Genomic DNA, 144,179 nt, shown 5'->3' with positions numbered 1-144,179 from the left:
CCTCTGGCATCCTTTGGAAGATGCTTCCCAGCATCCGGGTCATAACTTGATCCCCTGGTGCAAGCACCATTCCCTATTTCTTCAGGCCAGTTTTATAGAGTAGCCCTAAAGGACTAGAGACAGCTAAAGTGCTCACTCCAAACCCCCTTGATTACCAAATGTCTATTGACAATGATAGGATAAAAATTAACCAAATCCAAAACCCACATGATGTTTTGTAATGTCTGATGCAAGGTTGTTGAGGCGCTGTTTGGCTAACCATGAATCTTCCTTGCCACAGGCTCAGATAGCTATCTGATCATTTGTGCCCCCTCCCATGACCTTAGGGCCACTGGTTTTAAGCTGGGGAGAAGTGTTGCACAGTGAATGTCAGCAGAAAGTCAAAGAAGAATTCCTTGCCATGAGTGGAAAAATGTATACCACCTGTATAAAAAAAATGATTGTCCCCTCAATCATCCCCAAGTGACAGTCTTCAAGCAAAACATATTCAACAATGTCCTCATATGACTGTTCAGGTTACTGGCAGACTCATTGCGACCCCTGGAAGAGGAACATGTCCTAGACAGAGGTGGTAAAATATGTGACAAAGCAAAGACTGATTCTGGGAACCATTATGTTATCCAGATGACCGCAACCACGGATATCCAGGTTGTTACCCCGCCAACGTAAAAAATGGTGAGTGCAGGTGTCTAAATGTCCCTGGTCACTGTCTTCTAAAACAAATGGTCTACCTTGTCCAGACAAAGTCCCCAATGCCAGCCGAATGCATTTGCAAATTAGCTGTCCTGGTCCTCCTTCAGAACTCACCCTGATTAAATACAGCCTTCACTCATTTTACACATGAGTAACCAGGAACCCAAATGCTGACAGGAGCCATGCAACCTAATACAAACAATAGAAGAAGGAAAGAAAATAACACCAACACATGGTAAACCTTTCTAAACTGGCATCACTGGATGCCAGTCCTAAATAAAATTAGGGGTTACAGAAACAGGGCCTATAAGGCTTTGCAATCAGGTCACCCCCTCTACTTCCGAACATTTGACAAATCTTATACTCTTTGGTGAGTAAACTTCATTTGAGAGTTTACTAACAGATGTATTTAGGCACGTGAACAGTGAGCTGGTGGGTGGAGTTACAGAAACAGGGCCTCCTGGGAGTTGCAGTCAAGCAACTCTCTCTAATTCACTGTGTAGACCAATGTTCGGTATTTCATTTGCTAAGGTACTACTAGTTACTAAAGCTTTCTGTAAGAAAAGAACTGGGAAAACAGGTAAAAACTGACAATGAAGTAAATTTTACAATTGTATATTTGTCTTTTGGAGCACTGTGAACAAGTGACAACTGCAGAAAAACAAGACCTTCACTGAGATATAAACTCTTAACATCAGAGTCAATATCAATGAAAACAATTCTCCATCTCTTACCCCAACCTGTTTCCCCCCTAAGCCCTCACCACAAAATGTTCTATATACTCTTGCACAAAGAGTGAAGGCAAAAGGGGTAAAGGAGAAAATTCATTCCTCCCACAGGATAGATTTGTATAGGTTATTGTAAGTTATTGCAATTCAGTAGAACATAACAAGAACCTGGCATCCAGGTAACATTCCCAAGTAGAAGCTCACTACATATACCCACCATTGAATTTGCCACCAATGCTGAAACTTGAAGTGTCCCATGGAAGTGCAGGCACAATGCAATAAATAAAGTTGCCTTGTAGTTTGATGTGCAGACCAGGGGGAAAGAATAGAGCACTCTTTCTATAACCCCAACCACCAGTCCAGTGTTCATTTGACCCTATACATCTGTTAATGGACTCTCAACTGAAGTTTACTCACCTGGGAATATAGCATTTGTTAAGAGTTGGGAAGTAGATGTGGTGACCTAACTGCAACTCCCAAGAGGCCCTGTTTCTGTAACTCCTACCACCAGCCCCACTGTGACTACTTGCCCCAGTACATCTGTAAGTGAACTCTCAGATGCGTTTACTCACCTGACAGTATACCTTTTGTCAAGTGTTGGGAAGTAGAGGGAATGACCTGACTGCAACTCCCAGGAGGCCCTGTTTCTGTAACTCCAACCACCAGCCTGGTGTCCACTAGCCCTAATACATCTGTAAGTGAACTCTCAGCTGAGTTTACTCACCTGAGAGTATACCATTTGTCAAGTGTTGGGAAGTAGAGGGAATGACCTGACTGCAACTCCCAGGAGGCCCTGTTTTTGTAACTCCAACCACCAGCCCAGTGTTCACTTGCCCAAATCTGTTAGTGAACTCTCAAAAGAAGTTTACTCACCCGGGAGTATATCATTTGTCAAGTGTTAGAAAGTAGAGTGAGTGACCTGACTGCAACTCCCAGGAGGCCCTGTTCCTGTAACTTCAACCACCAGCCCAATGTTCACTTGCCCAAGTACATCTGTAAGTGAACTTTCAAATGAAGGTTACTCACCTGGGAGTGAGCAATATACAGATCATGCTGAACTCAAAGACATGTCTGTCTACCTAGCTCCATTTTCACCTGTTATCACAAGATTAAACCATTGAGGACAGGAATGACACCTTGCCAAGTGTGTACACCAAGTATCCCTAGGGCCATAAGCTGCATCAGTAGATTGGTAGCAGCAGCAAACACATCGAAACAGCACTGCACACATGATGACTGCAGATACAGATACAACAAAGTTGTGTGCTTGCCTGTATTCGAATGATCAAATGCTCATGTTGCCTCCTCACTGTGTTGGCTTCACTGTTGGTAAGATGTCATTTTCGTTCCCTCATCCAAAGTGCAACTGATCAGCACATCTAATGAGCTGATTGAGTCAAATAGTTTAGGCAGGCTTCTCACATATCATGTCAAATACTCCTAAACCATGGCAACATGGCACAATAGTCTAACCTACCACTTCAGAATGGCCTGTGTCTCTAATTACTGTAACACAAAACCTTGGGAGGTAGATGTCACACTTCAAACAATGACAATGTACATTCTTACTCAACAGGTCGAGCTGACACAGTCTCTGGGCAGACCTCATCCACCGACCAGCCTCACACTTTACCCCTGATGAAGTCCTCAGTAATGACAACACTCCTGGGCTTGTCGATGTGGAGGATGGTCCGGGCATATCTGGGCAACCTGGTCAGACAGCAACAGTGAGTCTCACTGTGCCCACAACAACACCTCCAAGCCCTGTTGCGTCAACTTCACAGGCAACAATGCGCCCCCAACCTGTGTAACTAGCACCGTTCCAACCATCTTGTGCCCCCAGTCGTAGATTCTGAGGTGCAACTCAACACTCTTGACACTGAGGGTCCAGGACCCAGATGGAGAAGCCACTGTGTGCCTCGGGACACAGACTCATGGGAGTTGGGGGGATGGGAGGGATGCCATGGGCCAGCGGAGTGAGGCCACTAGGGCTGCTGTCAACCAGGATACCGTCAGCCACTTCTTGGGGGTCTAGCAGGAGTTCCAAGGCGTGATGGACCAGGTGTTATTGAACTCTGGGAAATGAAGCAGCTACAGAGGGACATGATCCAAAAGTATGTATGACCAGAATTCAAAGATAGGCACCATAACAGGGGTGCTGAGGGACATCCAAAGTGCTGCAATGAGCCACTTACTTCATGATTTCAGCACCTGACATTGCACACACAAAATCATGACAGGTGTGACTTACCCACCAGCCAGGCCCTCTCTGGTTGCATTTGTGACATCAGCTGGGGTTTGGTACTACTCCGCATTACAAAGGAATCATGGGCTGAAGCTGGAAACCGGGCAAAGACGTTTGAGATGTAGAGATCTGACAACCAGGCAACCTGCACATCAGTAGAATGGATGTGCTTCATGTTGCGATAGATTTGTTCACTGGTCTGCGGTGGTACCAAGGCATTATATGTGGCATCCATGGCTCCCACCACATGTGGGAGTCGACCAAACCCATAGAAGTCAGCCTTCACATTGGCTAAATCCTCACATCTGGGGAACATGATATAGCTGTCAATGTGTTTCTTCATTGCTTAAAGCACCTCTCTTAACACACCACTGAACATGGGTTGGGACATAGCACCAGATATGGCCCCTGTATATTGGAAGGACCCTGTGACCAGGAAGTGTAATACTGCCATGCCTTTAACAATGGGTGGTATGCATGTTGGATGGGTGTTTTCAGGCATGAGATCTATCTCCAACTGATGACATAAATCCACAATAGTTTGCCTATTGAGACAGAACTGTTTGATGATGTGACTTTCTTCCATCGTTTCAAGGTCTGGCAATAGATGGTATACTGGAGCTTGTTGCCGCCTCCCTCTCCCAGGGTACATATTTGTGAAATGAAATGAATTGAAGCATTAGTCAATATGTCTACACCAACATACATGATGAATAGGACCAAAATCATGTGAGAAAGCATTTCTGACTGGAAACATATTACACCCATTACACATCAATGCTGTCTACTACTCAAGGGCCAAATGTGAGCCCCATGGTTGTCTATACAGTTGTCAACAACATAGATGTGGGCATCACCCAACTACCTGCTACTCATGTGTCCCTCTAAATTTAACAGTCTGTTCCGACAGCCAAATATACCTTCACTTCCTGTGGACAGTGTACTACCGTAACATGCCATCTGTGATCAGCAACACACTGATTTGGTGATTGTGAGGAGAACCTACACAACAAAGCTGCTTTAGATTGTTTGTGATGATCAGACACATATATTGATGTTGTGACGTATTTAACAGGTTCCAATACTGTATTTACAATCACAAAAATGGTGGATGCCTGACCTGGCTCACTGGACACTAGGAACTGCCCATGACCACTGGCAAAAGTTGACCGTGCGGTGGGTGGCTTCAACCACGGCGGACACAGCTACAGGCTAATGTAGGTGACTGTGATGGTCGTGGGCCTATGGCTGTGACCGTCGACAGTGATGATCGTGTAAGTGGCTTACATGTATGCCACATTTTGCTAACTCACTCACTTGACTCCTCACACTGCTGCCATGCACACCTCCACCACTTCAGCTGCTGTGTGCCGTCTCTGGGAGCAATCATGCAAGGCCAAGCAGCTAAAATGGCCCCTGCCTTCTCTCCTGAGGAGCTGTAGAGGCTTGTAGAGGAGGCCCTTCTCCTGTGTGGTCAGCTCTATGGCTCACCAGAGGAGCAGGTAAGTACCTCAGAGGCAGAATTGACTCTGTTCAACACCATACTTTCCTTCCTCATGGGCTACAATGCACCTCTGAGTGCCAGTGAGACTTTTTGGGTGCCTGTTGTCACATTTTGTGTTCCATACAAGGTGTTGGTAGTGGAAACAAGTACTATATGTATTTCACATTACCATTGTGTTGCATGATGAACCCTAGATCCTCCTTCTGTTGTATGCATATGTCTAGGTAAGGATACTTTACATACATACAATGACATATCTTTGTATATGATGTTTGTAAATGTAAAACAACATGTATGTGCATTACAGCATGAGTTGTGTATGTATACTGTTTTAGTCATTTGAGGATCTTGTTAGCAATGTGTATAGTCGCACAGATCACTCAGCCCACATCTGGTCTTGCCAAACTGTTGTATGAGAACCATGTAAAACTCCCTGAGCCCTTAAGAGTGCCACACAACCCTGAACCCAGATAGAGGATGTTGTGTTCGGTGTATGAAGATTAGCTGGATGCATGACCTTGTGTGTGATCTGTGAGATTGAACTTGGCATTGCCATACCATTTTTTGACAACAGATTACTGTGGGATGATATGTAAGCCAAACCATTCAAAGTGATGAGTTCTCCTACTTGCTCCATGCCTATTGTGATTGCACAGCTTTACCCATGCAATTCAAGTTGTCTGTGATCCGGATTTTCCTGTGGGCAACTGTTCACAGTTCATATAGCATACATGCATATGGTGTAGTAAATGATGGAGCCACTTAGCTTGTGGATGAGGGCTACTATACATTTTGGTAATGTTTGATGATCAAAGCTGTTGTTTAAGTGTGATCAGACACATGTAGTGACTCTATTTGTCTTTGTAATTTCAGCATCAGCACAGGCAAGCAGAGGAGACAGGGCCGAAACCAGTGGTGAAGCAGCTGGCCCCATGGTACATCCAGGCATCAGACAAGAGGGACCCAGTGGCCCAGAGAGTGAGGAGAGTACCATGGAGGACACAGGATCACTTCCATCTCTACCCTCCCTGTGCCTCCCTACCCAGTTGGCTGTGCCAGCTCAACCAAGAGGGTGGGCATCTTCTTCGTGCAAGGAAACTCACACATCCGCACACACACAACTTAACACACACAAGCAGCACACATAAGCACAAGCACCACAAGATACACTGGCATGCAAGCACTCAACAGTCACTCACAGACACCACCACACCCACCATTCCCATAGGCACCACCCCAACACCCACAGATCCACACACACCATACCCCCAGACACCACTCCAACAACCACAAACCCATATACCACATACACCATACCCCCAGATACCACCCCGACATCCACAGACGCGGCCACCCCTCCCACCTTAGCCTTCACCTCATTCTCAGAGCTCCCCAAGAAACACAAACGTAAGTGCCCACACACACATTCAACAGACTCCACTCAAACCCAAGCATACCTCAGACACAAAAACACACCAGCAGCACCAACACCTTAACATATATGTAAAGTTGTACTAACAAGCCCAAGCTGGTTTGGGATACATATTTGTCCTGCTATTACTTTTCTACCTTTTTGCTGTTCCTGGGTAATTAGTGATGTATGCCTACAGCTATGTTTGATTCACCCTGATTGTTGATCCATTTGCTGTGGTTGACAAGACCTGACTTTAGTAGCAGTGCTGGACAAAGGGAGCTGTTCAATGGATGAATATGTGAGTGATAATCCAACTGGGGTGTCATTGCATTGTATGTTGCTGGATATGGTAAGTATTTTATCCTGGCCTGGTCAGTGTCAACATGTATTGAGGCAGATTTGTCCTCCTGATGTAGATTGGACATTCGTATCATGTGTGCAAACTAGAATTTTGTTTGTCCGCACATGGAGGGTGTTCAATTGTGCTACCTTCCTACACATTTGACTGACCATGTGTCCGTTTTCATGTGTGTACCTTCCAGCTACTTCATCTACATGTATAACCAATGCTGTTTATATTGTATTTGCTTTCTTGACTTGCCGTTACACATTTGGCAGATAGACATGTCACTTGGTTACACTATTGGTTGTCCCTGAGATACATGAAGGCCGAGTTCCCATACAAACAGTGTTTTAGGGGCATGTGAAAAGTGAAATGTGCCCTTGGGCAGCATCCTACCTGGGTTCCCCCTGATGTCACCATTCCTATTCTGTAGACATTGTTTACATTGTGAGCTTTGGGTATTTGTCTCTCAAAATATTGTGCATCCCATTTACCTTCCATTGTCATACGTTATGTACATCTCCGACCCAGGACACACAAGATTACATTTGGTCCATGGAGCACAGCCCCCATTCCTGTTTGATTTGTTTTGGTGTTTGGGGATACGGGTAGGTGTATTGTCTTACCAGTCAGTTGCATCCACAACAGCGATGCTTTTGGGCTCCATCTATCAGCAGCAGGTCATGTAGGATCAGCTACATGGCAGCACAGGATGTGTGACACTGCCTACAGGTGTTTTCCTGCCTTATATGCTTCCGTTTCCATCAGCTGGGATATGGTGGTTGGATTACCACGGTCACGTTGGCAGAAGGCAACATCATAATCTTTCCAGCTGAAACACTGGCTCCGACAGCCTCATTGGCCTATCTCGCGGCCATGGCGGTCTGCACTGCCTGGTGGTGCTGGCGGGACTGCGGCGGTCTTTCGTGTCTGGAACTGCATGCATCGTAATACAGTGGTCTGACTGCCAACTCGACAGTGATCGGACCGCCACCGTGGTGGTCCACAGACTGCCAAGTGCCTAGTCAGCGCCGAAGGCAGAAAAATACCAACTTTCTAAAAGTGTAATTTTCAAAATTCTAATTTGAAATCCGGCATCTCCATAAATTTGGATTTTTCATTACAATTCCAAAACCAAACATGAACTGGGTACCTATTCCCATTTTGAAATTATACCTATTAAATGTAATAAAGTAACTTCAGTGCTATCTTATGGAAGAGGCAGGCCTTGCAGTGGTGCAAAAAAAGATTTCACTACCAGGACATGTAAAACTTAAAGCTATATGTCCAAATTTTTAAATACACCCAACCCTGCCCTCTGGATTGTTTAGGGCCCCCCTAGGGGTGGCCTATTTCTATTAAAAGGAAGGTTTAAGAAAGGAAAAAGGTTTACTTTAAAACTGCATACACAGGCTGCAATGGCAGGAATAGACATGTTTGAGTGCTACTTAGAAGGGTGGCATAATCGGCAATTCAGGCCCACTTGTAGCATTTCAATTACAGGGCTTGGGCACAGGTATTACCACTTTACTAGAGACTTACAAGTACACTAAATGTACCATTTGGATGTAAACAAATTTCACAATGTTGAAAACACTTTAGCCGTGGTCGGCTGAGATAAAGTACTCAGAGTTTTACGGCCAGCAAAAATGAAGTCAGCAAAAAAGGAGGTCTGAAGGCAAACAGTCATGGGGAAAACCACACCAAGAATGCCAGGTCTAACACACACTTACATGTATATTCACTGAAAAATCCAAAAGTTACAGGGACATGATAGTTCTGAAATAGAATTTAAAAAACCTTAGAAATTCACTAAAAAACAAATGTTACAGGGACGTTATAGTTAGGTTCAGATTTTATACGCACAAATCCATAGATAATTCAGTTGTTCTAGCTAGTTATTTCAAGTGACTATAACTCTTGCCCTAAGGAAACTATAACTTGCACCCTCTCCATGCACTGCTAATTACCCGAGATCTTACATCACTCCTGACATCTTCTTTAACATCATTGATAATATCACTGTAACATTTGCAGTAAAATTATTGATGAGAAAATTGTGCATGTGCTGTGAAAAAGAGGGTCTTAAACACCTCAGGCCCATCAGGAACTGTGATTAGAGCAATCTGATGGCTATCATTGATCCAAAGAACAAGACCGGAACCCTGACACCCTTTCCTTTTTTGGAATGGACAATGTTGTTTTGATGACATGAGGAGGCAACAAAGAAAATAGATTGAGAATCCTAGACTCTGAACATATTATAAGGCTTAACACCAGGACTACAGGAGGGTTACATTTGGACGAAGAACATTTTATACATATCGGATGATTTATTTTTTAAGACGGTGGACTTTGGTTTCTGAAAGTAGGTTGTTTTCCTTCCATTTTTCATTGATCAGTATGACCATGAATGTTGATGTCATTTTCAAATTTTGTGTATGAGCTTTGATTTACTACATTTGTGATCTGTCAGTTACAGTGTCCTCCACCTAAATCAATTGTAGTTCTTAAATTGTTAATTTAATTTTTAATTACATTATCAATTTATTTTTAATTAAATTAATTTAATTGTATTTCGTTCTTATATATATGCTTCATGTGCTCATGATTTTTGGGAGCCCCATGGTGTATAGGAATATTTTGTGCACCTTGTTTTTTGACACAGGGGGTCTCTTTGGTTTGTTATTTTTTGATTTTAACATAGAAGGTCTTGTTTTTAACCCCACAGTAGGAAAGAGGATCTGAGCTGACATGCAGTATGAGCAATTGGCCACTTGGCCAGGTTTTCGTTAGTTATGGGCCACTTAGCCTGGATTATTGTTATTATCATTATCATTTTTTGTAATGTTTTATTACTAAGGAGCTGTTCCTGCTAACTTTGTAATTTTGACATACAATATGATTTGGTCCATGCAGGTTAATAATGTTGCCATTATGACCTTTGAGATTTGCTGTTCGTTTCACTGCTGATACTTTTATTGTGGGAATGAATCTTATTTTCTGGCATGACAGTTGCATACATTGTTTTCATTAGACCGGCAACAGTGAAGCACATTTTGGGCTTGTCTATGGGATTATGTTATACTATCATACGTATTTGTGGGCTTATTAATATTAATGTTGATTAGGTACATTATTTTTATGTTACAATGCCCTGAGTTTGTGTATACATAATCTGCTAACATTGAATTTTACACATGGAGACCGATATGTTGCATTTGTTCCACTGCGGGCCATTGAGGTGACGTAAAAGTCTTTTCACCATTTTTATCTTCTGGTTGGTTTGGAGTTTTTTTAGGAGAAATGGTGCACAAACATGCTTGTATTGGGCTGCAAGGAAGATTTTTATAGATCGAAATGCGTTGCCAAAATCAACTGCTTTAAACCCTACTCTGGGGTGTGAGTTTTAAATGTCTGAAGAGTGAGACACTTTGGACCGCATTACTAGTTTGGCGGTCCGAGAACCACCATGTTGGCGGTGGCGGTCTGACCACCAACAGGCTGGCGGAGAAGACCGCCAAATTAGGATATTGGCAGTGATGCACACAGGATCCCGCCAAAGCACCTCCGTCACTGACAGTCCAACCAGACAGCTGCGGTCGAGTAGGGCCACCATCAGTCCAGCGGAGACCATGTTTCCGCTCGCTGGACTCATTATGAGGTTGCACACCGCCAACATAACCGCTGCGGTCGGACACCACATAATACCGGGCGGAAGCAAACAAAATAAAAGGAGACAATTCCCTATAGGAAGCCAAACACGTCCGGAACTGCCATGGAACCACTACTAGGCATCATCCCGCTGCCTCTGCTCGCCGAAAGATAACAGAATCATAGCCGATGAAGAAGACAACAACTGTAAGTACACACACTCACCTGTTACATTTGTAAAATGTACGAATGACAACTGTTACATAACATACCATAGGGTGGGGGGTGTGAGGGCCATACTCACACGAGCAGTGACACACACACACATACAGAAAAAAACACACCCATACATACACAGCACGCACTCTGCAGCTAGCACACAAACACCACACTTTAAGGACACACACTTTTGCATGGCTACACAGCACCGGGCCAGCACCACCAATTCACATACAACAAATTAACTCTTAACAACAACACCACAACTGCATAGATATGTACACATGTTAAACACTCACAAACGACACTTGCCAGGAACTACACACACATACAACACAATATACAACCAGATGTGATTAAACACACGCAATTACACCATCATACAAATTAGCAATCAACATACACATCACACACACACACAGGAAGCTGAGCCTCTTATGCCATGCACAATGCACATGGACCCAAACAGGGCAAACACACAAAACCACACAGCACTACAACAACCACATATCAACACTAACACAACACACCACCATGACCCAAAATCAGCTACATACACAAACCCAGCACACAATCCCTGGGGGTTAAAAGCACTGAACACAACCTCACAGACTGCTCGGACAATACCAGAACCATCAAGCAACACACACACACACACATACAACTACTGCCACACAACCAATGTTAGTCATGAGCAACTGAAACCAAGGAAATGAAAGGCAGAACAAAGATGGAACATTGAAGCCAAGAACTGGGCAGTTTAACCTTTATGTTAAAAACATAATTTAAAAACAATGTCCAAGGCCATAGGCCAGCCCATAGCTGCTGCAAACAGCACCAAAGGCACTACATTGTGCCCCACTTGACTCTTGACTGCCATCTAACCTCCTCAGGTAGGAACATCAAGGGGGCAGGCAGGAACCAGAGGGATCCTTGGGGCAGTGGGGAAGGTGGGGGGTTGATCTTAGGCTTGTGAGGGAGGTGTAGGCTTGGGCTAGGAAGAGGGAGTTTGGGCTTGGGCTTGGGAGGGGGTAGATCTGTTTTGGAGTGGTGGACTTGTTCTTGGTGGGGGAAGGGGCATGGGTGCTGGCAGGGGGTAGGGGAGACCTTGGAGGTAGAAGGGATGGACTTAGGGAGGGAAACATACTTTTTAGGGGTGTTACGGGGCGGAGGAGTTGGGAAAAGGTCAATCTCTGAAAGGAAAGTTTTTTTGGACGGTCATCTGAAGGGGGTTTGTGTGTGGAGGGAAAGGAGTGGTTGCATGATATGTTGGTGTGGATGTGCTGGGAGCGTGTTTGAGGGAGGTGTGCTTGTAGGTGGTGGTTGTCTGTTGGATAGGTGAGTGTGAGCGTTTATGTTTCTTGGGCTGAGGGGGTGGAGGTGCTGGGGGATGCAGTGGTGGATGAGTGGCTGTCTGTTGGGGTAGTGACTAAAGGTATGGTGGATGCAATGCATGTAGGTGTATTAGTGGTTGTGGTGTCTGTGGGTGTGGTGACTGGGGTAGATGTCGGAGAGTCTGCTGGGGTGATGTCTGCGAGTAAGATAGGTGTGGTTGCTGGATCACTGAATGCTGGTGTGGTGTCTGCAGGTGTGCCAGGTGTTGTGTCTGTGATGCTATGGGTTGTGGAGGTGTCAGGGCAGGTTGTGAGTCTTGCTGTGTCTCCAGGTGGATGTTGTCTGTGTGCGTGCTGGTGGTGTGTTTTGTGGTGCTTATGCTTGTTTTCACTACCCTGGGATGTTGAGGTGGATGCATGCCTGTCTGTATGTGCGCTTTGGCTGGGTAGGAGAAGGGGGGATTCAGACTGGGAAGAGGAAGTTGGAGGGGGGGTGGTAGGCAAACGGTGACTGGCTGCCGTCAGTGTGGAGGTCAGAGCCTGAAATGATTTCTGTAGGTCTGCCAGTGCACTGGGAATGCCCTACAGGAATGCATTGCTCTGTTGGATTTGAGTTGCCAGTTCCTGGATGCCACTCCTGATGGTCGACTGACCCACAGAGATCGACCTCAGGAGGTCAATAGCCTCCTCACTGAGGGCAGCAGGGCTAAAAGAGGCTGGGAAAGAGGTGCCTGTGGCAAAGGAGACACCCACCCACTTGGATGGGCGGGCACAGCCAACTGGATGGGGAGTTACAGGGATAGCAGTGATAGAATGGGGGGTGGAGGACAGAGATGGTACTGGGTGGTCCCCGATGGGTCCGCCACCACTAGGGAGTGGCCACTGGGGGAGGATTGAGAAGAAAATGTCCTCGATCCAGGCTCCCCCGTGGCAGTCCCTTTGCCCTCCAGGCCACTGGGTCCCTCGCTGTCAGTGTTCTCATGGCAGATGCTGAAAAACAAATTCAGCCATGGACATTACATTCAGAAGATAACACTTCAATCATACAGTACACATAAGTCACATTACATTCTGGTCACCAATACCCCCAGGTAGTGCCAGTAAAGTGCCAACATCATGTCACTACAAATTTCAGTGGATGTCCCTCAATAGGAACATTGTCAAACACCAGCTAAGCTACCTAATTCACACCTATAACACCATGAATGAAGTATGCCAACCACACTAACCATACCATTACAAGGTAACGTTGCCACATTATACAAGTTGCCTATCCACAACAACACAGTCTAGCACCAATGAAGCAATAGTTTGGGAAAGTGAAATTGTTCAAGACTGATCATGAACACACACTCAACACATACAATACTTTAGACCTGATGTTGTGTACCAGGTTATGACCCATGATGGAAAGTAAAGGCAAGCAAGCCTGGTGTAGACAAACCAAACCTACTTAACTTCACATACTGATAAACACACACAATTAACGTATTCAAACCTGTAATACCTCAAATTGCCATACATTGCTAGTTAAGGTAAAGGTGTCAGAACACATCACACACATCTGCACCAATAAAGATGTATCATGAATTGAAAAACATAGTAGGCTAACTCATCTAGGTTATTGGTCTTGATACAACTAACATCATCTGTCAAGTAAGGGGCAAGTTGCCTCTGACCTATGTTCCACACACTACCACAAGATGTCAAGCAGAGTGTACCAGAAATATGGACAACTAAACTGTGCTGCTAGATGCCAATCAGACCTACCTCATCATGCAACTAGTCCATTTGTGGCCCACTGACTGAATGGGTACATCGCTACACACATATCAGCCATGCCAAGCCTTACAGCTGTCTGTGGAGTTTTCAGTGGACCAAAGCACATGTGTTACTAACATGAGAGCTACACATTCCATAATGCAAGCCCCAAGCCCAGATACACTTACATCACTACTCACATGTGTATGTGAACTACTACACAAGCAACACATAGGTATCCATGCCAACATTAGTCTCTCAAACACCCAGGACTCATTTGCCACATCCTTCATAGCAAATGCAAGTATACATAACAATTTGCAATGTTGATTCTTCCCTGAACGTTTCCAATGATACATGATGCTTCGACGTCTTGTCAGGGGTAGTAAGCACTATATAAATATGATTACAATACAATACAATACATATCTGTCAATGTAGGCTATCACTGACCATGTGTAATGCCTACAACAGTATGCCCAAAGACAATGCTGCGTGGCCACTTTCCACACACAGAACATTAGCAAAGTTGTAACATTCCTAGATTCTGATATCAACATATGTATGCCCCAAGAAATGTTGGAACACATCAATGGTATCCAACATGTATGTTGTCTACTCTGATGAGGCATCACAAATGTCTATGTACATTCCTCAGTTACCAAGGGGGGAGTACCTTGTAGCAGGTCTGCAGATGTAAACCATGTAGGTCATGTGACATGTCAGATTGACATCATGCCCTCATATGCTGCTGTCACTTATCAAAAAGCATTAGTAAACTAGTGATAGTATATGTCTGCCCTATGTTGCAAATAAAGAGGAAAATGGAGACATTGCAGAGGACAGAGTACAATGATCTACACACCTTACTGCCGTTCCACTGGGAGGAATTACCTGTTGATAGGTATCTCCAATTACCAAAGTAGAACATGCAGTATACTGGGACACATAGGACACAGTCATATGAGCACCATTAGATGCAATTGTACTGAGGGAACAACACAGTTGAGTAACATGTTTCTAAATACATTTGTATGTGCATACTTGTGTGCCTTATATGTCTACGGTACATCAATGTGTACACAGGAAATCTGTAACACTTTGCACTTACCACATTGTCAGAGTCAACATCCAGTTCCCTCACTCAATCACCTGATAAAGAGACAAACATGACTTAGGTCTGTAATTACCCCCTTGAGGCTGTGGTACTGTCTTCAAAGCCCATCAAACTCAGGTTAGGCCACTGCCAAAATGCAGGCCATTAGGGGGATCAGTGTCTGACTGGCACCCTGTCCTCATTGGGAGGATATCCCCAGCAGGGCCTCTGCAGTCTTCTGGGCCCAGTATCTCAGGTCTCCCCCCTTCCAACTGTGGGAGTTCCACAGGCTGTGGAACCCCAGGGTCCACACTTTCTTGGCGATGGCATGCCAAATCCCCTTTTTCTGATGGGTATTGGCCTGCATGGATGACATAGATAAGAAAGTATGTCATGTCCACATGTACCATACTACAACAGGCAGGGTTAAAACTAGTTGGTACAACAAGCCAAAGACAGACTGTCATTAACATCACCTACACTGATAGATGAGCATATTCATTCAGGCCAGCTGTGCGGTGGAAACAGACAACATCCGGTTAAATATATGTGTAGTGAGATATATGATATGTGAGTCATGTATCAGCAGTGCCATGCTCTGCACCCTCATGGCAATTGGATAGATGGTATTAGTGTCTATCAGTGTGAATCATGATATGAATGTCATTATCACTGAGACTTTCAGTGACATGCATATCAATTTACTAATCATAATCAAGGTAAGGGGGTGACATTGCTGTAATAGGCCTTCATTTATCTAGGTATGTCCTGTGCACCATGTTTAACTATGTCATATGGCATGTCTACCCATTATGTGTGACATATGTACCTTCACACTTACAATGGACACAATGACTTATCTACATACCTTCTTGTATTCCTTCAGGTAGTTACCCCGGAATGACAAGGGCCATACAACCTCCAGTGTACCGTCCACTAGCATACCTGCAGACCATGGAGGATCGACAGGTCGTCCAGATCTATTGCCTGGATAGGCAGACAATCATGGATCTGTGTCACCAGTTGAAGCCAGATCTGATGCCTCCCATTCATCATCCAAATAGCATACCACCCATTGTGGAAGTCATGTCAGTGCTGCATTTCCTAGTCACAGGGTCCTTTCAGAATACCATGGCCCTAACTGCTGGCATGTCCCAGCCTATGTTCAGTCTGGCCTTGAAGGATGTACTATCTGCATTGTTAAAACACCTTGACTACTACATCAGATTTCCACAACCTGAGGATTTGGCCCAGGTGAAGGCAGATTTTTATGCTTTGGCACACATCCCACAAGTGGTGGGAGCCATTGATGGAACGCATGTACCGTTGGTTACCACAAGTGGGTCATCCCATAAATTTTCAAATTGTATGTTTGGAAGACCTCTACATCTCCCAAGTATGTGCAAAGTACCAGGGTTCAGTTCATGATGCCTTCATTATGTGGAACAGCAGTATCCCACAGATGATGACACAACAGTAAACAGAGAGGGCCTGACTGGTTGGTAAATCATATACGTAATAAATAAATAAATACGTAATAAATGTGAATATCTGATGCCTGCCGCCAGATGTAAGGATGTCTAGTATTAACGTCTACACACATGTAACAGTTCCTTACAGGGGATTCTGGCTACGCAAACCATTCCTGTTTGTTGATACCAGTAAGGTACCCAACCACGCCAGGGGAGATTCACTTCAAGGAGCCCACAGAAGGACAAGGCGTGTTGTGGGGCAGACTTTCAGGCTCCTAAAGGCCAGATTTTGTTGCATTGACAAGTCAGGTGGAGCCCTTCTCTTCTCACCCACCAAAGTCTGCAAAATCATTGTTGCCTGCTGCATGCTCCACAACCTCACCCTGAGATGCCAGATCGCATATATACCACATGAGGGGTAGTCAGCAGTTCCAACGGGTGAGAATGCAGATTTGCCAAGTGAGGATGACAGTGATAAGGAGGAAGGGGGAGACAGTCATGCAGATCTCATACATCAGTACTTCAGCTGACAGTAGGAATGTGTTGTTCTATAAATGACTTCACTCAGTGGGTATTTGAGTGGCTTAGAGATGTGTGTGAAGGGTCTTAGTAGGACCATCAGACAGCTCATTAGTCACTTAACAGTACATCGCTCAAGTGTGCATGCAAAATAGTAAATGGAGATGTGCTATCCTGATGATCTCATTTGTTATTGTTTGTGACACTGCACAGTCAGTGTGACAATTGCATTTGGACTGGACCATGTCTTTAAGGGTCTTCATTACCATTATCTGCCTATACATTTTATATTACATTTTTACTTTGCAGATTTCTTCACAAGGTCAGCCTCATGTGCTCAGATCTGCATTGTGTCACAAGCTGGTGTGATTTGCAGGTCTAGCATGTGAAGTGAACATGGATGGATCCATCATATTGGTGGTGTCTGAGCTCCATGCCCATACTGTCAGGACAGTAGGATGGTAGTTTACTGTTCCACAAAATAGACCTGTATGCCATACTGTCTGGATCCAATGGTTCCATATGTGTGGCCTTGTGTCTCTGACACATGTCATCCAGTGTACTCCATCACCTGAACTTGCTCATTGGTTTGATAATGTTACTATTTAACTTGTATGTAGCTGTCACTATGTTTCTTCCTTGCAGGCCATTGTGCCTGTATGTCAAGACTGACGTAGGTGAGTATCATGCCTAAGGATACCTGACCATCGTAAGTGGAAGGCTCTCTGACTGGGGACAGCTGTACTGACCTCTGTAAGTAATATGGAATATGGTATGTGAATGTGATAAGGCTTTAGCTGATGAAACATTGAAGCAACCTGTTTGTCTATCTGGACATCTGAACACTGCCATGTCCCCAACTTAAGTAGTCTGTGGGGTTCTTGTTATTTATACCTATGCAGAAGCATTACATTGTGTGGCTCTACTGCCCTGTGTGATAATTGTCATGCTGTCAACCTATGTGCTGACAAGTGTACTAAATGGGGAAGGGAGTGGGTCTATTTGTACAATTCCACAGACCCAGAATCACATGTGAGCTGGAACTTTAGAGAATGGGAATATATGTGAATATCATGTGTATACAATTTTCTATCACAGTTTACTTTTCAAGATAGCAAAGAAATGACTATGAACCAAGATATGTGGTTTAGTTGTGTTTATTTACCTATGCACATGCAGGTGAAAGGAATAAGATGAAATCATTAGTGAAGGGTTGAGCCATGGTGGATGTAACCATCATGTTAGCTGCTGCAACATTTGGAGACTCAAGTCCAGTGTCCTTGTGCCTTTGGAAAATGAAGAGTGGTGGTAAAACAGTCAACAGGGTGTCTCTGTCACACACAAGGGGAACCAATGTATAGAGGATCACTTCCTGGCAGTGGTTGAGGTCTTGGCATCTGCTCCTCCTCCATGTTTAGGTGGAAGTCCACATTTGTGGAGGAGGGCATCAGCTACAGAGGCAGGGGTGTCTGAGGCATGTCCTTCCCATTGCAGAGCCTCCATTCCACTGGCTGCCACGGATGTAGAGGGACCTGATTTAACATGACCAATGGAAGGGGCCTGCTGTGGTGGACATAACCTACTCAGAGTGATATTAATGTCTCTCAGCACCTTTGTTAGGGAGGCCATGTTGGCATTGTGGTCCTCCCACTTTTGCATGACTTCCTGGTGGTTGTCCATCTTCAGCTGCTTGATCTCCCCCATCACGGCAAGTACCTGACCCTTGGGTCTGTTGGTAGGTTCCCAAGACCTGGGAGATGGTGTCCTGGTCAGCTGTATCCCTTGTAGCCTCAATCTATCCCCACATGCCTGTGCCCTTGGCACAGTTTGCCCACTCCCACTGGTGCCAGGTGCCATTGTCTGGGTTCTCTAGTGGTAACTCCGGTACCTGCACTTGGGGGGGGGGCACATGATGGTATCAACTGTCCTTGGGACACAGGTTTGGGGGCAAATGGTTGCCTGGGATGTCGAAGTAACAGGGCTGGGGGGAGTAATTGTAGACAGGGGGAGGCTGACAGGTGTTGACTGACCAGGTATCCCAGATGGGCAAGAGTCGTCCTCATTGTCCTCACATCCAGGGGTGTTGTCCTCACTGAAGGCTTCATCCAGGGGAGAAGTGGCTGGCTCAGGTGTCCTCTCCATGCTCATAATGGTTGGTGACCTATTAGAGAAGTGGAACAGACAGATTGTCATGCAACATGTGGTATCATGCGTTGACTGGTGGATATGCTTTGAGTCACGTACAGAGAGGCTTACTGGATCCTCTGATATGACAGTGACACCTGCTTTCAAATCTGGGGTACAGCAATATAGGATGCAGGGGCTTCCTACATCATACATCTTGCTACAGGATATCAGACTAGCTTGGCAGTTGGAGGCCTGTCGATTGACGCATGTCTTGACAGCTGTGTAGCTTGGTGTTGTTCATGGTACCTTCCAGTTAGCAGTAGTTAAGTACTGAGGGGTCATTATGACCCCGGCGGTGAGTGGTGATGTGGCGGTAGTACTGCCAACAGGCTGGCGGTACATACCACCACATCATGAGAATGGCAGGTTGTCTGCAGCCAACCCACCACTTCTCAACTCAGACCACCATGGAGGTAGCAGCTGCCGGGCCGGAGATATCAATCTCTAGCCCGGCGGCCGCTATAGTACCGCCGGCGGCATTATGAGCCAGCCTACCGCCATGGTTTTCATGGTGTTAGCAGTGCCATGAAAACCATGGCGGTAGGCCCTACCAGTGACAGGGAACTCCTTCCCTGTCACTGGTAGGAGGCTCACACACCCCCAAACACTCCCCAGATGCCACCACCACCCATTCCATCCACGCTCCCTCTTCCGATCACCCACCCCCATACACACACACACCAGCAGACATGCACTACGCATACACCCACACACTCACACTAGCATACACACATTCATACACGCATGCATCCAGTCATGCTCGCACACATCCGTACACACATTCCAACTGACATGCAGACACATTTCCATTCTTACACGCATTCACACACATGCATACACCCAGGCAAACAACACTACATACACAGACGCATTCATGCACACACTCACACATTCATGCACACAACCCCCCCCCACACACACACACACAAACACACAACACACCCCATCACTTCCTGTCGGAAGCCAAACTTACCTTCATCCAGGTGGTTTTTTGTCAAGGAACAGGATGAGGCACTGCTACCACCAGTAGCTTCTAACAGCAGAACACCGCCAGGCCGTATCACAGGTCATGATGCGGTCTACTGGCCTGGCAGTGCTGGTGGTAGCAGCACCACCTTACCACTATCTGCCAGGATGGTCACAGCCGTATTTCTGACCTTCATGTGGCGGAAGTCCGGCTGTGGTCATAATCTGGAGGACGGATGGTAGCTGCGGTGACGGTCGTTTGTCGTCCGTCACCACGGTGGTAGGCGGTTTATACCACCAATGTCATAATGTGGGCCTGAGTCACCAGACAGCTGCAGAATGTAGAGTGGACACTGACCTGTCCATCAGCTTAGGAGTAACCATTCTACCTGCCCATATATATCACGTTACACCTGGTACAGCACACTGCAGATATATGTGTACCCCCCGGGTGAGTAGCTGTCAATGGGTGATGGGAGGTAAGAGGGATATTTTAGCAGAGGACACAGCAGTAGCAGTGTGTTGCTGGTATTTTACTTTCAGATGCCCATAGCATTGCTGTCATTGCCCTAGACTGTAAAAATGTGGGTCATTCTGGTGGGTTGAGTTGATTGTGTAGTTGACATGCAGGGCTATTTTCATTGAGGTACACTGTTCTGGTCTTCTTAATGGTCCTACAGTGCCTGATGGGGGTTATAGTGCTGTCAGTCTCTGCGATACCTAAGCCATACTAAGACACTGTGCCCCCAGGTGAGATAAGTTGACATGTGGTATGGCAGGGAGGGGTATTTGGACAGTTGGACACAGGGGTGGTGAGAATGTTGGCTGTTAAGATGTCAAAAGGTGATCAGTGAGCACAACAGAACTCTAGGGTGACATTTCTAGTGTTGTGACTTACCTGACTTCACTCCCCCAGGTATTCCTGTCAAGCCTTCAGGATGCAGGACATCCAAGAGCTTCTCCTCCCATGATGTGAATGTTGGGGGATGAGGTGGGGGGCCCACCGCCAATCTTGTGGACCACCAGCTGGTGCCTGGCAGCCATGGAACATACCTTTCACCTGAGGTTGTTCCACCTCTTCCTGATGTCCTCCCTTGTGTGTGGATAGCTGCCTACAGCATTCACTGTGTCGACTATGTTTCGCCACATCTCCATTTTTCTTGCAATTAAGGTTTGTTGGACTTGGGCTAGAGAAAGGTGTGGCTCTACCCTGATGATTTCAACCACCATGATCCACAACTCATTGTCTGTGCAGCGGGGATGTTTTTGTGGGGACATGGTAGTGGTGGACGACACGAAAAGGTAAAAATTGGGTGATGAGGTGTGGGTGCTGTGTTGTGAGTGGGTGATGGGTGGTGGCTAATGTGTGGGATGAGTGGTATTTGGAGTGGTGAGGATTGGCTATTCTATGGCTCTGTCTTTTTAAATGGCGCTCTGTCTTCCGTGTGTGGCGTTCTGGTTGCAAAGGATTGTGGTGTGTGAAGGGGTGTGATTTATAGTGCAGTTTGTAGGTGTGTTTGGTGTGTGAATGTGTGTCAGCTGTGTGGAATTCAAACTATCCAATGTGGTGGATTGTATTACTGTGTAGACTGCCAGCCTCCATAGTTTGCACCGCCATTGGTTTTCACCATGGGAGAACCACTATCATGATTTGTGGGTCATGATTGATTCAGAGGATTTCTGACAGGCTGGCGGTGCTAGTGGTGGAACCACCTCTTTCCTGCCCTCCAAAGTCTTGGCGTTGTCTGCATTTTGGTGGGATTTCAGCAGTCCTGCCTGTGTAACTCGTAATACTGCGGTCTGTTTGACTGCCAACATGGCGGTCTTTGGCGGCTGCCACCACGGCGGTCTTACCGTCAGACAGACAAACTCATAATGAGGCCATCTGGTGTTGAGAAGATTTTAGCAGGGCCCGCACTCGCGACTCGAACCAACCCTGATAGGTGGACGCAACATGGAATTGCCGGGACTTGACTCTTTGCATACATGTATATACATTTATATAAATATTACTATGTGTATATATATATATATATATATATATATATATATATATATATATATTATATATATCACTGAAAACACAAAGGTTACTTAGACGTTATATTTAGGAAATAGAATTTTTTTAAAACATAGAAATTAACTTAAAAAACAAAGATTACAGGGACTTTATGGTTAGGCTTACATTTTGAAATAAAAAAGCATAGAAATTCACCAGTTATAGTTAGAGTTACCTCAAGTAACTGTAATTGGTGCCCTAAGGTAACTATAACTTGTGCCCCGGCCATGCACAGGTATGTGATTAATAATTTTACTGCAGATGTTACAGTGACTTTATCAATGATGGTATCAACGATGTCATGAGTGCTGTAATTTGTGGGGCAATTAGCAGGACATAGCGAGAGCCATAAAAGCACCAAACATTGCACAATGCATGGCCTTCGCCTGTGTGCAGCAGAGGTTTCTTGCAAGACCTGGCCTGCAGCCAGACCCTGCAGCAAACCCCCCTAACCACCCAACCCCGTGCTGTGCACAGCCCTTGGGCCGTGCACAGTGGAAGTTGTCCTCAGCCTTCCTGGGTGTCAGAATAGGTCTAAAAGGGTGTATCTGGGGGTGAGAGTAGATGGAAGAGTGTCTGTATGGGTATGAAAGTGCGTACATCAGTGTTTTAGTGGGTTTGTCAGTGTGTGCAGAGGTCTCAAAGTGGGTGCATGAGGCTGTCAGTGGGTCTGTGAGTCAGTGTGTGAGAGTCTGAGTGGGTCTCTGAGTGGATGCGTAATTGTCTGAGTAGGTTTGCGAGTAGGTGCATGAGGGTCTGACTGGGGTCTGTCTGTGTGCAAGAGGGACTGAGTGGGTCTGTGAGTGACAGTGTGAGTGTGTGAGTGGGTCTGTCAGTGGATGCATAAGGATCTGAGTGCATGTGAGAGTGGGAGAAAAAGATTGAAAGAGAGAGAAAGAAAGAGGAAGAGAGTGATAGTTTTTTAAAGTTTTGATGTATGATCTACTTAGAACGAGATATTTCTATACAATTTAAATAAAAAAATTTATCTGTATTTTTTTTAAATTAAAACAATTAGTAATTTTTTTAAAAAGGGGCAGCGAGTCAACCTAGACTCAAACCCTGACTGCTCAGTGTGAAGGTCTACTGACCTTCACACTGAGGTATTGTTTTTTTTTTGTTTGTTTAATTTTTTTTTTGCCCTTTGTGGGCTTTCTGCAACAGCGAGGGAGCCCTCAAGGGCTCCCCCACAGTCCGTATATATTTATTTATTCACTTATGTACTTAAAAAATGTTTCTTATTAAAAGCCCTTATAGGCTACCTGGCACTGTGCAGGAATCCTTAAGGCTTCCCTCGCCCTACAATTGCTTCATCAAGCAGCTCCCTGGTTGGTGAAGCATTTCATCTCTGTTCCCTGCACTTGTGCAGGTGACTGAGAGGAAAACTTCGGATTTTGCTTTACAGGTTCTGCTGTCAAAACCCGAGGCAGTTGCTGTGACTTGGCTGAAGCAGCAGAGCTGTAGCTTCGCCACAGCAAATAGCTATGTCTCAGGGGTGGGCACCCCGGGACATAGCAGGAGCCGGCCCTGGGGGATGCCAGTCCCCAGGGCCATCAGTGGCTCCATGAGGAGAGCCGAGCGGCACCCCTCAAACAAGGACATAGCCCAGGGGGGTGGTGGTCCCCGGGGTGCAGGGGTCCAAAAGGGACCCCCCTTTCTTTTTTAAATATTTGCCAACGGAATGGTGGTCTTCAGGGCAGCAGGGGGGCACGCAACCCCCCGCATATCAATTTGGGACCCCACCACCAGAACTAAGGGGTCAGGGTGTCCTTACTCTGGCCCCTTTTCTTTATTTTTTACTTTTTTGGGGACTCAAGATCGCTGAAAACACTTCTGTTGTTGAAGTATTATCAGCCAATCAGATCTCAGCACAAGATCTGGAGGGGTCGCGGATCCTTCACTTCCCTAGATATACAATTTGGGATTTTCTTTAATTTCTCTAAAATTACTGAACGGAATTTCACCAAAACAAAAAAGGTCGCTTTCTGGACCATGACCTACATTTTTGCCCAATTTGGTGCAATTCTGTCCAGTAGTTTTTGAGCTATTGCTGTTCAAGATCCCTATGGCAAAATGAATGTTGAAAACGTGTTTTGGGACCCCCCCTTTTTCTCGGCCTCCCTGACAGATCACCCTGAATCTTTCCAGACAGCAGCTGACAAGACTGGCAAATTTGTTTTGAAAGTTTTGTGAAGATTTGTCAAGCAGTGCCAAAGATATACAGTATATAGAAAAAACAACACTTTTTATATTGAAACTATGTCCTAACTATAACTACCTAGTGGCGACCACCACTCGGTAATGTATATGCAGAACATATTTTTTTTGTTTTTTACTAATGCTTTTAATATTAAAATGTGTTTATTTCAAGTTTGAAATTTAAAAGTCACATGTTTTTCTTAAAATGCTTGAATTTATTTTTATTTCTGTAATTTGTCATTTATGTTAAGCTATTTTATATATATTTGTACTTTATTTAAAAAAATACAAGAATTAAACAAATGTATTAATGTTTTACTGTATGATGTCATTTGCTTTTTTAAACTATTAAATAATTCACATATATTTATATTATAGCTTAGTTTTTTCTTTGATCATTTAATACATTTCAATGTTTTTTTTAATTGTATATTTATTTTATAATTAAGATAATATTTTTATTGTGAGTTATTTTTGAATGATATTTTAACTAGTGGAATGTTGGGTCTAAAGGGGAATTGGAGGGAAGATTTACGAATCATTTATTATTATATCTATATAGCATGTATTTTTGTTTAATGCAATTATTTAATTCATTTTATTTAAATGTTTAAAATTAGATTTTTAGTAATTGATATAGATAACTGTTTTTCAAATTTTAACATTGGTAATTATTTTAATATATTTTTAAGTAAAATTCTAAACAAGATTTAGGGCCTCATTATGAGTTTGGTGGTCCTGTGACTGTCATGTTGGTGGTGATGGTCAGACTGCCAACAGACTGGCAGGGAAAATGCAAAATTATGATTAGGGTGGTGATCCCAACTGAACACAGCCAAAGCACCGCCGGCACCGCCAGTGTGGTCAAACCACCGCAGACAGTTGGAGCCACCAGCAAGCCAGCGGAGACCCCTTCCTCCTTGGAAGGGCATCCCCAGCTGGGCCTCTGCAGTCCTCCGGGCCCAGCACCTAAAGTCCTCCCCCCGCTTCCTACAGTGGGTGCTCCACTGGCTGTGGACACCTAGGGTCTGTACTTTCTTGGTGATGGCTCACCAAATCCCCTTTTAATGATGGGCGCTGACCTGCATGGATGATGCAGACAAGAAGAGATGGTCATGTCCACATGCACTATACCAAAACAAGCAAGGTGAAAATACAAGTGATTGCAAGTAGGCCATACACAGACTGCCTACAACATCCCCTTCAATGAGGAATGACTAACTGCAGTCAGTCCATGTGTGATGTTGAGGCAGGCATACAACATACATATTCAGCACCAGGTGTCAGCTTGAAACACATGACCAGACCACAAGCATATCTCTAAACATGGTATATCTGTGCAAATATTTTTAACACCACCGTCAATTATCTTGTAATACTGTATGTAGTTGGGTCAGGGTACATACATCACGTGCTCTCTACTACATCTCAGGACTCAAAATCCATCTATGCAACATGCGCACTTGTCCATCTACCCACATATAATTAATTCAATCATTCATTCAATCACATTTCCTGAACAACATCATACACTCAAAAATTTAAAAATTGGTATTGCATTGCACTTATCTGCTACTCTGGTGCACCATAGAGCTGTCCATATAGGGGTAAGACCTCCTCCTCAAGCTTGTCCAGCTTTTACGCCGAGAAGGTATGGGCTTTTATCACCTGCAGTAAGTGGCATGATTGCTCCCAATGGCAATACACAGCAGCTCAGGTTGTGGAGGTCTTGCTGGCAGCAGTGTCAGGAGTCAAGTGAGAGATGAAGTATGGGATGGTGATCATGTCTGCCACGTACAAGACCTTCACCACCGGCAGACATCACCATTGGCTCAAGACCGCCAAAGGCAGCAATGTGTTCCAATGGCAATGTCCACCATGGTTGATGCCGCCTACCGCCATGGCAACATCCGCCGGCAGAGTTAGGTCACTTCCTAATGTCCAGTACAGTAAGTCAGGCAGCTGCCATTTTAAGGCTCATATCGGAACGATTTTTTTTTAAAAAGTTGTGTCACAAGCTGTGAAACAGATCTATGACATTGTGTTCACTTCTGGCTGTAAGCGAACATGTTGAAATGTGCATGTATCATGTACAGGATGTAAAATTAATGTATCTCGAGTAATAGTAATGTCAGCAGAGTAATGAAAATGGTATAGGTGTACAAGATATGTGCAACATGTAAAGAAAGTTAATGTCACATAGAATGTCAGTGACATGCTCCTCTGATTCAAAACATGATAGGAGTTAGGGGATGTCAATGCAGTTATAAGCCATTATTTGCCTAAGTATGTGCTGTGGATAACGTATACACAGTTTCATGTTTAACTATTTACCTCATATGTGACGTAGGTGTGACCATACTTATGCTGTACAGATTGAGTGATACACATTCATGCTGGTTTTCTCCCACATAGTTACCGTGGCATGGGAAGAGCGAGACAACCTCCAGTGTACCGTCCACTAGCAGACCTGCAGACCATGGAGTAGCGACATGTGATTCAGATCTATTGTCTGGATAGGCATGCATCAATGGATCTCTGTCGTCAGTTGGAGCCAGGTGTGATGGCTGCCATTCGCAATCTCTATAGCATACCTCCCGTTGTACAAATAATGTCAGTGCTGCCCTTCCTGGCCACAGACTCCTTTCAAAATACCGTGGACAGCTATATCCGATTTCCACAAAGTGAAGACTTGGCCCATGGAAAGACTTATTTCTATGCTTTGGGACATATTCCACATTTGGTTGAAGCCATAGATGGCACCTATGTAGCCTTGGTTCCACCCAATGCCAATGAACAGAAAACCTTTCTACTCCATTAATGTCCAAGTTGTCTGACCTCTACATTTCATAAGTTTGTGCAAGGTACCCAGGGTCAGTCCATGATTCCTTCATCATGCGGAACAGCAATATCCCACTGCTGATGACACAACATTATACAGAGAGGACCTAGCTGGTTGTAAATCACATATATCATGTGTGTCTGTAACTTATGTCTGCTACCAGATAAGTGGATGTCCAAGATTTATGTTTGGCTTCTTGTAACCATGCCTTTCTGGGGACTCTGGCTACCCAAACCGTCCTTGGTTGTTGACACCAGTGAGTTACCGAACCACACCAGGGCAAGACCACTTCAGTGAGGCTCACAGAAGGACAAGGCATGTCGTGGAGCGACCTTTTGGGCTCCTGAAGGGAAGATTCTGCTACATCGATAAGTCTGGAGGAGCCCTCCTCTGCTCACCCCCTAAATTATGTCAGATTATTGTTACCTGCTGCATGCTCCACAACCTCGCCCTTGGATGTCAAATCCCATTTATGCCAGATGAGGGGGAGCCAGCATTTCCAGCGGGTGAGAATGCAGATTTGCCAAGTGAGGATGGGGATGATGAGGATGAAGCTGGAGACATCAAGGCTGTTCTAATCAATCAGTACTTGACTTTAGGTATGTGATGTGATGTGATGTAATTAGAATTGATAAGAGGGGAATTTAGTGATGTTAGAAACGCTTGCTAAGGGTCTTAGTATGACCATCAGAGAAGTCATCAGTAGCTCCAAAGCACATGACTCAGTTGTGCATGCAGATTGTTACATGGTGTAGTGTCCAGCCATTTGATCAACATGGTCTACATTTTTCACAATGCACAATCAGAGTCACATTTGTATGCATGAATTGGCTTTCTAATATTTATGTATTAATGTGGCCTATACCTTATGTTTGTCATTTACAAATTGCAGATTAAGTGCACAGGCTCATCCTCATTTGTCAATATCAGACCATGTCACAGGCAGATGGGATTTGCAGAATGACAAATGAGATGGTCATAGGATTAAACCAGGTACTGTCAAGCCTGTGATTTTTTGTGTGTGAGTTCAATGTCCAGCCTGTCAGGACAGTGGGATTGTAGTGTCATATTCCACACTAAAGACCTGTTTGGCATTGGATGTGGGGCCAATGGTGCCATGTGTATGTTCATTTGTTTTAGAAACATGTCATCATGTGCTATCCATACCCTCTAACATCATAATGGTTTGTGTTGGTAAAAACAAACCTGTATGTAGCTGTCAGTGTGTTTTCTCATTGCAGACCAATGTGCATGTGTCTAAAGACTGACATAGGTGAGTGGCAAGCCTGCAGATAACTGACCATGGTAAGTTGGAAGGTTCCATGACTGGGGGCATTTGTACTGACCTCTTTCTGTTTCATTGGGGATGGTCATTTGGGAGCTATGTTATGGGTATGTGATAAAACTTTAACTGATGATACATTGAAACAATATGTTTGCCTCCTGGGATAGTGTAAGGCTGACATGTCCCTGACTTCAGAAATCTGTGTGTTGGATAGTGAGTGACACCGATGCTGTAACTCTGAAGTTAGCAGCAGTACTTCATTGTGTATTCCTTAACATTCTACCAGCCTATTTGTGGGAAAGTGAATATCAGATGATTTGAGTTATGTCTATTATTATTAAGCAATGCAAAATCTAGCCTGGTTGTACAGTACATGTGTGTGGAACATTACAAAGGTTTCACATTTGAGAGAAACTTTTTTGTGCAAGAGGTGTTGTTCATGACAGTTTTATATGGTTCATAAAAGACTCTAACACATGATCCATGGTTAAATGGTATTTATTGAGGAGTGCACCGAAAAATGAGTGAATTGAAACAAAACATAACACAAAGTAAACAGTGAAGGGTTCAGTGAAATCGGCGTAGCTGCTACAACATTTGGGGACACAAGTCCATTTGTCTTGCACCATAGGAAAATGGAGATAGGTCTCAGAACAGTCAACAGGGTGTATCTGTGCCACACAAGGGGAACCAATCAGTAGAGGTTCACTTCCTGGCAGTGGTTTTGGTCTTGGCATCTGCTCCTCCTGCATGTTTGGGGGGACGTCCATGTTTGCGGGGGGTTCTTCAGCTACAGAAGCTGGGGTGTCTAAAGCATACCCTTCTCCTGACAGGGCATCCATTCCACTAGATGCCACAGATATAGAAGGGCCTGATGTTTCATTGTTAGTGGAAGAGCCAGATATTGGGTACAAAACCTACTCATGGTAGTATTTATGCCTCTCAGCACTCCTGCAATGGAAGTCAAGTAGGCATTTTCAGCCTGCCACTGCTGCATGACTTCCTGGTGGTTGTCCCTCTGCAACTGTCTGATCTCCCCCAACATGGTAAGTACCTGGCCCATCACGCCTTGGGATTGTTGGTAAGCTCCCAAGACATGGGAGATGGTATCCTGGCCAGTTGTGTTCCTAGGAGCCTCCATCCTCTGGCCCACTCCATCCCTCCCACATGCCCTACCCCCACGTGCCTGTGCCCTGGCACAGTTTGCCCACTCCCACTGGTGGCAGGTCCATCATTGTCTGGGTTAACAACAGGAGACTCAGGTACCTGTAGTGGATGGCACAAGAGGAAAGACACTGGCCTTGGGACACAGGTTTGGCGGCGAATGGTTGCCTGTGATGTTGATGCAACAAGGCTGGGAGGAGTCGAAGTGGGCAGGGTGAGAATCACATTTGTTGACTGAAAAGGTGTCCCAGATGGGCCAGCTTCATCATCAATGTCCACACATCCAGGGGTGCTTTCCTCACTGGAGCCTTGGAACCTTCATCCAGAGGGGTAGTGGCAGTCTCTGCTGTCCTCTTCATGGTGGCAATGGCAAGGTTACCTGTAAGAGAAGAGAAACACACAGTTTTTGAAAGTAATGCAACAGATGATATCAAAGGTTGACTGCTAGACATGCTATGTGACATGCACAAAATGCCTTTACATGATCCCCTGATATGACAATGGCATCTGCTTCCAAATCTGGATCAGAGCTATGTGGGACACAGAGATTTCCAATTGCATATATCAATCTCCAAGATCTTGCAGTATCTCAGTGGTTAGATGACTGTTTATTGACACATCTTGTATGAGTAAAGACATGAAAATGTGAATGTATCTCCTACTAAGGTGTATAGCATTATTGAGTCAACTAACAGCTGCAAAATGTACTATGGCTACAGAGCTGGTCAACAGTACGGCAGTTAACAATTAGCCTGGGCCTCTGTATGGGTGTACTGCCAGCCTCCTATATAGTTTTCCCCACCAGGTAAGTACATGAAATTGTTTGGATGATAATTTCAAGGGCCAGTTTAATAGGTAACACAGCTGTAGTCATAGCATTGATGTCATTGCCATATACTGTATAATAGTAGTGCATTCAGGTTTGTTGAATTGGTTGTTAGTTTCACATGCAAGGCTATTTACTTGTAGTACACTGTTCTGTTTTTTTTAAAGGTGGAACAGTGCCTGCTGGGAGTTGTAGTGCTGTCAGACCCTGTACTCCCCATGCCATACACAGACAATGTGCCCCCAGGTGAGTTAAATTGACATGAGGCATGTCAAAGAGGGATACTTGGACATTTGGACACATTGGTGGTGGGTGGGTTGGTTGTTGAGGTGGCCAAAGGTGATCAGTGAGCATGCAAGACTAAACTCTTTGGTGACACAAATGGTGATGTAACTCACTCCTCCAGGTATTCCTATCAGGCCCTCAGAATGTAGGATGTCCAATATCTTCTCCTCCCATGATGTGAAAGTTGGGGAAGGAGGTGGGAGCCCACCATCAGTCTTGAGGATCGCCAGCTGGTGCCTGGTGGCCCTCAAATGGACCTGCATCCTGAGGTTGTTTCAACTCTTCCTGATGTGTAGATGACTGCCTACAGAATTTACCATGTTGACTATCCTTTGCCACAGCTCCATTTTCCTGGCAATAGATGTTTGCTGGACTTATAGGTGGACTAAATAGGTTTGGCTCTACTCTGATAATTTTGTCCACCATGACCCTCAACTCATCAGTGAAACGTGGATATTTTTGTGGGAACATGGTAGTGGTGGACAGATAGCAAGGTAGATGAAATGGAAAGGAAAACAAATTTGTGGTGAGGTGTGGGTGCTGTGATGTGAGTGGGTGACTGTTAGTATCTATTGTGTGTGGTACTAATTTGTGTGGTGTATGTGTGTTGTGCAGGTGTGTGATGAGTGCAAGGTGAAGTGTGTAAGGTGACCTATTGTATGCTTTGTGTAATTTTTCATAAGTGGCTTCTATCTGGCTGTGTTTGACATTTTTGCTGCAAAGGATTGTGCGGTGTGTTTTATAGTGCAGTGTGTAGGTATGTCAGGTGTGTGGATGTGTGTCAGGTGTGGGTTTTTCAAACTATCCAATGCGGTGTGGTGTTTTGTTGATATGACCACCGACTGCCATGGTTTGCACAGCCATTGGTCTTCTGCCGTTGAAGAACCACTATTGTGATTTGTGTATCATCCTAATATGATCGGAGTTTTTTGGGGGGTCTGGCTGTGCTGCTGGGGGTTCCACCACTTTTCTGCCCTCGAGTGACCTGGCGGTGTGGGAAATGTGGCTGCATTTTGGCAGGCTTTGCTGTGTGACTCATAATACGTGGACAAATTACCGCCAATGTGATGGTCTTTTGGAGGCCACCACCATGGCGGTCTTCCCAAAAGACCGCAAATTCGTAATGAGGCCTTTAATATTTAAAATACTTTTAAATATTTTATAAAATGTATTTTAATGTATGTGTAGTAATTCTATGTATATATTGTACTTTATTGTAAATTGTTTATTTTATACATTTCTTTAGTTATTTTTAAAATTATGTGCTTTGTAAGGTTTTTAAAATGTTGAAACAATAAGGCCCATATTTATACTTTTTGAGCGCCGCATTTGCGTCGTTTTTTGACGCGAAATCGGCGCAAACTTACAAAATACAATTGTATTTTGTAAGTTTGCGCCGATTTCGCATCAAAAAACAACGCAAATGCAGCGCTCAAAAAGTATAAATATGGGCCTAAGTTTTTTGGTTTCTAATCTTTATGTTATTTATATTGTTAGTATAGTTGTTTCAGAAAAGTAAAATGTTCTTTATAAATGTGGTTATAGATTTTTTAATTTTGTTTGGTAATTTTTTTATCACATTTAATATATTACTCATTCATTTAATTTATTTTTAAATGCTGGGTATAGTGCTTCTTAAATTTCATTTTATGCTGTGTTATGTTGTTTTTAAGAGTATTCATAGTATATTACTATATATTAATTAAATAATATGTTATTTGTGTTGCTGATTCTGAAAAAGTGGAACAATGCATTATTTTGGAGGAATAGTAAATTGTTTCAATTTAATTTACAACATTTTACCAAAAATGCTTCAGATTTGCGCGAGTTTGTAAATCTAACCCATTTAATGTCCAACACCTTCCCCAAAGTGGTATACATTGGAGAGGGAACAGTAACATTTTACTCTCTTTAGTGTCCCACACCTTTCCCAATGTGGTTCATATTGGATTAGTAATAGCAAATCTAACCTCTTTACTGCCCAACACCTTCTCCAATATGCTTTAGATTATATTGATGAGTACTTTTTAATATAGAGTTACATTCTTATACTGTAGTTCTATTTAATTTATACATTTATACTTCAATATTTTAAAAATCTTTTAACATTTTTTTTCTATAATTGTTTAAACACATTACTTTTTTGTAACATTTCTATTGATTTCTATTGGATCTTATTTCAATAGGAAAGTAGTCTTTTTTATCTTTGTTTTTTATTTAGCTGACAATTTAGTCCCCTACCTGTATTTATTACTCTATTAGTGTCATCTTGGGGTGGATTCCTTTCAGTTTAGTTTTGTTAGGTAAAGTTGTTCAGTGACAATTTGTGTTTTGCCGTTATGTTGTCCAATGCCCTAGATCTAAGTGTAGTTTGGCAGCTATTTCATTTTTAGATATAGGCATCTGTTTTGCAATGTTTGAAGAGTTGTACTGTTTGTATTGTGTTTGAGTTGTATGTATTGTGAGGATGGGTATGTTGTTTTTTTACAAAATTTAGGAGGTCATAGTACAATGTTAGCAGTTATTTTTCCGGCATTCTTTTAAAAGGAAATTTCTTTGGTTAGATTTAAATCAACATTGTCTTTTTAATTTCTGTTTATTTTTTTCTAATATGTACTTTAAATGTTTCAGTTTTTTTTAAATTGCTTCCACTCACTGTGGATTGCTTTGGTGGATTTTATGTGAACATTTTCTTTTCTCCATTTCTTAGTTTTTATTTTTGCCTTTTTGTGAACTGGGGCCCTCAATACAACCCTGGCGGACGGTGTTAAAGCGGCGGTAATACTGCAACCAGGCCGGCGGAAAAATAAATGGGATTACGACCGAGACAGAAACCGCCAACATAGACAGGCACTTTAACACTCCGACCGCCATGGTGGTACAAACAAACAGCGTGGCGGACACCGCCAACAGACAGGCGGAAGACAGTGTACCGCCCACCCTATTACAACAGGCCTATCCGCCACCTTTTCCGGGGCGGAACCAACGTGAACAAAAACATGTCAGAAACAGTACACAGAAGGGAAAACACTCACCTCTCCACACCCCACGAGGAACCAGGACGCCATGGAGCCCGAATTTTAGATACTGCTGATGATGGTCTTCCTCCTCTTCTATCAGGAGCACCAACGACGGTGGCGACGACCACGGTGAGTACTGCACCTACAATACAAGGGAGGGGGGAGGGAAAAGAGGGTGACACACACACGCAACACCCCCACCCACAACACCATACACACAAATACATGCAGCAACAGTACACATACGCCCCCCCTCCCCCTGGAATAATGCAAGGACAAAAGGAATTGATTTGAAAACATTTAATCATGTGAAATATCATTATCAAAGTTAAAAATCCAGTAAACGCAATTATGTACACCAACTACACAAGTCCGGATAGTGTACCAATCATTGTCCGTAGACCACTGGGCCCAAAACGCATGGGCCAAGCCCACACATGACACCTGACTGGAAAAGGAGAGAACACTCCAGGGGCATCAGATCGAAATGAAACAGGCACCTCAGCCAGATGAACGCACAACGCCACTGCTGCACAAGGGGGCTCCATGCCCACTGCTTAATCCTGGGGAGTGCAAAGCCACAGTCTCTAAAGTCTCTCCAGTGGGTGGTTGCCCACTGCTTTATCCTGGGGAGTGCAAAGGCACAGCCTCTCAAGGCTCTCAAGTGGGTGGGTTGCCCACTGCTTTATCCTGGGGAGTGCAAAGCCACAGTCTCTCAAGTCTATCAAGTGGGTGCTTTGCCCACTGCTTTATCCTAGGGAGTGCAAAGCCACAGTCTCTCAAGTCTCTCAAGTGGGTGGTTTGCCCACTGCTTTATTCTGGGGAGTGCAAAGCCACGGTCTCTCAAGTGGATAACAGTCTTCACTGGTTCTGGAGGGGGCTTGGTGCCCAGAGTGCTTCATCCTGCCAAGGACCGAGGTAGTGGATGTGATATTCCACTGGTTCTGGAGGGGGCCTTGTGCCCAGAGTGCTTCATCCTGCCAAGGACTGAGGTAGTGGATGTGATACTCCACTGGTTCTGGAGAGGGCCTTGTGCCCAGAGTGCTTCATCCTGCCAAGAACTGAGGTAGTGGATGTATCTCTCCACTGGTTCTGGAGGGGGCTTTGTGCCCAGAGTGCTTCATCCTGCCAAGGACTGTGGTAGTGGATGCCTTTCTCCACTGGTTCTGGAGGGGGCTTGGGGCCCAGAGTGCTTCATCCTGCCAAGGACTGAGGTAGTGGATGTGATACTCCACTGGTTCTGGAGGGGGCTTGGTGCCCAGAGTGCTCCACGTGCAGTGTGGCCGGTACAATTCCCTCACCTGGGTGTGTGTGCCATGAGATTGCCGAGGTACAGGTAGCATGATAAGCCATGGAGGCTGCGACATACACCACACTGCTGCGGCTTCGCATTCCACCTGCAGGTGACAACTGTGATGTCAGTAATGCTTCATGGAAACTGCCGAGGGTCCTGGAACTCACCACCAGACTCGGACGACTGACCACTGGGGATGGTAGGCATGTCTGCAGTGGTGCCACTGTCCAAGGATGCCGCGGGGCCGCTGCCGGTGCTTGCGGCGGTGTCAGTCGTGGTGGTGCTGGGTGCGGGGTTTGTAACGGCGGTGCTGGCGGTGAGGTCTGTGGCGGCGGTGCTGGCGGCGGGGTCTGTGGCGGCGGTGCTGGCAGCGGGGTCTGTGGCACCGGTGCTGGTGGCGGGGTCTGTGGCGGCAGTGCTGGCGGCAGGGTCTGTGGCGGCGGTGCTGGCAGCGGGGTGTGTGGCGGCGGTGCTGGCACCGGGGTTTGTGGCAGCGGTGATGGCGGCGGGGTCTGTGGAGGCGGTGCTGGCAGCGGGGTCCACGGCGGAGGGGCATGTGTCAGCACCTGCTGAGGGAGAAAGCTGGATGTCTCCAGCAGCCTCGGAGGGCTGCCCACAGGCAAGAGGCTGGGGACTGTCGCAGCTGATGTAGACGCGCCGGAGGTGGTGCAGGTGGCGGTGCAGCTGGCGGTGCAGCTGGCGGTGCAGGTAGCGGTGTTTGCCGCCATACAGGTTGGCGTGGACGTGGACAGAAGGTGTGACACTGGTCCCTCAGTCTGTACCACCATGCCCTCTCCTGACCGGCCCTTCAATTTTTGGCCCTTCCCCACTTTTGATGGTGGCGCAGTTGTCTTGCCACTATCCCCTTTCGTTTTCACTAACCCCTTGGTGGCAGGTGTTTTCGGCTTCTCCCTCCAGGATGTGGGCAACTTTTTAACCTTGGCATGTGGCAGAATGTCCTTGCCCTCGCTCCGTGGCACACTGGCAGCCCTGATGGTTGGCGCACTCCATGACCCTGCAGTTGCTGGCACCACTGTGCCTGGGGATGTGGTGGCTGAGGTGCTGGGCTGTGACCTGGAAAGCCTGGCCCTAGGGTAAGGATGGGGGGAGAGTTGTAGGGAAGAGGTCAATGTTAGTCAGGAAAAGTTTTTTAGACACACTGGGACGGGTAGATGGAGGGGGTTTGAGAGTGGAGGAAGAGGTAGTGGTTGTAGGAGGTGTACGTCTGCTGAATTTGGGTGAAGGTGCATGGGCTGGAGGCTGTTGTGAGGGGGATGGCTGTTGGGTGGGTGTGTGCCTGCATTTGTGTACTTTGGGAGGAGGGCTCACTGACACACTGGGAGAGGACACTGGGGATGTGTGAATGCTAGTGGGTGTGGTGAGTGCACGTGAGCCATGTGTGGTAATGGGTGTGCTGGTGATGGAGGTGGTGGCTGAGGATGTAGTGCATGCAGGTGTAAGTGGAGACAAGACTGGGAGGGAGGAGGGAGACGTGGAGGAGGGGGACACAGTGGAGGAAGTGGATGTGGGTATGTGTGCATGGGTATGATGCTTGTGTGAGTGCTTGTGGGTTGTGTGGTGCTTATGTTTGACTGAGCCACTCTTGTGTGTTGATGTGTAAGCATGCTGGTCAGATGGTGTGCTTGGGATAGGCTGAGGTACAGGGAATTGGGTCTGGGTGGAGGAGGTTGGAGGGGGAAGCTCGACACAGGGACAATGGCTGCCATCAGTGCTGAGGCCAGAGCCTGAAATGCTCTCTGTTGGGCTGCCTTGCCAGAATGAATGCCCTCCAGGTATGCATTTGTTTGTTGCAAATGCCACTCTATACCCTGGATGACATTCAGAATGGTAGACTGCCCAACAGAGAGGGATCTCAGGAGGTCAATAGCCTCCTCACTGACGGCAGCAGGGCTGACTGGGTCAGGGCCTGAGGTGCCTGGAGCGAAGGAGATGCCCACCCTCCTGGGTGAGCGGGCACGGGACAGACGCTGAGGGGCTGCTGGGAGGACGGTGCTGGTAGGGGTGGTGGCAGCTGTACCTGTTGATGCGGTGGGCACAGAGGGGCCCGCCACCGCAAGGGAGCTCCCATCAGAGGAGGAGTCGCTGTCGCTGGCCTCTGCGCCTGACCCCGCCGTGGAGCTCCCCTCGCCCTCCGTCTCACTGGTGGCTTCAGACTCCATTGCGTCACCCTCCAGGGCCAAGTGGAATGCAGCTCCCTCCTGCTCCAGTGCCAATGCTCCTCTGCCTGATTATGCTATTGCACACAAGAACAGGGAGACCATAAAAAGAGGGGGGGAGACAGAAGAAAGACATGTTCAGTCCATGCAACACCACTACCGTTGGTGGACACAACACATAGGGAGCATCCCTCTGCACTACGCCATGCACTAACAGTTCCTAGAAATTTCAGCATGGGGTACGAGGCCTAAGCCCAATTGCTGCACACCTGGAAGTCACAGGAGCCTGACTAGGTGTAGATTGCTCTAACCACTAGTGGGGTTGGGGTGCCACATAGCCTTCCTCACAAGGGACCTTGCCTACCAAGATCGCCCTGGCCTAGGGGAACCCACTGCCCACCTCCCCCACCCACACACCTCGTAATGCGTGCAAAGTCAGCTGAGTGAGAGTGTACTCACCCCCTTGTGGCTGCTGTGATGCCCTCAAGTACCCATCCAACTCCGGATACGCCACCGCCAGGATCCGGAACATCAGGGGGGTCATGGTGCGACGGACACCCCTCCCACGTTGGGAGGCCATCCCCAGCTGGGCCTCTGCCGTCTTCTTGCACCAGCGGCACAGGTCTTCCCATCTTTTCCAGCAGTGGGTGCTCCAACTGTGGTGGACCCCCAGGGTCCGGACATCCTTGGCGATGGCACACCAAATACCCTTCTTCTGGTGGGTGCTGACCTAGAGGTATGGTACAGGGGGAAAGGACATTACTTACCCATCTGGACCGTCATACTCACTGCCCCCATTCCCACCCTTGCCCTGATGCACATACACTCCCCATCCGTACATGCAGGCCTCAGACCCCCCCCAATGTATTTTCCATCCACACCACTCAAAACAGGCATTGCCCATGCAGCATGCTCACAGTGTACTCACCTGTTTGTCTGGAGGACCGTACAGTTGGTGTACTGGGGGAGGACCCCATCAACTAGTCACTCCAACTCCTCCGAAGTGAAGGCAAGGGCCCTTTCCCCAGACACATGAGCCATTGTCGCTTCCAGACACAGGTCACAGCAGCACTTGCAGTGTAGGTCCTCTCCTGTTGAAGGTCAGGTATCAAGTGAGTGAACAGACAGAAAATGGCGGTCACGTCCATGGCGGTGCGTACCGTCACTGCCGGCGTACATCGTCATTGGCTCCTCGGACCCCTAGGGCCCAATGTTATCCAATGCTGAATAGCGCCGCATTCTTCGACCGCCCACAGCGATGGTGTAGAACGCCAGCGCAGTTACCTCATATCTCCTTGTCCCACCTTACAGGTCAGACAGCTGCCATTTCATTGGGCCACATGGCATTAATAATAACTGTGTCACACCTATGTAGGCCTGGAATACTCACAGTTACAGGCCCATTGCGTATTAATAAATTTGTGCAAATTACATTTTGGGATATCTCAGTGTTGGCTGACTCTCTGCTCGCTGTTCTCCTCCATAGGGCACGTCTGCTGGGACAGGTGATGAGATGGTGACATCCTCCGGTGTACAGACCCCTGGTGGACCTGTCCAAAATGGAAGAGAGACACATAATTATCACATACAGACTTGATTGTGCAACAATCCAGGAACTGTGTGCCCAGTTGGAGCCAGACCTGATGTCAGCTATCCGCCATCCCACAGGGATACCCCCTCTAGTGCAGGTCCTGTCAGTACTCCATTTCCTGGAAAGTGGTTCATTTCAAACAACAGTGGCCATTGCATCAGGGATGTCCTAGCCAATGTTCTCTAACGTGTTGTCCAGAGTGTTGTCTGCCCTGCTGAAACACATGCACAGCTACATCGTGTTCCCTCAGGTGGAGGATTTGCCTACAGTGAAAGGTGACTTCTATGCCCTGGGACATATCCCCAACATCATTGGTGCCATTGATGGGACACATGTGGCATTGATACGCCCCCCCGCAGGAGTGAACAGGTGTACAGAAACCAGAAGAGCTACCATTCTATGAATGTGCAGATGGTGTGTTTGGCAGACCAGTACATCTCCCATGTGAATGCCATATTTCCTGGCTCAGTGCATGACGCCTATATTTTGAGGAATAGCAGCATCCCTTATGTGATGGGGCAACTCCAGAGGCACCAGGTGTGGCTAATAGGTGAGGCCAAGGACCTAATACAGTGTGAATAGGTGTCTGGGTTTGGGGTTGTCCCTAAGGGATAGTGAGTGTCTAACAGTTGTCCCTCAATATTTGCAGGTGTCTCTGGTTACCCCAACCTGTCATGGCTACTGACCCCAGTGAGGAATTCCAGGACAAGGGCAGAGGAACGCTACAATGAGGCACATGGGTGAACTAGGAGGGTGATCGAACGAACCGTTGGCTTCCTGAAGGCCAGATTCCGGTGCCTCCATATGACAGGTGGTTCCCTCTACTACTCACCGAAGAAGGTGTGCCAGATCATCGTGGCCTGCCGTATGCTGCACAACCTGGCTTTGTGACGGCAGATGCCTTTTCTGCAGGAGGATGGTCCAGCTGGTGGTCTTGTGGCAGCTATGGAACCTGTGGACAGTGAAGAAGATGAGGCAGAAGAAGAGGATATCGAGAACCGAAACAACATAATCATGCAATACTTCCAGTGAGACACAGGTAAGAAGATGTCACTGCCTCCCATATCTCATACAATTTCTGGAGCTAGTAAAAGTCTGTCATTTTCACTCAGTGTATGGACCCTGACTTGTCACTTTGCCTTTCCATTTTGCAGATGTGGGTACCACTTTGTGCCCTCTGCTATATTCCCTCCAGGCCTACAGCTGTGTTACATCGGTATGTGCACAAGTAAATTGACATTGCTATATTCCATGGTTATTGCAATTACACATTTGTGAAAGCACAGACTGACTCCAGATTGTTTTGTGATTGAAGTGTGTTTATTTCTGTGCAAATAAGTGGATGGGGTTGTAAAATGGGCTGGGGGGATGGCGGAGGAATGTTCATGGCAGAGTCCAGTCTATTTGTTTCACTGGTGCATTGTCCAAAGGGGCATAGGAAGTGGAGCAATGGCAGTTGAAGGATGGACAGTGTGACAAAGTGGGACAGAAGGGTGACATTCAGGGGGGTCTCATTTCCTGGCAGGGTTCTTGGCAATGTTCTCTGTCTTGTTCCTGGATCTCAGGGACCGTTTGCAGGGTAGTTCTCCATCTGCAGGGGGTGGGGGTGTCGTGTTCCTGTGGCGGTTCCTCCTGTTCACCAGCGCCGACGGAGGTGGAGGGCTGTTCATCGTCCAGGCTAGTGTCAGGGGCCCCTTTTTGTGCCACTGTGTCCCTCCTGGTGCTGACAAGGTCTTGCAGCACCCTTGCAAAGGTGACCAGGGTGTTATTAATGGACTTCAAGTCCTCCCTGATCCCAAGGTAGTGTTCCTCCTGCAGCCGCTGGGTCTCCTGAAACTTGGCCAGTACCGTTCCCATTGTCTCCTGGGAATGATGGTAAGCTCCCATGATGTTGGGGAGTGCCTCGTGGAGAGTGGGTTCCCTGGTCCTGTCCTCCCCCTGTCGCATAGCAGTCCTCCCAGCTTCCCTGTTGTCCTGTGCCTCTGTCCCCTGAACCGTGTGCCCACTGCCACTGCCCCCAGGTCACTGATTTTCTTGGGTTTGTGGGGTTGCCTGGGTTCCCTGTAGTGGTGACACACTGCTGATTGACGTGTCCTGGGGACAGAGGGATGGGCACGCTGGTTGGGTGCTGTGCTGGTGTTTCCTGCGGGGAGGTTCAATGGTGGTTTGTCACTGTGTCAGGGGAACCGATTGTCCCGAGGTCCCTGATGGGCCGGGCTGGTCATCTTGATCCAGTTGTGCAGAGCTGCTGTCGTCACTGTGGGTCTCTTCTGTGGCGGGACTGGCTATGTCTGACACCTCCTATCTGGTGACGTTGTGTACGGGTCCTGTAGGGGTGTAAAGGCATGATTATTGCATCTGTGTGTACCATTGTGTGCAATGGGTGAGTGACCCCGTACTCCAGTCCTTGCATTCTTGGCTTGGTCCTTGTGTGATAGTTGGTTTGGGGTCTGTGTGGGTATCTGTAGTGGACATGCTTTGGTAATAGGTGTCCATGCTTTCGTGTTGCATGCAAGGCTTGGTATTGGGATGGCTGGGTTGTGATCGTGGGGCATATGTGAGGTGTTGGAGTGATGGGGGTGAGGGTGAGGGTGGAGGGTATTTGATGGCATGCAGGTGGGGTGGGGGATGTGGTAATAAAGATATGTCTTACAAGAGTCCAGTCCTCCAGCTACTCCTTCGAGGCCCTCAGGATGCAGTATTGCCAAGACTTGATCCTCCCATGTTGTTAGTTGTGGGGGAGGAGGTGGGGGTCCCCCACCAGTCCTCTGTACAGCAATCTGGTGTCTTGAGACCACGGAATGCACCTTCCCCCGTAGGTCGTTCCACCTCTTCCTGATGTCATCCCTAGTTCCTGGATGCTGTATCACTGCGTTGACCCTGTCGACAATTCTGCGCCATAGCTCCATCTTCCTTGCATTGGAGGTGTGCTGCATCTGTGATCCGAATAGCTGTGGCTCTACCCGGACGATTTCCTCCACCATGACCCTGAGCTCCTCCTCAGAGAACCTGGGGTGTCGTTGAGGTGCCATGATGTGGTGTGGGTGATGTGTGTTGTGATGTGTGAGGGGATGTGTTGTTGTGTGTTGTTTGAGGTGCGTGGATGTTGTGTAAGTAATGGTGTTGTGCGTATGTGGATGCTGGTGTTGTTTTAGGTAGTGTCTCTCTCTGGCCTGCTTTCAAATTTCTGGTAGTAAGGGTTTGTGGGTATTGTGTGTGTGTGTTTTATAGTGGTATGAGTGCGTGGGAGTGGTGTGTGTATGTGTATTAGGTGTGTGTATTTCGAATTGTCCAATGTGGTTGTGTTTTGTAAATGTGTGTGTATTTTGAGCGCGGCGGTGTGTACTGCCAATGGATTACCACGGTTGAAAGACCGCCATGTTGATTCGTGGGTCGTGATAGTGTGGGCGTATTGCTGTTGGCGTGACGGTTTCGGTTTTGTTATCGCCAGTTTATCACTGACCTTTGGTGTGGCGGACTTGTGTGGGTGTCTGTATTATGGTTGATTCCAAGCTGTGGGTCGTAATAGCTGTAGCGGAATTCCACGGGCGCAGCAGTATGTTGGCGGTCTTCTGCACGGCGGTAAGTGGCATTTACCGCCAGGGTTGTAATGAGGGCCTGGATCTCTTGGGAAGAGGATATTGATCAAGAACATCAGCCACACAACTGCGATTACAATATGTTTATTTATTTTTGCATGGGAAATGCATATTCTAATATGTATGTTGCTTTTATGCATTTGAAATGTTTTTTTGAGGTGTGTGTGTTTTAGTTAATCAGCTGCTTTGTATATCTTTTATACTTAATGTACACTGTTTTCCTGTGGGTATTTTGTAATGACATATTAATATATATATTTTTTATTGATCAATCTTATTTTACTTAATACTTTACTTTTACTTTACGATTTTACTTCCTTCCTTATTTTTGTTATATAAAAATTTATATAAAATGATATTTTATTTTTTATTTACAATTGTTTTTGAAGTGTTGGTGGTCTGTTTTATTTTAGTTGTGAGAATATAGGTGCATAGGTAGTTTACAGGTGCAATTCAGATGTCATTTCTAGACAATGCATCCTTTGCTATTTACAAAGAGTCTAAGGGGTTCATTACAAGTTTGGTGGTCGGAAGAGCCGACCGCCAAACTCACGGGGATGAAGTGGCCGTCATCCCTGCTGCTTCACCCCGCCATATTACGATGTTCCCACCGGGCTGGACAGTGGGAACATCGTACTATGACGTTCCAGCCAGTCAGCGCAGCAGGAACAGTGCTATAGTATTGGTCTCAGCTCCCCTAAGGGATCCGAGGCCAATGCTGTAGCACAACAGCACCCTCTGAATGTGCACATTCTGCAAAAGCAGACAGTGAGCATTCCGAGGGTGCTGGGCAGGGGCAGTTCAGGCGCCCCCTGTGGCCCCCAGCACTGTGTTCCAACCAGCCTCCCGTGGCGGGGTCCCCACTATGGAAAGGCTGGCCGAAACAGGAGTCGTGATCAGCAGAATGGTGATAAGTTCAGCGCTGCCATGGCTTACCACGAGTCTGACCACTATCAGCCCGTCAGGAACCTTGTTACTGCTGTGACAGCGGTCCTCTGGCGGTCTGACTGCCAGGGTCGTAGTATGTAATAAGGCCCCATCTTTGAATTGTAGCATTTTTGCATTTCTCTAGTCTGTTCAGTTATTGGTTTGATTTGGGTTACCAACTGTTCTATCTTTATTTTTTGGTAGCTTTCTACTGTTTGGAGAGTGTTTATGAATTTGTTGAGATTTGGATGGGTTTTTCCGAGTGTGGCTTGGAAGCCATTGTATCCTTACAGTGCATTGTTGGTTTCGGCTTGTTGAGCCATGGTGCTACCATAGGTATTCCACTGTGGTATTTGGAATTTGGGTTGGTGTCTATATCCTGAGAGGTGCAATCTGCCAAGAGTCTTTAAAGTAGTCCATTAGTGGTTGTAGTGGTTAGTTGCATCTTTTACAGGTACGTAAGCCAGAAGTATTGTTTTATAATCTTAAAACCAAACTAGCTGTTTGTTGCATACTCTTCATTTAGTTGACATTTTTGTAGATGTTTCCAAATTAATTGGTTGAGGTGGCAGTAGCAACCTTGTATGGCCACGAGTTGGTGTATTTTAAGTATTGTTTTTATTATTGCCTGTTAAAACTCTAATATAATTTTGTGTGGAGAGTAATTGTTTGCTTTTTCTTTCATGTGGATTAGAAGTTCATAATAAATGACACTATGTTAGGCAGCCGTGGATATATGAGGGGTATGTTAATATTAAATATGTATGGCTTATATCTTTGTGAATGGTGGAGAGCACATTTTGAAAGTTCCGTTCACGTTTCACTTTGACTTAGTCTTATGAGGTTATTTGCAGTAGAAAATATGATTATTCTTCTGTTTGTGTTCTAAGTGGTGTGTAGCAGGAAGCATTCATCATTATATTTAGGGCCTGATTTAAGAAAAGTGGTGCTGCATTCACTGCAGTGCCACTTTTCTTGCGCCCAATAGCGCTTCCCTTCTCCTTATCCCACCATGTTTGCATTGAATTTAATATACAGCACACAATGGTGGTAACTAGGGAACTAGCGTCAAACTCTTTCATGCTAGTTTGATGCTTTGCAGGAGTAGCGTCAAAACGTTTGACTCCAATCCTGCAAAGCACATAGGGGCCCATTATAAATAAGGGTGTGCCTCCTTTTAACACCTGCTCTGTGCAGGCTTTAAAATGCCACAAAAAATGGCACAAAGAAATCTTTAAGATTTCTGTGCTCCATTTTTTTGGTTCCCCCATTGGGGAAACACCCCCCTTGTATACATTATGCCTGGCGCAGGTATAATGTGGTGCAAAGGGTTACAAATTGGCACAATGCATGTAGTGCTCCACTTTGTAAATCTGATGCAGCGATTTTGGCCTCGTTGGGCCACATTAGCGTAAAACAAAATGATGCTAATGTAGCACAAGGAGACGCTAGGCCCTCTGCTTTCTGCAGGCTGAGCACACAGAACCTACATGAACATCACATTTCTATCACTTCCATGCATGACAGTACATCCTGTGGCCTTCCTATATGAGAGTTCAGGGTCGTGTGGAACTCTGAAGGGCTCAGTGAGTTTTACATTGCTCTCATACGACAGTTTGCCAAGGCCTGATGTGGGTTGAGTGATCTGTGGGACTTTACACATTGCTAACAACATCCTCAACTGTTTCACATACACAGCTCATGCTATAATGCAAATACATTTACTCTGTCATTTACCATCATCAGATGTATCATTGTTTGACTGTAAAGTTAACTTGCATAGATTTATTAATGCAACAGAAGGAGGATCTAGGGCTTATCACACATCACACAACACAATGGTCATGTGAAATACAGAGAGTGCAGGGCTCCAAAATCCACAACCTGTACATCTCATATATGGACCAGAGATTGTGACAACAGGCACCCAAATAACTCACTGGGGGCACCCATATTGCATTGGTGCCACAGCACGCCAGTGAACAAGTCTATCGAAACAGGAAGCACCAAGTTATCTGCTTGTCAGATCTGTACATTTCAAACATCTGCGCCCGGTTACCAGATTCAACCCATGATTCCTTTGTAATGCAGAACAGCACCATACACCAGCTGATATCTCAACTGCAACCGGATAGGGCCTGGCTTGTTGGTAAGTCACATCTATCTTGATTTTGTGTGTGCAATGCCAAATGCTATAATCAGGAAGTGTGTGACTCATTGTAGCACTTATGTCTCATTACAAAACAGGTGAGTCAGCATATCCCAACCATCCTTGGTTGTTAACATCACAGAAGAGTCCAACAATGCCAGGGGAAGTCCACTTCAATGAGACCCATGGAAGAACACGGCAGCCAGTTGAGTGGGCTTTTGGGCTCTGGAAAGCCAGATTTCACTGTCTTGGCAAGACTGGGGGAGCCCTCCTCTACTCATCAGGAAGGTGTGTCAGATCACTGTGGCCTGCTGCATGCTTTATAACATCACCCTGAGAAAGAACATCCCATTCATCCCAGAGGGGGGAGAGCCTGTAGTGCCACCATGTGAGAATCCTGAGTTGCCAAATGAAGATGATACTGATGAAGAGGAAGGAGCTGACTTGCGACAGCATCTCATGAGTGTAAGTATGTCATGAGATGTCATGATTTTGACTGTACAATTAACTCTTGTTGTGATGATGAGAGGGGTATATTTGTTGGCAATGTTATGAAGCTGAAGCTCTGGCAAACACTGGCAAAGTGTGTCAGATGAGGAGGCTTTTGACACAATCACATTCTGGAAATGCTACTTTGTTTGTGTGAGATTTAAAATATGGACTACGTTCTCCAGGTGCTTGCTATGTCAATTGTGTCACATGTGTGGTTTTATAACTCCTTGTTTTTGCACTTGTTCAGAAATGTCCCCATCTTCATAGGGACATTTCCAAGTTGTGACATTGGCAGGTATACACAACTGTTGGGACATACGTAGTGGACATGGATTGTTCCTAGGAATGCATGTCACATACTTTGGGTGTGCAAGGCCTGTGCCAAGACTGCTTGCACAGTGATAGGATGGAAGTTTAGAAGACTCCATTGGACTTGTTCCTTGTTGTGTGGTGGGCCTGGTGCATCATGTGTGTCATCATGTGGTCAGAAAATCTGTCATCCTGTGTCGAACTCATGTTAGTTTCCCTTTACATTGTCTAAACACTCTTTTTGTATGAACTGTATGTAGCTGTTGATGTGTTTCATCAATGTAGAGCAAAGTACCTGTGGCACATCACTGACATTTGTTTGTATCATACCACCAGATACAGAAGCACCAGATGGTAGTGACCCTCTGATCAGGAACTGTTGTACTGCCATCGGTATGGATCTTGCATTATATGATGTGGGACTCCTTTTGAGAGATAGGCGATATGGCTCTAGCTGATGACGTCAACCACAATAATTTTTGCCTATTCTACAGGACAATGTCTGAGGTGCCCATTCCTTCAATGTTCACAGGCTCTGAACTTGTAAATTTGATCCCTTACATAGTATGTTTCAATTATGTGTAATTTGCTATGTTTTAGACATACTAACATCCTATTAGCTGAACAATGTCATAAAATATCTTCTTTGACAAGACACCTATATGTATGTGTTTGTGTGGAATGGTTGTAATCTTGAGCTGAGCACTGTGTACATGCAACACATCCCTGCTTTCACAAGTAGCTTGTTTTTCCATTGTATGGTTCACATGTTTTTACATATCTACATTGCTAAATGTGAAATTTAAGACAGCAGACAATGAGTTTGTGACTGGTGAATTTATCACAGTGCTAAGGGTGAAAACAAACTTGTGGTAAAAAGTGAAGGAGTCAGTCAAGGTGAATGAAATCATAGGAGTAGATGCCACACCATCAGAAATCCAAAGTCCAGAGTACTCCTCCCATCATAAATGGAATGGTGTTCAAGATCAGTGCACAGACTGAATGTGTACACACAAAGGAGGACATTCAGGATAAGGTTTCTTGTTGGCAGTGGTGGGTGTCTTGCCATCCGCACCTCCTGGATTTTTAAATGGACGCCCCTGCTTGCGACGGTGTGGGATCAGCTGCTGCAGAGGCACGGGTATCTGAGGGTGGCTTGTCCTCTGGAAGGGCCACCCTTCCTGTGGCTGCTGCAGATGTACTTGGGCTTGATGTAGTTACCCCACACAAAGGGATAGATGGTGGTAAAAAAAAGCCCTGCTCAGGTTTCTATGGATATCCATCAGTATTGCTGTTAGATTGCCCATGTGAGAATTATGGTCCTCCATTTGTTGGTTCATGTCTCTCTGCAGCTGCTTGATTTCCCGATGTTCGGTTAGCACATGACCCATCACGGCATGGGACCCCTGATAGACCCCCAATACTTGGCTGATGGCATCCTAGTCATGAGTGGCCCCAATGGCCCCAATCTGCTGGCCCACAGCATCCCTCCCATGGACCCTAGCCCCACAAGCCTGTGCCCTTGGCACAAGATGCCCTCTCCAACTAGGTCCTGGAATCTCAGTGTCGGGATTGTTGATTTGCACTTCAGAATCTAGGACTGGTGGGCACAAGATGGTAGCAACTGTGCTAAGTACACAGGTTGGGGGGCTCACTGTCTGTGATGTAGAAGCAGCTGGGTTGAGAGTGTTGTGGGTAAAATGACACTCACTGTTGCTGTCTGACCAGGCTGCCCAGATGGACCAGGGCTGTCATCCATGTCCACATGTCCAGGAGTGTCATCATCATTGAGGCTTCATCCAGAGGTGGGTTGGGAGTCTGGTCGATGGGCAATATCTGACCAGGTGCTGTGCTAGCTTGACCTCCTGAGAGTACATTGCGATTGGCTGAAGTGTGGAATCTACCTCCAAATGTTTTGCATGACTGTAAGTAGAGAAATTCACAATCTTAAGTGGTAGATTTGCTGATTGTGCTAGGCTACCATGCTATTGAAGTTGTTGACATGACGTGTGAAGCTTCCAGAAACTATTAGACTCAAGCAGGTCATTAGATGTGGTGATCAGTTGCACTTCAGATGAGGGAATGAACATGATATCTTACGAACAGGTAAGGCAACACAGGGGAGAGGAAACATGTGTATTTGACCATTCCAAAGCCTAGTTGTGTGAGATACAGGTGAACACACAACTTTGTTGTATATGTAGCTGTAACCATCATACAAGCAGTGCTGAGTCAATGTGTTAGCTGCCACTACCAATCTGATGAAGCAGCTTAATGTCTTAAGAATACTTGATGTACACACTTGGTAAGGTGTCATTCCTGTTCTCAATAGTTTCATTTGGAGATACCAGGACAAGACCAATCTAGGTAGATAGACATGTCTCTGAGTTGAGCATGATATATAGATTGCTCATTCCCATGTGAGTGAACATAATTTTAGAGATACCACACAGGTGTTTTTGGGCAAGAGCACAAAGGCCTTTTGGTTTGAGTCACAGAAACATGGGGCATCCTGGTAGTTGTAGTTGTGTCACCTGCTGACACCCTACACCACTGTCAGAACTAGGGTTGTGCACTGTCTGGGGCCCGCTCCAACCAATGCATTACGAGTTCTTCAACGTACATGTTTGAGACGTTGGTGTGGTAAGGCACATGAGGCTGCACCCAGAACACGTTGGTGGTGGAATTGTCATTGCATGTGTTAGAGTCTGGAAAATCAGTCAAGCATATCTAATATTCTGCAAATAATCTGAGCCGTATGCATAATATTACACTTTACATGAACCTATGCTTGTTGATTGCCCTTGACATTATCATTACACAGATTTGTGTTTGTTTTTTTTATGCTCTTTGTAGAGGTTTCCATAGCAACCAGGTTGGGTGTGTCCAGACCATAAAGCCTGCCACACCCAGTACCCAAGTGCTCACTATTCCTCCAGAGCTTTCCAGGTTTGGTCCTTCGTCTGGCTGTGGTGGGCCTTGTCTCTCTGCCTTTGAGATAGTGCTTTCTAGAGGTTGATTTCAAAGTTTATTGAAGAGCAGGTCGTGCTCTTAGTGGTGAGATTTTATCTTAAGCAATGGTTTCAAAGTTTATTGAAGAGCAGGGCACTCTTAGTGGTGAGATTTTATCTTAAGCAAAGAGCATTTGCTGGAGTTTGCCAGATGCAATATTTATTACTCTTTTCCTGTTTCTGAAGATATGAAGTTACATAACTAAAGGAACACCATGAATAGTACAAAGTGTTTGCTTTTATCTGTGTATCTGTTTGCAAGGAAAATTCAGAGGAAATTATTTCTTCCATGTAAAGAAAATGTTTGTTTTGCAAAGAGGATACTAACTTAAATGTTTTTGGAAGATTACTCTTTGTTTAAGACAGGATATTTTAGAAATGCAGAATATTGCTGAATTGTCTAATGAATATCAGCTCTAACAATATCTTTAGAACACTTAGCTTGTGGGTATTTTTTGTTTCATTTTGTTTTTTTTGTCATCATATTCTTGGTGTGCTATTCAGTAAATCTTGGTGAGTTTATGAGAGAAAACAAACTCATGACTGAGAGATTATAATAGTGTTATAGTTAGATATAAGATTACATTACTATGTGTATTGCTATTTCTTTTTGCGTGTCTCCTTCCCGGCAGTCCCCTTCCTAACTCCCTACCCCTCGCCTGGCCACTCCAATACTCTGTGCTACAAAGGTTTCCAGAGTTGGAGGTGCCTGGAGGTGGGCCTAACTTGTCATCTCGTATAGATCCTGAGGAATAGGAGCTTCACTCTGACACCACACAAATGCTAAACTCCCAGGGGAGGGTACACCATTTGAGAAATGGCATGCAGGTGTATTCGGGCAAGTGCAGAATGGCTTGTTGGTTTGAATTACACATAGATGGCCTCCTGCTAGTTGTAGTCATGCCATAATCTGACTCCCCGGACAACACAAATGCTAAACTCCCAGGGGAGGGTACATCATTTGAGAGATGCAACACAGGTATATTTGGGCAAGTGCACAATGGCCTGTTGGTTTGATTTACCGATCAACAGGGCCTCCTGGTAGTTGGAGATATGTCACTTGCTGACTCCCCACAATACACAAATGCTAAACTCCCAGGGGAGGGTACATAATTTGAAAGATGGCACACAGGTGCAGAATGGGCTGTTGGTTTGATTTTATAGAAACAGGGCCTCCTGGTAGTTGTGGTCATGTCACTTGCTGGCTCCCAACACTACACAAATGCTAAACTCCTAGGTGCATGAACATCAGTTGTGAGATGGCAAACAGGTGCATTCAGGAAGGAGCACAAAGGCCTGTTGGTTTAAGTTACAGAAACAGGGCCTCCTGGTAGTTGTAGTCATGTCACTCTCTCTACTGCCCAACACTTGACAAACGTTTAGTCTTACATATCTGTTGTCTCACTGCAGTTAGGTTGGACCATACATTTATATGTTGACACATACAAGGGGGCCTGGGATAATCCTTTGATACTGAAACACTTACAGACCCCATTCCAACATTCGGCAGGTAATGGGGATTTATACATATGATGTTATGTACGCCAATACAAATTCAGAAGCTTACATCTCTGCTACTCTGAGTATTGCATGTTGGAAAAGTAGATGAACAACACAATGGAAAAAGGTGAGATGTGAGCATGCAGGACATTGAAGATTTGTGACAGTTTTTGTGTTGTAACCTACCAGACTCAGCTTAACCCAGGTATTCCTGCCCAAAACCTTCTCCTCTCAGGGAAAGAGTTGTAATGGGGCACTGGGAGGACCACCACCAGCCTTATTGGCCTCCATGTGTTGCCTGGAGGCCACAGAACACTTCTTCCCCCTCAGATCATTCTACCTCTTCCTAATCTCTTACTTTGTGTGCAGAGTGGGGCCTACAGCATTCACTCTGTCGACTATCCTTTGCCACATTTCCATTTTCCTACTGAGAGGAATGTGCTGGACCTGGGATCGAAACAATTGTGGCGCTACTATTATGATTTCATCCACCATGGCTCTCAACTCATCTTCAGAAAAATAGGTATTTTTGGGATGTGACATGGATGTAAATTAAAGTGGGTGATAGGGACTTACTTAACAAGAAAAGTGATACAGGGAATAAATGGACAAATTGTGTGAAAGGTGTTAAACGGGATAGTGAAAAAATGGGTGTCTTATCTATCAATAAAATCAGTGGTCTCCAGTCTCTTTCTTGAAGTGCTGTTTTGTAGAGGCAAAGAATCATGGGCTGGGAAGGGATGTTTTTTCAGTGTGATTTGCAGGTCTGTCCACTTGGACAATGATTGTCAGCTGCGTTGCTTTTGAATCCATCCAATGGGCTCTTGTCTGTTGCTGTACTAACACCTCTGTTACATTGGGGGGAATGAGTGTTTTCATTGACATTAATTAGAATATTGTTTTTTATTGCATCCATCCCATAACAAGCATTGCATAATATTTAGTGCATTTCCAATTCACATTCTCTGTTCTTGTGCTTTCCTGGCTAAATGTATATCCTATGTGCAAAGGCAGTTGTTTGCCTATGATGCGATATAGCATAATCTTAAAATTAATGGTTGTGTCAAAAAAATTTATTATGATTGCTTATTTAATTTAACCATGATTTTAAATATTTTACTTTTTATACTTATGTGTGCTGTTTGTTTAGGTTGTACTTGATTTTCTTCTGTTTCTGTTTGATGTCATCTCCTTTTGCGTCAGGTGGGTGAGTGAGAAAATATTTGTTTTCGTTACATGCTTAAAATACAAGTTTCGGTAGTTTCGAGTGATGGTTGGGTTTTAGATTTAGGAGTTTAGGAGTTGCTTTATGTTTATAACTGTTCCATTTTACTTTCTTTGAAATTCATTTTGTTCAGTTCACGAGTGTGGAGTTAAATTTTGCCTACTGCAGTACTTCATTTTTGGTGAAGTGTTTCTTTTGTATGTAAGTAGTAATATGCATAATAAAAGAGGGAGTTTAATAATTTATTTTTAGATTTGTGTTTAAGAATTATGGCCCTCATTATGAACTTGGCGGTAATCACCGCCGACCTCCGTGCTGATGGTGAACAAAAGACCGCCAGTGGCGGTGAACTGCACACTGCCGAATAATAATGCTAAAAAGATAAACCTCCAAAAATCCTGCAACCTCCACCCACCACCAGGGCCAATGACGGTGGAAAGGCAGTACACCCCACCCCACCACCGCCATGCAGATAATTCCTCCGCCCACCAAATAATGATGCACAAATCAGCTTGGCGGACAGTGAATGCCGAACGACCATTGGGGGTACGGACCACTATGGCCAGCAATGGGACCCACCAACAACAAATACACATTAGGCAAGTTTGAAACCCACACACCTGACACGCATCGACAACACTATAAAACACTCACATACATACCCCACAATCCTTTGCAACGCCAATAGCACAACATATTGACAACACAACACGCATACACTGAACTCAACATCACTCAAGTCACACACACAAATACACCATCAAAACCCAAACACACCCCAAACACCATCTCAAGCCGCACACCCAACCACACAACAGCACCCTCACCAATACACCGACAACACACCACCCACAACACACACCATGGCACCCCTAAGCACCACCGCTTCACAGACAGGGATCTAAGGACCATGATGTAAGAAATACTCAGGGTTGAGCCACAACTATTTGGGGCACAGGTGAAGCAGACACCCAGGGCCAGGAAGATGGAGCTATGGCAGAGGATAGTCAACACGGTCAATGCAGTGGGAAACCATCCACGTACAAGGGAGGACATCAGGAAGAGATGCAACGACCTATGGGGAAAGGTTTGGTCCATGGCATCCAGGCACAACATCGCCGTACAGAAGACTGGTGGTGGTCCTCCACCTCCTTCCCCCGAATACAAGGACTGAGAGGAGAAGGTCCTGCTATATTGCACCCGGAGGGCCTCACCGGACTCACAGGAGGACTGGACTTGGGTAAGTCAACTACAATATCTTAATAGTCACCACACCTGTAATGCATCTATCACCCCATCCCCTCACTACCACCAGGCCCCTATCCCCTACCCAGTCCACAACACCCACATCCAAGTCCCCTGCATGCCTAGAATCCCACAAACAAATCTCCATTCAGCCCCCTGTGCACAGTCACCTACCCCTGCATGGAATCCCACTGGCACTACAGCACCCACAATGCACCTCCACCCCCCACAAAAAATGCACCAAAATGTACACAAAGGGACCTTGCATGCCACTACAGGGGAATAAAAGCATCAAATAGTGCAGAACAGTGCAGCAATTGCTGAAAAAGTACAGGATACCCACATGTCTATTCTCCCACACTCAGGCACCACCACCCATGCCACCCTGGCCAAACGACCCCACACCAGTGTCTCCTGGCCACGGACTGGCTGCCCACAGGCCAGAGTCTCCACCCACCAACAGGCAGGATGATGAAGGGCCCAGTGCAAGTGGGACTGCCAGACCTGTGCAGGGGACACAGGCACAGGGGACTAGGGCCAGTGGGAGGGCATCAGTGGCCCAGGGGGGTGGCCAAAGGATGGATGCTGCAGCCCAGCAGGTGATTTCTGAGATCCTGGGAGCATGCCACCATACCCCGGACAGGATGGGCCAGATCCTGGCCACCCTGGAGCACAATCAGAGGGTGCAGATAGCACACCACAAGGAGGCCATGGGGCAATGGAAACAGCTCAATTCCACCATGGCCTCCATTGCAGGGGTGCTGCAGCATCAGTACCACAGACAGCCTGAGTTCTACACCCACCTGTAAGCCCCTACCACTAGCCAGGACACTGCCCTGCCATCTACATCTGCAGCATCCACTGAACTGGTGGCACTGTCAGAGGACTCACAGGACACCAGCACCCCTACCCCTGCAGCCCAGCTGCACCTTCTCAAATGTGCCCTCAGACCCAGATATGTCACTGAAACACTAGCCAAGACCAAGCCCAGCGCCAGGAAGTGACTCTGCCCTGAACTGGCTCCCTTGTGTGCCACTGAGCTACCTTCCTGACATGCCACTGCCATCACACCATCTTCCAATGGCCACATGGACTATACCCCAGTGCAACCAACGGCTGAGCACATGTACCTGGGTATGTTTTTCACCATGTGCCCACTCCGTTTCACTGTCCCAACACTTATGTTTATATTGCCGTTGAATAAATACACCTATGCACTCAAATTATATGTCCTTAATCAATATGAGAGATCAATTGTGAATGTGAATGCACTAGCCAGTTACTATCATAATCACACTATTATTGCAGGAGGGGATCCAACACACTGTAGTGTCTGAAGTTTGTCACACTGTACCTACAATTGAGTTCCCTGGCACATGCCACTTCAGTCATGATTTAGCATTGTCACTGACAAAATATACCACAGTACTTATTACATGAGTCAGACTGAAATTATGCAGTGAAGACATCAGCATCATTGAACAGTACCTTAGAGTCACTGGAAGTATAGCCAGATTAGCTGGGCCCTGGAGTTGAAATCTTCCCCCTGTTCTTCTTCACCATCACTCTCATCCCCTCTCTGAGGTTGCAGGGCTGGTTAGACAGCACCCTCCTCTTCCAGAAGGTGGATAGCATTCCTCACAGCCAGGTTCTTGCAGCATGCAGCAGGCCACCACTATCTTACACACCGTGTCAGGGACATAGCACAGGGATCCCCCAGAGAGATGGAGGCAATTAAATCTTGCCTTCAGGAGTCCTATAGTACGCTCTATCAACCTCCTTGTATGACCATGGGCCTCATTATAATTCCTCTCTGCATCTGTCCTGGGATTCCTCACAGGTTTCAGGAGCCATTGCAAGTTGGGGTAGCCAGAATCACCTGCAAAAGTGGACGAAAGAGGACTTGAACAAACTGCTTTTACTGACATACAGCCTGGCTGTCAGCTATGTAACTGATCCAGTGTTATACACACTCACCTATGAGCCAAGCTCTGTCCCCCTGTATTTGTCCCATCATGTGTGGCACACTGCTGTTTCTCAGGACAAATAATCATGGACTGATCGTGGGAACCCTAGCATTGACATGTGATATGTACTGACCAGCAGTACACACCAATTGTATATTCATGGAGTGATAGTTCTTATGATTCCTATACACCTGTTCATTCACTCTTGGGGGTATGAGACCTTTGTGGGTTCCATCAATGGCACCTATCACATGAGGTATATGAGCGAAGGCATAGAATCCAGATTTGATGGTGGTGAGTTTAGCCCTTTGGGAAAACTGGACATAAGTTTGCAAGTGTTGAACGAATGCATCCAGGAAATTGGGCAGGATGTGGCTGAATATTGGCTGTGTGACCCCTGCAGCCATGCCCACTGTCACCTGAAATGAGCCCGTGGCCAAAAAATGGAGCACATATAGCATTTCAACTGTTGTAGGGATGGCATGCTGATTCAGATTGGCCGGCTTCAGAACAGGATCCATTAATGTACAGAGGTCATGGATTGTAGCTCTATTAAGTCAGTAGGTGATAATGATGTGACGTTCCTCCATAGAGACCAGATCTACCAGGGGTCTGTAAACAGATGGGGCCCTCCCTTGCCACATGGGTCTGTACCTATGGGTGGATGTTCTGCCTTCCTGCTCTTATCTCATAACCGAGCTTACAGAACCTCTCTAGAATGCACTTCTGGGTTTAAAGAAGACATTTATTGTTATTATTTCTTCACCGCAAGGTTCTTGAGAGACGAAATTAGTAGATTGGAAGCACACGTTCAAAAGTAGTTGCAGCAATGAAAGCATAATATATCAAAGTACTTCTCAGTTGCAATGTACACAGCAAATATATGTGATTATATTATAGCATAACTTCATAGCAAAGCATAAAAGTCCAAATTCATCACCGTATGGGCAAGGCTGTAGGGCCTATATTCAGCTTCATCTTTCTGGGGTCTGCAAGTTGATGACTCCGGTCAACTGCGAGAAAGAGATTTTCTACCCAAACGGGAGACAGGCAACTGACGTCTCCGTTCCTGTCTGAAGTCAAGCAGATTCAATCTACCCCTGCTGTAGCCCAGAGTCATCCTTAAAAGCAAACTCAGTATGAGAACCGAAGAAACCTGGAGAGTGGCCAATTCTCCCGAGCTCCTCGTTCTCACACTAGGTAAACACAAAATCTACGTGCTCTTATCAGCTAAGGTCTGGTGTGAAGAAAACAGCTTGGTCCATCTTGTGGAAAAACACAGCTTGGAAAAACACAGCTCATCTGCAATGTCTCAACTGCAATGTCTAACCCCACGTTAAAGCCAATAGGCAGCTAACCTAAATATCAAATGTAATGTCTAATGTCATATCAAGGCCAATAGGCAGCTAAACTGAATGCAGAATGTAATGGCTAACTCCATGTAAAAGCCAATAGGCAGCTAAACTAAATACAGAATGTAATGTCTAATGCCATGTCAAAACCAATAGGCAGCTAAACTGAACAAAACATATGGGCGGTCATTCTGACCGCGGCGGGCGGCGGTCACCGCCTGCCTTGTGGTTACCGCCGAATGACTGCCCCGCGGTCAAAAGACCGCGGCGGCCATTCCAACTTTCCCGCTGGGCCGGCAGGCGACCGCCAAAAGGCCGCCCGCCGGCCCAGCGGGAAAGCCCCCGTAACGAGGAAGCCAGCTCCGAATGGAGCCGGCGGAGTTGCAGGGGTGCGACGGGTGCAGTGGCACCCGTCGCGATTTTTACTGTCTGCCAAGCAGACAGTGAAAATCTGTATGGGGCCCTGTGAGGGGGCCCCTGCACTGCCCATGCCAGTGGCCAGTGGCCAGTGGCATGGGCAGTGCAGGGGCCCCCAGGGGCCCGACGACACCCGTTCCCGCCATCCTGGTTCTGGCGGTGAAGACTGCCAGAAACAGGCTGGCGGGAAGGGGGTCGCAATCCTCGTGGCGGCGCTGCAAGCAGCGCCGCCATGGAGGATTCCCTGGGCCAGGGGAAAACCGGCGGGAAACCACTGGTTCCCCTTTTCTGACCGCGGCGGAATAGCCCAGGAAGCACCGCCAGCCTGTTGGCGGTGCTTCCGCTGCCCTCCGCCCTGGCGGTCATGGACCGACAGGGTCGGAATGACCCCCATAATGTGCTACTGGTGAACATTGAGCAACTAATATGCGCAGTGGTGAAACACAAAGTCATTGGTCAAACACAATTAATAGCATCACAGTGGAGGAAAGAACACATTTTGAGTGTCAACATACACTTGCATCACATGATGTCACAGTACTTTTCAAACTGCGTCACATAGTTAACGCACAAAAACTGAAAGAATGAGGTACACCGTCAGGCTAATGTGTGCTGAGGTTTCTCTGTCATAATGGCATCACATTGTATACACACTTCCAACCATGACTACATGTGTGGATCAAGGAATCATGTCAGTAATTGATGAATGGGAGAGAGAATGGGGCCATCGATGAGGCCTGCGATAAGGCTATTGAGACGTGGTGAATGCAAAATGGCAGCCTCCTGCCATCCAGGTATGGTAGTGTGGAAGTGACTTCATTCCGCTGGCATTAGTCGTCATGGCAGAAGGCGGTGTTCACCTCCGTGCACCTGATCTTTGGATAACATGGTTGTCAATATGGAACCTGGGCCAATCATGATCGCCGGCGGCGGTGACGGTGCACACCGTTGCAGTATCTACCGCCATTTTGACAGACCCTTGACATTTGACTCCTGCATCACATGAAGGGTAGTACTCCACTGCGTGTGCTGCTCTGTCCTGACTCTGGTCCCTAAGATGGCACGTGTCACAGGGTAACTGGCCCGACCTTCACCGTGGAGGAGCTGGAAAAGCTGGTAGACGGGGTCCTACCCGTATATGCAAAGTCGTATGGGCGACCAGAGAAGCAGGTGAGTTGCTATCTATCATCCTTAGATGTGTGTGATTGTGGCGGTTGCCTGTATGTGTATTCGATGTGTGACTGCCCAGCCTTAGGTTGTATGACACTTTCTGCTTGTATTTTGTTCATATGCATGTCTACATGGGCCATGTCAGTATGAAAGGACATGGCATTTGTGTACAGGACACCCACACTGACGTCTGTTTCTTTGCTCTGTGTGTCCCATGCAGGTCAGTGCCCATCAAAAGAAAGGCCTGTGGCAAGCTATGGCCAAGGAAGTGCAGACCCTGGGGGTCTATAATCGGCAGAGCACCCACAGCAGGAAGCAGTGGGAGGACCTGAGGCGTGGGCCAGGAAGACTGGAAAGGCTCAGCTGGGGAAGGCCTCCCAACGAGGAAGGGGTGCCCGTAGGACCCTGACCCTACTAATGGCCCACATTCTGGCAGTGGCCTACCGGGTTTGGATGGGTGCTTAAAGGCAGCACAGCAGCCACAAGGGGGTGTGTACCAACACTGTTGTGATACCACTTTGATGGGGGAATTTGGGTGCTGTGGGATGCATGCATTGTAGTGCCAGCCACTTAGACAGGTGTGTCCCTGCAGTCCTGTCCCCTCCATGTCCTTGGGATGGTGTCATAGCTACTTTTGGCAGGGTCTGTAGGCCTATGAGGGTCCCCCTTTTGTCATCAGGTATTCATTGTGCCCTTATGGACTTGTAATTGCATTGGCTTGGCATGGTCTCTGATGGGTGTACTTCACACAGTGTATCAGAGTCGTATTTCATGAGGGTTATGTGGTGTATTCTAGGGTCATGCATACTAGACAGGGACACATTCATAACATATGTTGTGTCTGCTGAGGGTTCGTGCCTGGCCTGGGTGGGAGTGTCTGTGACCCAAAATGTACATATTTTCAGGATTTGACATACTTCTTTGTTGTTTTGCTTCCCCACCCCTGTGGTCTTGTGTTCCTGTGTACATTAGCATCATCTGGAGAGGGAGCTGAGGCACCTGCGAGTCGGGATGCAGCAGCTCACGGTTCCAAGGAGGCAGAGTCAACCGACACCAAGGGGACCAGTGGGTTGGAGGGCGAGGGGAGTACCACGGGGAGGCAACTACCACTGGAGGTAGTGACTCTGATACCTCCTCCGATGGCAGCTCCCTGGTGGTGGCAGACCCTACTGGGCCCACTCATTCTTTGTCATCTTCCGCCACCCCCAATGCCATCACCGCCCTCCCAGTTTCTCCCCACTTAGTTGCCTGTGCCCGCTCACCCAGGAGGGTGGATGTCACCTTCGCACCAGGCACCTCATCCCTTGCTCCAGTCAGCCCAGCTTCCCTCGCGGAGGAGCCTACCGACCGCCTGAGAACCATCTCTGTAGGGCACACAACCATTGTGAATGCCATTCGTAGGCTAGCATCCCAGATGCAGCAATGAAATGTATACCTGGAAAGCATTCACAGTGCCATGTCTGGCCTACAGAGATCTTTTCAGGCTCTGGCCTCCTCTTTGATGGCAGCTAGTGTCCCTGTTTTTTCTGTCCCCCCTCCCACCACCTCTACCCCTTCCAGCACCCTCCTCCCTTCACTCATCCCAAGCACATATACAGACAGCCATGCATACAGATCAACACACAAGAAGAACACAGACAAACACAAGTACCACACTTCCCACCACAGACAGGCACACACCCAACATACCAAAGCACACACAACAACATCCACTCCCCCCAGTGTGTCAACCTCCCTGCCACCCTGTCTGTCACCTCACCATGCACACCCACACGCACTGCACCCTCAGTCACTGCTGCTGCCCCCATTCATGCAGTCACCACAACATCTATCATCCAGACATGCACCCCAGACACCACACCTGCACTCACCATGACTGCATTGACAGACACTTGCAGCACACTCACCAAACCTTCAGACACTCAGACAACATCCATCTACACTGGCAGCCTGTCTTCTCCCACTTTGCCCACCCTCCTCCTCCCAAAACACTCAAACGTTCGCACACATCCACACCACACACATCCACCACACATACACATACTATAAAGGCACCTGCATCCACATCCCGCACACCTACACCTGGTACGAGCAATCCCTCAACCTCTACTCCCAGACCTAGCTCCAGATCCCCTCCAACTGCACCTAAGAAGCTTTTCCTATCCCATGTTGACCTGTTTGAACCCACTGGCCCACCCCGTCTTGTCCCTAAACGTTCCCATGTCCTTGCGTAGTCCACTCCTTCCTCATCTAAGTCTGCCCCAGTCCACCCTTCCCATTTCCTTGCCCCTTCCTCAGGGAGGAAGAAGCCCTGTGTTGCCCCAGGTCCCTCTGCCACCCCCCAGTCCAGACCCACTCCCCCTTCTTCCAAGGGCAAGCCCAAATCCCCTCCACCTCCCAAACCTAAACCCAAGACTCCCCCTTCCAGAATTAAGTCCCCACCTGCCACCCTCTGCCCCGGTTCCCTGAGGTGCCTGGCTGCCCCATTGATGTCACTTTCCAGTGGACTTCCCTTTGCACATTTGGGAGTCAAGTTTGGGCTATTTTTGCCCTTCAGGGACTGTACGATGGACTGGCCGATGGCCTTATTTGAACATTACTTTTGTTATTTCAAATAAAATGTAAGTGCCCAGCAGTGCTGTTGGTACAATATAGTGAGGTTGTTCAGCGTTTCACTGTGGGGGTGTGGTGTGTACAGGTGTGTACATTGGTGCAGGTATTTGTTGGCTTGTGTCTGATAAGTACATTTTGTTATGGTATGTATGGCTTGGGATGGTGGGAGGGGTTGGGAGTGCGTTGCGGGGTGGGTGGGGTAGGTGTGTAACTGTGCCCTTTCTTCCCATGCGTACTAGGCTGCGGCACTTCGTCGTCGATCACGGTCCTGGAGGAATATGGCAAGGAGAAGCACTGGCATTATTTCCAACTCTCGCTCCATGTCTGCGTCAGCATGTTCTGGGTACCTCCGGAGGGTGTTTCCTTTTTTATTGTTGGTTTCCGTTCCTGCCCCAGAACTGATGGCAGAGTGGTGTTTATTATTTGGTGGGTGGGTAGGGCCTTTCTGCCGGCCTTGGGGTGGCCTCCTTTGTCGTTGTCGGTACTACAAATATGGCAGTGTGTGGATGGACCGCTAATTGTTTCTCATGGGCTTCATTATTTGGTGGTCCAGACCACCAGCCTGTTGGCGGTAGATACCGCCACCGCAGGCGGTGCGTGTTTACCGCCATGTTCATAATGACCACCTACATTAGGGTACATTGTAGTTAATTCAATATGTAAGCTTACTTGTGAAGATGTCTTGTCATTTTACTGAAGTCTTCCTTCAGGGTTTTCTTCATGTAATTGTTATTTTTTTCCTGTGATAGAAAGATTTGTGTTCTTTTTATAGCGTTAAGTTAATTAGTTTAATATTTTTGTTGTTCGGTTTGGTGTACAGTATATTGTACTGGCTCATATGGGTGTAATTTGTTTTTTCCAGTTATATATTTTAATGGATGCTAAGTAGGGTTTTCATTTTAAGTAGATGTGTTTGCTGCATTGTGGTATTATTAAAATATTTTTAATGTTAAACGTATTTAATTTATGTTAATGTGTATTGTAATATTTATATTATTTTACTATTGTAATGTTTTGAGCTCCTTAAAATGTTTTTATGTGTAATAGTGAATATATTTTGAATACCTATGGTTATATATGTTTATTATGTAATTTTTGATCTTTTATTGTATTATGATTTGTTTTGTGTTTTTGTGTTTATTTTTTATATTTCCTAAGTTTTATGATTACATTATTTTGTTATTTTTCATAGTATAATTGTAGCCCATAGTGTGTGTTCTTCTATTTTGAATGATTTTGCATATATTTTAATAGTAGATGACATTTGTGTGTTCAATAATATTAAAATTGGATATTTTTGATGACTATGGGCCTGATTATGAGTTTGGCGGACTGGATGACCCATCTGCAGAACTTCCAATTGTGTGTTCAATATTAGTCAAGTCAAAATAACTTTATTCGGCGATTAGCCATAAAAGTAAACATGCATACATAAAAATCATCGTAAAATACAGTACTTATGACATTCATTAAAAATAAGTCTATTAAATCTAAGCTTACCACCCAAGCTTACTAAAACAGTAAGAAATAAATACTTATAAAACATATATAACAATAAGACAATATAGTAAAAGGACAATGCCTAATTTCTCTTAATAAATAGTCACATTACCAATTCATATCGATTTCTAATAATGATAGCGGATTTAATAAAACTAAGAATAGAAATACAAATTTGTTTGGTTGAGAGGCTTTGGATGCCAATCAATCCTTCTTTGTGGGAAGAAGTGTGCAAATTGCGCAAAATGGGTAATAAAAATGATTATGAGTTTGGCGGACTGGATGACCCATCTGCAGAACTTCCAATTGTGTGTTCAATATTATTAAAATATTATTAAAATTAGATATTTTTGATGACTATGGGCCTGATTATGAGTTTGGCGGACTGGATGACCCATCTGCAGAACTTCCAATGGGGAGGTTGCCGGCACACTGGCTCCCTCCCCCGTGCCCATTACGACTCCATGTGGGAATGACGGGTGGAAATTAAGGTTTCCATCAATTAGCCGAGTGTCAAAGTAGTGGCAGCATTGTTGCCGGTTTGTAATGCAGCCAGAGGTAATGCCGCTACTTGAAGGGTGCATCAGCACCCTCGCAATGCTCACTGTCTGCGCAGCACAGTACACCACACCAGACAGTGAGCATTGCAAGGATGCTGAGCAAGGGGACCCCTGCTCTGCTCACGCCAAGTGCATGGGCAGTGCAGGGACCCACCTGTGGCCCCCTCCACCAGCCTTTTCATGACGGTGAAAGCACCATGAAAAGGCTGGCGGAGAACCAGGTCATAATCAGCGCTGAAGTTGGCACCACTCTGGCTGATTCCGACCTGGACAGCCATCAGCCCATCGGGAACATTGTTCCCGATGGATACAGCGGTCGTTTGGTGGTCTGACCATCAAACGCTTAATTTTGGCAGTCTGACCACCAAATTGGCAGTGGTCAGAATCGCCAATGTGACTGCAAGCCTCATAATGAGGCCCAATATTGTTATCATCAATATTTTTTTTTTTTTGGTTAAGTAAAGAATGTCGATATTTATTGTTGTTAATATTATTTTGACAATGTTTGGTGAGTCTCTGTTTCTTTCCCACAATATTATGGAGAGGCCAAAATGTGGCATTTAAACAGAAACACGTATTGCCATACCAAGAACTGTATCTATATGATTCAATGGCTCTGTGACCTTTGCTGCGTAGGATTGACCACCAGGATAGCTAAGATACTGATTAATGAACACCGGAGCACTATCAATGTCAACGAGCTTCAACAAAACAAACTATCCATTACATTGAACAGAATCACACGCCTGAAGACATGAAATGGGTCATACTGGAGAGTGTGACTGATAATAGGGAGTGTTTAAAGAGGCTGTTTGAGAAAGAGCAACGATGGGTGTACAGACTTGAGACTCACGTTAGGGGCCTCAACGATGAGGTTCCTTGGTGAGAACTGATATGACACTAGCCAGAGAATCCATTCTTGCACTTTTTTAGGGCACATACAGCCCCAAATATATTTATTCCTTCGGCTCTTACAAATTTGTGGATTCCTTAGGCTCTTATTAAAGACTCTTTGGGATCTTGTAAATATAAATACATGATGAGGCAGTAATATATGCCTTCAGATTCACTCCAATATTATGGGACAGTTTTTTTATATGACCTTACAATACACCAGTATGGCTGCTACTTTTACATGAATTTTTCTAATTAACCATGATTTGCTACTTCCATTTAGCCTCACATATGTTGATTCCCTGGACACTTACCAATTTGTTGATTCCTTAGCCTTTTACAAGATATTCCTAGGTATTCTGTTGATCCATACACTTGATGAGGCAATAATATATATATTGAGTTAGATTCTCATATTTTAGGGCCAGTTTTTGCATGATCTGTACACTATACCAAGATGGCCACCATTTTTACACAAACCTTTCCATATGACCATGATTCGACACTCCAAGATGGCCGCCACCATTCTAGAGTGCTCTAGCAGTCCCATTTCTATTTTCTCTCTCCTTGCTGGCCTTCCATTGAGAAAGTACTGTCCCCTGTACAGCATTACCTCAGAGAGCACAGAGCTTTGGTAGGTTCTGCTGAGTTTGCCGGTCCACAGACAAGTAAGTGCACCTCTGTAGATTCTTTTGCCCCATTTTGCGGGCATAGGCTTCTCTTGGAATCCCTTTCTGCAGAGGCTTATGGCCTCTCGGGAGACCGATTTATAGACCGCGGTCAGGCGGCTTTGTTTGTTTCCGTGTTACCGCTGCTGACTGCTTATCACAAGTAGCGGCTGGCGGATTAAAGGCAAACCAACACTATAATTGCGACAACTTATTTGTTTACATTTTCATTTTGTACCCTGGTGGAGGATGTCAATGTATATATATCACAATAAGGTGTTTTTTTCATACTTATATAGCTCATTCCATCTTCCTAATAGATATGATTTATGACTATTACTTGGTGAAAGCTGTTATTTACATGATGGCTTATTTTCATAATTTCCTTGCCTGTCTGGCAGCAGCGATAACTTTGATGAATAATATTTTATACCATTGCATCACTTGGTGGAAGCTGTCATATTTTGGGGACACTATGAAAATACATCGTCCATCTCCCTCTCATAGCTCATCTCTTAGCTGAGTAAAGGATTGCTGTATTCACACTGATGGCATGTCAGATATCTACCTTCTGTTTACAAAAAAGTATTTATAGGTGTCCAGAGCTATTTGGATACACAATTACGATATTTCTTTCCCTTTACATGATACATACAGATTAATACATTTGTTGGACCACGTATGCCCATCGTTATTCCTATTGGGCACTTTCTTTAATTCAAGGAAAGTAAGAGATTACTTCATTAAAAAATTATGTTATTGGAGTGACTCATAAATATCCACATATCTCACACCTCTTGAGAACACTACTAGGTGGTTCCACTGATTTCCACTGCCACCTATTGAACTGCACTGTGTGATGTTATACTATTGTGTGAATAATAACCTTCTTTATTTCTATCCTTAGGTTCCTGTTCTATATCATTTATTATCCAAATACCACAGAGTCTAACATGGAAGTGAGGATTAGGCATGACTCTTTTTCTAGGTCTTGGATCCCTATGACTAGCACAACGAGAAACATGTTGACCAATTCATGATAGGCAGTGCAGAGACTTCCAACACTGTCCTCTGTGAGCCAATCCCTATATGATAGGGTTATTTGACACACAGCATCATATATGAGTAGGGAATTATAGTCATTACTCTTACTTTTCCCTCACCTGATTTGTTTTTAACATTGACAGTTGTTCACCTTTTCAATAAAGATCCATCATTTGGTTCCCCTGGTCAATTTTAACAGTTTAGTTTCACCAGTCCCACATTATTGCATTCATTACAGGCAAAGATTTCTAAAAGATCTCCAGCAAAGAGCCCCTTTTGAGGGGCCCGTCAGGCATTGCAGTGCCAGTCTGAGGAGGAGCAAAACCTGGTGATGAAACATGTAATTGAAAGGTGAGTGATGGCTCTTGTTCCTAATTTTGAACACTCACAGGGGCCAACTGGCTCCTCTCCAAATGGGTAGCGAGGAACCACACCTTCCTAACTATATTCCCTACTTGATATTCAAGATCATGATATTGATCCCTTGCAAATTATGTTCAGCAGTGAATTTGGGAGACCTCTTATCTAGTCCCTCAGCCATTTTGGTGGTTTAGAATCAGAAAAGATCACAAAAGATCAGTAGGATGCAGAAAGATTATGTTTTGGTGGGAGGATGTCTCAGAATAACAAAAGAAATGGTAGATTTTCTGTTGCTGTATATAATATCCTGCTTGTAGCAGTAGGTGAAGATACCTGCCCGGAGAATGGGAATCTCACATGTAGGCCTTCCGCCTGTACACACAGATCTCCATCCTGCATGTAAAGGTCTCTACAAACAGAGAGATTATAGCGTAAAAAGAGATGATTTGTAGTATATGAAACAGCATTTAAGGGGTAAACAAGGACTATGTCTATATACACGTGTGAACACATGAATTATTTTACTTGTGTGTAAATATGTAAATGTGAAAGAACATGTGTGAAAGTGAAGTTTAAGTGTATTATTAAACTAAGCATAGCACGTTTGATTATAAAATTATGTCAATGCAACAGTATTGTCTCTAGATTGTTTATGTAGACATGTATTGTTTAGATGACAGAGTCCAACCACAATATTGCAGTAACCGGACTAGAAGCTCATGATATAAACAATCAATCACACATTTTTCGTGCAACATCTTTGAAGTAAATCAGTACCATATCCTACAAGATCAAGCTGTCTGAAGCACAAACTAAAGATACTAAAATAGTTTTTAATGATAGTTATGTTGATGCCCCATTGTTACTCTATTCTATTCAGGCTTTGTGCTTGGAAGTCAGAAGGGGTTGAGGTGATGGAGAGAGAGAACATACCTGACATCACCACCAATGAAGGCATGCTATTTCTTAAAACATTGTTTAATTGTCAATACACTAATTCATCTTAGTCACTGTTAGAGTAATTAATAAAGGTCCATTGTGTTGTAGTGTTTAATGAGTAACTATGTTTGAGGTGCCAAATGCACATGCAGCCCCATTGTGATATTTTACATCCTACTTATGGGCCACACTTACATATGAGCCACAGATGACAGGCAGTTGTGTATGCTTCCAAGAAAGGTAGCATACACATCAGTGAATTAGACCCTGGCAATACAGATTAAATTGCATGTTGAAGAAGTGCCACTAGTATTTCTATGAGGAAAAGGTGTTCCTTTTAATGATGTGGATGAACTACCACATGGATGCAACTGATGGCACTTCATACACAGGGATGTGGGAAAAAGCATATAATTATTTTTAACCTGTTAGCTGTCCCACCAGTGTCTGAGACATGGCGTTAATGTGGTGCACTCTGTCAGTGACACATCTCAGTACCCGATGTAAGCATCAAGATTGGCTTGCCTGTGAAAAGCCTATATTTTCAGAAATAATCTCTGGAAAGACTCCATTACATGGCTTGCAGCTAGTATTTTGACAGGGGCAAGTGAGGGGACAGGGTGAATCAGGTGAATCAAAGTGAATCAAACTTCTCTTCCCAGTCTGCAGACGTGTTAAAGATCACTTCAGGGGAGAAGTGGTATCTAACATATAATGATTGATTTCCTGGACATACCAAAGATGTGGTCTGTAAACCCGGCATTTCACATTCAATTGCTTTCTCCATTACACTGTTCCCAGTTTACATCCTGTTGGCACCCACAATCTGTTAAAATACCCATGCATGTCTGATACCCTCACTCCCAGGAGACCCAGAGAAAGAAAGATGTGGGTGAAGCCATGGCAGGTATGTAATTGCTAACTATGCCTGGATGGAACAAAGTCACATGCACACCCAGAAGGTGTATGAAATGTTAAGTCCTAATACAGTAAACCTAAATACAGGCATAAATTGTCCTACTCATGATTGTAAATGCAAATGGGTATCTAAAGTTCCTACTTCCACAATATGAACTAAGCAGTTTTTTAAAAATTAGATGAATATGGAGTTTTATGTCAGAGCAGCATCATAATGTTTTGTGTGCACACTATTATGCTCATACGTTTTCCATGATGAGGCCTTCAGTGTTAAATAATTGCTCAGATCAATTGCAGCTTTATGCTCACTAGATGGCTAAAAAATTAGAATATTTTTTAATCTGGACTTTATTTGCAAATTTCATGGTTTGAACTTTAGAAAAGGTTGCAGATTGTACCTATTAACTTTTACCTTCATCCATTTGCATCAATAGGGGATTTCCCGTGCATTTCAAGATATTTTTTCCTTTCATTGAACCGATCCCAACTAGAAATTGTATGCAGAACTTATCTCTACTACATTGCCTTTAGATGAGCTTTCCATTCCAGAATACAGATCCTTAACAAAGGAACGCTGTTTTCTGCGAAACCATTTTGTTAGTGTTATGTATGGTCATTTGTGGAAAGATTCACAAAAGCATTTATTGATAAAGGAAGTGGCACTGTTAGACCTGGCATCATTGGCGTGGTCTTCCCTGCCTTTTTGCCTCTGCTTACTCTGTTTTACTCTGTGGTGGACTCTGTGTTTGCTGCTTTTGGTACTTTGGACTTTGTACCACTGCTGACCAGTGCTAAAGTGCAAGTGCTCCCTGTGTAAAATGTATGTGTGATTGGCTTTTCCATGATTGGCATATTTGATTTACTAGTAAGTCCCTAGTAAGGTGCACTAGAGGTGCCAGGACCTGTAAATCGAATGCTACTAGTGGGCCTGCAGCCCTGGTTGTGCCACCCACATAAGTAGTCCTGTAAACATGGCTCAGACCTGCCTGTCTGTGGGTGCAGTTTTAAACTGCCAATTCGATCCTTGCAAGTGTACCAACTTGCCAGGCCCAAACCTTCCCTTATGGTACATTTAAGGCACCTCTAAGGTAGGCTGTAGGTAGCCCCATGGACAGGGGGAAGGGTGCAGTGTATATTAAAGGTAGGACATGTAGTGATATGGGTTACATGTCCTAACAGTGAAATACTGCCAAATTCGTTTTTTACCATTGCAAGGTCTATTTTTCTCATAGGTTAACACAGGGGTTGCAATTTCCCTTTGGGAACAGATAGAGATGTGGAGTTTGGGGTCTCTGAACTCACAATTTAAAAATACATCTTTTTGTAAAGTTGGTTTTTAGATTGTCAGTTTTAAAATGCCACTTTTAGAAAGTGGGCATTTTCTTGCTAAAACCGTTCTGTGACTTTGCCTGCTTGTGTATTCCCTGCTTGGGCCAGACTGACAATTGGGCTATTTGTGAATCTCCACTAGACAGTGACACAAAGGGAGCTGGTGTGTAACCTGCATATCCTGATGGGCCATCTGGGCTAGAGTGGAGAGAGGAGTGGTCACTTACATCTGAAAGGGCTGTGCCTGCCCTCACACAATGTAGTCTCCAGCCCCCTGGTGTGAGTCTGGAGCCAGGCCTGGGCAAGGCAGGATCTTGTGAACAACAGAGACTTTCCTTTGAAATTTGCCTACTTTAAAGGCAGAAAGGGGTATAAGTAACGGAATCAAAACCCCAGATTTTCAGATTACTTCTGGATTCAAGAGGAACCTCTACCAAGGAGAAGAGCTGGAGGAGGAGTACTGCCTCTTTACCTGTGACTGTGCTTTGCTGGGGTGGCCTGCAGTTGCTGCTTCTGCCTGAAAGAGGACAAAGACTGGACATTTTGGTATATTACTGCTTGTGAAGTGTCTCCAATGGCTCAGACTGAGTGTGCTTCTGTTTTGAAGTCTCAGGGCCATCAAAGAGTTCCTCTGCCAGCACCTGAACTCTCTGCTGAGACTCCTGCCCTCCCAAGTGATGCCCTATCCAGTCCCTGAACCCTTGAAAGGTGAAGCTGATAGAACACCACCTACATCGCAGCTGGGAAATTGCCGCATCACAGCTGGAAAAACAACACAACACCCGCTTGCGGCTGCTGAAAACTATGCAAACCCCACACAACGCGGTTTTCCATCACTGTGCGGCTGGATTTCGCATGCATAATCGCTGGATGTCAAAATCAATGTAAGCATGCGGAGACCCAAGGTGTTCTGTCCGAAAATCAATGTATCCCTCCCTTGTGAGAAAGGCAAATGACACATCGCTGACTTTTTTGACACACGCTTGCCCGTGCAGCTTTATTTTTGGCACAAACCAGGTCCTTTGTGTAACAACAACGCTTCCATTGTTTTCTATGGAGTAAGAATCTATTATTCTAAATATTCATAAGTTTACTTGTGTATGTTGAATTTTTGTTGTTTTGGTCTTGTTTGATGTAGATAAATGTTGCCTATTGTTCTAAACTGGTGTGGTGTCCATTTTGTGGTGTTTTCACTGTGTTACTGTGTTTTGTGGTACATATACTTTACACATTGCCTTTGGGATAAGCCTCACTGCTTGTGCCAAGCTACCAAGGGGGTGAGCAGGGATTATCCAACTGTGTATCTCCATTGCCTTGACTAAATTGAGGGTCCCTGCTTGGACAGAGTGCAAACTGACTGCCAACCAGAGACCCCATTCTAACAAGTACCATAAAAATGCTCTTTTCTGTACTCTTTCACGCCTTTGTGAATTGACCTCAAAACTTGATACTTCCTATTAACAAAGAGCAAAGGGTGCATAGTCCTTTGTATTGTTTAATTCATATTGCCTGAATATTATCAATTCATTCACATTTTAGATGTTTGGATCCAAATCACAAAGACATGTTAGAGTATGTAAAAAAATAGTACAGGAGAACTATTTTATGCACTAAAAAGAACTTTGTAAATAAGCATCGTTGATACTTAGATTTTCACAAAAGGCACACCTTACAGGCAAACATAGCAAAGTGAAAAAGTACAAACTTGGCAAGCAGAGAAGTTTTTTATCGACTTTCATGAAGCCCGCCAATAATGTTTTGGCAACAGCGCAAACTTTACTTAAAAGGACAACAGAACTCCAGAAAGCCTCATAAAAAGGGAAAATTTGCATCACGTCCCTTTCTTTCCACTGGTGGAAGTAATGGACCTGACTGAGAAAGAAAGCCCAAGTCACAAACTGTAATTTGGAGTATGTAAAAGTAGTACTCCAGTAGTACAAATTACTTTGTTCAAAATGCACTTCACAACACTGGGAGTGGGGGAGGGACTTCCAGATCCACCTCTATCTCCCCTATCTTTTGTATATGTTTTTTTACCTGATTAGTTCTAGGTGACCATTACACATTTGAAACAAATCAGCATTGATTTTGTAAGTTAAACTGCTTTTCTTTAATTATTTTTTTAAAATTTAAAATGTAATTATTTTCCTCTCATGTGACTCTACAGACACCCCTTCTCTCTGGTTGTGTAGAGCTCCTTATATTGCAGGAAAGTTACCAGTAATAACTTTATGGTTGTAAAAGGGGTTGTAATAGCCTCCACCCCGTCATTTGAGCAAGTACGTCTACACATAGATGTAAATATTCCCTTGAAAATGGAGGATAGCAAAAAAGATGAATGTGACAATCAGTAGAAGCAGTAGATTTACTTAATAGTAGTTGTACACATCAAACAGGATTGGACTAGGTGAGAAAATATGCCTGAGCAGTGAAATAAAACTGAATTAGAAAGTGACCGTTGTTAGCAAATTGGGGACGTTTTGGACTCATAGAGACATAGGACCTCATTTACGGAGCCTGTAAGGCAGGGCGGCACAGTAAGTGCCCTGCTGCGCCACCCTGACCATGGGAAAGGGCGGAAATTCACCACATCTACAAAATACAGTGCACTTCTGTCCTCTCCCTATGCGCTTGTGCACAAAATTGCTGCCTAACGCTAATGCAGGCACACTTGCACCATGGTGCGAGGATGATTGTTTTTGTGCAGGAAGGAACACCTTCCTGCACAAAAACAATAACAAGAGGTGTTTCCCTCTTTCTATGTGTGCTGCAGACATGAAAAGAGCAAAAAAAGGGGAGAAATAAAGACATTTCTCACCTTTGCATCACTTTTATGCCACCCCTGAGGTGACTTAGGAATCTGATACATCCCCACACCGGTAAATCTGGGAATGCTTCAGAATCCCTGAGGTTCCATGGGAGATACACCTATGGAATGCTCCTTTCATGCAGTGTTATGCGTGAAAGTGGTCCATATTTACAAGGCCATGAAAAGCCATGCAAGGTGGCTTTGCATGGCCTTGTAAAAATGGGCTGGCACGCTGCATCACTAGAGCATAAAAAAAATGATGCACCGGTGGCGCTGTGTGCCCCTTGCGACTCGTAAACGAGGCCCATACTGCTTTCGTGTTTTGAGAGGTATGGAAGACTGCATCGGTTTGTGCTTGTGCTATACGCAATGTTTTTTTTGTTTTTTTTTATAACAGGGAAATTAACAGTAGAAACTGGCCCAGCAGACCCCAAAACAGGCCCACAAACCCTCAAAAAGCTGGGCCACCGCCTGCCATGCCAGACCAGCCCGTCAGACGCTGCCTGAATGCCCCATAGGCCAGCAGGATCCTCCATGCAAATTTGCTATTGTGATTCGGGCCTGACATTGACAAATCTGAACTCGCAGATTTACACATCTGTATGAGAGCAGATTTACGAATTTTATGAAAAGATGCTCCAGACAATGGTTTGCATGTGGATTCCTAGTGCGGTAATACAACTTTAGAATTGAGGAATCCTGTTTTATTGAAGAACTATTTGATCCTAAGCGATGACACATACAAGCGAGTGTAAGTTTTCTTAGCAGGCTTAGCACCTCTCACTTACTCTACTTGTTGTAAGTTAACTTTGTCATTAATATTGCCGGCAAGGCACCATCTACTTCTTCAAAATACATTTTCGGTTTAAACGGGGTCTAATATTTTTATGTTATTCTCACATCCATAGAAGTAATTTATTGCCAGCTGCATTGCTTAGCCATTAGGACATAAAACGGGGTTTTTCGTTTGATGGCGTTTTTAAGTAGTTTAGCTAGTGAACATGTTGGCTTTTCTCCAAAAGGGATATACTTACGTGGTCTTAAGTGGATATTTTGTAACTGTAGTATTTTCTTTTATTTTATTTCCTCCATCCGCTTCCAGTTGACATTGCCTCTTACTAAGACTTCAATTTAAATGGAAACTGTAACAAATGCAATTAACACGCTCCTACGTACCTACTTTGGCAGAAACACTGTTTTCAAAATATTCATTTTAATAAAAGCAAAAGGGCAAATCGTTGTCAGAGAAGTCATATTTAAACTCAAGACAGATAAATACGTGTTAATGTTAGCAGAGGGCCATAGAAATCTTAAACAATTACCAGGGAATGCATTCCTTTCCCCTAGCTCTAACATAATTTCTCTGGTTGATTTACAAAAAATAATGAGTTATTGAGTCACTCGAAAGAGATTCCGTAGTTTATATTACATTGTTTTTATGTGAAATCCATATTTTGACGAATGTACATGTTCGTCCATTCTTTCTTATCGCCTTAGATGTCATTCTGTATTTGACTTTACATATGTGTGCATCTATATTTGTGTGTGCTGTGTCCATTGGGAATTGTTCAATAAGGGCACCTTAGGCAGAAGGTGCTATGAATGTATTTTCCAGTTACAGGACTTGGCCCTTTCTGAAGGGTCACCTCCAAACTTTGTGCCTTCACCCTTATGTTTTCTGGACCCGCTTTTTTGGCTTTTAGGACTTGCACACTTTATCACTGCTTATCAGTGCTAAAGTGCTTGTGTTCTTTCCCTAGCACATGTTAAAATTTGCTTATACCTAACTGACATATTTAATTTTCTTGTAAGTCCCCAGTAAATTGCCACTGTTTGTGCAAGGGCCTCTAAATTAAATGCTACTAGTGGGCCTATAGCACTGATCGTGCCATCCACTTAAGTAGCACTTTAAACATGCCTCATGTCTGCCTGCTATTGCAGCATGTGTGAACTTTTAAACTGCCATTTTGGCCTGGCAACGTAACCCTTTTGCCATGCTCAAACCATTTTTAATAAATATAAGTCATCCCTAGGGTAGGTCCCGGACAGCCTAGAGGACAGAGTGCAATGTATTTAAAAAGTATGGCATGTACTTTTAAGTTTTACATGTCCTGGTAGTGAAAAACTTGTAAATTTGATTTTCACTACTGCAAGGCCTGCCTCTCCATTGGATAACATTGGAGTTACATTATTTTTATAAGTTTAATTTCCAGATGGGAAGAGGTAAACTGTCCATGTTTAGTGTCTCTGGAATTGTAATGAAAAATCTTAACTTATGGAGAAGTCTGCTTTTAAATTACAAGTTTGAAAATGCTACATTTAGAATATTTTAATTTTCTAGCCTTTAGTGGGGGTGGGAAGTGAGCTCCACTCCGCTGGCAGAGTTACAGAGTTTTTGGCACTCAGCACTTCGCTTGGAGCACAGAGTTTGGCCCAAAACAATTATCTACTAGCCCGGCAGCAGAGCAGAGCTCTTCTGTGTGCGCACTGCAATTGCACTGTGTGGCCAATTACTGCGTTGCACTTTACACTTGGCCCAAAATGAAGACAACATTTACCCTACTACAGACAAGGAGACCCATGGCTAAGGCTTTGCCGCTACAAGCTGCTGCTGAGGTGCTGCACTTTTCCTCAGCAGCCCGGGAGCAGGGGCAGCAGGAGGCAGAGAGGCAGGCTGCTGGCAACAGAGACCCTGGACCCAGACAACAGCATTCAGCTCAGACCCTGGGTTGCTTTCTCTTCTATGTGCACATAGGGACCGACACTGAGTATGGACAGCATTTGCATATGAGGGAGCCTGTGCTTGGAAAAAAGAAAACTTGCGGTCAGACATCCACTTGAAAAGAATCTGAGTCCCTGGGAAAGGAAATGGTGTTGTGGGGTATGGTTTTGAGGCAAGCAGGGGAAGCTGTAGACCAGGGGAGCATCAGCTGCTGAGTGGTAGGTAGTCTGCCAGTTCCAGCCAAATAGAGATGTGTGTGTCCTGAGAGAGTCCCTTAGAGCACTGTGGGAAACAAGGCTAGGCATTTTGAAATAGCAGACTGCTGGCGGTGAGCTGGTTTGCTGCTGCTAGTGCTGGACCCTAAACAAAGAGCGGTCTCTGAGACTGTGTGTAAGTGCACAGGAAGCGATTGCAAGGCTGGTGCAAGACAGGGTGTGTGCTTGGCCTTCCGTAGCAAGTTTGTGAAGGAGGGCAGTTGGTGAGAGGAACTGTGCAGGTGTGGTTGAGAGAAACAGGCTCCAAGCTGGTGGGCTGTGTCTGCACAAGAGGCCTGAAATGACAGCTTTCACTGCCTATGGCAGATACCAGCCTGGCCTGAGTGCGCCTGATCTTGGAAGTGCTAAGCTGGGTCGAGTCTAGTTAGGGCAGCCGGCATTCTGACTCACGCAGAACTCCGTGGAATTTCTCTGAGTTTTTACTTAATCCCATGGAATTCTGTGGCATAGAACTCTGCGAGCTCCATCCACCGTTATCCTTGGGCCATTTGTTGCATGCAGTCTGGGTCACATCACTGGGTGTAGTTGACATTTGGGCTTTGTGTATTCTTCCTAGACAGTCACACATTTTGGGGCACTTAGGTGTGCCTGAATGGATGGTATGGATGAGCTGAGCCGAGCTCCACTTACACTTGAATAGGCTGTGCTCTTTCTCCCTACACAAGATCTACATTACCCCTGTAGTTAATCTGGAGCCAGGGCTAAGAATGCAGGGCTTTTGTGCCCTTCAAAGGCATACATCTAGAAGCTTCTCCCCACTTCAAGGGCACAACTGGGTATAAATACTGGACCTCAGACACCAACTTTTGATTACACTTCTGGACCTTTGGATACTCTGCGAAGAAGAAGGATTGCCACACTGTTAGACTACTGCTCTGAAAAAACTGCTGGCCTGGTCTGCTAACCTGCTTCCTGATGCCCTCTTGCCTGGGTGAGAAGAGAAATGGACCTGCAGCTTCACCCTTGCACTCAGGACACCAGAGTGACTTAAAGGGCTGGTCTGCCTGCCTCCTGATCAGAGCCTCGGAGACATAAAAGGCTCCCCAACATCCTGCACAAGGCCTTTGACCCAGCTGAAGTGAGTTCCCTACCCATAAGTGGTACCTATCAGGTCTTGGACCCTTAGTGTGGCTCAGAGAGCTGTATATTTAAGGTATTAGGCTCTTTTCAACTGCAAACAGGTCTATTCATATTAGACCTCACCACTTGGACTGCAATTCAAAGCAAAGTACCACTGGCCCAACCCTTCATGCTACAGTATCAACCACTGTGGGAACTGCCAATGCATAGTTCCAGCAACGCCTAGCGATGATGACTAGCCTGCTCTTCACACTATTCCGGCATCCTCCCAAGATGTCCTCCCTGCACCTCGTGGCCCCCCTCATCATGAAGAGGGCTCTTGGCACAGATTTCGAGAGGTAATTCCAGCACACCTAACCTGGAGATTGTTGCTGACCTGCGTTCCATAGAGGTAATCCTGAAAGTGTGACTTTGGTACTGTCCACTGCCACCAGATATCTCAAGTTGGTGCTTTGGGCTTTTTAGTGCTATTTTCACTAAAATCTTAAAAAAGTAATATATCTGGTTCAACTGAGTTTATTTGTGTCATCTTGGTCTTGTGTTATTTACAGGATTTTGCTCTATTTTTCTAACTTAGTGTTGGATCCTTTTTGTGTTGCACAAATATTTTACACATTGCCTCTAAGTTAAGCCTGACGTCTCTGTTGCAAGCTACCAAAGGGCTGAGCAAAGGTTAATTCAGTGTTGGCTTGTGCCTCATCCTGACAAGGATTGTGGTTGCTGCTTGACCAGGACACACACCCCAGTCAACCAACAACCCAATTTCTCACACCAGTTACTTAAAAATAGTTTTAAAAAGAAAGATACAATTCTGAAGAGCTTATGGCTTAATTTAAGCTTTGTCCATAAATATCTGCAAGGCAGGACACCGTCAGTGAAACTGAATATTTGAACTGGGCTGCAATACAAATAACTATGCAACATATCAGATTGTAATGACCTACAGGTACTGGGTCATATACCTATCATTAACATTACAAATACCTCCAAGAGAATCATTATATTTTGTACCTATTAATCAGTAATGCCATTTGAATATGAATCAATCATAATAGTGGTTATCAGATGTTATCAACATTATTAAACATTAAAATGTATTATTTCAAATCTGAATTTTTTTTATAATTCCAAGAATGCCAAGATGAGGTATGCTACATGCACAATAAAACAGAATAAAGCAACATGCAAATACACTTTAAAAGCATGGGGTCTGATTCACAAAGGTAACTTTCACTTTTGAGTAAGTTTACACTTGGGAGTAAGTCTACTGTTGTCCTGTATCCACAAACTGCACTTTGTAGTAACAAACCCTTTTTGTAGGAACTTACATATCTGTATATATTATAATTAAAACTCATGGTAAGGGAATATAAGAATGGTAAAAATCGTTTTTCAGCAGTGAGACAAAAAATGTATGCAGGCTAACATGTAAGTCATGTTGCTGGTTTGGTTAATTTACTAAGGGGTTCAAAACATCAACTCTTTGTCATCACTGAATGGACTATAATTATAAAATCATCTATATTATATTTCCGTAAAAGGAATACGCGAGGAAAGAAGCCAAATGGTGTGAGTATATATATATTTATATGTGTGTATATATATTATATGTATACATGTATACATATATACACATACACATACATATATATATATAATAATAATGTATATACATATATATATATATATATATATATATATATGTATATAACACATACTTTTATAATACATAATGTTAAAAAGTCCTCTCATGCTTCGGTTTCTTCTTTGATACCGAACAATATATATACATATATATATATATAAATGTGGTGTTATGTGCACATAGGGACCGACACTGAGCATGGACAGCATTTGCATATGAGGTAGCCTGTGCTTGGAAAAAAGAAAACTTGCGGTCAGACATCCACTTGAAAAGAATCTGAGTCCCTGGGAAAGGAAATGGTGTTGTGGGGTATGGTTTTGAGGCAAGCAGGGGAAGCTGTAGACCAGGGGAGCATCAGCTGCTGAGTGGTAGGTAGTCTGCCAGTCCCAGCCAAATAGAGATGTGTGTGTCCTGAGAGAGTCCCTTAGAGCACTGTGGGAAACAAGGCTAGGCATTTTGAAATAGCAGACTGCTGGCGGTGAGCTGGTTTGCTGCTGCTAGTGCTGGACCCTAAACAAAGAGCGGTCTCTGAGACTGTGTGTAAGTGCACAGGAAGCGATTGCAAGGCTGGTGCAAGACAGGGTTTGTGCTTGGCCTTCCGTAGCAAGTTTGTGAAGGAGGGCAGTTGGTGAGAGGAACTGTGCAGGTGTGGTTGAGAGAAACAGGCTCCAAGCCGGTGGTCTGTGTCGGTACAAGAGGCCTGAAATGACAGCTTTCACTGCCTATGGCAGATAACAGCCTGGCCTGAGTGCACCTGATCTTGGAAGTGCTAAGCTGGGTCGAGTCTAGTTAGGGCAGCCGGCATTCTGACTCACGCAGAATTCCGTGGAATTTCTCTGAGTTTTTACTTAATTCCATGGAATTCTGTGGCATAGAACTCTGCGAGCTCCATCCACCGTTATCCTTGGGCCATTTGTTGCATGCAGTCTGGGTCACATCACTGGGTGTAGTTGACATTTGGGCTTTGTGTATTCTTCCTAGACAGTCACACATTTTGGGGCACTTAGGTGTGCCTGAATGGATGGGATGGATGAGCTGAGCCGAGCTCCACTTACACTTGAATAGGCTGTGCTCTTTCTCCCTACACAAGATCTACATACCCCCTGTAGTTAATCTGGAGCCAGGGCTAAGAATGCAGGGCTTTTGTGCCCTTCAAAGGCATACATCTAGAAGCTTCTCCCCACTTCAAGGGCACAACTGGGTATAAATACTGGACCTCAGACACCAACTTTTGATTACACTTCTGGACCTTTGGATACTCTGCGAAGAAGAAGGATTGCCACACTGTTAGACTACTGCTCTGAAAAAACTGCTGGCCTGGTCTGCTGACCTGCTTCCTGCTGCCCTCTTGCCTAGGTGAGAAGAGAAATGGACCTGCAGCTTCACCCTTGCACTCAGGACACCAGAGTGACTTAAAGGGCTGGTCTGCCTGCCTCCTGATCAGAGCCTCGGAGACATAAAAGGCTCCCCAACATCCTGCACAAGGCCTTTGACCCAGCTGAAGTGAGTTCCCTACCCATAAGTGGTACCAATCAGGTCTTGGACCCTTAGTGTGGCTCAGAGAGCTGTATATTTAAGGTATTAGGCTCTTTTCAACTGCAAACAGGTCTATTCATATTAGACCTCATCACTTGGACTGCAATTCAAAGCAAAGTACCACTGGCCCAACCCTTCATGCTACAGTATCAACCACTGTGGGAACTGCCAATGCATAGTTCCAGCAACGCCTAGCGATGATGACTAGCCTGCTCTTCACACTATTCCGGCATCCTCCCAAGATGTCCTCCCTGCACCTCGTGGCCCCCCTCATCATGAACAGGGCTCTTGGCACAGATTTCGAGAGGTAATTTCCAGCACACCTAACCTGGTGATTGTTGCTGACCTGCGTTCCATAGAGGTAATCCTGAAAGTGTGACTTTGGTACTGTCCACTGCCACCAGATATCTCAAGTTGGTGCTTTGGGCTTTTTAGTGCTATTTTCACTAAAATCTTAAAAAAGTAATATCTCTGGTTCAACTGAGTTTATTTGTGTCATCTTGGTCTTGTGTTATTTACAGGATTTTGCTCTATTTTTCTAACTTAGTGTTGGATCCTTTTTGTGTTGCACAAATATTTTACACATTGCCTCTAAGTTAAGCCTGACTTCTCTGTTGCAAGCTACCAAAGGGCTGAGCAAAGGTTAATTCAGGGTTGGCTTGTGCCTCATCCTGACAAGGATTGTGGTTGCTGCTTGACCAGGACACACACCCCAGTCAACCAACAACCCAATTTCTCACACCAGTTACTTAAAAATAGTTTAAAAAAAGAAAGATACAATTCTGAAGAGCTTATGGCTTAATTTAGGCTTTGTCCATAAATATCTGCAAGGCAGGACACCGTCAGTGAAACTGAATATTTCAACTGGGCTGCAATACAAATAACTATGCAACATATCAGATTGTAATGACCTACAGGTACTGGGTCATATACCTATCATTAACATTACAAATACCTCCAAGAGAATCATTATATTTTGTACCTATTAATCAGTAATGCCATTTGAATATGAATCAATCATAATAATGGTTATCAGATGTTATCAAAATTATTAAACATTAAAATGTATTATTTCAAATTTCAAATCTGAAATGTTTTTATAATTCCAAGAATGCCAAGATGAGGTATGCTACATGCACAATAAGACAGAATAAAGCAACATGCAAATACACTTTAAAAGCATGGGGTCTGATTCACAAAGGTAACTTTCACTTTAGAGTAAGTTTACACTTGAGAGTAAGTCTACTGTTGTCCTGTATCCACAAACTGCACTTTGTAGTAACAAACCCTTTTTGTAGGAACTTACATATCTGTATATATTATAATTAAAATTCATGGTAAGGGAATATAAGAATGGTAAAAATAGTTTTTCAGCAGTGAGACAAAAAATGTATGCAGGCTAACATGTAAGTCATGTTGCTGGTTTGGTTAATTTACTAAGGGGTTCAAAACATCAACTCTTTGTCATCACTGAATGGACTATAATTATAAAATCATCTATTTTATATTTTCGTAAAAGGAATACGCCAGGAAAGAAGCCAAATGGTGTGAGTATATATATATTTATATGTGTGTATGTGTGTATATATATTATATGTATACATGTATACATATATACACATACACATACATATATATATATATATAATAATAATAATGTATATACATATATATATACATATATATATATGTATATAACACATACTTTTATAATACATAATGTTAAAAAGTCCTCTCATGCTTCGGTTTCTTCTTTGATACCGAACAATATATATACATATATATACATATATAAATGTGGTGTTATGTGCACATAGGGACCGACACTGAGTATGGACAGCATTTGCATATGAGGGAGCCTGTGCTTGGAAAAAAGAAAACTTGCGGTCAGACATCCACTTGAAAAGAATCTGAGTCCCTGGGAAAGGAAATGGTGTTGTGGGGTATGGTTTTGAGGCAAGCAGGGGAAGCTGTAGACCAGGGGAGCATCAGCTGCTGAGTGGTAGGTAGTCTGCCAGTCCCAGCCAAATAGAGATGTGTGTGTCCTGAGAGAGTCCCTTAGAGCACTGTGGGAAACAAGGCTAGGCATTTTGAAATAGCGACTGCTGGCGGTGAGCTGGTTTGCTGCTGCTAGTGCTGGACCCTAAACAAAGAGCGGTCTCTGAGACTGTGTGTAAGTGCACAGGAAGCGATTGCAAGGCTGGTGCAAGACAGGGTGTGTGCTTGGCCTTCCGTAGCAAGTTTGTGAAGGAGGGCAGTTGGTGAGAGGAACTGTGCAGGTGTGGTTGAGAGAAACAGGCTCCAAGCCGGTGGGCTGTGTCGGCACAAGAGGCCTGAAATGACAGCTTTCACTGCCTATGGCAGACACCAGCCTGGCCTCAGTGCGCCTGATCTTGGAAGTGCTAAGCTGGGTCGATTCTAGTTAGGGCAGCCGGCATTCTGACTCACGCAGAACTCTGTGGAATTTCTCTGAGTTTTTACTTAATCCCATGGAATTCTGTGGCATAGAACTCTGCGAGCTCCATCCACCGTTATCCTTGGGCCATTTGTTGCATGCAGTCTGGGTCACATCACTGGGTGTAGTTGACATTTGGGCTTTGTGTATTCTTCCTAGACAGTCACACATTTTGGGGCACTTAGGTGTGCCTGAATGGATGGGATGGATGAGCTGAGCCGAGCTCCACTTACACTTGAATAGGCTGTGCTCTTTCTCCCTACACAAGATCTACATAACCCCTGTAGTTAATCTGGAGCCAGGGCTAAGAATGCAGGGCTTTTGTGCCCTTCAAAGGCATACATCTAGAAGCTTCTCCCCACTTCATGGGCACAACTGGGTATAAATACTGGACCTCAGACACCAACTTTTGATTACACTTCTGGACCTTTGGATACTCTGCGAAGAAGAAGGATTGCCACACTGTTAGACTACTGCTCTGAAAAAACTGCTGGCCTGGTCTGCTGACCTGCTTCCTGCTGCCCTCTTGCCTGGGTGAGAAGAGAAATGGACCTGCAGCTTCACCCTTGCACTCAGGACACCAGAGTGACTTAAAGGGCTGGTCTGCCTGCCTCCTGATCAGAGCCTCGGAGACATAAAAGGCTCCCCAACATCCTGCACAAGGCCTTTGACCCAGCTGAAGTGAGTTCCCTACCCATAAGTGGTACCAATCAGGTCTTGGACCCTTAGTGTGGCTCAGAGAGCTGTATATTTAAGGTATTAGGCTCTTTTCAACTGCAAACAGGTCTATTCATATTAGACCTCACCACTTGGACTGCAATTCAAAGCAAAGTACCACTGGCCCAACCTGTCACGACTTATGTGTTGCTTGCGCCAGGAAACCGCAGATCTAGTGGCGTGGGTCTTGAAGGTTCGGCTTTGGCCCAGAAAGCGGCGACTCTTTCTAGTAGCCACGGTGCTGTCGGCAATGGAACCGCCAAGAACAGACCATGCCCTTTAGAAATAGTGCCAGAGGGAAAAAACCCCAAAAGGGGAAAAAAACTCCAAACAGTGGATTCCTGAAACAAGAACAAAAACAGGAATCAAAAAGATACAAAAATGCTGGTAGAAACAAATTGACAAGATCCAGAACCGAAGGCTAGAATCAGGAGCGAAGACACAATCAGAGCAGATAGTGTTGCAGCGCAAGGAAAGAGAGAAAACAGAGCCCTTATATACCAAGAAACAGGAAGTGACCAACAGGAAGTAAAAAGACACCATCTTAGATAGGGAAAAAGTACATAGGATAGAATAGAACAGGAACCATAGAAAATAGGGAACAAGGAATGCTGGGAAGAAAAAAGGTAACATGGGAAGGGGGAAAGACATAAAGAAAGGACAGAAAATGCCTCAGGAAGGAAAGAAGAAAAGAAGAAGAAAAAGAAACAGGTAAGGAGAGGTCAAGGAAAAACGGGGAGAGCGAGGCCCCAAGTAAAATCTGGGGCCTCGCGCTGTGCAGAGAAGGCTCGGGGCGCGCCGCGTCCTGAGAACGCGCTGTGCGGCGTGAGCCGAATGCTCAGCTTGCGCCGCGTGGCGCGGCGCGACAGTAGGTCCCCCCCCCGAAGGTCCAGGTTTGAAGGGAAACAAACGATGAAAACGAGAAATCAGAAGAGGGGCGTGAACAGAAGATGCATCCTCCCAAGAGCATTCACTAAGAGGATAACCCTTCCAGTGAATCAAATACTGAAGACGTCGGTGAAAAAGGCGAGAGTCACAAATCTCCTGAACCTCATATTCAGGGGCATCATTCACCAACACAGGAGGAGGACAAGGAAACTGACGAGAGAAAGGATCAGGGACAAAAGGTTTGAGTTGGGATACATGAAAGACCGGATGAATCTTCCAAGTATGAGGCAAGCGAAGACGAACAGTGACAGGATTGATCAACTGAAGAATACGGAAAGGCCCATAATAGCGAGGCGTGAACTTATTCAGAGAAAGGCGAGAGGGCAAGAATTTGGAAGAAAGCCAGACTTTATCTTGAGGGTGATAAACTGGAGTGGGTCCACGTTTTTTGTCAGCGATCTTCTTCATATATCTCTTGGTGTTCAATAAATTAAATCTAATGAGTTTATGGAGTTGCAGGAGACGTTTGGAAAAAGAAGTAATCGCAGGCAGAGGAGAGGTAGGTTGAGGAGAAGTAGGAAAAGAGGTAGGATGATAGCCATGGGAACAGAAAAAAGGAGTGACCTTAGAGGCACTATGGACAGTATTGTTGTAGGAATATTCAGCAATAGAAAGATAAGTGTTCCAATTGCTTTGGGTGGAATTACAAAAGCAGCGAAGGTATTGTTCTAATCCTTGGTTTAAACGCTCGGTTTGCCCATTGGTCTGAGGATGGAACCCGGATGATAGTGCTATATTGATGTTTAGTGTCTTGCAAAAATGTCTCCAAAACCGAGAAATATACTGAGGCCCCCTGTCAGACACAATGGTATGTGGAAGTCCATGGAGACGGAAAATATGGTCGATAAATATCTGGCTCAATTCTTGGGATGTAGGCAACTTCTTTAGGGCAGTGAAGTGAGCCATTTTAGTGAAAGAATCAACAGTGACCATGATAACCTGGTTTCCAGCTGATGGTGGAAGCGAACACATGAAGTCAGTGGAAATAGTATGCCATGGAGTTGGTGGAACTGGCAAAGGCTGTAGTAATCCTGCAGGTCTACTACGGGGAATCTTGACTTGCGCACATATGGGACAAGCCTGAACGTATCTTTCAACATCTGATTTCCAGGTAGGCCACCAGAAAGATCGCGAAAGAAGTTCTTGTGTGGCCTTGATACCTCTATGACCTGCAATCGGTGAATCATGGCACATCTGTAATGCCTTGTCTCGAACTTTGTTAGTAGGGAGGAATAACATATTTTGATGATAATAGTATCCTTCCTTCTTGCGTAAAAAGGTTCTTAATTTCTCTATTTCACTATTAGACAGGCTGGAGTACTCCAGTTGTACCTCCTCCAGAAAAGATTGAGCAACTCCAGTGATCTTACTAGGCTCCAGTAGAAACTGAGACGGGGAAGGAGTACAATCTGGATAACGGCGAGACAGAGCATCAGCCAGAATGTTTTGAGATCCAGGAATATAGGTGATGTAAAAGTCATACTGACTGAAGAAAAAGGCCCAACGGGCCTGGCGACTATTTTGGCATACAAAATTACGTAGACATTGCAGATTACGATGATCTGTTCTCACCTCGAAAGGCTCCTTGGAACCCATCAGAAACTGTCTCCATTCGATGCAGGCTGTCTTCAGGGCTAACAACTCTCTTTCTAGCACTGAGTAGTGTTGTTCTGCTGAAGAGAGAATATGGGACAAATAGAAAACAGGATCTTCAAGACCATCATCCTCTTGTAGTTGTAGTAAGACAGCCCCAATAGCTCTTTCGGAGGCATCGGTAACTACAATAAACTGTTTGTTGGTATCTGGGTGTCTTAAGATGGGAGCTTGAGTGAATGCCTTTTTTAAATCTTGAAAAGCTGTTTCAGCCGCCTTAGTCCAGACAAACCCTTGTTTAAGATTTTCCTTCTTTAAAGTATGGGTTATATGGCTGGTCTGTTTAGCAAAGTCTTGAATGAACTGCCGGTAAAAATTTGCTAATCCTAGGAAACATTGTGTTTCTTTAATAGAAGAAGGAGAAGGCCAATCGAGAATTGCTTGTACCTTTTCTTGGTCCATAGCTATGCCGGTGGGACTTAAATGATAACCAAGATACTTGACGTCCGTCTTATCGAACTCACATTTTTCGGGCTTACAGGATAGTTGATGTGCTCGGAGTCTTTGAAGGACTTGTTTCACATGAGCAGAATGAAGTGCGGGATGTCTGGAGAAAATAAGGATGTCGTCTAAGTAAATTACGACTGTCTGGTTCAAGAGATCGGAAAATATGGAGTCCATAAATTTTTGAAATATTGCAGGGGCGTTCGTAAGACCAAAGGGCATGAGTTTATACTCAAAATGACCAAACAGTGTCCTGAATGCTGTTTTCCATTCGTCTCCTTCTCTTATACGTAAAAGGTGGTAAGCTCCCCGAAGATCCAACTTGGTAAAACGTTGAGCCCCTCTGACCGCTTCTAGAATATCCTTGATGAGGGGCAAAGGATAACGATCCTTGATAGTTATTTTGTTTAGGCCTCGAAAATCTAGGCAGGGGCGAAGATCTTTGGTCTTCTTTGGTACAAAAAAGAGAGGAGCCCCTGCCGGAGAAGACGATGGAACAATGAGACCACTCTGTACATTTTCCTCCAGATACTCCTTAAGAACTTCCTTTTCAGGTTCCGTGAGTGAATACATCCTCCCAAAGGGGACGACTGTTCCAGGTTCCAAAGGAATAGCACAATCGTACTCTCGATGTGGAGGTAATACAGGTCTGGATGGTTTTAAAAACACGTCTTGGAACTCTAAATAGTGTTCAGGAACACCTTGGATAGTATTGATGGAATACTCCGTAGTACTCTTAATAGGTGTTAGTCTGTTTGGTGACCAATACTTATCGGAAGCAAAGCAGTTTTCTAGACAAAACTGTGAGGATAAGGATATTGTCCGGGTTACCCAGTTCACATATGGATTATGTCTTGTAAACCACGGAATTCCGAGAATAATGGTATGGTTGGGAGACGAAATGAGATCAAAGGAGAGGTGTTCTTGATGATTACCAAACTGTAAATTTAACATCAAGGTCGTAGTGTCGACTGGACCTGAGGATATCAAGGATCCATCCACGGTGTGCACTTGTTCAGGAATGTCTTTGGGTTGTGTGGGAATCTGTTGCTTAGTGGCCCAGGTCTTATCCATGTATATACCACTAGCGCCACAATCCAACAATGCCAGAGTTCTTTCTTGGCGGCCATCAGGTAGCTGTAATATGACAGATAACACGAACAAGTATGTAGTATTGTCATTGAATGAACTGATGGAAGGTATAGCCGATGATCCCGTCCCCTCCCTTCTTACAGAGGACGGGAAGTGGCGTTTCCCGAGGGTCTAGATGGACGTACAGGACAGGTACGAAGCATGTGACCAGCAGAACCACAGTATAGGCATAATCCTTTCTTCCGTCTGTCTTCCTTCTCACTAGCGGAGAGCGGCCCTCGAGTAGTATCCACTTGCATGGGTTCCCCTTCTGTGTCTCTAATAGGAGGACGAGATTCCTCAGGACGAGGTAGATACATCCGTGAAGAGTTTGGCTGAGAAGATCCTCTACTCCTTCTCTTTTCCATTCGTCGTTCTTGAAGACGATACTCGATGGAAAGTGCTTGATCCATCAACCACGAAGATCTTCAACTCTAGTGGAATGTACTAATTCATCCTTTATTTCTTCCTTAAGCCCTCTGCGGAACAAAGTTACCAGGGTACGCTCCACCCAAGTGGTCTCTGCCGCTAACTGACGGAAACGTGTGATATATTGAAGGACATCTTGGGAACCCTGCTGGATATCACATAAGGCTTCCTCTGCCGAGGCTTCCAATCCTGGACGACTAAACATTTGTTTGAAGCGGGTCACGAAGGCAGAATAGTCCGACAATACCGGATCGTTGGACGACACCATCGGGGTTGCCCAGGCCAAGGCAGGACCGAATAATGCACTAATAAGATATCCCACCTTTGTTCTGTCATGAGAGAATTGGGTAGGTCTGAAGGCGAAGTACACCGTTAGTGCATCCAGGAATTCACGCAATTTAGTTGGTTCACCAGAGAAGCGAGGAGTAGAGGCAGAGATAGTCGGAACATCGCCACTGCGGAGGGCCAAAACCTGTCGCAATACTGCATTCTCGTTGCGCAATTGTTGCAATTCCTGAGCTTGTTGTTGAATGGTAGTCAAAAGAGATGGATCAGGATCTGCAGCCGCCGCCACTGTATCATCCATAGTGTCAGAGGACGTCGGAATGGTTTGGCGCTGCAATCTGTCACGACTTACGTGTTGCTTGCGCCAGGAAACCGCAGATCTAGTGGCGTGGGTCTTGAAGGTTCGGCTTTGGCCCAGAAAGGGGCGACTCTTTCTAGTAGCCACGGTGCTGTCGGCAATGGAACCGCCAAGAACAGACCGTGCCCTTTAGAAATAGTGCCAGAGGGAAAAAAACCCAAAAGGGGAAAAAACCTCCAAACAGTGGATTCCTGAAACAAGAACAAAAACAGGAATCAAAAAGATACAAAAATGCTGGTAGAAACAAATTGACAAGATCCAGAACCGAAGGCTAGAATCAGGAGCGAAGACACAATCAGAGCAGATAGTGTTGCAGCGCAAGGAAAGAGAGAAAACAGAGCCCTTATATACCAAGAAACAGGAAGTGACCAACAGGAAGTAAAAAGACACCATCTTAGATAGGGAAAAAGTACATAGGATAGAATAGAACAGGAACCATAGAAAATAGGGAACAAGGAATGCTGGGAAGAAAAAAGGTAACATGGGAAGGGGGAAAGACATAAAGAAAGGACAGAAAATGCCTCAGGAAGGAAAGAAGAAAAAGAAACAGGTAAGGAGAGGTCAAGGAAAAACGGGGACGCAACAAAAGGCAGAGTGAGGCCCCAAGTAAAATCTGGGGCCTCGCGCTGTGCAGAGAAGGCTCGGGGCGCGCCGCGTCCTGAGAACGCGCTGTGCGGCGCGAGCCGAATGCTCGGCTTGCGCCACGTGGCGCGACGCAACACAACCCTTCATGCTACAGTATCAACCACTGTGGGAACTGCCAATGCATAGTTCCAGCAACGCCTAGCGATGATGACTAGCCTGCTCTTCACACTATTCCGGCATCCTCCCAAGATGTCCTCCCTGCACCTTGTGGCCCCCCTCATCATGAACAGGGCTCTTGGCACAGATTTCGAGAGGTAATTTCCAGCACACCTAACCTGGTGATTGTTGCTGACCTGCGTTCCATAGAGGTAATCCTGAAAGTGTGACTTTGGTACTGTCCACTGCCACCAGATATCTCAAGTTGGTGCTTTGGGCTTTTTAGTGCTATTTTCACTAAAATCTTAAAAAAGTAATATCTCTGGTTCAACTGAGTTTATTTGTGTCATCTTGGTCTTGTGTTATTTACAGGATTTTGCTCTATTTTTCTAACTTAGTGTTGGATCCTTTTTGTGTTGCACAAATATTTTACACATTGCCTCTAAGTTAAGCCTGACTTCTCTGTTGCAAGCTACCAAAGGGCTGAGCAAAGGTTAATTCAGGGTTGGCTTGTGCCTCATCCTGACAAGGATTGTGGTTGCTGCTTGACCAGGACACACACCCCAGTCAACCAACAACCCAATTTCTCACACCAGTTACTTAAAAATAGTTTAAAAAAAGAAAGATACAATTCTGAAGAGCTTATGGCTTAATTTAGGCTTTGTCCATAAATATCTGCAAGGCAGGACACCGTCAGTGAAACTGAATATTTCAACTGGGCTGCAATACAAATAACTATGCAACATATCAGATTGTAATGACCTACAGGTACTGGGTCATATACCTATCATTAACATTACAAATACCTCCAAGAGAATCATTATATTTTGTACCTATTAATCAGTAATGCCATTTGAATATGAATCAATCATAATAGTGGTTATCAGATGTTATCAAAATTATTAAACATTAAAATGTATTATTTCAAATTTCAAATCTGAAAAAAAATTATAATTCCAAGAATGCCAAGATGAGGTATGCTACATGCACAATAAGACAGAATAAAGCAACATGCAAATACACTTTAAAAGCATGGGGTCTGATTCACAAAGGTAACTTTCACTTTAGAGTAAGTTTACACTTGAGAGTAAGTCTACTGTTGTCCTGTATCCACAAACTGCACTTTGTAGTAACAAACCCTTTTTGTAGGAACTTACATATCTGTATATATTATAATTAAAATTAATGGTAAGGGAATATAAGAATGGTAAAAATCGTTTTTCAGCAGTGAGACAAAAAATGTATGCAGGCTAACATGTAAGTCATGTTGCTGGTTTGGTTAATTTACTAAGGGGTTCAAAACATCAACTCTTTGTCATCACTGAATGGACTATAATTATAAAATCATCTATTTTATATTTTCGTAAAAGGAATACGCCAGGAAAGAAGCCAAATGGTGTGAGTATATATATATATTTATATGTGTGTATGTGTGTATATATATTATATGTATACATGTATACATATATACACATACACATACATATATATATATAATAATAATGTATATACATATATATATATATATATATATATATATGTATATAACACATACTTTTATAATACATAATGTTAAAAAGTCCTCTCATGCTTCGGTTTCTTCTTTGATACCGAACAATATATATACATATATATATATATAAATGTGGTGTTATGTGCACATAGGGACCGACACTGAGCATGGACAGCATTTGCATATGAGGGAGCCTGTGCTTGGAAAAAAGAAAACTTGCGGTCAGACATCCACTTGAAAAGAATCTGAGTCCCTGGGAAAGGAAATGGTGTTGTGGGGTATGGTTCTGAGGCAAGCAGGGGAAGCTGTAGACCAGGGGAGCATCAGCTGCTGAGTGGTAGGTAGTCTGCCAGTCCCAGCCAAATAGAGATGTGTGTGTCCTGAGAGAGTCCCTTAGAGCACTGTGGGAAACAAGGCTAGGCATTTTGAAATAGCAGACTGCTGGCGGTGAGCTGGTTTGCTGCTGCTAGTGTTGGACCCTAAACAAAGAGCGGTCTCTGAGACTGTGTGTAAGTGCACAGGAAGCGATTGCAAGGCTGGTGCAAGACAGGGTGTGTGCTTGGCCTTCCGTAGCAAGTTTGTGAAGGAGGGCAGTTGGTGAGAGGAACTGTGCACGTGTGGTTGAGAGAAACAGGCTCCAAGCCGGTGGGCTGTGTCGGCACAAGAGGCCTGAAATGACAGCTTTCACTGCCTATGGCAGATACCAGCCTGGCCTGAGTGCACCTGATCTTGGAAGTGCTAAGCTGGGTCGAGTCTAGTTAGGGCAGCCGGCATTCTGACTCACGCAGAATTCCGTGGAATTTCTCTGAGTTTTTACTTAATTCCATGGAATTCTGTGGCATAGAACTCTGCGAGCTCCATCCACCGTTATCCTTGGGCCATTTGTTGCATGCATTCTGGGTCACATCACTGGGTGTAGTTGACATTTGGGCTTTGTGTATTCTTCCTAGACAGTCACACATTTTGGGGCACTTAGGTGTGACTGAATGGATGGGATGGATGAGCTGAGCCAAGCTCCACTTACACTTGAATAGGCTGTGCTCTTTCTCCCTACACAAGATCTACATACCCCCTGTAGTTAATCTGGAGCCAGGGCTAAGAATGCAGGGCTTTTGTGCCCTTCAAAGGCATACATCTAGAAGCTTCTCCCCACTTCAAGGGCACAATTGGGTATAAATACTGGACCTCAGACACCAACTTTTGATTACACTTCTGGACCTTTGGATACTCTGCGAAGAAGAAGGATTGCCACACTGTTAGACTATTGCTCTGAAAAAACTGCTGGCCTGGTCTGCTGACCTGCTTCCTGCTGCCCTCTTGCCTGGGTGAGAAGAGAAATGGACCTGCAGCTTCACCCTTGCACTCAGGACACCAGAGTGACTTAAAGGGCTGGTCTGCCTGCCTCCTGATCAGAGCCTCGGAGACATAAAAGGCTCCCCAACATCCTGCACAAGGCCTTTGACCCAGCTGAAGTGAGTTCCCTACCCATAAGTGGTACCAATCAGGTCTTGGACCCTTAGTGTGGCTCAGAGAGCTGTATATTTAAGGTATTAGGCTCTTTTCAACTGCAAACAGGTCTATTCATATTAGACCTCACCACTTGGACTGCAATTCAAAGCAAAGTACCACTGGCACAACCCTTCATGCTACAGTATCAACCACTGTGGGAACTGCCAATGCATAGTTCCAGCAACGCCTAGCGATGATGACTAGCCTGCTCTTCACACTATTCCGGCATCCTCCGAAGATGTCCTTCCTGCACCTCGTGGCCCCCCTCATCATGAACAGGGCTCTTGGCACAGATTTTGAGAGGTAATTTCCAGCACACCTAACCTGGTGATTGTTGCTGACCTGCGTTCCATAGAGGTAATCCTGAAAGTGTGACTTTGGTACTGTCCACTGCCACCAGATATCTCAAGTTGGTGCTTTGGGCTTTTTAGTGCTATTTTCACTAAAATCTTAAAAAAGTAATATCTCTGGTTCAACTGAGTTTATTTGTGTCATCTTGGTCTTGTGTTATTTACAGGATTTTGCTCTATTTTTCTAACTTAGTGTTGGATCCTTTTTGTGTTGCACAAATATTTTACACATTGCCTCTAAGTTAAGCCTGACTTCTCTGTTGCAAGCTACCAAAGGGCTGAGCAAAGGTTAATTCAGGGTTGGCTTGTGCCTCATCCTGACAAGGATTGTGGTTGCTGCTTGACCAGGACACACACCCCAGTCAACCAACAACCCAATTTCTCACACCAGTTACTTAAAAATAGTTTAAAAAAAGAAAGATACAATTCTGAAGAGCTTATGGCTTAATTTAGGCTTTGTCCATAAATATCTGCAAGGCAGGACACCGTCAGTGAAACTGAATATTTGAACTGGGCTGCAATACAAATAACTATGCAACATATCAGATTGTAATGACCTACAGGTACTGGGTCATATACCTATCATTAACATTACAAATACCTCCAAGAGAATCATTATATTTTGTACCTATTAATCAGTAATGCCATTTGAATATGAATCAATCATAATAATGGTTATCAGATGTTATCAAAATTATTAAACATTAAAATGTATTATTTCAAATTTCAAATCTGAAATGTTTTTATAATTCCAAGAATGCCAAGATGAGGTATGCTACATGCACAATAAGACAGAATAAAGCAACATGCAAATACACTTTAAAAGCATGGGGTCTGATTCACAAAGGTAACTTTCACTTTAGAGTAAGTTTACACTTGAGAGTAAGTCTACTGTTGTCCTGTATCCACAAACTGCACTTTGTAGTAACAAACCCTTTTTGTAGGAACTTACATATCTGTATATATTATAATTAAAATTCATGGTAAGGGAATATAAGAATGGTAAAAATCGTTTTTCAGCAGTGAGACAAAAAATGTATGCAGGCTAACATGTAAGTCATGTTGCTGGTTTGGTTAATTTACTAAGGGGTTCAAAACATCAACTCTTTGTCATCACTGAATGGACTATAATTATAAAATCATCTATTTTATATTTTCGTAAAAGGAATACGCCAGGAAAGAAGCCAAATGGTGTGAGTATATATATATTTATATGTGTGTATGTGTGTATATATATTATATGTATACATGTATACATATATACACATACACATACATATATATATATATATAATAATAATAATGTATATACATATATATATACATATATATATATGTATATAACACATACTTTTATAATACATAATGTTAAAAAGTCCTCTCATGCTTCGGTTTCTTCTTTGATACCGAACAATATATATACATATATATATATATATAAATGTGGTGTTATGTGCACATAGGGACCGACACTGAGTATGGACAGCATTTGCATATGAGGGAGCCTGTGCTTGGAAAAAAGAAAACTTGCGGTCAGACATCCACTTGAAAAGAATCTGAGTCCCTGGGAAAGGAAATGGTGTTGTGGGGTATGGTTTTGAGGCAAGCAGGGGAAGCTGTAGACCAGGGGAGCATCAGCTGCTGAGTGGTAGGTAGTCTGCCAGTCCCAGCCAAATAGAGATGTGTGTGTCCTGAGAGAGTCCCTTAGAGCACGGTGGGAAACAAGGCTAGGCATTTTGAAATAGCAGACTGCTGGCGGTGAGCTGGTTTGCTGCTGCTAGTGCTGGACCCTAAACAAAGAGCGGTCTCTGAGACTGTGTGTAAGTGCACAGGAAGCGATTGCAAGGCTGGTGCAAGACAGGGTGTGTGCTTGGCCTTCCGTAGCAAGTTTGTGAAGGAGGGCAGTTGGTGAGAGGAACTGTGCAGGTGTGGTTGAGAGAAACAGGCTCCAAGCCGGTGGGCTGTGTCGGCACAAGAGGCCTGAAATGACAGCTTTCACTGCCTATGGCAGACACCAGCCTGGCCTCAGTGCGCCTGATCTTGGAAGTGCTAAGCTGGGTCGAGTCTAGTTAGGGCAGCCGGCATTCTGACTCACGCAGAACTCCGTGGAATTTCTCTGAGTTTTTACTTAATCCCATGGAATTCTGTGGCATAGAACTCTGCGAGCTCCATCCACCGTTATCCTTGGGCCATTTGTTGCATGCAGTCTGGGTCACATCACTGGGTGTAGTTGACATTTGGGCTTTGTGTATTCTTCCTAGACAGTCACACATTTTGGGGCACTTAGGTGTGCCTGAATGGATGGGATGGATGAGCTGAGCCGAGCTCCACTTACACTTGAATAGGCTGTGCTCTTTCTCCCTACACAAGATCTACATAACCCCTGTAGTTAATCTGGAGCCAGGGCTAAGAATGCAGGGCTTTTGTGCCCTTCAAAGGCATACATCTAGAAGCTTCTCCCCACTTCAAGGGCACAACTGGGTATAAATACTGGACCTCAGACACCAACTTTTGATTACACTTCTGGACCTTTGGATACTCTGCGAAGAAGAAGGATTGCCACACTGTTAGACTACTGCTCTGAAAAAACTGCTGGCCTGGTCTGCTGACCTGCTTCCTGCTGCCCTCTTGCCTGGGTGAGAAGAGAAATGGACCTGCAGCTTCACCCTTGCACTCAGGACACCAGAGTGACTTAAAGGGCTGGTCTGCCTGCCTCCTGATCAGAGCCTCGGAGACATAAAAGGCTCCCCAACATCCTGCACAAGGCCTTTGACCCAGCTGAAGTGAGTTCCCTACCCATAAGTGGTACCAATCAGGTCTTGGACCCTTAGTGTGGCTCAGAGAGCTGTATATTTAAGGTATTAGGCTCTTTTCAACTGCAAACAGGTCTATTCATATTAGACCTCACCACTTGGACTGCAATTCAAAGCAAAGTACCACTGGCCCAACCTGTCACGACTTACGTGTTGCTTGCGCCAGGAAACCGCAGATCTAGTGGCGTGGGTCTTGAAGGTTCGGCTTTGGCCCAGAAAGGGGCGACTCTTTCTAGTAGCCACGGTGCTGTCGGCAATGGAACCGCCAAGAACAGACCGTGCCCTTTAGAAATAGTGCCAGAGGGAAAAAACCCCAAAAGGGGAAAAAAACTCCAAACAGTGGATTCCTGAAACAAGAACAAAAACAGGAATCAAAAAGATACAAAAATGCTGGTAGAAACAAATTGACAAGATCCAGAACCGAAGGCTAGAATCAGGAGCGAAGACACAATCAGAGCAGATAGTGTTGCAGCGCAAGGAAAGAGAGAAAACAGAGCCCTTATATACCAAGAAACAGGAAGTGACCAACAGGAAGTAAAAAGACACCATCTTAGATAGGGAAAAAGTACATAGGATAGAATAGAACAGGAACCATAGAAAATAGGGAACAAGGAATGCTGGGAAGAAAAAAGGTAACATGGGAAGGGGGAATGACATAAAGAAAGGACAGAAAATGCCTCAGGAAGGAAAGAAGAAAAGAAGAAGAAAAAGAAACAGGTAAGGAGAGGTCAAGGAAAAACGGGGACGCAACAAAAGGCAGAGCGAGGCCCCAAGTAAAATCTGGGGCCTCGCGCTGTGCAGAGAAGGCTCGGGGCGCGCCGCGTCCTGAGAACGCGCTGTGCGATGCGGCGCGACAGTAGGTCCCCCCCGAAGGTCCAGGTTTGAAGGGAAACAAACGATGAAAACGAGAAATCAGAAGAGGGGCGTGAACAGAAGATGCATCCTCCCAAGAGCATTCACTAAGAGGATAACCCTTCCAGTGAATCAAATACTGAAGACGTCGGTGAAAAAGGCGAGAGTCACAAATCTCCTGAACCTCATATTCAGGGGCATCATTCACCAACACAGGAGGAGGACAAGGAAACTGACGAGAGAAAGGATCAGGGACAAAAGGTTTGAGTTGGGATACATGAAAGACCGGATGAATCTTCCAAGTATGAGGCAAGCGAAGACGAACAGTGACAGGATTGATCAACTGAAGAATACGGAAAGGCCCATAATAGCGAGGCGTGAACTTATTCAGAGAAAGGCGAGAGGGCAAGAATTTGGAAGAAAGCCAGACTTTATCTTGAGGGTGATAAACTGGAGTGGGTCCACGTTTTTTGTCAGCGATCTTCTTCAAATATCTCTTGGTGTTCAATAAATTAAATCTAATGAGTTTATGGAGTTGCAGGAGACGTTTGGAAAAAGAAGTAATCGCAGGCAGAGGAGAGGTAGGTTGAGGAGAAGTAGGAAAAGAGGTAGGATGATAGCCATGGGAACAGAAAAAAGGAGTGACCTTAGAGGCACTATGGACAGTATTGTTGTAGGAATATTCAGCAATAGAAAGATAAGTGTTCCAATTGCTTTGGGTGGAATTACAAAAGCAGCGAAGGTATTGTTCTAATCCTTGGTTTAAACGCTCGGTTTGCCCATTGGTCTGAGGATGGAACCCGGATGATAGTGCTATATTGATGTTTAGTGTCTTGCAAAAATGTCTCCAAAACCGAGAAATATACTGAGGCCCCCTGTCAGACACAATGGTATGTGGAAGTCCATGGAGACGGAAAATATGGTCGATAAATATCTGGCTCAATTCTTGGGATGTAGGCAACTTCTTTAGGGCAGTGAAGTGAGCCATTTTAGTGAAAGAATCAACAGTGACCATGATAACCTGGTTTCCAGCTGATGGTGGAAGCGAACACATGAAGTCAGTGGAAATAGTATGCCATGGAGTTGGTGGAACTGGCAAAGGCTGTAGTAATCCTGCAGGTCTACTACGGGGAATCTTGACTTGCGCACATATGGGACAAGCCTGAACGTATCTTTCAACATCTGATTTCCAGGTAGGCCACCAGAAAGAGTGCGAAAGAAGTTCTTGTGTGGCCTTGATACCTCTATGACCTGCAATCGGTGAATCATGGCACATCTGTAATGCCTTGTCTCGAACTTTGTTAGTAGGGAGGAATAACATATTTTGATGATAATAGTATCCTTCCTTCTTGCGTAAAAAGGTTCTTAATTTCTCTATTTCACTATTAGACAGGCTGGAGTACTCCAGTTGTACCTCCTCCAGAAAAGATTGAGCAACTCCAGTGATCTTACTAGGCTCCAGTAGAAACTGAGACGGGGAAGGAGTACAATCTGGATAACGGCGAGACAGAGCATCAGCCAGAATGTTTTGAGATCCAGGAATATAGGTGATGTAAAAGTCATACTGACTGAAGAAAAAGGCCCAACGGGCCTGGCGACTATTTTGGCATACAAAATTACGTAGACATTGCAGATTACGATGATCTGTTCTCACCTCGAAAGGCTCCTTGGAACCCATCAGAAACTGTCTCCATTCGATGCAGGCTGTCTTCAGGGCTAACAACTCTCTTTCTAGCACTGAGTAGTGTTGTTCTGCTGAAGAGAGAATATGGGACAAATAGAAAACAGGATCTTCAAGACCATCATCCTCTTGTAGTTGTAGTAAGACAGCCCCAATAGCTCTTTCGGAGGCATCGGTAACTACAATAAACTGTTTGTTGGTATCTGGGTGTCTTAAGATGGGAGCTTGAGTGAATGCCTTTTTTAAATCTTGAAAAGCTGTTTCAGCCGCCTTAGTCCAGACAAACCCTTGTTTAAGATTTTCCTTCTTTAATGTATGGGTTATATGGCTGGTCTGTTTAGCAAAGTCTTGAATGAACTGCCGGTAAAAATTTGCTAATCCTAGGAAACATTGTGTTTCTTTAATAGAAGAAGGAGAAGGCCAATCGAGAATTGCTTGTACCTTTTCTTGGTCCATAGCTATGCCGGTGGGACTTAAATGATAACCAAGATACTTGACGTCCGTCTTATCGAACTCACATTTTTCGGGCTTACAGGATAGTTGATGTGCTCGGAGTCTTTGAAGGACTTGTTTCACATGAGCAGAATGAAGTGCGGGATGTCTGGAGAAAATAAGGATGTCGTCTAAGTAAATTACGACTGTCTGGTTCAAGAGATCGGAAAATATGGAGTCCATAAATCTTTGAAATATTGCAGGGGCGTTCGTAAGACCAAAGGGCATGACTTTATACTAAAAATGACCAAACAGTGTCCTGAATGCTGTTTTCCATTCGTCTCCTTCTCTTATACGTAAAAGGTGGTAAGCTCCCAGAAGATCCAACTTGGTAAAACGTTGAGCCCCTCTGACCGCTTCTAGAATATCCTTGATGAGGGGCAAAGGATAACGATCCTTGATAGTTATTTTGTTTAGGCCTCGAAAATCTAGGCAGGGGCGAAGATCTTTGGTCTTCTTTGGTACAAAAAAGAGAGGAGCCCCTGCCGGAGAAGACGATGGAACAATGAGACCACTCTGTACATTTTCCTCCAGATACTCCTTAAGAACTTCCTTTTCAGGTTCCGTGAGTGAATACATCCTCCCAAAGGGGACGACTGTTCCAGGTTCCAAAGGAATAGCACAATCGTACTCTCGATGTGGAGGTAATACAGGTCTGGATGGTTTTAAAAACACGTCTTGGAACTCTAAATAGTGTTCAGGAACACCTTGGATAGTATTGATGGAATACTCCGTAGTACTCTTAATAGGTGTTAGTCTGTTTGGTGACCAATACTTATCGGAAGCAAAGCAGTTTTCTAGACAAAACTGTGAGGATAAGGATATTGTCCGGGTTACCCAGTTCACATATGGATTATGTCTTGTAAACCACGGAATTCCGAGAATAATGGTATGGTTGGGAGACGAAATGAGATCAAAGGAGAGGTGTTCTTGATGATTACCAAACTGTAAATTTAACATCAAGGTCATAGTGTCGACTGGACCTGAGGATATCAAGGATCCATCCACGGTGTGCACTTGTTCAGGAATGTCTTTGGGTTGTGTGGGAATCTGTTGCTTAGTGGCCCAGGTCTTATCCATGTATATACCACTAGCGCCACAATCCAACAATGCCAGAGTTCTTTCTTGGCGGCCATCAGGTAGCTGTAATATGACAGATAACACGAACAAGTATGTAGTATTGTCATTGAATGAACTGATGGAAAGTATAGCCGATGATCCCGTCCCCTCCCTTCTTACAGAGGACGGGAAGTGGCGTTTCCCGAGGGTCTAGATGAACGTACAGGACAGGTACGAAGCATGTGACCAGCAGAACCACAGTATAGGCATAATCCTTTCTTCCGTCTGTCTTCCTTCTCACTAGCGGAGAGCGGCCCTCGAGTAGTATCCACTTGCATGGGTTCCCCTTCTGTGTCTCTAATAGGAGGACGAGATTCCTCAGGACGAGGTAGATACATCCGTGAAGAGTTTGGCTGAGAAGATCCTCTACTCCTTCTCTTTTCCATTCGTCGTTCTTGAAGACGATACTCGATGGAAAGTGCTTGATCCATCAAGCCACGAAGATCTTCAACTCTAGTGGAATGTACTAATTCATCCTTTATTTCTTCCTTAAGCCCTCTGCTGAACAAAGTTACCAGGGTACGCTCCACCCAAGTGGTCTCTGCCGCTAACTGACGGAAACGTGTGATATATTGAAGGACATCTTGGGAACCCTGCTGGATATCACATAAGGCTTCCTCTGCCAAGGCTTCCAATCCTGGACGACTAAACATTTGTTTGAAGCGGGTCACGAAGGCAGAATAGTCCGACAATACCGGATCGTTGGACGACACCATCGGGGTTGCCCAGGCCAAGGCAGGACCGAATAATGCACTAATAAGATATCCCACCTTTGTTCTGTCATGAGAGAATTGGGTAGGTCTGAAGGCGAAGTACACCGTTAGTGCATCCAGGAATTCACACAATTTAGTTGGTTCACCAGAGAAGCGAGGAGTAGAGGCAGAGATAGTCGGAACATCGCCACTGCGGAGGGCCAAAACCTGTCGCAATACCGCATTCTCGTTGCGCAATTGTTGCAATTCCTGAGCATGTTGTTGAATGGTAGTCAAAAGAGATGGATCAGGATCTGCAGCCGCCGCCACTGTATCATCCATAGTGTCAGAGGACGTCGGAATGGTTTGGCGCTGCAATCTGTCACGACTTACGTGTTGCTTGCGCCAGGAAACCGCAGATCTAGTGGCGTGGGTCTTGAAGGTTCGGCTTTGGCCCAGAAAGGGGCGACTCTTTCTAGTAGCCACGGTGCTGTCGGCAATGGAACCGCCAAGAACAGACCGTGCCCTTTAGAAATAGTGCCAGAGGGAAAAAAAACCAAAAGGGGAAAAAACCTCCAAACAGTGGATTCCTGAAACAAGAACAAAAACAGGAATCAAAAAGATACAAAAATGCTGGTAGAAACAAATTGACAAGATCCAGAACCGAAGGCTAGAATCAGGAGCGAAGACACAATCAGAGCAGATAGTGTTGCAGCGCAAGGAAAGAGAGAAAACAGAGCCCTTATATACCAAGAAACAGGAAGTGACCAACAGGAAGTAAAAAGACACCATCTTAGATAGGGAAAAAGTACATAGGATAGAATAGAACAGGAACCATAGAAAATAGGGAACAAGGAATGCTGGGAAGAAAAAAGGTAACATGGGAAGGGGGAAAGACATAAAGAAAAGACAGAAAATGCCTCAGGAAGGAAAGAAGAAAAAGAAACAGGTAAGGAGAGGTCAAGGAAAAACGGGGACGCAACAAAAGGCAGAGCGAGGCCCCAAGTAAAATCTGGGGCCTCGCGCTGTGCAGAGAAGGCTCGGGGCGCGCCGAATGCTCGGCTTGCGCCGCGTGGCGCGGCGCGACGCGACACAACCCTTCATGCTACAGTATCAACCACTGTGGGAACTGCCAATGCATAGTTCCAGCAACGCCTAGCGATGATGACTAGCCTGCTCTTCACACTATTCCGGCATCCTCCCAAGATGTCCTCCCTGCACCTCGTGGCCCCCCTCATCATGAACAGGGCTCTTGGCACAGATTTCGAGAGGTAATTTCCAGCACACCTAACCTGGTGATTGTTGCTGACCTGCGTTCCATAGAGGTAATCCTGAAAGTGTGACTTTGGTACTGTCCACTGCCACCAGATATCTCAAGTTGGTGCTTTGGGCTTTTTAGTGCTATTTTCACTAAAATCTTAAAAAAGTAATATCTCTGGTTCAACTGAGTTTATTTGTGTCATCTTGGTCTTGTGTTATTTACAGGATTTTGCTCTATTTTTCTAACTTAGTGTTGGATCCTTTTTGTGTTGCACAAATATTTTACACATTGCCTCTAAGTTAAGCCTGACTTCTCTGTTGCAAGCTACCAAAGGGCTGAGCAAAGGTTAATTCAGGGTTGGCTTGTGCCTCATCCTGACAAGGATTGTGGTTGCTGCTTGACCAGGACACACACCCCAGTGAACCAACAACCCAATTTCTCACACCAGTTACTTAAAAATAGTTTAAAAAAAGAAAGATACAATTCTGAAGAGCTTATGGCTTAATTTAGGCTTTGTCCATAAATATCTGCAAGGCAGGACACCGTCAGTGAAACTGAATATTTCAACTGGGCTGCAATACAAATAACTATGCAACATATCAGATTGTAATGACCTACAGGTACTGGGTCATATACCTATCATTAACATTACAAATACCTCCAAGAGAATCATTATATTTTGTACCTATTAATCAGTAATGCCATTTGAATATGAATCAATCATAATAGTGGTTATCAGATGTTATCAAAATTATTAAACATTAAAATGTATTATTTCAAATTTCAAATCTGAAATTTTTTTATAATTCCAAGAATGCCAAGATGAGGTATGCTACATGCACAATAAGACAGAATAAAGCAACATGCAAATACACTTTAAAAGCATGGGGTCTGATTCACAAAGGTAACTTTCACTTTAGAGTAAGTTTACACTTGATAGTAAGTCTACTGTTGTCCTGTATCCACAAACTGCACTTTGTAGTAACAAACCCTTTTTGTAGGAACTTACATATCTGTATATATTATAATTAAAATTCATGGTAAGGGAATATAAGAATGGTAAAAATCGTTTTTCAGCAGTGAGACAAAAAATGTATGCAGGCTAACATGTAAGTCATGTTGCTGGTTTGGTTAATTTACTAAGGGGTTCAAAACATCAACTCTTTGTCATCACTGAATGGACTATAATTATAAAATCATCTATTTTATATTTTCGTAAAAGGAATACGCCAGGAAAGAAGCCAAATGGTGTGAGTATATATATATATTTATATGTGTGTATGTGTGTATATATATTATATGTATACATGTATACATATATACACATACACATACATATATATATATAATAATAATGTATATACATATATACATATATATATGTATATAACACATACTTTTATAATACATAATGTTAAAAAGTCCTCTCATGCTTCGGTTTCTTCTTTGATACCGAACAATATATATACATATATATATATATAAATGTGGTGTTATGTGCACATAGGGACCGACACTGAGCATGGACAGCATTTGCATATGAGGGAGCCTGTGCTTGGAAAAAAGAAAACTTGCGGTCAGACATCCACTTGAAAAGAATCTGAGTCCCTGGGAAAGGAAATGGTGTTGTGGGGTATGGTTCTGAGGCAAGCAGGGGAAGCTGTAGACCAGGGGAGCATCAGCTGCTGAGTGGTAGGTAGTCTGCCAGTCCCAGCCAAATAGAGATGTGTGTGTCCTGAGAGAGTCCCTTAGAGCACTGTGGGAAACAAGGCTAGGCATTTTGAAATAGCAGACTGCTGGCGGTGAGCTGGTTTGCTGCTGCTAGTGTTGGACCCTAAACAAAGAGCGGTCTCTGAGACTGTGTGTAAGTGCACAGGAAGCGATTGCAAGGCTGGTGCAAGACAGGGTGTGTGCTTGGCCTTCCGTAGCAAGTTTGTGAAGGAGGGAAGTTGGTGAGAGGAACTGTGCAGGTGTGGTTGAGAGAAACAGGCTCCAAGCCGGTGGGCTGTGTCGGCACAAGAGGCCTGAAATGACAGCTTTCACTGCCTATGGCAGATACCAGCCTGGCCTGAGTGCACCTGATCTTGGAAGTGCTAAGCTGGGTCGAGTCTAGTTAGGGCAGCCGGCATTCTGACTCACGCAGAATTCCGTGGAATTTCTCTGAGTTTTTACTTAATTCCATGGAATTCTGTGGCATAGAACTCTGCGAGCTCCATCCACCGTTATCCTTGGGCCATTTGTTGCATGCATTCTGGGTCACATCACTGGGTGTAGTTGACATTTGGGCTTTGTGTATTCTTCCTAGACAGTCACACATTTTGGGGCACTTAGGTGTGCCTGAATGGATGGGATGGATGAGCTGAGCCGAGCTCCACTTACACTTGAATAGGCTGTGCTCTTTCTCCCTACACAAGATCTACATACCCCCTGTAGTTAATCTGGAGCCAGGGCTAAGAATGCAGGGCTTTTGTGCCCTTCAAAGGCATACATCTAGAAGCTTCTCCCCACTTCAAGGGCACAATTGGGTATAAATACTGGACCTCAGACACCAACTTTTGATTACACTTCTGGACCTTTGGATACTCTGCGAAGAAGAAGGATTGCCACACTGTTAGACTATTGCTCTGAAAAAACTGCTGGCCTGGTCTGCTGACCTGCTTCCTGCTGCCCTCTTGCCTGGGTGAGAAGAGAAATGGACCTGCAGCTTCACCCTTGCACTCAGGACACCAGAGTGACTTAAAGGGCTGGTCTGCCTGCCTCCTGATCAGAGCCTCGGAGACATAAAAGGCTCCCCAACATCCTGCACAAGGCCTTTGACCCAGCTGAAGTGAGTTCCCTACCCATAAGTGGTACCAATCAGGTCTTGGACCCTTAGTGTGGCTCAGAGAGCTGTATATTTAAGGTATTAGGCTCTTTTCAACTGCAAACAGGTCTATTCATATTAGACCTCACCACTTGGACTGCAATTCAAAGCAAAGTACCACTGGCACAACCCTTCATGCTACAGTATCAACCACTGTGGGAACTGCCAATGCATAGTTCCAGCAACGCCTAGCGATGATGACTAGCCTGCTCTTCACACTATTCCGGCATCCTCCGAAGATGTCCTCCCTGCACCTCGTGGCCCCCCTCATCATGAACAGGGCTCTTGGCACAGATTTCGAGAGGTAATTTCCAGCACACCTAACCTGGTGATTGTTGCTGACCTGCGTTCCATAGAGGTAATCCTGAAAGTGTGACTTTGGTACTGTCCACTGCCACCAGATATCTCAAGTTGGTGCTTTGTCCTTTTTAGTGGTATTTTCACTAAAATCTTAAAAAAGTAATATCTCTGGTTCAACTGAGTTTATTTGTGTCATCTTGGTCTTGTGTTATTTACAGGATTTTGCTCTATTTTTCTAACTTAGTGTTGGATCCTTTTTGTGTTGCACAAATATTTTACACATTGCCTCTAAGTTAAGCCTGACTTCTCTGTTGCAAGCTACCAAAGGGCTGAGCAAAGGTTAATTCAGGGTTGGCTTGTGCCTCATCCTGACAAGGATTGTGGTTGCTGCTTGACCAGGACACACACCCCAGTCAACCAACAACCCAATTTCTCACACCAGTTACTTAAAAATAGTTTAAAAAAAGAAAGATACAATTCTGAAGAGCTTATGGCTTAATTTAGGCTTTGTCCATAAATATCTGCAAGGCAGGACACCGTCAGTGAAACTGAATATTTCAACTGGGCTGCAATACAAATAACTATGCAACATATCAGATTGTAATGACCTACAGGTACTGGGTCATATACCTATCATTAACATTACAAATACCTCCAAGAGAATCATTATATTTTGTACCTATTAATCAGTAATGCCATTTGAATATGAATCAATCATAATAGTGGTTATCAGATGTTATCAAAATTATTAAACATTAAAATGTATTATTTCAAATTTCAAATCTGAATTTTTTTTATAATTCCAAGAATGCCAAGATGAGGTATGCTACATGCACAATAAGACAGAATAAAGCAACATGCAAATACACTTTAAAAGCATGGGGTCTGATTCACAAAGGTAACTTTCACTTTAGAGTAAGTTTACACTTGAGAGTAAGTCTACTGTTGTCCTGTATCCACAAACTGCACTTTGTAGTAACAAACCCTTTTTGTAGGAACTTACATATCTGTATATATTATAATTAAAACTCATGGTAAGGGAATATAAGAATGGTAAAAATCGTTTTTCAGCAGTGAGACAAAAAATGTATGCAGGCTAACATGTAAGTCATGTTGCTGGTTTGGTTAATTTACTAAGGGGTTCAAAACATCAACTCTTTGTCATCACTGAATGGACTATAATCATAAAATCATCTATTTTATATTTTCGTAAAAGGAATACGCCAGGAAAGAAGCCAAATGGTGTGAGTATATATATATTTATATGTGTGTATGTGTGTATATATATTATATGTATACATGTATACATATATACACATACACATACATATATATATATATAATAATAATAATGTATATACATATATATATATATATATATATATATATATATATATATATATATATAACACATACTTTTATAATACATAATGTTAAAAAGTCCTCTCATGCTTCGGTTTCTTCTTTGATACTGAACAATATATATATACATATATATATATATATAAATGTGGTGTTATGTGCACATAGGGACCGACACTGAGCATGGACAGCATTTGCATATGAGGGAGCCTGTGCTTGGAAAAAAGAAAACTTGCGGTCAGACATCCACTTGAAAAGAATCTGAGTCCCTGGGAAAGGAAATGGTGTTGTGGGGTATGGTTTTGAGGCAAGCAGGGGAAGCTGTAGACCAGGGGAGCATCAGCTGCTGAGTGGTAGGTAGTCTGCCAGTCCCAGCCAAATAGAGATGTGTGTGTCCTGAGAGAGTCCCTTAGAGCACTGTGGGAAACAGGGCTAGGCATTTTGAAATAGCAGACTGCTGGCGGTGAGCTGGTTTGCTGCTGCTAGTGCTGGACCCTAAACAAAGAGCGGTCTCTGAGACTGTGTGTAAGTGCACAGGAAGCGATTGCAAGGCTGGTGCAAGACAGGGTGTGTGCTTGGCCTTCCGTAGCAAGTTTGTGAAGGAGGGCAGTTGGTGAGAGGAACTGTGCAGGTGTGGTTGAGAGAAAAAGGCTCCAAGCCGGTGGGCTGTGTCGGCACAAGAGTCCTGAAATGACAGCTTTCACTGCCTATGGCAGATACCAGCCTGGCCTGAGTGCGCCTGATCTTGGAAGTGCTAAGCTGGATCGAGTCTAGTTAGGGCAGCCGGCATTCTGACTCACGCAGAACTCCGTGGAATTTCTCTGAGTTTTTACTTAATCCCATGGAATTCTGTGGCATAGAACTCTGCGAGCTCCATCCACCGTTATCCTTGGGCCATTTGTTGCATGCAGTCTGGGTCACATCACTGGGTGTAGTTGACATTTGGACTTTGTGTATTCTTCCTAGACAGTCACACATTTTGGGGCACTTAGGTGTGCCTGAATGGATGGGATGGATGAGCTGAGCTGAGCTCCACTTACACTTGAATAGGCTGTGCTCTTTCTCCCTACGCAAGATCTACATACCCCCTGTAGTTAATCTGGAGCCAGGGCTAAGAATGCAGGGCTTTTGTGCCCTTCAATGGCATACATCTAGAAGCTTCTCCCCACTTCAAGGGCACAACTGGGTATGAATACTGGACCTCAGACACCAACTTTTGATTACACTTCTGGACCTTTGGATACTCTGCGAAGAAGAAGGATTGCCACACTGTTAGACTACTGCTCTGAAAAAACTGCTGGCCTGGTCTGCTGACCTGCTTCCTGCTGCCCTCTTGCCTGGGTGAGAAGAGAAATGGACCTGCAGCTTCACCCTTGCACTCAGGACACCAGAGTGACTTAAAGGGCTGGTCTGCCTGCCTCCTGATCAGAGCCTCGGAGACATAAAAGGCTCCCCAACATCCTGCACAAGGCCTTTGACCCAGCTGAAGTGAGTTCCCTACCCATAAGTGGTACCAATCAGGTCTTGGACCCTTAGTGTGGCTCAGAGAGCTGTATATTTAAGGTATTAGGCTCTTTTCAACTGCAAACAGGTCTATTCATATTAGACCTCACCACTTGGACTGCAATTCAAAGCAAAGTACCACTGGCCCAACCTGTCACGACTTACGTGTTGCTTGCGCCAGGAAACCGCAGATCTAGTGGCGTGGGTCTTGAAGGTTCGGCTTTGGCCCAGAAAGGGGCGACTCTTTCTAGTAGCCACGGTGCTGTCGGCAATGGAACCGCCAAGAACAGACCGTGCCCTTTAGAAATAGTGCCAGAGGGAAAAAACCCCAAAAGGGGAAAAAAACTCCAAACAGTGGATTCCTGAAACAAGAACAAAAACAGGAATCAAAAAGATACAAAAATGCTGGTAGAAACAAATTGACAAGATCCAGAACCGAAGGCTAGAATCAGGAGCGAAGACACAATCAGAGCAGATAGTGTTGCAGCGCAAGGAAAGAGAGAAAACAGAGCCCTTATATACCAAGAAACAGGAAGTGACCAACAGGAAGTAAAAAGACACCATCTTAGATAGGGAAAAAGTACATAGGATAGAATAGAACAGGAACCATAGAAAATAGGGAACAAGGAATGCTGGGAAGAAAAAAGGTAACATGGGAAGGGGGAATGACATAAAGAAAGGACAGAAAATGCCTCAGGAAGGAAAGAAGAAAAGAAGAAGAAAAAGAAACAGGTAAGGAGAGGTCAAGGAAAAACGGGGACGCAACAAAAGGCAGAGCGAGGCCCCAAGTAAAATCTGGGGCCTCGCGCTGTGCAGAGAAGGCTCGGGGCGCGCCGCGTCCTGAGAACGCGCTGTGCGATGCGGCGCGACAGTAGGTCCCCCCCGAAGGTCCAGGTTTGAAGGGAAACAAACGATGAAAACGAGAAATCAGAAGAGGGGCGTGAACAGAAGATGCATCCTCCCAAGAGCATTCACTAAGAGGATAACCCTTCCAGTGAATCAAATACTGAAGACGTCGGTGAAAAAGGCGAGAGTCACAAATCTCCTGAACCTCATATTCAGGGGCATCATTCACCAACACAGGAGGAGGACAAGGAAACTGACGAGAGAAAGGATCAGGGACAAAAGGTTTGAGTTGGGATACATGAAAGACCGGATGAATCTTCCAAGTATGAGGCAAGCGAAGACGAACAGTGACAGGATTGATCAACTGAAGAATACGGAAAGGCCCATAATAGCGAGGCGTGAACTTATTCAGAGAAAGGCGAGAGGGCAAGAATTTGGAAGAAAGCCAGACTTTATCTTGAGGGTGATAAACTGGAGTGGGTCCACGTTTTTTGTCAGCGATCTTCTTCAAATATCTCTTGGTGTTCAATAAATTAAATCTAATGAGTTTATGGAGTTGCAGGAGACGTTTGGAAAAAGAAGTAATCGCAGGCAGAGGAGAGGTAGGTTGAGGAGAAGTAGGAAAAGAGGTAGGATGATAGCCATGGGAACAGAAAAAAGGAGTGACCTTAGAGGCACTATGGACAGTATTGTTGTAGGAATATTCAGCAATAGAAAGATAAGTGTTCCAATTGCTTTGGGTGGAATTACAAAAGCAGCGAAGGTATTGTTCTAATCCTTGGTTTAAACGCTCGGTTTGCCCATTGGTCTGAGGATGGAACCCGGATGATAGTGCTATATTGATGTTTAGTGTCTTGCAAAAATGTCTCCAAAACCGAGAAATATACTGAGGCCCCCTGTCAGACACAATGGTATGTGGAAGTCCATGGAGACGGAAAATATGGTCGATAAATATCTGGCTCAATTCTTGGGATGTAGGCAACTTCTTTAGGGCAGTGAAGTGAGCCATTTTAGTGAAAGAATCAACAGTGACCATGATAACCTGGTTTCCAGCTGATGGTGGAAGCGAACACATGAAGTCAGTGGAAATAGTATGCCATGGAGTTGGTGGAACTGGCAAAGGCTGTAGTAATCCTGCAGGTCTACTACGGGGAATCTTGACTTGCGCACATATGGGACAAGCCTGAACGTATCTTTCAACATCTGATTTCCAGGTAGGCCACCAGAAAGAGTGCGAAAGAAGTTCTTGTGTGGCCTTGATACCTCTATGACCTGCAATCGGTGAATCATGGCACATCTGTAATGCCTTGTCTCGAACTTTGTTAGTAGGGAGGAATAACATATTTTGATGATAATAGTATCCTTCCTTCTTGCGTAAAAAGGTTCTTAATTTCTCTATTTCACTATTAGACAGGCTGGAGTACTCCAGTTGTACCTCCTCCAGAAAAGATTGAGCAACTCCAGTGATCTTACTAGGCTCCAGTAGAAACTGAGACGGGGAAGGAGTACAATCTGGATAACGGCGAGACAGAGCATCAGCCAGAATGTTTTGAGATCCAGGAATATAGGTGATGTAAAAGTCATACTGACTGAAGAAAAAGGCCCAACGGGCCTGGCGACTATTTTGGCATACAAAATTACGTAGACATTGCAGATTACGATGATCTGTTCTCACCTCGAAAGGCTCCTTGGAACCCATCAGAAACTGTCTCCATTCGATGCAGGCTGTCTTCAGGGCTAACAACTCTCTTTCTAGCACTGAGTAGTGTTGTTCTGCTGAAGAGAGAATATGGGACAAATAGAAAACAGGATCTTCAAGACCATCATCCTCTTGTAGTTGTAGTAAGACAGCCCCAATAGCTCTTTCGGAGGCATCGGTAACTACAATAAACTGTTTGTTGGTATCTGGGTGTCTTAAGATGGGAGCTTGAGTGAATGCCTTTTTTAAATCTTGAAAAGCTGTTTCAGCCGCCTTAGTCCAGACAAACCCTTGTTTAAGATTTTCCTTCTTTAATGTATGGGTTATATGGCTGGTCTGTTTAGCAAAGTCTTGAATGAACTGCCGGTAAAAATTTGCTAATCCTAGGAAACATTGTGTTTCTTTAATAGAAGAAGGAGAAGGCCAATCGAGAATTGCTTGTACCTTTTCTTGGTCCATAGCTATGCCGGTGGGACTTAAATGATAACCAAGATACTTGACGTCCGTCTTATCGAACTCACATTTTTCGGGCTTACAGGATAGTTGATGTGCTCGGAGTCTTTGAAGGACTTGTTTCACATGAGCAGAATGAAGTGCGGGATGTCTGGAGAAAATAAGGATGTCGTCTAAGTAAATTACGACTGTCTGGTTCAAGAGATCGGAAAATATGGAGTCCATAAATCTTTGAAATATTGCAGGGGCGTTCGTAAGACCAAAGGGCATGACTTTATACTAAAAATGACCAAACAGTGTCCTGAATGCTGTTTTCCATTCGTCTCCTTCTCTTATACGTAAAAGGTGGTAAGCTCCCAGAAGATCCAACTTGGTAAAACGTTGAGCCCCTCTGACCGCTTCTAGAATATCCTTGATGAGGGGCAAAGGATAACGATCCTTGATAGTTATTTTGTTTAGGCCTCGAAAATCTAGGCAGGGGCGAAGATCTTTGGTCTTCTTTGGTACAAAAAAGAGAGGAGCCCCTGCCGGAGAAGACGATGGAACAATGAGACCACTCTGTACATTTTCCTCCAGATACTCCTTAAGAACTTCCTTTTCAGGTTCCGTGAGTGAATACATCCTCCCAAAGGGGACGACTGTTCCAGGTTCCAAAGGAATAGCACAATCGTACTCTCGATGTGGAGGTAATACAGGTCTGGATGGTTTTAAAAACACGTCTTGGAACTCTAAATAGTGTTCAGGAACACCTTGGATAGTATTGATGGAATACTCCGTAGTACTCTTAATAGGTGTTAGTCTGTTTGGTGACCAATACTTATCGGAAGCAAAGCAGTTTTCTAGACAAAACTGTGAGGATAAGGATATTGTCCGGGTTACCCAGTTCACATATGGATTATGTCTTGTAAACCACGGAATTCCGAGAATAATGGTATGGTTGGGAGACGAAATGAGATCAAAGGAGAGGTGTTCTTGATGATTACCAAACTGTAAATTTAACATCAAGGTCATAGTGTCGACTGGACCTGAGGATATCAAGGATCCATCCACGGTGTGCACTTGTTCAGGAATGTCTTTGGGTTGTGTGGGAATCTGTTGCTTAGTGGCCCAGGTCTTATCCATGTATATACCACTAGCGCCACAATCCAACAATGCCAGAGTTCTTTCTTGGCGGCCATCAGGTAGCTGTAATATGACAGATAACACGAACAAGTATGTAGTATTGTCATTGAATGAACTGATGGAAAGTATAGCCGATGATCCCGTCCCCTCCCTTCTTACAGAGGACGGGAAGTGGCGTTTCCCGAGGGTCTAGATGAACGTACAGGACAGGTACGAAGCATGTGACCAGCAGAACCACAGTATAGGCATAATCCTTTCTTCCGTCTGTCTTCCTTCTCACTAGCGGAGAGCGGCCCTCGAGTAGTATCCACTTGCATGGGTTCCCCTTCTGTGTCTCTAATAGGAGGACGAGATTCCTCAGGACGAGGTAGATACATCCGTGAAGAGTTTGGCTGAGAAGATCCTCTACTCCTTCTCTTTTCCATTCGTCGTTCTTGAAGACGATACTCGATGGAAAGTGCTTGATCCATCAAGCCACGAAGATCTTCAACTCTAGTGGAATGTACTAATTCATCCTTTATTTCTTCCTTAAGCCCTCTGCTGAACAAAGTTACCAGGGTACGCTCCACCCAAGTGGTCTCTGCCGCTAACTGACGGAAACGTGTGATATATTGAAGGACATCTTGGGAACCCTGCTGGATATCACATAAGGCTTCCTCTGCCAAGGCTTCCAATCCTGGACGACTAAACATTTGTTTGAAGCGGGTCACGAAGGCAGAATAGTCCGACAATACCGGATCGTTGGACGACACCATCGGGGTTGCCCAGGCCAAGGCAGGACCGAATAATGCACTAATAAGATATCCCACCTTTGTTCTGTCATGAGAGAATTGGGTAGGTCTGAAGGCGAAGTACACCGTTAGTGCATCCAGGAATTCACACAATTTAGTTGGTTCACCAGAGAAGCGAGGAGTAGAGGCAGAGATAGTCGGAACATCGCCACTGCGGAGGGCCAAAACCTGTCGCAATACCGCATTCTCGTTGCGCAATTGTTGCAATTCCTGAGCATGTTGTTGAATGGTAGTCAAAAGAGATGGATCAGGATCTGCAGCCGCCGCCACTGTATCATCCATAGTGTCAGAGGACGTCGGAATGGTTTGGCGCTGCAATCTGTCACGACTTACGTGTTGCTTGCGCCAGGAAACCGCAGATCTAGTGGCGTGGGTCTTGAAGGTTCGGCTTTGGCCCAGAAAGGGGCGACTCTTTCTAGTAGCCACGGTGCTGTCGGCAATGGAACCGCCAAGAACAGACCGTGCCCTTTAGAAATAGTGCCAGAGGGAAAAAAAACCAAAAGGGGAAAAAACCTCCAAACAGTGGATTCCTGAAACAAGAACAAAAACAGGAATCAAAAAGATACAAAAATGCTGGTAGAAACAAATTGACAAGATCCAGAACCGAAGGCTAGAATCAGGAGCGAAGACACAATCAGAGCAGATAGTGTTGCAGCGCAAGGAAAGAGAGAAAACAGAGCCCTTATATACCAAGAAACAGGAAGTGACCAACAGGAAGTAAAAAGACACCATCTTAGATAGGGAAAAAGTACATAGGATAGAATAGAACAGGAACCATAGAAAATAGGGAACAAGGAATGCTGGGAAGAAAAAAGGTAACATGGGAAGGGGGAAAGACATAAAGAAAAGACAGAAAATGCCTCAGGAAGGAAAGAAGAAAAAGAAACAGGTAAGGAGAGGTCAAGGAAAAACGGGGACGCAACAAAAGGCAGAGCGAGGCCCCAAGTAAAATCTGGGGCCTCGCGCTGTGCAGAGAAGGCTCGGGGCGCGCCGAATGCTCGGCTTGCGCCGCGTGGCGCGGCGCGACGCGACACAACCCTTCATGCTACAGTATCAACCACTGTGGGAACTGCCAATGCATAGTTCCAGCAACGCCTAGCGATGATGACTAGCCTGCTCTTCACACTATTCCGGCATCCTCCCAAGATGTCCTCCCTGCACCTCGTGGCCCCCCTCATCATGAACAGGGCTCTTGGCACAGATTTCGAGAGGTAATTTCCAGCACACCTAACCTGGTGATTGTTGCTGACCTGCGTTCCATAGAGGTAATCCTGAAAGTGTGACTTTGGTACTGTCCACTGCCACCAGATATCTCAAGTTGGTGCTTTGGGCTTTTTAGTGCTATTTTCACTAAAATCTTAAAAAAGTAATATCTCTGGTTCAACTGAGTTTATTTGTGTCATCTTGGTCTTGTGTTATTTACAGGATTTTGCTCTATTTTTCTAACTTAGTGTTGGATCCTTTTTGTGTTGCACAAATATTTTACACATTGCCTCTAAGTTAAGCCTGACTTCTCTGTTGCAAGCTACCAAAGGGCTGAGCAAAGGTTAATTCAGGGTTGGCTTGTGCCTCATCCTGACAAGGATTGTGGTTGCTGCTTGACCAGGACACACACCCCAGTGAACCAACAACCCAATTTCTCACACCAGTTACTTAAAAATAGTTTAAAAAAAGAAAGATACAATTCTGAAGAGCTTATGGCTTAATTTAGGCTTTGTCCATAAATATCTGCAAGGCAGGACACCGTCAGTGAAACTGAATATTTCAACTGGGCTGCAATACAAATAACTATGCAACATATCAGATTGTAATGACCTACAGGTACTGGGTCATATACCTATCATTAACATTACAAATACCTCCAAGAGAATCATTATATTTTGTACCTATTAATCAGTAATGCCATTTGAATATGAATCAATCATAATAGTGGTTATCAGATGTTATCAAAATTATTAAACATTAAAATGTATTATTTCAAATTTCAAATCTGAAATTTTTTTATAATTCCAAGAATGCCAAGATGAGGTATGCTACATGCACAATAAGACAGAATAAAGCAACATGCAAATACACTTTAAAAGCATGGGGTCTGATTCACAAAGGTAACTTTCACTTTAGAGTAAGTTTACACTTGATAGTAAGTCTACTGTTGTCCTGTATCCACAAACTGCACTTTGTAGTAACAAACCCTTTTTGTAGGAACTTACATATCTGTATATATTATAATTAAAATTCATGGTAAGGGAATATAAGAATGGTAAAAATCGTTTTTCAGCAGTGAGACAAAAAATGTATGCAGGCTAACATGTAAGTCATGTTGCTGGTTTGGTTAATTTACTAAGGGGTTCAAAACATCAACTCTTTGTCATCACTGAATGGACTATAATTATAAAATCATCTATTTTATATTTTCGTAAAAGGAATACGCCAGGAAAGAAGCCAAATGGTGTGAGTATATATATATATTTATATGTGTGTATGTGTGTATATATATTATATGTATACATGTATACATATATACACATACACATACATATATATATATAATAATAATGTATATACATATATACATATATATATGTATATAACACATACTTTTATAATACATAATGTTAAAAAGTCCTCTCATGCTTCGGTTTCTTCTTTGATACCGAACAATATATATACATATATATATATATAAATGTGGTGTTATGTGCACATAGGGACCGACACTGAGCATGGACAGCATTTGCATATGAGGGAGCCTGTGCTTGGAAAAAAGAAAACTTGCGGTCAGACATCCACTTGAAAAGAATCTGAGTCCCTGGGAAAGGAAATGGTGTTGTGGGGTATGGTTCTGAGGCAAGCAGGGGAAGCTGTAGACCAGGGGAGCATCAGCTGCTGAGTGGTAGGTAGTCTGCCAGTCCCAGCCAAATAGAGATGTGTGTGTCCTGAGAGAGTCCCTTAGAGCACTGTGGGAAACAAGGCTAGGCATTTTGAAATAGCAGACTGCTGGCGGTGAGCTGGTTTGCTGCTGCTAGTGTTGGACCCTAAACAAAGAGCGGTCTCTGAGACTGTGTGTAAGTGCACAGGAAGCGATTGCAAGGCTGGTGCAAGACAGGGTGTGTGCTTGGCCTTCCGTAGCAAGTTTGTGAAGGAGGGAAGTTGGTGAGAGGAACTGTGCAGGTGTGGTTGAGAGAAACAGGCTCCAAGCCGGTGGGCTGTGTCGGCACAAGAGGCCTGAAATGACAGCTTTCACTGCCTATGGCAGATACCAGCCTGGCCTGAGTGCACCTGATCTTGGAAGTGCTAAGCTGGGTCGAGTCTAGTTAGGGCAGCCGGCATTCTGACTCACGCAGAATTCCGTGGAATTTCTCTGAGTTTTTACTTAATTCCATGGAATTCTGTGGCATAGAACTCTGCGAGCTCCATCCACCGTTATCCTTGGGCCATTTGTTGCATGCATTCTGGGTCACATCACTGGGTGTAGTTGACATTTGGGCTTTGTGTATTCTTCCTAGACAGTCACACATTTTGGGGCACTTAGGTGTGCCTGAATGGATGGGATGGATGAGCTGAGCCGAGCTCCACTTACACTTGAATAGGCTGTGCTCTTTCTCCCTACACAAGATCTACATACCCCCTGTAGTTAATCTGGAGCCAGGGCTAAGAATGCAGGGCTTTTGTGCCCTTCAAAGGCATACATCTAGAAGCTTCTCCCCACTTCAAGGGCACAATTGGGTATAAATACTGGACCTCAGACACCAACTTTTGATTACACTTCTGGACCTTTGGATACTCTGCGAAGAAGAAGGATTGCCACACTGTTAGACTATTGCTCTGAAAAAACTGCTGGCCTGGTCTGCTGACCTGCTTCCTGCTGCCCTCTTGCCTGGGTGAGAAGAGAAATGGACCTGCAGCTTCACCCTTGCACTCAGGACACCAGAGTGACTTAAAGGGCTGGTCTGCCTGCCTCCTGATCAGAGCCTCGGAGACATAAAAGGCTCCCCAACATCCTGCACAAGGCCTTTGACCCAGCTGAAGTGAGTTCCCTACCCATAAGTGGTACCAATCAGGTCTTGGACCCTTAGTGTGGCTCAGAGAGCTGTATATTTAAGGTATTAGGCTCTTTTCAACTGCAAACAGGTCTATTCATATTAGACCTCACCACTTGGACTGCAATTCAAAGCAAAGTACCACTGGCACAACCCTTCATGCTACAGTATCAACCACTGTGGGAACTGCCAATGCATAGTTCCAGCAACGCCTAGCGATGATGACTAGCCTGCTCTTCACACTATTCCGGCATCCTCCGAAGATGTCCTCCCTGCACCTCGTGGCCCCCCTCATCATGAACAGGGCTCTTGGCACAGATTTCGAGAGGTAATTTCCAGCACACCTAACCTGGTGATTGTTGCTGACCTGCGTTCCATAGAGGTAATCCTGAAAGTGTGACTTTGGTACTGTCCACTGCCACCAGATATCTCAAGTTGGTGCTTTGTCCTTTTTAGTGGTATTTTCACTAAAATCTTAAAAAAGTAATATCTCTGGTTCAACTGAGTTTATTTGTGTCATCTTGGTCTTGTGTTATTTACAGGATTTTGCTCTATTTTTCTAACTTAGTGTTGGATCCTTTTTGTGTTGCACAAATATTTTACACATTGCCTCTAAGTTAAGCCTGACTTCTCTGTTGCAAGCTACCAAAGGGCTGAGCAAAGGTTAATTCAGGGTTGGCTTGTGCCTCATCCTGACAAGGATTGTGGTTGCTGCTTGACCAGGACACACACCCCAGTCAACCAACAACCCAATTTCTCACACCAGTTACTTAAAAATAGTTTAAAAAAAGAAAGATACAATTCTGAAGAGCTTATGGCTTAATTTAGGCTTTGTCCATAAATATCTGCAAGGCAGGACACCGTCAGTGAAACTGAATATTTCAACTGGGCTGCAATACAAATAACTATGCAACATATCAGATTGTAATGACCTACAGGTACTGGGTCATATACCTATCATTAACATTACAAATACCTCCAAGAGAATCATTATATTTTGTACCTATTAATCAGTAATGCCATTTGAATATGAATCAATCATAATAGTGGTTATCAGATGTTATCAAAATTATTAAACATTAAAATGTATTATTTCAAATTTCAAATCTGAATTTTTTTTATAATTCCAAGAATGCCAAGATGAGGTATGCTACATGCACAATAAGACAGAATAAAGCAACATGCAAATACACTTTAAAAGCATGGGGTCTGATTCACAAAGGTAACTTTCACTTTAGAGTAAGTTTACACTTGAGAGTAAGTCTACTGTTGTCCTGTATCCACAAACTGCACTTTGTAGTAACAAACCCTTTTTGTAGGAACTTACATATCTGTATATATTATAATTAAAACTCATGGTAAGGGAATATAAGAATGGTAAAAATCGTTTTTCAGCAGTGAGACAAAAAATGTATGCAGGCTAACATGTAAGTCATGTTGCTGGTTTGGTTAATTTACTAAGGGGTTCAAAACATCAACTCTTTGTCATCACTGAATGGACTATAATCATAAAATCATCTATTTTATATTTTCGTAAAAGGAATACGCCAGGAAAGAAGCCAAATGGTGTGAGTATATATATATTTATATGTGTGTATGTGTGTATATATATTATATGTATACATGTATACATATATACACATACACATACATATATATATATATAATAATAATAATGTATATACATATATATATATATATATATATATATATATATATATATATATGTATATAACACATACTTTTATAATACATAATGTTAAAAAGTCCTCTCATGCTTCGGTTTCTTCTTTGATACTGAACAATATATATATACATATATATATATATATAAATGTGGTGTTATGTGCACATAGGGACCGACACTGAGCATGGACAGCATTTGCATATGAGGGAGCCTGTGCTTGGAAAAAAGAAAACTTGCGGTCAGACATCCACTTGAAAAGAATCTGAGTCCCTGGGAAAGGAAATGGTGTTGTGGGGTATGGTTTTGAGGCAAGCAGGGGAAGCTGTAGACCAGGGGAGCATCAGCTGCTGAGTGGTAGGTAGTCTGCCAGTCCCAGCCAAATAGAGATGTGTGTGTCCTGAGAGAGTCCCTTAGAGCACTGTGGGAAACAGGGCTAGGCATTTTGAAATAGCAGACTGCTGGCGGTGAGCTGGTTTGCTGCTGCTAGTGCTGGACCCTAAACAAAGAGCGGTCTCTGAGACTGTGTGTAAGTGCACAGGAAGCGATTGCAAGGCTGGTGCAAGACAGGGTGTGTGCTTGGCCTTCCGTAGCAAGTTTGTGAAGGAGGGCAGTTGGTGAGAGGAACTGTGCAGGTGTGGTTGAGAGAAAAAGGCTCCAAGCCGGTGGGCTGTGTCGGCACAAGAGTCCTGAAATGACAGCTTTCACTGCCTATGGCAGATACCAGCCTGGCCTGAGTGCGCCTGATCTTGGAAGTGCTAAGCTGGATCGAGTCTAGTTAGGGCAGCCGGCATTCTGACTCACGCAGAACTCCGTGGAATTTCTCTGAGTTTTTACTTAATCCCATGGAATTCTGTGGCATAGAACTCTGCGAGCTCCATCCACCGTTATCCTTGGGCCATTTGTTGCATGCAGTCTGGGTCACATCACTGGGTGTAGTTGACATTTGGACTTTGTGTATTCTTCCTAGACAGTCACACATTTTGGGGCACTTAGGTGTGCCTGAATGGATGGGATGGATGAGCTGAGCTGAGCTCCACTTACACTTGAATAGGCTGTGCTCTTTCTCCCTACGCAAGATCTACATACCCCCTGTAGTTAATCTGGAGCCAGGGCTAAGAATGCAGGGCTTTTGTGCCCTTCAATGGCATACATCTAGAAGCTTCTCCCCACTTCAAGGGCACAACTGGGTATGAATACTGGACCTCAGACACCAACTTTTGATTACACTTCTGGACCTTTGGATACTCTGCGAAGAAGAAGGATTGCCACACTGTTAGACTACTGCTCTGAAAAAACTGCTGGCCTGTTCTGCTGACCTGCTTCCTGCTGCCCTCTTGCCTGGGTGAGAAGAGAAATGGACCTGCAGCTTCACCCTTGCACTCAGGACACCAGAGTGACTTAAAGGGCTGGTCTGCCTGCCTCCTGATCAGCGCCTCGGAGACATAAAAGGCTCCCCAACATCCTGCACAAGGCCTTTGACCCAGCTGAAGTGAGTTCCCTACCCATAAGTGGTACCAATCAGGTCTTGGACCCTTAGTGTGGCTCAGAGAGCTGTATATTTAAGGTATTAGGCTCTTTTCAACTGCAAACAGGTCTATTCATATTAGACCTCACCACTTGGACTGCAATTCAAAGCAAAGTACCACTGGCCCAACCCTTCATGCTACAGTATCAACCACTGTGGGAACTGCCAATGCATAGTTCCAGCAACGCCTAGCGATGATGACTAGCCTGCTCTTCACACTATTCCGGCATCCTCCCAAGATGTCCTCCCTGCACCTCGTGGCCCCCCTCATCATGAACAGGGCTCTTGGCACAGATTTCGAGAGGTAATTTCCAGCACACCTAACCTGGTGATTGTTGCTGACCTGCGTTCCATAGAATTAATCCTGAAAGTGTGACTTTGGTACTGTCCACTGCCACCAGATATCTCAAGTTGGTGCTTTGGGCTTTTTAGTGCCATTTTCACTAAAATCTTTAAAAAGTAATATCTCTGGTTCAACTGAGTTTATTTGTGTCATCTTGGTCTTGTGTTATTTACAGGATTTTGCTCTATTTTTCTAACTTAGTGTTGGATCCTTTTTGTGTTGCACAAATATTTTACACATTGCCTCTAAGTTAAGCCTGACTTCTCTGTTGCAAGCTACCAAAGGGCTGAGCAAAGGTTAATTCAGGGTTGGCTTGTGCCTCATCCTGACAAGGATTGTGGTTGCTGCTTGACCAGGACACACACCCCAGTCAACCAACAACCCAATGTCTCACACCAGTTACTTAAAAATAGTTTAAAAAAAAAAAGATACAATTCTGAAGAGCTTATGGCTTAATTTAGGCTTTGTCCATAAATATCTGCAAGGCAGGACACCGTCAGTGAAACTGAATATTTGAGCTGGGCTGCAATACAAATAACTATGCAACATATCAGATTGTAATGACCTACAGGTACTGGGTCATATACCTATCATTAACATTACAAATACCTCCAAGAGAATCATTATATTTTGTACCTATTAATCAGTAATGCCATTTGAATATGAATCAATCATAATAGGGGTTATCAGATGTTATCAAAATTATTAAACATTAAAATGTATTATTTCAAATTTCAAATCTGAAAAAAAATTATAATTCCAAGAATGCCAAGATGAGGTATGCTACATGCACAATAAGACAGAATAAAGCAACATGCAAATACACTTTAAAAGCATGGGGTCTGATTCACAAAGGTAACTTTCACTTTAGAGTAAGTTTACACTTGAGAGTAAGTCTACTGTTGTCCTGTATCCACAGACTGCACTTTGTAGTAACAAACCCTTTTTGTAGGAACTTACATATCTGTATATATTATAATTAAAACTCATGGTAAGGGAATATAAGAATGGTAAAAATCGTTTTTCAGCAGTGAGACAAAAAATGTATGCAGGCTAACATGTAAGTCATGTTGCTGGTTTGGTTAATTTACTAAGGGGTTCAAAACATCAACTCTTTGTCATCACTGAATGGACTATAATTATAAAATCATCTATTTTATATTTTCGTAAAAGGAATACGCCAGGAAAGAAGCCAAATGGTGTGAGTATATATATATATTTATATGTGTGTATGTGTGTATATATATTATATGTATACATGTATACATATATACACATACACATACATATATATATATAATAATAATGTATATACATATATACATATATATATGTATATAACACATACTTTTATAATACATAATGTTAAAAAGTCCTCTCATGCTTCGGTTTCTTCTTTGATACCGAACAATATATATACATATATATATATATAAATGTGGTGTTATGTGCACATAGGGACCGACACTGAGCATGGACAGCATTTGCATATGAGGGAGCCTGTGCTTGGAAAAAAGAAAACTTGCGGTCAGACATCCACTTGAAAAGAATCTGAGTCCCTGGGAAAGGAAATGGTGTTGTGGGGTATGGTTCTGAGGCAAGCAGGGGAAGCTGTAGACCAGGGGAGCATCAGCTGCTGAGTGGTAGGTAGTCTGCCAGTCCCAGCCAAATAGAGATGTGTGTGTCCTGAGAGAGTCCCTTAGAGCACTGTGGGAAACAAGGCTAGGCATTTTGAAATAGCAGACTGCTGGCGGTGAGCTGGTTTGCTGCTGCTAGTGTTGGACCCTAAACAAAGAGCGGTCTCTGAGACTGTGTGTAAGTGCACAGGAAGCGATTGCAAGGCTGGTGCAAGACAGGGTGTGTGCTTGGCCTTCCGTAGCAAGTTTGTGAAGGAGGGAAGTTGGTGAGAGGAACTGTGCAGGTGTGGTTGAGAGAAACAGGCTCCAAGCCGGTGGGCTGTGTCGGCACAAGAGGCCTGAAATGACAGCTTTCACTGCCTATGGCAGATACCAGCCTGGCCTGAGTGCACCTGATCTTGGAAGTGCTAAGCTGGGTCGAGTCTAGTTAGGGCAGCCGGCATTCTGACTCACGCAGAATTCCGTGGAATTTCTCTGAGTTTTTACTTAATTCCATGGAATTCTGTGGCATAGAACTCTGCGAGCTCCATCCACCGTTATCCTTGGGCCATTTGTTGCATGCATTCTGGGTCACATCACTGGGTGTAGTTGACATTTGGGCTTTGTGTATTCTTCCTAGACAGTCACACATTTTGGGGCACTTATGTGTGCCTGAATGGATGGGATGGATGAGCTGAGCCGAGCTCCACTTACACTTGAATAGGCTGTGCTCTTTCTCCCTACACAAGATCTACATACCCCCTGTAGTTAATCTGGAGCCAGGGCTAAGAATGCAGGGCTTTTGTGCCCTTCAAAGGCATACATCTAGAAGCTTCTCCCCACTTCAAGGGCACAATTGGGTATAAATACTGGACCTCAGACACCAACTTTTGATTACACTTCTGGACCTTTGGATACTCTGCTAAGAAGAAGGATTGCCACACTGTTAGACTATTGCTCTGAAAAAACTGCTGGCCTGGTCTGCTGACCTGCTTCCTGCTGCCCTCTTGCCTGGGTGAGAAGAGAAATGGACCTGCAGCTTCACCCTTGCACTCAGGACACCAGAGTGACTTAAAGGGCTGGTCTGCCTGCCTCCTGATCAGAGCCTCGGAGACATAAAAGGCTCCCCAACATCCTGCACAAGGCCTTTGACCCAGCTGAAGTGAGTTCCCTACCCATAAGTGGTACCAATCAGGTCTTGGACCCTTAGTGTGGCTCAGAGAGCTGTATATTTAAGGTATTAGGCTCTTTTCAACTGCAAACAGGTCTATTCATATTAGACCTCACCACTTGGACTGCAATTCAAAGCAAAGTACCACTGGCACAACCCTTCATGCTACAGTATCAACCACTGTGGGAACTGCCAATGCATAGTTCCAGCAACGCCTAGCGATGATGACTAGCCTGCTCTTCACACTATTCCGGCATCCTCCGAAGATGTCCTCCCTGCACCTCGTGGCCCCCCTCATCATGAACAGGGCTCTTGGCACAGATTTCGAGAGGTAATTTCCAGCACACCTAACCTGGTGATTGTTGCTGACCTGCGTTCCATAGAGGTAATCCTGAAAGTGTGACTTTGGTACTGTCCACTGCCACCAGATATCTCAAGTTGGTGCTTTGTGCTTTTTAGTGCTATTTTCACTAAAATCTTAAAAAAGTAATATCTCTGGTTCAACTGAGTTTATTTGTGTCATCTTGGTCTTGTGTTATTTACAGGATTTTGCTCTATTTTTCTAACTTAGTGTTGGATCCTTTTTGTGTTGCACAAATATTTTACACATTGCATATATATATACATATATACACATACACATACATGTATATATATAATAATAATGTATATACATATATATATATGTATATAACACATACTTTTATAATACATAATGTTAAAAAGTCCTCTCATGCTTCGGTTTCTTCTTTGATACCGAACAATATATATACATATATATATATATATAAATGTGGAGTTGATGGCTAAAGAAAAATATCTAGCAGAGGGTCTGAGACAACTTAACAATTCAGAATGTTTTGAATTAAGTACATTTCACACCATGAGAAATACCAAGAAGAGATATGATGTTCTGCTTTGCTTCAAATGAAGAGAGAACGAGGCTAAAGAATGCAAAGAAAACAGCACCCTTATTCTGAGTGATACATCTATTAAGGCACTTCCTAGGGTTCAAACATAAGTATAAAAAAATATTAAGGTGAACGTTTATCTTGAATGCAGCAACACACATGCAGTTACTAAAATAATCACAGCAGTTGAATAATAAAAAGGAAAAATTCAATATTTCAACAATGAATATGTATGCAGTGAATATATATATATATATATATATATATATATATATATATATATATATATATATATATATATATATTTTTTAGGTATGCACAGAGTAAAGCTGGATAACTAAGAATTAAAAAAGGATCACTGTGGGGATCAAATCCAACTTCATCCTTGTCTTTGCCAAAATTGAGCTGTGGAACCCTGGACAGCTGAATCAGGAGACATTCTCCCCAATGGGTTCTTCTGAGCAATGTGTCCACCCTCAGAAATGAGTTCCTTCTGCCCCAGCATCAAGTTTCCCCACCTTATATACTTTAAACAGACTTAAGAGGAAGGTTCTGGTAACCTCCCTCCCTTCAAGTAAGTTGTAAAATGTAAGCACTGGCTGTACTTGGTCAGTGTCGAAAACACACGCAAAGAGATTGGCCTGATCCCAAAGCTGTATTTCCAAGATGTAGCTGTTCCCTTCTCTGCTATAAACATTCTCATCCTTGTACACTCTTATCAGCGTTTCATCGCCCATGTAATGTTCCCTTCCCTGGTGAGAAAAGCAAAAACACGTTAACAAGCTGTGCGTGGAAAAATACCTGCGCCACCGATGTGATGGCATTTGAAGCTAAGCTAAGCACAAAATGGAGTCAGTGCTCAAGGTGGAATTGGTGGTTAAATGTAGATAGCATTGCACTCCACCCTTTGACCACTGATTTTCATTACATACTGGTTTAAAAGTAACCCTTTTTGGTTTGAACATTGTAAGCAGATTAGGTGTGCATTGTACACAGCAACATAGCATTATTATAATACAAATCACTATGAGTATTTTGCCTAAAATATGGCGTAATTGGCCAAAATTGGGTATCCAGTTAAATAACCAGTCCCATCACCCTTTGTCAACACTCTGTCTTACTCCTTTCACCAATTCATGTGAAGTGTCAATATGAGACTGGGTAGATTTAGGGTGGTCGGATAGGTTAAAGCAGCACATGCCCTCAAATTCTGAGAAGCCATGATTGTGCTTTAACAGTAAATAGTCAATGGAAGCCCTTTTTTGCAATGCAGCTTTTCTAGTGCCTCGCATATCCATAAGAAGTTCACTTGAGGTGATGGATGTGTGGTTGATGTTCTTAACTATTAAACATGTTAACTTGTTAATAACTTGAGTATTATAAACAGCTAATCCTGGAACTCCTACTGTTGAAATGCTTACACTCACATAATCTGATTTAGACAATAACTGAATTTCAGAGTCACAGTCTTCACTTAATTGAACAGTTTCCCATGGATAGCTAGTATGTACAAAGTAAAATGGAAACATCATGACTCCTAACCACGTAAAAGCACACGGTCCACCAGTTATATTGGCAGGAATGCATGTATAAGTGGTATTTCCACAAGAGAACAACCGCCTTTCTGGTAGTTTGACATGCTTGATGTGGCTAGCAGCAGTCACAATATATTGACAAGAGATGCTATTTTCCATCTTCTTACAAGGTTTATCATTTCAATGCTGACACAATACTCGTTGTTCCCACGTGATCTCTTGAGGAGACCTTGTTGTTGTCTCTAGGCACATTTGAGCACATTTTCCAATTTTGTAAGAATCACAAGTTAAGTTGTAGCAGACATCACTGTAGTAATATTCTAAGTAATCACATGGGTTAGGTTGTCCTACGTCTCATCCGTTACTTCTTGGCAAAACCTGCAACATTCATTTGTAGAAAAGTGTGAGAACACGTCACTTCTTTGAACTGCTCCATCTTTGTTGGTGGTATTAAAGATTTTCAGCAAAACACTAGCAGGAGTTGGTATAGCAAGCAAACAAGTGGAGATAACATCAACAGTACTTTGCATGTTGTTCATGCAGAAGTCCGATCTGTTGAGCACGACTCATGCCAGATGAGTCCAAACATTTTCGGTTGAGTGCAGTAAAGGTGCCAATCGACCTGGTCCGTCAATAATTTTGGACCTGGAGTCCTACGGTCCCTCCCAACCCCCCTCACACATGCCCAAAGGGAGACCATGTAGAACAGCTAGCACAAAGACACCTGGTAGTATGATCTGTAAAAGGGAAAAGTATGATAATTCTCACAAATAACACTTATCCACTGGTACATATTCCCATTTTTCCTTTCCTGGTTTGATGACTAACAGGACATTGGGGCACATTATGACCCGGTGGTAAACAACCGCTGCGGTGACGTCTGCCAAAAAACTGTGTCTGCGGCTACCAGCCGTCCACCCTATTATGATCACAGCTGGATTTCCCCCAGAAGGATGGCAGGAATCCGGTTGTGGTAATGCCGGCGGATGGCGGTATGGTGGTGCTGCTGCCAGCAGCAGCGCCACGCCAGTAGACCGCCACAGACCATATCATGACCCATGATATGGCCTGGCAGTGTTCTGCTGGCGGACACTGCTGCTGGCAGCAGCACCCCATCCCGTCTCCTGCCGGAGGACCCCCTGACAACAGGTAAGTCGGGTGCTCTGACATGGGAGGTGGGTGGGGGGCGTTGTGTGTGTGTGGGGTGGGTGTATGTCTGTTCGTGTGTGTATGCGGGTGTGTGTTGCGTGTTGTATGTGTGTGCATGTATGGATGTGTGAGTGCGTGTATGTTGTGTTGTGTGAATGCGTGTGTGCTTGTATGTATGTCGGGGTGTGTGGATGTGTGTGTGCATGGATGTATGCATGCATGGATGAATGCGGGAATGAGTGTGTGTATGCATGTGTGCATGTGTGAATGAAGGTGCATGTATGTAGTGGGGGGTCTGGAGAGGAAGGGGGTGGCAGGGAATCTGGGAAGGGCGGGGAATACCCCGATCAGTGACAGGGAAGGGATTCCCTGTCACTGATAGTGCCAACCGCTATGGTTTTCGTGGCGGTAGGCAGGGTCATAATCCCACAGGCAGTCGGTGTGGAACATTGGTGGTTTGGCTGAGGCCAAACCACCAAGTCTTAATATGGAGAAAAGTACCGCCAGCCTGTTGGCAGTACTTTCCTCCATATTAACGCCATCCGCCGGGGTCATAATGACCCCCATTGCCTTTGCCCTTTGCTATGATTTCTGCTGGTTCAGGAAAACGATTTGGGGATTCTACCCACACCTTAGCACCAGGGTTTTTGTCAGTTGAGCCAAAATCTCCCTCCTCATGCACTGTACGAAGGGCTGGGGCAGCCCCCTTTTTCACTATTCCTTCATACGCTGGGATAATTACTATTTGAGCAATTCTTTCTCCATGTTGTATTATCAAGTCAGTGTCTCCATTGTTCAGGAGAATAGTTTTTAATTCTCCTTGGTAGTTTGCATCGATCACTCCCCCCAAGACTTGAATACCTTTGAGTGCCAACCCAGATATGGCAGCAATCAATCCAAAATGCTCTGGGGGAATCTGTATTCCAGCACCTGTTTCAAGAAGTGCCATGTCTCTTGGTTTCAATATGTGTGTTTTCAAGGCATGTAGATCAAGATCTGCTGAATCTGGCGTGGCTCAGTAAGGAGCTAAGGTTCCTGGTTTTATTTCCCAGTACATGATGATATTGGTAGCTACATGGTGTTGTATCTGTAACGCTGCCGTCAACATTCACATTAAAGGGGTCTCTGCATTTGTCAATGATCTGTTATTCAAAAGTTGGAGGTTTCCATTTAAATGCTCTCTCCAGTTTCTCAAAGGTCCATCTGATATTTTTTTAAATGGGTTTTCAGAAAGCTGTAAATTCTCTTACTCAGTCCTGCAACTTGTAGATAATATGGAACATGATAAATCCACTCAATATTGTGTTGTGAACAATAATCTTGCACCAATTTTCCTTTGTAATGTGACCCGTTGTCACTCTGAACTTGGAGTGTGACTCTGTAATACAACATTAACAAGTCCAGAATTTTAATGGCATTATACTGAGTGGCACGTTTGCAAGGGAAGGCAATCAGATAATCAGAAAAGTATCCACTACTGTGCAAGCATATTGACACACACGACTAATCGGTAGTGCCCAATGTAATCAATTTGCCATATCTGCCCCAGCAACTTCCCTCATCCCAACTGATCTTTGACCATTTGAGGGACAGATTTCTGTTGTGCGTATTGACAAACAGGACACTGCATGATCAAGTTTTTTATCAAATCAAGGGGAATGTGCATCCCTCTAATCTATGCCCACCTGTTAGTGGCCTTCTCTCCCAGATGTCCACATTTTTGGTGCGCTCAATTAGCCATCCCCACCAAGTCAGAATCCTGTGTCACCACTTTTGCCTCTGAGATTTTGGCTTTCCCTCTGCAAGGGAATTAAACCATTGTTCTAGTGAGTCAGTGGGACTGTGGGCATCTACATGATACACAATAACAGTACTTTTCTCAAGCATTTCCCACATTTCTTGCCACAACTCTTTGTACCTCATCTCCTTAGAATGTATTTGCCAGTTATGTGTATGCCATGTGGGAAGCCAGGTGGCTAATCCATTGATGGTAGACCCAGAATCAGTATAATTGTGACAGGTCCCAGGCAATTCTTGTTTCAGTGCTGATCTATAGCATACAATTCTGCATATTGACTACTTTTCCCTTTTCCTGTAGTGGACAACAACTTATTGGTGACTGGGTTATATGACACTGCCTTCCAATGTCATGTGGCCCCCCACATGCTTGGCTGAACCATCGGTAAACCATAGATGCATCCTATCCTCAGGGGATGATTCAAATTGCTCACTGCACCTTACTGGTGACTCTTTTATCTCTGGTACCTCCTGCACCCTCCCATCATCTTGCACAGGGGCTTGTGCCATCTGTTCATGCAGGGCTGCTGTCCATGCTTGTCCCTCTTGGGCCCTGTTCTTTATGTACCACTTCCATTGGATTATAGTGGCCTCTTGTGCATGTCCTATGCTGTGAATTTTAGGTGAACTCATCACCCACTGTATTATTGGAATCTCAGATCTCAGACTCACATTACGACCTAGAGTCATTTGCTCAGTATCCACTAGAGCCCAGTAACAAGCAAGTAACTGTTTCTCAAAGGGAGTATATCACACTCCAGCATCAGGTAGCTTTTTGGTCCAGAAACCCAGGGTCACCTTCTTTCTTCCCTGTTTTTGCTACATGCTCCAATGTGCATATTGGCCCTGAATTGTTACATCTAACTCAATATCTCCTTCCTGTACTGGCCATAAGTCTAAAGCCTGTTGAATCATCTACTTGTCAAGTCAAATGGACAATGCTGCTTCTCTCCCCATTCAAACTCATGTTTTTTTCTTGTCACTTTGCACAAGGGGGACAAAATCTGACTCAAGTGAGGGATGTGCTGTCTCCAAAAACCAAACAATCCAATGCATCTCTGAGTCTCCTGCTTAGTACGGGGAGTGGCAAATTCTACGATTTTTTGTTTTGCCTGTGGCAACATCTCTCTATGTCCCTGATTCCACTGAATTCTTAGACACTTCACATTTTGAGAGGGTCCTTGTGTCTTTTCTGGATTAATCACCCACCCTTTGCTCCACAAGAGTTCCACAACCCTGTCCAACTGAGTCTGCACCTGATCTTGTGTCTCTCCCTGAATCATCACATCGTCAATTTAGTGGGACAATTGCACCCTTGTAATGACAGATACTTCATCCAGGTGTTCTGCCACCAGCTGGTGACAGACGGTGGGGCTAAGTACATACACTAGAGGGGGCCTTAGCATTCAGAATTGTCTGCCATTCCACAAGAAACTAAATAGCTCCTGACTGTCAGGGGACAATGGGATAGAAAAGAAAGCATTGACAATCTCAATGGTGGCATTCCAGGTCCCTTTATGTTTTTGTATTCTCACAATCAAATGGTGAGCATATATTTTTTCAATTCATGGTAATCAATAGTCATTCTTTAGGACCCATCAAGTTTGCGCACTGGCCACATATGATTATTCCATTCAGTGGTGACTGGAGCTACCACACATGCCTCCTTCAACTCCTGTATAGTCTCACTTATTTCCTCATGCTCTCTTGGAATTTGGTATTGTTTCAAATGAACCACCTTGGTTGCTGGGGGTATCTTCAGATGACCCATCCTCACTGCTGCCACTGAAATGTATCTCTTTGATCCAAACTGGTAACAACCATCATCCAAGTATAAAGTCATCCTCTTCAGAATATCTTTTCCCAATATATACTCTAGGAGGGTAACAATAAAAAAATATATTCTCCTTTTGGTGTTCTCCCTATTTTCATTTGAACAGTAGCCTGTACAGCGGGGTTTGCTTACCACCCAACCCTGCGATGGTATAGTGCTGACCTGTAAACCTTTTTACATTTCCATAAATTAAAGAGGCCCCCGCTCCAGTGTTGACTAATGCCCGGACACTTTGAAAATGTTTGTGCGTCCAGTGAATTTCTAAATCAACATGGGGTCTGTTATCTTTCTGAGCCCAACCCTGTACCAGAGCTTGCCCTGTTTCCTAATCTGATTTAAACCTGTCAATGTTTTCCCAAGTCAGGCCTGAATATATGCTCTGATATCTGTGAGGAGATTCCTCTCCTTCCCTGCTCTCAGTAGTTAGCCAATCACTCTCCAAATCTTCCTCCTCTTTCCCTCATGAAATTTTCTTTTTGTCCCTCTCTTTTCCTTCCTCCTGCATCTGTGGCTGTCCCAACTCACTTGTTTATTATCTTGCTTGTTCACTTTCCTGATGCCCTCCTTTCTGTCCAGCCCTTGCTTATGGTACATCTCCCACAAGCTTTTGGTATCGATCCCATCAATCTGCTCCTTGTTGACACCATCCTTCAGTAATGCCATAAACATGTCTCTCCTAGATATTCTGTTATCATCTGTGTGACCCTCAGACCTCAAGGTGCTATCAGGTTTTGTCCGGTCTCCAAGCTCTCCTAACTCACAAACTGCCTCCAGTACATCTTTCAATGCCTTCCCTGTATGACTAATTAGGAGAGTAATTATTACCTGCTTGTAACCTATAGGAGCAAGGCGAATACATTTATTTTGAACTGACACAGAGAGCGGTCCATCTAACAGATGGTGAGCATCACCCAGGAAAATAGCAGTTTTCATTCCCTCCTCCTTAATTCTCTGCATTGCATCTCTTAAAGTGTACCAGGGCTTGCCATTTTGTGACCAATCTAATTCTGTTGGATACTTATGGTTATACCCCACGACTGCTAGCTGCAATAGGGTGATCTGTTGATTACTGTGATAACCCTTAAACTGCTCCTGTATTATGGGGTCAGTGTTAAGAGTACAAATCTTAGGAGCATCTCCTATATCGAACATTACTCCAGAGGCTCCAGTGTCAAATAATCACACCATCCATGTAAATAATGTTTCCCCATCTCTCTGCTTGAGTCTGTCTATAATATAATTAACATCTTGCTGGCTGTAATCTTCTAGGGAAGGTTTTGTGGAATACCCTATATTTTCTATCCAAATATTGGCTGTGCATGAACCACTTTCTGTTTGTCTGGCTCAAGCTGCCCCCACCTTTTTTGATCGGTTGCATCCCAGATGTTTGCGTCCCAGATTTCTGGATCCCAATTTAACCCTGCTTTAGTCATAGCTAAATGAACTTTCTTTTGATTGACTCTACCCCTACGTTTCTGATACCTGTATTGGGCAACTAGAACAGCTGCCTTCTCGGTTACATATTGATAAGTATCTGCTTTATCTTGCAACAACTTATTCTGACAAGACAGCATGGTTGCATTATTTTTAGCTTCAACTGGCTGCCTGTCTAATTGCTGGTTTTCTTGGTCTAACTGCAAATACCTTTTTGCATTTTTATATCAGCAGATAACAGGATCCAGCCCCTTCTGCCTAAAATAGATAAATCACAACTCTGTTCTAGAGATACTTTCTGTAAACAAAGTAAAACTGTCTTTGGCTCGGCATCACTAAGACATCCATCACAGCTTTGACATAATCCTGCTCCACAAGTTTATTCATTCACAAGAACATTATAGAGTGCTTTTTCCCACCCTGGTATGTCAATTAGAAGATGGGAAACTGCCTTTGACTTTTTGCCAAAAAAATTTCACTTTTAAATCTTTCACTTCATATCCTGCAAATGACTACGCCAAATTGTTCTGCTCTGCTTCAAACTAAGATGGAGGAGGCTAAAGAATGCAAAGAATGCAGCACTCTTAGTTTGAGTAATTAATGTATTAAGGCACTTCCCAGGGTTCAAACATAAGTATGCAAAATATTAACGTGAACTGTTAACTTGAATGCAGCAACACACGTGCAGCTGCTAAAATAATCACAGCAATTGTATAATAATAATCAGGCAAAATGCAATATATCAACAATGAATATGTATGCAGTGGACATCTATATATATTTAGGCATGCACATAGTAAAGCTAGATAATTAAGAATTAAAAATGCATCACCATGGGGATAGAATCCAACATCATCCTTGTCTTTGCCAATGCCAAGCTGTGGAACCCTGGACAGCTGAGACAGGAGAAATTCTCCTCAATGGGATTTCGCCCCCAGCTACGCAAATCTTTTTGTGGGCTGGTGGGAGGAGCACGTGTCCAGTAGCATACTCGCTTTTGAGGCACATTTGATACTGTGGACACCGTTTATTGATAAAATTTTCATCATTTGGAAGGGCGACATTGCTTCAGCTGAAATATTCATCAGTGGACTTAATTTTAACCAACTGAACTTACAGTTCACAGGTCACATTGGCAAGCACAGAATTGAAGTTTTGGACCTGGAAGTCTTTGTGGAAAATGCCAAACTTAACACAAGATTACACCCGCAAGAAACTGCGGGCAACAGCCTGCTGTTTGCAACCAGTGCCCATCCGAGAAGTCTTGACTACAGCATCCCATAAGGGGAACTGCTTAGGGCCAAAAGAATCTGTAGCACCACAATGGGGTGTATACCCGATTTCGAGAAATACGATATAGTGACAACAGGCTATTGATTGAGCTGACTCTGTAAAAAGGATGCAGTATCTTCACCCACATGAAAAAGTGTCAGGTGAGGACCACACTTTTAGATTCATTACAACAATCCCCCACCAGACACCTCAGATCAGACAAATATTTATGAAATATTGGGGTGTGTTGGAAATTAATGAGAACATTTCTAAATTTGTCCACAGCATACCACAAATTACCTTTCACAAAAGTTCCTCATTATCGGATAATCTTAGTGTAAACATGGTAACCACATATCATTATACTAGAGATTTGGCTACTGTAGGATTATTTTGCTGTATGGATCATAAAGCCTGTGCACTGAGCAGGAGCTGTAAAAAACTATGGATCCCTGTGAAAAATAGATAATATCACATTGAGGTCCTAGCCTTGCACTCCCAGTGCCAGGCTTTCTGCCCAGTGCCAGGTCCCCTGCCGCCCCCTCCAGCAGCACCAAGGCCTCCTGTCCCCAGGAGCCTGGTCAGCTGCTTTGCCATTGGGGTCCCACTTCCTGCACTCCTGGTTCCTGCTCTTCCTGTACTACTGTTTCTCACTCTTTTACTGCCCTCTTGCCTCCCGGCAACCCTCCCCTCAGGACCTATTTAATGGAGGCAGCGTCATCTCCAGTGAGAAGATCCTAACCTTTCTCTCTCAGTGGCAGACTCTCTGTCCAGCATCAGACACCTCCATCCTGCTTGACCTGCCACCCTGCCAGGTTACCTGCCACCTCCCCCATCAGCACTAAGGCACCAAGATCCACTACCCACAGGAGCCTGGTCAGCTGCTTTGTCCTCGTAGTCCTGCTTCCCCATGCTCCTGGTTCCCTCCCTTCCTGCACTCCTGGTTCCCACTCTTTTCCTACCTCTCACCTCCCCGCACTCCCCCCTTCCAGGACATATTTGATGGAGGCCGCAGGACGGCCTCCAGTAAGCATGTCCTACCCTTGCTCTTCCAGCACCAGGGTCTCTGCCCAGTCCCAGGCATCTCTAACCAGCTTGACCTGCTGTCCTGCCAGGTCACCTGCCACGCCCTCCAGCAGCAAAAAAGCAGCACCAAGGTCTCCTGTCCCCAGGAGCCTGGTCAGCAGCTTTGCCCTCGGGGTCCCACTCCCCATGCTCTGGTTCCCACCCTTCCTGTGCTCCTGGACCCGCCCTTTTCCAACCCTCCCACCTCCCCGTGCCCCTGCCACCTCCCAGGACCTATTTAATGGAGGCTGCAGTGCAGTCGTACATTTGGTGCGCCAAAGACAAGCCCATCTGCACCCATCCACACCTCGACCATGCCCAGCGCCAGAAACCCTGGACCTCTGGACCACCACAGATACTCCACCACAGACCTCCGCTCCCTTGAGCCCAGTTGTATCAACAATTGCTACTTGGCATCATCCCGCACCACAGTGGGACCTTTCAGCTGCCGCCACTGCCACTTCACCTCCACACCAGGAACGTCTACATCTGCAGCTTCCAATAGTACACTGTCATCAGTGTCCAAGACCACACTGGGCCAACTCAGGTGCATCTTACTCAATGCCAAATCCCTCTGCAAGCACACCACCAAAATCTAGCACAACATTTCCACACTCATCCCTGACGTAACCTCCATCATGGAAACCTGGATCACCGCAGCTTCCACATCAGACATCGTTACAGCAATTCCCACCAGCTACAAAATGAAACACCGGTACCGGACCAACAAACATGGAGGCAGCATCACTGTCATACACAAGGAGGCGATCTCCTGCACTATCATCAATGACCAGACCACGTCATTCATGGAACAAATGAACTTCCAGCTCCACATCAACAACACCATCAAAGGCTCCCTCACCTATAGACCACCAGGACCATGAACCGGAATCAGCAAAGCCATTGCTGAATTCATCACTCCACTCACCACAGAATCTGAACACTTCATCGTCCTGGGAGACCTCAATTTCCACCTAAATGACCCCATCAACACCAGCTCCACCGACCTCCTAGAAATACTAGACAAAATTGGCCTCAAGCAGCTAGTCACCTATCCCACGCACAGAGCAGGACACATGCTGGACCCCATTTTCTCTTCTAGCAACAGAATTAGGTACACCCACACCTCGGACCTCACCTGGTTGGACCACTCGGTCATATAATTCACCATCTCCGGACCTACCCACACCATTCCCAACCTCCACAACGCACCCTACCACAACTGGAACAAGGCATCTCAGCAACAATGGCCGATGCCCTCACTGCCACCTAGCCTAGCTACCCCCAAACCTGCACCATGCAGTACAGAACTTAATTGGCTGGATCACCAATGCTGCCGACCGAGTCACCCCCACCCAACCAGCTAAAGTTCTCAGACCAGCCAGGCAAGCCTATTGGCACACCCAGGAGCTCAGCTCGACCAAACACAGATACAAACAACTCAAGAGAAGATGGTGTACCAGCGAGAACAAAACCAACAGAGTTGCTTTCAAATCAGCCATCAGGACTACCACCGACAGATCAGAGCAGCAACGACGGAGGCCCTGACCGTTCAGATGGACACTAACATCAACCAAACAAAGGAATTCTTCACCGTGGTCAGAGACTTCACCTGACCCGCAACATCTGAAAACACAATCCTGGCATCATACAAGCTCTGCAACACCCTCGCCGACCACTTCCACAACAAAACAGAATGCATCTACAAGAGCTTCAACCCCCAACCCTCCAACACCCACTACCACCAACCAACCACCATCACCAACCACCCACTCAACACCTGAAAACAACTCAGTAAAGCAGATACAACCCCATTATGAGATCCATCCACTCCGGAGCACCCACCAACCTCTGCCCCCAATGACTTTTCAACCTCGGAAGGTACGAGATCAGTTGCCACCTCATCACTATCATCAATGCCTCACTGGCCACTGCCACCTTTCCCGATGTCTGGAAATACACCAAGGTCAGAACCCTCTTCAAGAAATCCTTGGCTGACCCCAAAAAACTACAAAACTACAGACCCATCTCGTTTATCCCTTTCCCAGCCAAAGTCCTGAAAAAAGCTGTCAACCTCTGACTCACCAAAAACCTGGAGAGAAACAACCTAGAAGACCCATCTCAATCAGGTCTCAGAAGCAACCACAGCACAGAGACAGCTCTGATCGCTGCCTCAGATGACATCAGCGCCATACTCGACAAAGGAGAATCCACCAATCTCATCTTGATTGAACTATCAGCTGTTTTTAACACAGTCTCCCACCACACACTCTTCCACTGCATACGCCAGATGGGAATCACCAACAATGCGCTCAGTTGGATGACATCCTTCCTCACTGGATGCACCCAGAAAGTCTGCCTACCCCTCTTCACATCACAGGCCAAGCATAACATCTGTGGTATTCTCCAGGGCACATCCCTTAGCCCCACGCTCTTCAACATCTACATGATACCACTTGCAGACATAGGCCCTCATTATGACTTTGGCGGGCGGCTGAAGCCACACGCCAAGATCGGACCGCCGGACGGCTTCCGCCCGCCGGCCCAACGGGGATCTTGGCCGCAACACAGGAGCCAGCTCCAAATGGAGCCGGTGGTGTTGCGGCCGTGGGATGGGTGCAGTTGCACCCGTCGCCCTTTTCACTGTCTGCATAGCAGACCGTGAAAAGCTGCATGGGGCCCCCAGGAGCCCCGCAACTTCAAGTACCGCCAGCCTTTTCCTGCCAGTTCAAACCACCAGGAAAAGGCTGGCGGTAGGGGGACTCGTATTCCCCTGGGCAGCGCTGCTTGCAGCGCTGCCCTGGTGGATTACTACCACCGGGCCATTGTGGCGGGAAACCGCCGGCCCTGGCAGTGCGACCGCGGCACTTCCGCTGTGGTCGTAATGACCTGCGAAGCACCGCCAGCCTGTTGGCGGTGCTTCCGTCATAACAGCCCTGGCGGTCTTGTACCGCCAGGGTTGTAATGACCCCCATAGTCAGATCCCACCACCTCACCATCATCTCCTACACCGATGACACTCAGCTCATCCTATCACTCTTCTCTGACCCCAACACTACCAAGACAAATTTTCTTAGCTGCATGATGAATGTCATTTCATGGATGAAGGACAACTGCTTAAAGCTGAACAGACAAAAAGGAAGTTCTCATCTTTGGCAAAAACACCGCCCTCTGGAACAACTCCTGGTGGCCGTTGGAGCTCACCCTACCCCCATGCTGAAGGACCACACCCGCAACCTCAGCATCATCCTAGACAGCGAGCTCTCCATGACACATCCGGTCAACTTTGTTGCCTCAGTCTGCTTCCACACGCTACGCATACTCTGGAAAATGTTCAAGTGGTGCCCCCTCAACACAATAAAGACCATCAATCAGACCCTCATTACCAGCCGCCTTGACTATGGCAATGCACTCTATGTAGGCACCACTACCAAACTCATGCAGAGGCTCCAATCAATACAGAATGCGGCTGTCAGACTGCTTCTCGACATTCCCAAGAGAACCCACATCTCCCAACACCTGAAAGACCTCCACTGGTTCCCGGTCCAGAAGAGATGCCACTTCAAGCTCCTCACTCATGCCTGCCCACTCTTGAATCAAGATATATTATTGATTTTGTTGTACTCACTCCTAGATGTCTCAATTCCAGTAAAGAATTATCAGTTTACTTAGGCCAATATTAGAGCAGAATCCCGCCACTTTTTCTTACACACTTGTACAGTTTCCTACTTGCTCCTATTGAATTGATGAATATGGTTTTCTTAGAGGTTGAACTTTTAACTTTTATCTTATGCCTTTTATATCCTTTTCACTCAGGTATTGTCCCTTCTAGAGTCACCAGGAAGCATAGTTGCACTTCCACATTGAGATAGCTCAGCATCAGTTGAGTATGGTCCACATGGGATGTTAGTCATTTTATTTTGTTGTCACATTTCGGTGTCTTGGCAACCGTGTTAGCAACTATAGGGCTTCAATGGGCTTTATTAATATATTACTGTTTAGCCTGCTTGAACAATATTACAGTATGGTATGCAGATTTTGTGTTAGATACATGTATATTGTGACATAAATGTACATAATGCAACAACAAGGGCATCACTGGTGCCATGTAAGGAACCTTGTTATATGACTTCCATACTCAGCCAATATCCATTAAAGCGTTAATGTTTCTGTTAGTTTTGCAATTCTGGCTACCTGATAACGTGGTTTATGTTGATTTTGTTATGGCCACACTTTGGTATATTATACATCACATTATAGTCTAATGCTATGATCATGTCACATATTGACAGAGTTTCACCCACATGGGCACGCAGACTCTGTGTCAGATATATGGATAATGTGAAACAATGTATATAATACAGTAAAACAAAGGCATTATTTGTGACATGTGAGGGCCCTCGGTATTTACCTGTAATATTCATCCTACATTCATGAATGCAGAAATATTCTTGATATTTGATAACATCATGTTTATGTCCATTTTACTGTGGCCACATTTGGTTATGTCAGATATTGCATTAAGGGATAATGCTATGATCATGTAATACATTTACTTAGCTTTACCGTATAACATCCTTTAAATACAACACATTTTTAACACTCCAAGATGCGACTGTTTGCTATGTTGGGGACCTGAGGCATACACACAAGTCTGTTTTTAACTTATACACACATTCACTTCAAGTATAGTTGTAACTGCTTTGACCCCAAACCATGAACAAAGCTACGGCCAAACCATGTTGGTGAAGCCAGCACACTAAACATCCACTTTTGCACCCTGCATGTCGGTGTATATATTTTATCCCCCGCTTGACGGATCACCCTGAAACTTTCCAGACAGCAGCTGAAGTGAGCGTTGTATTTTTTTGCAAAAGTTTGTGAACATTTATCAAACGGTGTCAAAGTAATTTGCAAAACAAAAAACACCTTTTCTATAGAAACAAGATCCCAACTATAACTACCTAGTGGTCATATATATATATATATATATATTGTTTTTACTACCATTTTGTGTATGCCTCATCTTACTATTACTGCAATTAATGTATATTTTGGGAAATTTGATATTTTAAATAATAACATGTTTTTTCCATAATATTTCATTACCCATATTTTGATTGATTCATATGGAAGTTGAATCACTGATAAATATGTGCGAAGTGTAGTGATTCCGTCAGTGATACTTATAATGTTTATGATATATAAAACCAATAACAGCATTAGCTCTGCTGCCAGGCCTCTCTGTCAGCTACATTTGCTTGTGCTGATCACGTCAGGAAGATGGGTCTTGGCTTTGGTGGCAGGTGGCAGTCAGTCAATTTGTCACTGTTGCATTCACACACATTGATATTGTGATCAGAAGAAGGAAGTGCTGAGTCTGGCAATTTGGTTTTCTGGCAGGTCAAGTAATATTATTTGCCCCACATTATTGATTATGATATTGCTAGTGGTGTCAGCGTTTGGATGGCACAATTCATACTTTATATTTGTAACATACATTAATACAGTTAGTAGGACAATCAGTTTAATCACACATCGTGCTCCTGTATAGTACTGTAGTAGTTAAGTATGTATCACTATTGACAGGGTTGAAATTATCTCTGATTTGTTTCAGGAACTATGGAGAGTAGGGATTCTTATCGATTTGCCTTGGTGAAAAGGGGTGTTGGTTGTGAAATGACCTGTATGGGAGGTGTTTGGTGAGGCTCATCAGGTTTGAAGAAGTGTCTTTAGCATGGTTGTTGCAGTGTTGCTGCATTTTAGCATGACATTTTGAGGAACAATATGAGATGCCTACCCAATTTAGAGGGAGGTATTGTAACTTAACAATAATGTCTTTAGATCTGACATCCTTGGTGTGGTATTCTCCCAAACCTTTTGCCTGGACTCCTGTTTGCAGATTTGTATTAGCTTCAGGACTTTTCCACTGCTAACCAGTGCTAAAGTGCTTGTGCTCTCTCCTTCCAAAATGGTAAGATTTGCCTACTCCTAATTGGCACATTTAATTTACTTGTAAGCACCTACTATTTATTGATTAGTTTGTAAAACGTGTGATTACCCACTAGTGTCCTTGCACTGAAAATCAGTGGTGGGCATAACAGACATACTTTTCTCTAGCGTAATTTCTCCTAATTACTTAAAATTATGCGCAATAGTGTGAGAAGCGTAATGCAGCATTTATGCTATTTTCTTAGTTCAAAATGCACCTTCTCGTCCAAAATGGACCTGAAGATGCATTTTGCCCTAAGAAAGAACCATTAAATGCTACTGGACATGTACAGTAATAGCCAGCATATTCTCACTCTGTCTTGGTTTGTTGTTCCAAGTAATGCGTAATCACTAAAATTACTCTGACTACTCAAGGATAATTAACATTTCTCCCAGGCCGACTGAAAATAAGGCATCAAAGAATTACAAGCTATTGAAATAGGTTTGTTTTTAAAGCCTTGTGGAATTGTACGACTTGGTTAGAACAATAACTCAGTAGGGGGTTTATTCCATGCCTGAGCTGTAACCACAGAAGAAGCACGTCTGCTAAGTCTTGCCCTCTGAAACTTAAATCCAACTACCAGATTGGAGTATGGACAATTGAAAACATAGTTACTCCGAACCATGGTTTTGTTCATTGAAGAGAACTGGTGAATTTTAGTGTGTCACAGCTATCTTTTTTTGTTTTGATTGGTTTGTTAATCATGTTGCACACATATGCTTTGCATTTGGGCACTGATCAATATCTTGTGTGGGACAAATAAGCACATTGTTTAATAATCAAAGTGCATGCTGTCCATGTATAACATATGTGAATATTGTTGCAAAAGTTGAATAATATGATGATGATGAATTACGAAAACCATTCTAATCATGTTAATTTACATTTTTAATCATGCAATAAGTCTTTTTGCTTGGTGTAATTTTTAATGTATATCTTTCTAAACGTGGCATTTTTTGAATTGTGACACAAATGTTTCCTTCATCATTAAAGATGACGTTTAATTACCGCTCTTAAGAAACCAAACTCGATCTATCGATCTGCTCCCAATTGGAAGTTACAGCTCATTAAATGTAATAGGATAACTCCAATGTTACCATTTGGGGGAGGTAGGCATTGCAGTTGTGAAAAATGAATATTGGATTTTCCATTAGTGGGACATTTAATGCTGAAAAGTACATGTCTTATTTTCAAAATACACTGCATCTTGCTCTCTGGACTGGGTAGGGCCTACCTTAGGTGTGATTTATATGTATTAAAAAGGAAGGTTTGAGCCTGCAAAAGGTTTGTCTTGCCAGGTCAAAATGGTAGTTTAATACTGCATACACAGGCTGCAGTGGCAGGCCTGAGACACGTTTAGAAGGACAGCGTAAATGGGTATGACAATGAGTGCTGCAGGCCCAATAGTAGTATTTAAGTTCTAGGCCCTGGATACAATCTACTAGGGACCTATAAGTAAATTAAGTATGCTAATTGGGTAGCCAGTTCCCCCTTGTTTTAAGGAGAGAGCACCCGCATTTTAATACTGGTTAGCAGTGGTAAAGTGTACAGAGTCCTAAGGCCAGCAAAAATTAGTTAATCAAAAATAGGAGGCGTGAAGGCAAAATGTTTGGGAGAAGACCACCCTAGGGCTGACAGGCCAAACAACTGTGAGTGGCGTTTTGTTTTGTGCTTTTAGGCACTATTTTCACTGAAAACTTTAAAAGTGAACATCTCCAGTTCTACTGATTAAATTTTTGTTTTTCGTGTATCATTTTGTTTATCACAATTTCCTCTATTTTTCTAAATTGGTGTCGGATTTTCCTTGCATTATGTTGTCACATCATTCTTTACACATACATTCTTTACACATTGCTGCTAAATTAAGCTTGGCTGTGTTTGTGCCAGGCTATCAGAGGGTTGAGCACAGGTTAATTTAGTAGCTTTTGTGGTTCACCTTGACAAGGATTGTGTTGTTGCCTGAATGAGGCTTCTATCCCCCTCAACAAACGGCACAATTTGTTAAAAGTGTCATAAGAGCCATCTTTGTAGAGCTCTCCAGCATTCAGAACGGTTATTGATAACTTAAAATCTTGCTGGTGATGAGTTGCATGTCTTAGACGTTTTAACTGAGATGGAGAATCCTCTGGTGTGAGAATAAAGGTACAAACAATGGTCTGGCCATTTTAAGCCAAAGTGTTGTGGCCTGATGATAAGTTTAAACATTTTGCTGAAGGTGGGTCTTGATTCTTAGATAACGTGATGAGCTATAGTATTGATTTAAATGTGATGTATCTTGCCATAGACAACAAATCTAGGGATCAAAGAGCAGGGGAAATTGAGAGGTGGCCTAGCAGCCAGAGCTGCTGACTTTGCAACTGGGGAGCCACATTTGAGTCTTTGTGTCAGCTCAACATCCTGTCATCTAGGCAAATAACTTAGGGCCTCATTACAACATTGGCGGGCGGCAAGCTCCGCCCGCCAAGTTGTAACCGCCGTGCGGCCGCCAATGTGGCCGCACTCCCGCGGTGCCCATTTCGACATCCCCGCTGGGCCGGCAGGCGGAAACCGAGTTTCCACCCGCCGGCCCAGCGGGGATGTGGGCCGCAACATGGGAGCCGGCTCCAAATGGAGCCGGCTGTGTTGCGGCCGTGCGATGGGTGCAGTTGCACCCATCGGGCTTTTCACTGTCTGCATAGCAGACAGTGAAAAGCCGCATGGGGCCCTGTCAGGGGGCCCCTGCACTGCCCATGCCAGTGGCATGGGCAGTGCAGGGGACTCCAGGGGCCCCGCGACTCCCCGTACTGCCAGCCTTTTCCTGGTGTTCCAGGAAAAGGCTGGCGGTCGGGGACTCTTAATCCCCTGGGCAGCGCTGCTAGCAGCGCTGCCCTGGCGGATTACTACCGCCGGGGCCATTGTGGCGGAAAACTGCCGGCCCCGGCTGTGCGACAGCAGCACTTCCGCCGCAGTCGTAATGACCCAGGAAGCAACGCCAGCCTGTTGGCGGTGCTTCCGTCATTTTAGCCCTGGCGGTCTTGTACCGCCAGGGTCAAAATGACCCCCTTAATCTCCCCATGCCTAAAAAAGAAAAAAAATGGATCTGACCTCATATAATGCAATCTGGTGTTCATGTAAAGTGCTCTAATGCTCCTGGGCCAAGTTTGCCCTAGTTGAACTGCAAAAGAATTGTGAACTGGTACTGAGGTTTAGGTGATGTCTTGCTGCCGTATTCTGGATTCCCTGCAGTTTTATCATCCTTTGTTCTCAGGCATATACCTTTGGTGTAGCCAGTCAGCGAGTAGTAGGGACATTGTGGCTTGTATGATTTGGTATAAGCATCTCATCATGCAAAACAATTCTTTAATAATTTTACTTTGCTAAAAGTATCTTACATTTGGTGATAGGTCAAGCTTTTTAGGCCATGTGATGAATCAATGGTGGCTTTTCCCACTATTTACCACAGGCTGATATCTCAGTTTTCAATGTTTTGATGTACTTTTCACACATCCACCAGTTTATTGTTAGAATGTACAGGCTGATAGCACAGTAACCTGAGCCATTGGGCTTTGACGTTTTAGAATATTTTATTTGAGTATTGTCCAAATAACTGTAACATCTGAGTTTGAAGAAAGAGGTCAGAGTCTAACAAAGGGCTAAGGCACTCTATAGTTTTTTTTAAGGTTCTTGTACTTTTATCAGTGCTGCTTAGAAAAAACTGCAGAGGCAATGCAATGGACAGTCTGGCTTAGCTCAGTTAAAAGAAAACCATCACATAACACACCACAACAATCTTTAGTAGGATCTATTTCAGATTACTTTCACATAAACCAACTTAAACCACTGCTGTAAGAAATTGGATTGTTCATTGAGGGGGTGAAACCCTGCTCAAGCAACAACCACAATTCTCTCCAGGGTAAAATGAACCTGTGATAAACCATCTGATAGCTCAGCATAAAGCAGTCAGCTAAGAAGGAATGTGAAAAGTATTTATGCAGCACTTCAAACAGTAATAAAGTGAAAACACAACACAAGAAAATTCCCCACACTAATTGAGAAAAATATAGTAAAATTTAAAAATATATATTTTACAACAAAATGACAAAAATCTAATTAGCAGAACCGTAGATATGCAATTTTAAAGTTTTTGTAAGAATCAATCGTTAAGACACAAAAAGTGCCAACCACAGTTATCTGGTCATGGAAGACCAGGTCCAAGTCACAAGTTAAGGCAGACTGCAATGGAATATCAGGTTTGAGCTAAGTACACTGAAAACTGCCTTGTAGCCTGGGTGTTAAGATGCAAAGTTCTTGTGTTGAGCTGCACAGGCTGGCATTGAGAAACTGTTGGTGAGAATTTGCAATGCAAGTTCTGGCATTGTGATGCATTGCACAGCAGCAGAGTCAATGACCATCAATGAGGCTTTTGATGCAAGGTCCTTTGTCATCATCGAGGAAGCCGGCGGGCTTCGTCGAGACTTATGCTGTAATGCATCAATGCAGTGGAGAAGATGCATTGCGCTGGGCTAGGGTAGGTGTTGGGCTGTGTTGGTATCAAAGAAGCCACCAGAGCTTGCGCGAACTTGCACTGAGATGAATCAGCATCGAGGAAGAGTTGCATTGCGCTGGGCCAGAGTCTATGGTGGGCAGTGTCGCACTGCATCGAGATGTCAGGAGTTGCGTCAGGGTCAAAGCTGGCCATTTTGTCCCTGTGGCTTTAAACAGGGGGTCATCTGACTGACCCGTAGAGATTCTTTGGAGTCCTGGACCCACACAGACAGGCTAGATGCAGCAAGGCAGTTCACAGTAGCACAAGAGTCCTGGTGCAGCAACAACAGACCTTGGGAAGCAAAACAGTGCTTTGTCAGCAAGCAGGTGAGACTTCACAGCTGGGCAGTCTTTCACCTGACAAAGTCCACAGGTCCGGAAGTGATCTAAAGAGTTTGGTCTGAGGGTCTACGGGTGCCCACTTTGAAATGGAAGAAGCTTTTAGAGTCCCCTTCCTACAAAGGCATCTGAAATGTCCTTTCTCCCTACCCTGGCCCCAGCTTGTCTGGAGATACAAACGTCTTGTGTGAAACCCTTCATGAGTGTGCTGAGGCAGAGGCTTTGTGATGTGAAATTGTGGTAGTGTTGTAGTTTAGCAGCGATTAGATTAAGCATTAGCAGAAGACATCTTGTATTTAGTAACTATTGTGAACATTTCACGGAATCCATTTTGTATTCATGGCAGCCATTTTCTCTGCCACATGCTGCCATGTGCTCACCATGTGCTCTGTCCTACCTTTCTGTTAACTACTCTTGAAAATCTGCCTAGT

This window comes from Pleurodeles waltl, chromosome 5 (assembly GCF_031143425.1).
Source record: "Pleurodeles waltl isolate 20211129_DDA chromosome 5, aPleWal1.hap1.20221129, whole genome shotgun sequence".
NCBI lineage: Eukaryota > Metazoa > Chordata > Amphibia > Caudata > Salamandridae > Pleurodeles > Pleurodeles waltl.
The sequence above is the reverse complement of the archived record's forward strand: the minus strand, read 5'-3'. Positions refer to the sequence as shown.